The 109,688-nt window shown below is 41.4% G+C and overlaps 1 protein-coding gene across 7 annotated transcripts; it reads right to left on the bottom strand.

Moving 5' to 3' along the window:
- Window positions 1–11,419: 11,419 nt before the first annotated feature.
- Window positions 11,420–89,842, bottom strand: Abcc5 (ATP binding cassette subfamily C member 5). Of its 7 annotated transcripts, none has more exons than XM_026389400.2 (30): window positions 89,754–89,842; window positions 86,049–86,231; window positions 64,175–64,332; window positions 63,827–63,982; window positions 63,037–63,184; window positions 58,042–58,275; window positions 57,742–57,915; window positions 56,999–57,146; window positions 54,427–54,575; window positions 54,007–54,114; window positions 49,675–50,031; window positions 47,026–47,097; window positions 44,563–44,687; window positions 44,371–44,443; window positions 42,719–42,922; window positions 42,139–42,282; window positions 39,395–39,497; window positions 36,162–36,346; window positions 35,194–35,340; window positions 34,804–34,933; window positions 33,324–33,477; window positions 33,105–33,233; window positions 31,019–31,205; window positions 30,049–30,138; window positions 27,921–28,110; window positions 24,721–24,880; window positions 17,774–17,852; window positions 16,666–16,779; window positions 15,839–16,003; window positions 11,420–12,845 (listed from the first exon to the last, which is right to left on the bottom strand). In XM_026389400.2, exons 2-30 carry the CDS (start codon window positions 86,175–86,177, stop codon window positions 12,744–12,746), a joined length of 4,314 nt encoding a protein of 1,437 aa, XP_026245185.2. In that variant the 5' UTR covers window positions 86,178–86,231; window positions 89,754–89,842; the 3' UTR covers window positions 11,420–12,743. The 7 variants fall into 7 exon arrangements, with proteins under 7 accessions (XP_026245185.2, XP_026245188.2, XP_026245190.2 ...); XM_026389403.2 differs by lacking the exon at window positions 89,754–89,842 and adding an exon at window positions 89,215–89,413; XM_026389405.2 differs by lacking the exon at window positions 89,754–89,842 and adding an exon at window positions 89,043–89,111.
- Window positions 89,843–109,688: the final 19,846 nt, after the last annotated feature.

The raw sequence follows: 109,688 nt of genomic DNA, 5'->3' as shown, positions 1-109,688 counted from the left end.
CAGGGGCGGCCACTGGAATGGTGAAGTCTCCTCTGGGGATACCCTCTTCTGGCTGGACATGATTAAAGCTGGGCACCTATGCCTGCTCTCTCCCACTCCAGTACACAGCAGCCTCTCCTGAGGGCTCTCCAGCCTCCTAGTCTCCACCTGTTCCAACTTCTGGTAAACTCAGATTTTTCATCTGCCCTGGGCTATGTTTATCAGTGGTTAAGTTTGATAGCCCTTATGTTTCAGCTTGGAAGCAGATTCCTGGAATCTAAACCCAGATCTAGCCCTTACTAGTTGACCTTAGACAGATTATTTAACCTCTACAATGGAGATAAGACACAATGATTATAACCAACTATCTTATAGAGCTGTGATACTAGTCCAGTAGCAGAAAGATACCACACTCCAATTGGTAAATTGATGATACTTTAATCAAGAGACTATTGGAAAAGGTGTTTGGGTAGCCTGGCACACACACTGTAATTCCAGCACTCAGGAGGCTGAGACAGGAGGATCAAAGACAGCCTCAGCAATTTAGTGAGGCCCTAAGCAGCTTACCAAGACCTTGTCTGAATTAAAAATATAAAAAGGATTGGGGATGTGGTTCAGTGAGCACCCCTATGTTCAATCCCTGGTACCAAAAACAAAACAAAACAAAACAAACAAACAAACAAAAAGATGTTTGGGCAGGGAATCTACAAAGTTAACCACAGCAGGGAGCCCTTTCTACCAGAAGCTCTCAGAGTCAAGGGATATGTTTAAGGGGCACAGAGCTTCAGTTTGGGAAGACAAAAAAACTCTGGTAAAGGACAGTGGTGACAATGTAAATGCACTTAATGCCACAAACTGTACACTTAAAAATGCTTAAAATGGTAAATCATGTGTTAGGTATACAGTGTTTTACTGTAACTTTTGAAGAAGAGGCAGAGATTGGGAGGAAGTTGGAGCCCCTCGCTGCAGTGCCTCCTGCTCTGTGAGCTCTGTCCAGCTCCAGGGACATCTGGCCTGGATGAAGTGAGAGCAGAGCTCCGCTTCCCAGGCTGCTGGGAGGTGAGCTGGGAGGATGCAGCAGGGACTGCACAGTAGTGTTGCTGCTGCAGCTTCCACTAACTGCTGCCTTCTTCCTTTATAAGTTGCCTTCTCTCTGACAAGTCATGTTCCTCCCTCCTCAAAACATTGAGATTACAAGTCTCTGAAACCTTCCCTAGCCAACTCCACCAGTCTCTAACCTCCACCTCCCAACACACCCACATCTCCCACAGTGCCCCTGGTCTTGTCCCAGGTCCAGTCCCTGCCTCTGCTAACTACCCTGTGTGTCCACCCCATCTTTTCTACAGTATGGCAGCTCAAGGGCAGATGCCATGTCTCTCTTTCTTTGGGTTTCTCTGACAGTGTCAATGGTTGCTGTGAGTTGCCATTGAGTGATGTGACTCACTGATGGAAGGATCTGGTGGCTCGTGAGTCCCCGTCCTATTGTGTGCAATGTTCCTCCATGGATGCTCCTCTTATGCATGACCAGAAGCTCATTTGGCCACCTCCTGTCCCTACTGAAATGAGAGCTACTTGAGGCCAGGGACTTTTCTCAACTGGAACGTCGTCCCTATACCCTGGTGCATGGTTTAAGTGTTCATCTGGATTCAGTTAATTTTGGCATTTGAGGCTAGCCATTTTGGGGTAGCTGTGATGGGTGGGGCTGGTTTCAGTGGGGGCTTCAGTGTGGATGATGTCTGAGATTCTGGAGACAGAGGGGATAGAGAGATGGGCCTATCATCTTCCCATGACCATTGACTATATTCCCTTTGGGTTCTATTTTTCATCTGGCTATTTTGGGCAGGCTTATTTCTCAGAGTCTCACCCAAATCATATATGGCATTTGAGGCCTTCTCTTGAAGACAGAGAAATCTGTGACCTTTGTGGGAAATGTGCCTGCTCAACAGTCCCAAGTGTATTGACCTCTGATAAACTTCCTCCCCCTGCTCCCTTGTCCAGTGGTCACAGTGTTCTGGCTGCTGAGGGTGGGACACAGACACTCCTGGCACAATGGGCCATAAGGCAGTCAGATTTCAGGAGTGGCACATGACAGGGACATGGAAGTCTCAGTGACCAGCCCCCTCATTGCTTAACCAAGGCCCTCAGTGTCTGACTGAGGTGTGGCCTCCTCAGTGACAGGGTGGCAGTAGCCACAGGTTTCCCTCCTAGAGGAAATACCCCATGCATCGAATGGCTGACTCTAGAGTAGCCAGCTATGAGTTACATCTGCCCCTTTGGTGGTCTTCTTATGATTCCAGGCATTATTGGGCCATGGGGTTCCCATATTTCCTTTATATTCTGAGCCAAGAATAGACAAAACTCAGGCCCCTCTTTGTGGGGAGTGGTGACTTGGATTAGGCTATCTGATTGCCTTGTGGTTGAGGCATGCTTATGCTAGAATCCCCTGTTCAAAAGTACAGGTTAAGATGGCCCAGTTGCTATGGCAACACCAGCCTGAGGGAACTCTGGGCAAAGGCTCAGAATTATCAATCTTTTTTAATTTTTAATTTTATTTTTTACACAAATGGAGCACAACTTTTTATTTCTCTAGTTGTACATGATGTAGAGCCATACCATTCATGCAGTCAGTTATCAGTCTTAACCTTGAAACTCACACAATCGCTTCCAGGAATAGAGGATTCTGAGCATAGCAAGATAACCATAATGCCTGTCAGTAGTATGACCTTCAAGCCTGAGGGGTTTACAGAAACTTTCCCACAAATAATCTGTAGATGATAAAACCTACATAATAAATGTATGGAGCCAGCTCTGGATCACTGTTCTCAACCAGAGATCAGTTTCCCACCTGATTCCACTTTTCTTTCTAAATGTTTGTGTGTTTTTTGTAATCCCTCATCACGCCTCAATGGTTTCTGAATTAACGACAGCTCAGGTCACGACACCTCTTCTCTGTTTCTCTAAGAATAACCCCATTCAACTAAGATGCCTTGACAGATCCCCTTCCTTGTACAGGGTATTGTCACATGGAATTTCCAAACTACTTCTCTATAATCCCACGAAGGAAGTTTTTGCTTCTGCTTTACAGATGAAGGATGCAAAGTTCAGAAGGGTGAAGCCATTTGTGTGAGAACCCACTCCTGTCTCAATTTTCTCTCCACAGCTCCCTCCCAGCTGACACAGGCCAGCACTCTCAAAAGGAAGGTTACACATGTGAGGAGCCCAGAGCTCATGATGATTCCAGAGATTCTGATCCAGCTGCAGAGGCCTCCTTTCCAGGGCTCAGACTGCTGCCAGGCCTGCTATCTGCCTCCTGTCTGATGCTGCATCCAGAAAACTCCTCAGAGCTGACAAATTCCCCCCTTTCCTTCTTCTCTGTCAGCAGATCCCATCAGGCCTGTGCCACCATGCCTGGCAAATGGGGATACTTTTTTAATATTTATTTTTTAGTTATAGGTGGTGGACACAATACCTTTATTTTATTTATTTATATTGGTGCTGAGGATTGAACCCAGTGCCTCACGCATGATAGGCAAGCGCTCTACCTCTGAGCCACAACCCCAGCCCAAGGGAAGAGCCCCTTCCACACTCTTGCAGAAACAGTGGATAAGGGGTATGTTTCACAGCCTCAGCCAGAGAGGAGGTCACTTCCCTTAACAGATCACCCCTCACCATATGGGCCCTCAGACCCCACCCTGCCACCATGAAGGGGAGACAGAAACACTGTGGAGACCCAGAGATCACTGGAGACGGGAGAAACAAGGAGAGCGGAGGCAGGAGAGACCCCAAACTTATTTCCACACCTCTGAACAAAGAGTAGGCTTTTTATTTCTTATGTTTTTGTTAAATTTACACAATCTCTCCCAGCACCGCACAGGAGGGATGGGGACAAACCTGGGTTGGCCTGACTCCCTCTGAATATTACATGGTGTCTCCAAAAGACAGTAACAGTTTGGAGTTCCAGAAATCCCTCACCAAAGGAGGGGCAGGCTCAGAGACCACATTCAGGCAGCCAGAGGCGGGGTCAGTGCCGAAGGATCTGGGTCTGGCTTGCACTTTTTATTATTAATGTCTAATTTCACTCTCAGAAGTATCCCATTGGGCTGGGGTTGTAGCTCAGAGGCAGAGTGCTTGCATGAGGCACTGGGTTCGATCCTCAGCACCATGCAAAAATAAATAAATAAATAAATATATTGTGTCCACCTATAACTAAAAAATAATATTAAAAAAAAAGTATCCCCGTTTGCCAGGCATGGTGGCAAACATGGTGGGATTACATGTCTGTAATCCCAGCGGCCCAGGAGGCTGAGGCAGGAGGATTGTGAGTTCAAAGCCAGCCTTAGAAAAAAAAAAGATGCTAAGCAACTCAGTGAGACTCTGTCTCTAAATCAAATACAAAATAGGGCTGGGGTTGTGGCTCAGTGGTTAAGTGCCCTGAGTTCAATCCTTGGTATGCCCCCCCCCCAATTTTTTAAGAAAAGTATCCGCATTTGATTATGCCTCCCGAACACTGTGAACACAGACTCTGAGTCTCCAGGTGGTGGGGAAACAAGGATGTAACTCCTAATGGTTTGCCATCTAGAATTCATATATGGCATTTGAAGCCTTTTCTTGAAGACAGAGAAACCTGTGACTCCCGCGGGAAATATGCCTGCTCAACAGTCCCAAGTCTGTTGACTGGAACTTCTGGAATTCTTCTGCGTGTTCCAGTGGAGTTTCAACCTCAGGTTTGAAGAAAAGGACACAGCAGCACAAGGCACACCTGTCTTTGCTGTGATCCAAGGAGTCTGAGCTCATGGAGGCTTAGTATTTGCAGGGCGTGGCAAAGGGTAGCCACAAACCTCCCCGCCCTGAAGCCCTGACATGCACACAGACACACCCGCAGCCCAATGCATTCTGCCTTCAAAGAGGTTCAGGGGCAGTGGAATTATTCATCAAACCAGAATGATGTCTCAGTTATACTCAATAATTTTATTTTACCTGAAGCACAGCCCGTGCTGCTGCTGTTCCCAGAGGCTGTTCTGGGCAGAACCTTCTGCTGATCCCTTCCATGCTGTGGCCATGCCCCATGAGGCAGTCAAGGAGACTGGTCTGCACAGGCTGGTGCTTTCCAGAGGCCACTTTGATAGCCCCTCGGTTCCTATCCTTGTATTGGACGTTTGGATTTTACCACCTGGGGCGGTGGGGTACAGGGCGGTGGTGTTGGGAGTGGTGTAAAAACCCAAGGCAAGAGAAAAGGGTGTGCATAGGACTTGGAATGGAACTAACACAGGTATAAGTCCAGGGGTGAAAGACCTTGAGTGCTCAGTTACATAAAAGAGAGAAAGGCATTTAGGAGGAAGGGATGAGAAAAAGAGGCAGAGATAAATTATCTAAACTCCCTTCTTTGGGCTTTAAGCTCCATGTGTCTGTTTTGGGGGGTTTTAGTGCCTAGCATAGTACCTGGCATGTTAATAGATGCTCAATAAATATTTGGGGGAAAAAGAAAAAAAAATATGGAGGAGACCAGAGAACAGGTATTAGGGAAGACATGAGGAACAGAAATTGAACCCACAAGCCTGGAAGGAGAAATGGGTAGCTGAAACTCCTGGAGGGCTAGAGGGGGGCCATCCTCATGGGCCTGTGGGGATGAGGTTGGGAAAGGACACCTGGGGGTGGAGCTAGCACATTGCTTTTCACCGGTGAATGATCCCAGAACTTCCACCCATCAGATTCTCCATCAAGAACAAACAAAAAAATGAGAGCATTGTCCCCTGCCCCCAGTCCCCAATCCTGGGAACCAACTGTTCCAGGCCAGACCAGTGTCTTTGCCCAAGTTACTTTGTTCTTGCAGCTGTATCTGGAAGACACTGGGCCAGTTCCAGCTGGGTGACAGGGCTCCCTTTCAGGAAGATGACGATGTCGGGACAGTGGGAAACCACCTCTCACTTAGGCAGGGACCTGATCAGGTGGAAGGGAGCTTGCCTTAGTCAAGGAAAATGCTGAGCCAGGGAAGATTGCAGGGAAGGAGTGATCCTCCCCCAGTGTGCACCATTTTTTTTCCCTACGGGGAACTAGAAGGACTAGGCATAGTTCTGGAGCTGTTTGGAAAGGAGGTTAGCAAGATCCAGGCTTTTTGGATCATATTGATTGACTCACATTAGCCACAGAATTAGAGCTGGAAGAAACCTGAGAGACCATCTGGTCTCTGCACTTATTTCTGAGGAAATTGAAGCCAAGGTCATGCGATGTGAGAGGAACAGCTTGAACTCTGGAATTAGGCTGTTCAGGCTTGAATTCCATGTGATTCACTCTCTATAGGAAGCCTGAGGCAACAAACTTTCTTCACTAGCAAAATGTGTTTAATAATATCTACCTTGTAAAATGGTTGAGAAAATTAAATACGGTTGTGTTGAAAGTGCCTGGATGGTGCACAGCACACAGGTACTCCTGAGTTCCAACTAATGGAGGTAATGGAGGAGAAGTCTACCACCTTCAGGCCTGGCTCATGAATGCTTTCCACTCAATATTCCACATTTGCTCTTCCTGGATCCACCAACCCAGCATGATGGAACCAGCTGAGAACTTCAGGTTTAGAGGTTAGGAGAGTGACCAGATGGAGGGAGCCTGGGTTTATGAATGGCCACATGAGTGGAATCCTTACTCCATCCCTCCGCAGATCTGCTGAGAGTTTGGGCCTGTTGTTATAGCTGCTGTCCAATCTTTCTACTCAGAAACAGACAGTTATGGGCTGGGAAAGCACACAATGGTGATATGGAAATTGCATTAAAAATCAAACTGAGGGGGCTGGGGCTGTAGCTCAGTGGTGGAGCACTTGACTAGCATGTGTAAGGCACTGGGTTTGATTCTCAGGACCACGTATAAATAAATAAATAAAAATAAAGTTCTATTACAAAAAAAAATTTATATCAAACTGAAAAGAAAACATGCAAAGGGGCTGGGGATGTGGCTTAAGCGGTAGCACGCTCGCCTGGCATGCGTGCGGCCCGGGTTCGATCCTCAGCACCACGTACAAAGATGTTGTGTCCGCTGATAATTAAAAAATAAATATTAAAATTCTCTCTCTCTTTAAAAAAAAAAAGAAAACATGCAAAAATGAAAAGCTGAAACAACTTTAATAACCATTAAAAGTGGACTGGTCATGTAAATTATGTACTTTCTTAGACTTTTCCTGCCCAGCCTCTAAAATTTTATCCTCTAGCCCTGACATTTCGCATCTCTTTCTCTGCTTTACTTATTCTTCTTGTCCCTATCATCATCCAATGTGCCATGTATCTTTATTGCTAGTTCTCCCAACAGAATGTAAACTCCATGATGTAGGATGATTTTGTTGGATTCGCTACTATACTGTCAGTTCCTAGAAAAATGCCTGTCATATACCAGATACTCAATAAATACTTGTTGAATGAAACAAATACATGGATCTCTACAAGGAAATGTTATAATTAAAATGTTTCTTACAAATATTTAATGACATGAAAAATGTTTATAGTATGTCAAAATCATACAAATTAGATTGGTAAGTTATCCCAATTTTGTTTTTAAAAATTGATCTAGAAATAATGATTTTGTACTCAGAAGAAAAGCCTGGAAAAATATAGATCAAATTGTTAACAAGTTTATCTCCTTTTTAGGATGTTATTAAGATGTATTTTGCATGGGCATGGTGAAGCACACCTGTAATCCCAGCAACTTGGGAGGCTAAGGTAGGAGGATCACAGCCTCAGCAACTTAGCAAGACCCTATCTCAAAAACCAAAAAGTGTTGGGGGAGGTGTAGCTCAGTGGTAAAGTACCCTGAATTCCATCCCCAATATTCTTTAACCCTCAGCCCCACCCTCCCAAAAAAGGAAAAAAAATAGAAAAAAGAAAAAAGGTCTGGGAACCATAGCTAAGAGGTAATTTATCCCCAGATTCAATCAACAGTATTGGAAAAAAACTTAAAAAGATGTATTCCTATTTCCTACATTTATAGACTATTGGATTTATAACAAGCATGCATAATATTTTTGATAATCAAAAAAAAAAGCAAAACATACATGCTTAGAAAAAGCTGTAAAGAATATAGCAATATAACATTGGCTATTCCTTGGTGATGGGAGCTTCAGTAATGCTGTACAACTATCCCAAATTCAGTGGCTTTAAAGAATGTTTATTTTGCTCAGGGATTTGGGAAGGGCTCAGCTGGGTGGTCCATCTGTGATCCAAGTGGCATCAGCTGTTAGGGCTGGACATGACATTCCCTTTCCAAAATGGTTTCTTTACTCACACTGTCTGTTGTCTCCATACTCTGTGGCTTTACTTTCTACATGGTATCAGTCTCCAGAGAGCCGGGTTCTCTGTGTGGCTTATGTGTTTCACAGTATGTGGTCTCAGGAGAGCTGCACTGTTACATGGCGGCTGGCTTCTAACAGGCAGGAAGTGTGAGCTGCTAGGCCACACAAGGGCTTTGTGCAGCGCTGGCACAATATCACCTCTACCATATTCTACTGGTTGAGGTGGTCTCAGGACCCACCCAGCTCTAACAGGTAGAGAAACAGACTCCCAGCTCTTGGTGGAACAGTGGCAAGGTCGGACTGCAGGATAGCATGTGACATGGGAGATACTGTGAGAGTCATCTTTGGAAAATATAACCAACCACAACGTGGCTACAGGTGATGTCACCTCTTGTTTCTTCACTGCACCTTTTTGTATTTTCCAAATTTTGTATAATGAGCATGTATCACTTATAAGCAGAAAAAAAATTCTATTAAAAGAATCATGGCACAGAACAGTGTAGACAGCCATCACACTAGCTGTTGTGTGTCTCTGTGGCTCAACACTTTCAATACTATGCCCTGCTCCTAGGTGGTCAATCAGAATGGGGGTAGGAAAGGGAGTGTCACATCATAAAGGCATTCCCCAGTTGCTGGGCATTCTTATTTACCAGCTTTCCTAATTTATTCCATATAAAGGACTCTATCCTTCAATGAGATTTTTTTTAAAAAAATTTTATCTCTTTGAAGCAATCAATCTTCTTTTTGTCATGACCACAGTGAAACTCTACAGCATGGATTCATAATAATAAATATTCACTAAGAATCCACATCTCAGGCACTCTTTGAGTGAGCTTAATAGTGTGATATCTACTAAGTCTATGTATGTGTAAAACATAATATTTAAGCCAGGAATTATAAGGAATACAAAAATAAGCTGATTTATTGCCTCTGAGAAGCTTATATTCATGGGCAGAAATGTAAGAAAATAATCATAATATGCAAAATAAATAACTCTTAAAATCTACGTGTCAGCAAAGTGTTTTAAGAACCTAGAGAAACTGGTTTGAAGAGATGTCTATGTGTGAGAGATTTAAAAAAAAATCAGCTGTTTGATGAGGCAGGATCAAGGAATTCTAGGCTGAGAAAATAGTGAAGACTTAAAGGTATGATAATAGATGGCCTGAAGGAGGGATGGAGCTAGAATGGACACCCTTGACCATGCAGGTAATTGATACAGGCCATTCTCTAGGCATCTGTGCCTAAAGGTACCTGGAGGGTGAATTATTTGACCAATTTGCATTTTTAGTCAGAGATAGTAGTATCCAATGGTGCAGAAAGGGAAATTAAGGCAGAAAGGCTGGTTAGGAAAGACTCTAACCTCAATATAAAAAGGAAGGGAGGTGGGCCTTAGTTAGGGCAGAAGTAAAAGTGAAAGGGTGGTGGTGGTGGTGATGCACAGGACCTGGAAGTGGCTGAATCTGGAGAGAAGGGGGCTGGGAGTGTTGCTCAGTGGTGGAGCACTTGCCTAGCACATGAAAAGTCCCAGGTCCTTCCCCAACAATACAAAAGAAAAACAAAACAAAACAAAAAACCCTCTTGAGAGAAGGACAGGACAGTTGCCCAAGAGACCAGGAGTTTAGTGGCACTACCAACAAAGTCAAGGAATGCTGTTTTTGGTGCCTGGGGACATCCCGTGGAGGCACTCTGCAGGCAGGAGGATCTGGTCACAAATGAAAGTTTGTCACTGCACTGTCGGAGTGAAAGTCACCATGCAGGGAGAGAAAGGGGAGTGGGCAGAAGTCAGGGAAGTACTTTTTTTTTTGAGGGCAGATGCAGGTTGAGAGGTCGGAGGAGAAGCAAGGGATAAGAGAGAACAGAATGAATAGGAAGAAGAGAGGACAGTGTTATGGGCAACAGCAAGCTTGGGTGGGGAGATCACAAGGGCTGGCTCTGCTGCCCATTACTCTCCTTGGAAGACAAATCCAGGGCATGAGAAGAAGCAGTTATAGTCCAGACCAGTGCTGCCCAGCAGAGCCGTTGCAATAGTGGAAATGTTCTGTATCTGCACTGTGTGACAGTAGTCATAGGCCGTATATGGCTATGCACATGGCACATGACAACTGAAGAACTGATATTTTTAAATTTATTTTTTGAGGAACTGAATTTTTAACTTTAGAATCAAGTCCCTGAATTTTCAAGATAGCAGTTTGCAAAAAAGGCTAGACTTGACTGCCCATCACTGGAAATGCTTTTTTTGTCTGCATACAACAGAAAATAGTCAGAAACTTTCGTCTTTTCATAGGCAACTTATTTGTGGGAAGCCATTCTAACACGTGATTGGGCGGCTCCCGTTAAGGGCCTGAGGCACTTTGGCTAAGTCGAAGTTTTTCCCGACCCTTTCCTGATGAGAGAGCCCATCCGTGTGGGGGTGTGCCTGACCACTGACCCCGGGGACCCAATCACTGACCCTGACCTTGGAGTGCAGCCCCCCCTCAACCTTCATTGGATGGAATTCTCCCCTGAATCTCTTGTTCCCTAATAAAAGGCTAGTCCCCGGCGTGCTCTCTCTCTCTCTCCTGCTAGCCCTGAGTAATCCTTGCTGCCCTGCTGGGCGGCTAGAGGAGCGAACCAGAGAGGTGAGCCGTCTCGGACCTAGCAATAGAAATAAGGTAACTGAGTCTTGTGTTTTTATTTCAATCTCGTCTAACTAACTTTATGCCTAGAACCTCATTAATGAAACCACTGTGCAGGTCGCATGGTAGACTTATTCTTAGTGGGTTAATTTGAATGATTTGGTAGAAAGGGCAATCATATTATTTGAGTTGCTAAGAACATGTTTCACCACGACGACCCACCTCATTACAACCACTCATTTCCCCACTCCCTGCCCTCCTGTCAGCAGCACGGGACCTTCATTTGGTGACCATATACAGGAATCCAGTCTGCAGGGAGCAAGGCCTAGCAGCAATAACTTCAGGCATTATGGGTCCCATGTCCCTTGCAAGTAACCGGCTTTGCTACCAGCCTTTCCCAGATGTAACTCCATCATTGGACATTCAGATCCAAGGCTGCAAAGTCATTCAAAGCCATCTTACTCCCTTCCCAGAGAACTATTTTATGCACCAGGATTTTCTTTTCTTTTTTTCTTTTTTTTTACAAAAACCAAAATAATTTTATTCACTTTTTCAGATTTTTGCTTCCACAAGGTGTTCAGCAAACATGCTAAGGCGACAGAATGTCTAGTTGGTCACGACATGCAACATGGACCATACAACTGATGACAGCAGCGACCACGCTCACCTGAGCTACCCGCCCCCAGAGCACAAAGGGGGTCTGCAGGAACACACCAAACCACACGGCAATCAGCAACCTGAGGTAGGTCTCTTTACAGTACAAAAAAAAAAAAAAAACAAACTTCTATGCCAGTGTGAGACACTGATTAGCAAGAGCTGCTGAAAGTTGCAGACTTTGGAGAGAAGGAGACTGTGCGACAGCTGCAGTGAGGAAGGAAAACACACCCACACGATCCTGAACCCTGTCACTGAACTGTGGAGGTGTGGGAACAGGCAAATGAAAAGTACCACCTAAAAAAAGCAGCAGTTGGCGCCGGGGCTGGGAGCCAACAGGTCTTGGAGCTGGACAGCCCCGTGCAGTGGGCAGCTTTAGGAACCTGAGGCAGTGGGACTCTCTGTGAACGGACTGATTCCAGTTTAGAAACAACAGCAAAAAGAGGAAGGCAGGAAAGAGACCCCTGCCCCCTCTGTGAGGAATGTGTCTGCAACTCTCATTCCTGCTGGAGGCGGGGAAAGGGGTCTGGGGCTGTGCCCCACTGCTCTCCTGACAGAAACAGTGACACCAGGACAGAAAGCAGGAGCCCTGAGAATTCATAGCGCTCTGCCAGGCCTCCAGCAGCCCCGTCCCGTCCCTGGAGTGGCTGCGGGAAGTCAGCAGAGGGGGCCGTGGAGGGCCTGCTATTGCCACATGTCTTCCTTGGGACACCCAGAAAGCCCAGCACCGTGAGACATCCAGCTAGAGAACAACAAAATGCTACCCTTCCTACAGTCTAATAGCAAAACCAGATCTCTAGTGCAGCAAACTGTACAAAAATGATAGAAAGGAATATGCACTGTTATTAGCACAGTGCTTATTTTAATATAAAATAAACAGCTTACATTTTCACTGTAAATATAGGCTATATACAGAATTATATATAGATATAGCTACACGTATAAAGCTTCATTATAGGCCTCTGATACATTTATAGTAACGGTTCCCTGAACCTTTTAGAGTGAAATTAAGAACAAAAACTAAATTTTGTTTACATGAATATGGAATAAATACAATAATCAAAATATGATTCTCCCTAAAAGTGAAACACACAAGCCGATCCTGAAGTGCTGTGCGAAAGATAAAATCGGGAAAGGCAAGGTTTCGGCAGGAGGACACAAGGGGCCCGCCCCAGGCAGGGAATGGCGATGCTCTGAAGAAAGGACTTCGTCAGTGGGAGGAGTTAGCCCTTGACAGCCACCTTGTTCTCTGCAGCAGCAAACATGGCGTAGAACCGGGAGCTGTCATTGGACAGAAGGACTGATGGGGTGTCAAACTCCACCACCTGCAAGAAGAGGAGATGGTGTCAGAATGTGACTGTGGGACAGTCGGGGTGACTCACAGGACCTACTGCTAAGGAAAAGAGGCACACCCCAGAACTTCCCCATAGGATGAAGCCAGGGGGACAACTCAACTAGTCTTGCTGCATCCATTTTCCCAAATACCCAGGGAGTAAAGAAAAGTTCAGGGAGAGAGACCTCTAGACTCTCTGTGTATAAATCCCATTTCTTCCAGCCTTGGGAATGAAGGAATCGATCAACAGGTTCTAACACTGCAGGGAAACGACCATGGCTCAAGTCAAGGACACACAGACATGTGCCATTTTGCTGTGTAAACTAATCTAACCCTACAGACGGTAAAGGAAGAGCTCAGGATGCCTAATTGGCAGGGGAAAAAAAGGAAGGGATTGACTTAGTCAACCATCCATCCTGGAGATGGACTTCCAGGCAGAAGCCACCATGTGTACAAGGCAGAGGGCATCCCCCATGTGGGAGTCTGTGATGTTTGAAAAGTGCTGTCAGGGGAGACTCGATGTATCACAGTGCTTATCTTGGGGGTGTGGGGATAAATAACTTGTGATCTTGTTTTTGCCTTTTTGTGTGTTTTAGGTTTTACTAAAATTAATGTCTTGCAGAAAGAACAACTTATATATCATGAGAAACTTGGAATCTATTACTGATAATAATGGTACCACAGTGACTACTTTTTTTGGTGGGGAGTACTGTGGATTGAACCTAGGGGTGCTTTACCACTGAGCTACATCCCCAGACTCCCCAACCCCCACCTGCTTTTTGAGACAGGGCCTCACCAAGTTGCTTCGAGCTTTGCTGAATTGCCAAGACTGGCCTAAAACCTGCAATCCTCTTGATTCAGCCTCCAGAGTGACTGGGATTATGGGTGTGTGCCTCTGCTCCCAGCCCACAATAACTTCTTTTATTAAAGTTTATTATGTGTCAGCATTTTGCTTAGTGATTTATGTGCCATCTCTCAACATGTAATCAATCCTCACAACAGTTGAGAAAGAGAAAGGTTAACTTCGCTTTTCAGGTGAGGGGACGTAGGCTCAGGGACTTTGACCAGGGTAGAAGGAAGTAGAAGGATTATTTAACAAGAGAAAAAATTAAGGGGAAAGAAGATCAGAGTGCTCATAAAGAGTCAATCGTTCTCCAACTCCAAAACACATTGAGTCATCCCTAGAAACAAACAGGCCTGGACTGGTGTCTTTTTCCTAGCCAGGTGTGGTGGCACACTCTTGTAATCCCAGCAGCTTTGGAGGCTGAGATAGGAGGATCATGAGTTCAAAGCCGGTTTCAGCAAAACTGAGGCTCTAATAAATAACTCAGTGAGACCCTGTCTTTAAATAAAATACAAACTGAGCTGGGGATGTGGCTCAGTGGTTAAGTGCCCCTAAATTCAATCCCTCATTACCCTCCCCCTACAAAAAATTCCTAGAAGGTGTTCTACTTTGTTTTATTTTATTTTTTATTATTATCCTTTTTTTCAAAGAGGTTTATCTGGGAAAGTAGACACATATTCAAGGGAGAATGGGGCAAGCAATCTCAAGAGTGAGACACAGCAACCAGTTGGTGTGTGTGTTCCTTTAAAAAAAAATACACACACACACACATTATTTTTAAAATTTTTCTTCCTTTTACCTTATTTTATTAAGTTCTATTTAATACCTACAAACACAGTAGTAGTGCTGCATAACTAATATATTAAAAAGAATCTAAACATTTAGGATCATGTAAAGGACAGTCACAAAAAAATACTAATATTAAAATAATTTCAGGAAAAGGAAAAAAATCATCTATCCCTATATTTTCTCAACTTAGTTTTTGAGCCCTGGCTGAATCGGTTCTACAGAATGCTTTTCTCAATGTGCCCACCCCTGCAGTAGTGAGGTGTGGTGGTTAAAAGCACTGGCTTGGGTTTCAGGGCCTGAGTTCACTTCCTGGGGCCCTGAGGCCCCTGAGCCCGCATCCCCTCATCTGTGAAGCACAGTTAGCACTCCTGCCTGGTTCTGGCTCTTGTAACAATGGAGTCACATTGTGAGATGACTTGTAAAGCTCTAAGCACAGTGACGACACACAATAAACCTTTAATAAAAGTGGCTGTTGTGGTGCCATTATCATTAATAACAGAAGACAAGCCATTATGAATGGCCTATTTCTACCATATTATTAATTTATTTCTATCCCGGGGCACACAGAGGAGGTATTTGTCCAACATAAATTTACTTGACAACTGCTTGTGGGAAGAACTGTGGAACAGAGTGCTGCTGAGGACCCAAAGAAGGGGAGGTGGGACCCCTCCTTCAGAGAGCTTACAGGGGGCTCTCCAGGGAGACAGAGCATCTCAGAATCACTACAGATGAAGTAGAAGGACTACAAAAAAAGGGACAGATAAAGTTTAAGAAGGCTGAGGCAACTAGGGAGTCTCATGAAAGCTTTTGCATTTGAGCCCTGTCCTTCTTCAGGGACAGGCAGGCTATAAGCAGGTAGTAGAGCTCTCAGAGTGAAGACAGAGAGGGGACAAGGCTTAGAGGATGCAAGATTGTCTATAGCCAATGATGCCTGCAAAGAAGGCTAAGCTAGAACCAGACTGTGGGGACGTCTGGAGCAACAGGGTAAGAAGTTTGGCACCACTATATTATTGCAAAAAGCAAACACAGGTGGCTGGTCAAATATGCCTTAGGTGGTTCTTATATAGATGAATGAATCATTAAGTACATGTGCTCTCTGCCTTACCTCAAAGTGACATTGCTTACAATCAACAAAAGAACTATTAAAACAAAATGAAAGTGCAGTAGGAGTCCACCTGATTCCATCTCTAGATTATTTCCCTCCCAAGGGCAACCAGAATAGTGTTGCTATGGCTGCTTATCTGAATGCCTAGGACCACATGAAGATGGCAATCAGCCCATCACTAGCAGAGGGCAGCTTTCCTCCCAGAAAAAGCCACATGCCAAGCCAAAGTCCCAGAAGGGCTCAGTACCTGTCCCTGGGCCAGCACCATAATCCTATCAGAGCCTAAAACTGTATGCAGGCGATGGGCAATCGTCAGCATGGTGCAGTCTGCGAATGCTTCTCGGATGGTCTCTTGAATCAGTAAGTCTGTCTCCGTATCCATGGCAGCTGTGGCTTCATCTAAAATCAGAATCTGCCAGCAAAGCAGAGAAGAAAAAGGGATCCAGAATGCTTAATTCCTTAATTCCATTCTGGTTAATCTCAGTTTCACTAAAATGTATTTCATTATTTAAATTCTATGCTATACATTGTTTTTTTTCTAAGTAGATACACATGTATAAAAATATGTTTTGGCTTAGAACTGAAATAACCCACATTTGCCTTGATTTCCACAAACAGGACATACACATAATACTGTTAATTAAATACTTGATCCTACTTGCTGTGTGGCTTTTGATGTACACCTTAACTTTTCTGAACCTCTTTTTCCTATTTGGAAAATGAAGAGGGGTTCCATTTGATGACCTGGAAGTTCCTGAAGCCATTCAATCTTCTGTCTATAGTCTACAGGGCTATAACTATTCCCTGGCCAGAAATAACAGTGTCCTTGGATTCTGAAGGCTTAGGGAGGTTCAAAAACACAATAAAAGACACCTCCCCAAACCCATATACTAAATTGTGTCAAGGCTAATTTAGAAGCAACGCTGGCCATGCTCTTGGATAGTGCTCCTGGGCTTGGAGATAGGAGCCTGGGACCCCATGGCCATAAGCAAGGTTGCACTCCCTGCTCCAGCTCTTCTTTGCTGCTCTTTGTTCCCACCACCTGCCCAGTGCCTCACCTCACTGTGTTCTCACCTTACAGTGACGAAGCAGGGCCCGTGCTATGCACAAGAGCTGCCGCTCCCCCACAGAGAAGTTGTCCCCGTTTTCCATCACTTCAGATTCAAGTTTCAGAGGTAGCTGAGCAATCTAGGGGTGGGGAAGCAAAGATTGGAAGAGTAAAAATCCAAATTCAACCTTTTCAACTTCCAGAGGCAAAAAGAAATGATTCTGAAACTTCTCAAAGAATTACCAGGCACTTCTTGGCTCATCTGAAAGAAGGGACATATGATCACGTGTACTAGAATCCACGTTTTCTATGACAGCTTACGTTCTGAATATAGGATTCTGTTAGTTCCACACCATCAAAACATCCCAGAAGTTCCAATATTTATATGTCCCACAAATCTTGTCAGATTGTGGCCCCTCATTTTTGGTTCTGAAATTATGATCATATAAAAGGAAATGGAGTAAACAAAAGTCCACTCCTAAAGGCCGAGGCTGCAGGCCTGTGGCTGCCAAACTTTTATTTTTGTAAGCCGTGGAACATATTCTTCAAATGAAACTGCTGGAGAAAGCCCAGTGAGAAAGACAAAAGCAGGGCTTATCTATTTGAATCGAGGTAGGGGATACTGAGCCTGACTCAACTTGGGCAAACTAGAGCCCGACTCCAGGCCAGTGGTACCCATCTTCAGGATGTGGCTCCTGGCAGGGGCCTGCTGAGTTGCCCTAAGAGATCTGTGATTCACATGCATACTACATGTTTTCTGCAGACTCAGTAAATTATATGACTTTTACACATACATAGTTGCTGCAAAAGTATTACACTGTTATGATTAATGAAAATTAATTTAAAAGCATTAATAAATTCTGAGTTGTCATTAATATCTTTACAGTCAATGGATAGTATGAGGCAATATGACCATGGGTGGTGTGGGAAATGAGGTTAGGAGGAACCAACCCTTAGGATATATCTGAAATGCCTGGGAAGCTCTGCTCCAAAGCACTCTTTCACAACATCTTGGCTTTGGGGGAAAGGTGGCTGCTGGCAGGGGGAGCTAGAGCAGGCTGGGGAGTGAGGGCAGCACCCCTAGGTTTCTCCCCTTACAATTCCAGCACAGCTCATGTTGGGCTCTTCACTTACACATTCTTTCATGTGTGTCCTTTCTAGGGCATCCCAGATCTGGTCTTCAGTGTACTGGTTGAAGGGGTCCAAATTTGATCTAGAGAGAAATGAAGTAAGAAATTTTCAGAGGTCAGAGTTTAAGCAATCAAACTCCAAGTATTGACAGTAGTGAAAGTTTAACATGCACACACAGAACAGAGGATTCTAGCCCTGAAAGTCACAAATGCCTCATTCCACAAGCAGCCACAAAGAAGTCTGAGAACAGACTGGGCCTCCCTTTCTTCTCTATAAAACTTGATTCAACTTTATCTTTTTACTGTGTAAATAATACTAGTCAGGGGCTGGGGTTGTGGCTCAGTGGTAGAGCGCTCGCCTAGCACATGCGAGGCCCTGGGTTCAATCCTCAGCACCACATAAAAATAAATAAATAAATATATTGTGTCCAACTAAAAAATAAAATATTAAAAAAAATAATAATACTAGTCATACAAATTTTTTTTCTGTCTTTTTTCTTTTTCTTTTTTTGGTACTAGGGATTAAATCCAGGGGTACTGAACCACTGAGCCACATCCCCAGCCCTTTTAAATATTTTATTTAGAAATAGGGTCTTGATGAGTTGCTTAGGGCCTTGCTAAATTGCTGAGGCTGGCTTTGAATTTACCATCCTCCTGCTTCAGCTTCCCGAGCCGAGAAAATTTTTTAAAAATACAGATATGCAAAACACAGAACAAAAATGAGCATGTTTTAAACACCTCTAATGATACCCCTCGAAACAAACACTGTTAGTATTTTGGCAGATATCCTTTCAGATTTTTTCCTGTGTCAATGTGTTAAAAAATACATCTCTTGATATGTATAAGCTTAGAAGGATATAGAAAAATATCTTTTCTTTTTGTAGCACTGGGGATCTAACCCAGAGCCTAATGCATGCTAGGCAAGCACTCTGCCACTCAGCCACACCGCAACCCCTGCTGTCTTTCTCAATGCACCCAGCTGAGAGCCCTATCACTGAGCAGGCAGCCCAATGACAGCCGGCCCAATCAGGAAAAGAAAATGAAGGGCAGAGTGGAAAGGAGAGAGGGAAAAGGGTGACTCAGAAGGAAGGGATTTTTTTGGTACAGATTACTAGTTTGGGGATTACTGATGTTTAATGTACTGATTGTTTCTACCTCAAAGAAATCAAAATGATACCAAAGGAACAGGACTGGACATTTCTGAACATCATGTTGACAGTGGAGGCAGAGGCCAGAGGGACACATCTATAAGCCAACTGTCAGAAGCCAGAAGAGGCAAAGAAGGAGACTCCCCTATGAGTGTCAGAGGGAGGCCTGAAATACCTTGATTTCAGATTTCTGGCCTCCAGAACTCTGAGACCATACATTTCTGTTGTTTTAATCCACCTAGTTTGTGGTACAGTTGTTCTTTGGTATCCATAGGGGATCAGCTTCAGGACCCTCAATGACACCAGAATCCATGGATGCTTAAGCACCTTATGTAAAATGGCACAGAATTTCCATAGAACTTGCACGCATCCTCCCATATACTTTAAATCATCTCTAGACTACTTATAATACCTAATACAATGTAAATGTCACATAAATAGCTTCATATTACATTGTTCAAGGAATAATGCCAAGAAAAAAGTGCACAATTCAGTATAGATACAATGGAGGGGGAGGCATTTTCAATCTGAAGTTGGTTGAATTCATGGATGGGGAACCCGTGGATACAAATGGCTGACTGAACTTTGTTATGAAATTCTAGGAAGGAAGCATACCTACTAAATTCATCAAATACTTCTTATCAGACAAATAGCATACATTAGGACAGCTGCCTGCTCACTAAGCAGCCTGCCCACCAGATTTTCAATGGGTGAAAGCTTGGCAGACACATTGACAGGGTTGACCCCAAAACCCTGGGCCCATCACAGCAGCTGAAGGAACCTCGGAGGACTAATCCATGGGTTTCACATAAGGAATACTTACGTGCACCAGTGGGTGGTCTATATGCACATTAAGGCAGACCAGACCATTCTCATCAGGGAGCTAATCAGGAATAGAAAAAATACCTCCTCATTTAGAGAAGCCAGATGGTCCTGGGTCTGACCCTCAGACAGCAAGGAAAGCAAAGTTATGCATACAGTGCATCAGAAGTACTCAGATGGGCAGATGGACAGGAGAAAAAAAAAAAAAGAACCCTAAACATGAGGGTGCTTATTTTTAATAATCTGAACTCCTGGGGTCCTGATGTTGCCAAAAGTGCATTTCCATCTTTGGTTTTCTAAATTTTAAGCATCTTCTAAGCTGCCTACTGGCCACTGTTAAATGAAGCCAAGAACACCTCCCAGGGTGTGAGATCATGTAAAAGATCCAGTGGAAGTCCTGGTACTAAACACCCTGTCCTACCATCTGGGGTGGGAGCTCCTGAGAAGACTTGGTCCTCAGCAGGAGGCGCTGGAACTCACATACCTCTTCAGGGAAGCTCAAAACTGTTATTCAGAAACATGGGCTGATCCTGGCTGTTGGTTGGTAAGGGTAAAATTAGGTGATGAAAGAAGTGAACGCAGAGTAAATGACAAAGACTAAAGAAAGCAGCAGACTGTGTGGAAATTTTTCAAGGTGGGGGAGGTAAACCAGGAGACTTTGAGAATGCTGGTAAAAGGTCACTAAAGGTCAAGACCCCTGGGGAGGTAAGCTTGCCTCTGCTTTTTAGCGGGATGGACTCTCCCTCAAAGTTGTAATTATGAGCAGTGTCACAACACATCCTTCAGGAGGCATCAGTGAGACACTGCAGCCAGCTGGCCTAGGTTCAAATTCTAGCTCTTCCACTTTCAGCTGTCTTTAGGTAAATTACTTAACTTCTCTGGGTTTCATTTCTTCTGTCTATAAAACAGGAATAATAATAGTACCTACCTCATGGAGTTTTGAGTATTTGATGAATTAGCACAACTAATTCATCCTGAGTCCTCACTAAGCTTAGCTGCCACTATTACTCTTGCTGTGTTACTGTAAGAGCAGCAGTGCCCAGTATAGAATGACTTTTCAACAAATGTTAGATACTATCTAGTGGACTGTTTCTTTCTGATATAGAGACTAAAAATTTTTTTTTTTTTTGGAGTGGGGAGAGGGGTTCCCAAATTTGACAAGAAGACTATCAAAAAGAGGAAAAGGAGCTTCCTTAAAGCCAGAGAAGAATTCAGAGATAACTAAAAGCCCTGAGATTCTAAAGCTGTGCTTTAGCCAATCTGGAGCAACTTCTAAGCCATCTCAAGTCCCAGATGCTCCTGTACCAGTTGCTCGCCCAGGATGAGCCAAAATGGAATGAGCCAGTTATGGTTCCAGTTGTTTTTGCTGTGATTGTGAGCTGAAAGCTACAGATATTTCTTAAAAGTAAGAAAATTTAATGAACAGATCAAACGAGTCAGAGGGCACCTGGATAGAAAAATGAGAACATAGCTACCTTGCTAATGAATGGATGGATGCTGAGTAGAACTGTTCAGATGAGGAGGCCACCATCACTCACAGGGGAACAAGACTCAGGACAAACTAGAGTGACAGCTGGGGACAATCAGTCTCACTTCAGAGCAACAGCCACCAGCCCAGCCAGGCAGCAAACAGCCCAAAGGACAGAAAGCACATTAGCTGGGGTGAAAGTGCAGAGGCCAGAGCTGGGCACAGGGACTTCTGGGAAAGGGGGAGGAAAGCAGAGCACTGCCCAGGCCATGGGAGGGAGAGGCTAGAAAAGCACTTAAGGCCCCGACTTGGGGCCTTTTCTCGTGGAGACAAATATCAGGGCAAAAGGCAAGGAAAGGAACAGCAGCAGAAACGCAGGCCTGAGAACCCAAGCCCAGCATGAGGGAGGACTGGGATGCAGATATGGGGGATGGACTGAGATTCTGGTTAAATCTAAGGAGGGGTGTGGCTGCAAATCATCTGGTCTATGATTTTGATTATATACATATGCAGACCAATTCAGGAATTTAGACCTCAGGACTTTCTGAGTTTGCTTGATCTTGTTTTTCATTTTGCTTTCCCTCTAAGAGCTCCTTTCAAGCTTTAATTGCTTGCTGGTATCTCAAGATGCACCTGCCCTCAACATTGGTTAATGGTGGTGGAAATGAGATTTCCAGATTCAAAGCCTCTAGGAGGCAGATGAGGAAATAGCTGACCTAGTCTGCCCTTGCTTGGGAAGCTCATTTCAGGATTCCTACTAAGAAAAGCAAATGAATGTGACAAATTAAAATATTCTTTGGGAATCTATAAGAAACCAGGGAGGCACAAGGGGTAGATAAAAGGAGGAGAATAGATGCTCTTGAATTCGACCTTTTTAGTTATCTACTGACTGAACAAGCCAAAACTAGAGCAGCAGAAATTACGTTTACAAAATTTTCTGAGTTTGCAGAGCTACCTGCCCAAATAGCACTGTGAGTGCAATAATACCATCTCCTCAGTTTGTCTACAAGGCTGCAAACATCTCTCTGGATATGATACCAAATGGTCCCAATTCCACTAAAGTTGCACATAACGCCCCTCACACATTCCACGAACAGAGTTGTACACACCATGGTCAATTCTAAATCATAAACTCTCGAAGCCCCCAATTCACAAATCCAAACAAAGTGCTATTAAAGTTAAGGTTTTTTAGTTGGGTGTGGTGGCACAGGTTTGTGCCAGCGACTTGGGAAGCTAAAGCAGAAGGATCTCAAGTTCAAAGCCAGCCTCAGCAACTTAGGGAGGCCCTAAGCAACTAAGCAAGAACCTATCTCAAAATAAAAAATTTTAAAAAGGGGCTAAGTATGTTTAAGCACCCTTGCATTCAATCTCTAGCACCAAAAAAAAAAAAAAAAAGGAAGAAAGAAAAGAAAAAAGAAAATTAAGGCTTTTTGGTAGCAACATTTTCAAGTTCAGTCTGAAGTTTTCCATGCTTTCTTAATTCTCTTGCAAATGATGATGAAAAAGCAACAATAAAAAAAAAAATACAGTGCTTTTGTCTAGGGCCAAATAATAAAAGGCCATTTTTTCCCTCCAAAGTGTTCCTATGGTATCCAAAAATAGAAAGATTTATGAGAAGAGAAGACTCGGCAACACGTTCTAATGTCTTAAGTTTAAACCTGACCTTTCAATGATTTCTAATTTTCTTCTGACATTGCTTAAATGACCTTGTTACCTCAATATCCAAAGGGAATGACTCATTATCATCAAAGGATCCAGAACACACTGTCCAAGTTCAATGAGAGAAATGCCAAAATAAACACTCCCAGGGTGTTGACTCTACATGAAAATGGGCATAAGTTCAGTTTATTGACTGGTATAAACTGGATGTTTGTATACCCCCCAACTTATCTAACAATGTGACAGTATTTGGAGATGGGATCTTCTGGAGGTAAGTAGGTTTAGATGAGGTCATGAAGATGGGGTCCTTGTGATAAGATTAGTGCCCTTCTAAGAAGAGGAAGGAACACAAAAACTTTCTTGTTCTGCTCTGTCTGCATGTATACACCAAGCAAAGGCCACATGAGGATATAATAAGACAGGAAGAGGGCCCTTACCAGATGCAGTCTTGGAGTTCTTAGAACTGTGAACAATAAATTGTACTAGCCTACAGTATTTTAGTACAGTGGTCTAAGCAAATCAAAGTATCTACCAAGCCTTCTTAAAAAAAAAATTAGTTCAAATGCCATTTCTGAAGAAGGGAATCACTTAGCTTTAAAGACAAGTCTGAACACTGGCTATTGTTACTGAAAATTAAGTTGGTATCTAATTTTTTGAGCTGCTGAAAATTAAAGAGGAATGGCAATATTACTTTCAGAATGATTTTAAAGAAGTCCAATCTAGGGCAACTATATCGTCAAAACTGTTTTTATTTCCAAAAAGAGACAGTTTAAATTGAAATGGACACAAATTACAGACACACACATAGGAGACAGAAACTGAAGGATAAAGGTTAGGATAACAAAAAGGAAAGATGACTTTCTTCTTGATTACTATTAATAAATTTAATAAAATTACTATTTTAAGAAGAGGAACTTTATCTCTGGCATTCTGGTAGATTTCAGAAAGAAACATCATTCCAGAGTAAGTACCAAAGATGGGGGAAGTGGGTTGAGGGTGCAGCTCAGTTGTGGAGTGCCTGTTTAGCCTGTAGGAGGCCCTGGGTTCCATCTTTGGCATATATAAATAAATAAATAAAAGGGAAGGAAAGGGTCCAGAGCAAGGAGACGCTAGAAAATGAAAAAAAATCTGAGGGGTAATAATGCCTGAAAACTATCCTTAGGGTTGTAACTTTGGACTGGGAGGCAGATGCAGGGCAATGGTAATGAGACTGATGGTAGCAGCCACCATTTATTGACTTGTCTATCACTGACCAGGCTCCGGGCTTGTGTTGTTTGTATGAATTTATTCAATTTACAACAACAAAAGTATCCCTATTTTAGGGGTGAGGAAACAGGTTTAGGATTGGTAATTTATCTATTCATGGGGAAGAACTCTGGCCCAAATCTCTCTGATCTCTCTCATCCATTGCAGGACCTCTCTGCCCTACTTAGTTAAAGTGGTTCATGCAGCAGAGTTGCCTCTTGTCTCTGCAACAGAAAGTATACAGTATATGCTGAGCATGGTGGTGCATGCCTGTAATACAGGTAGCATAAGAGTCTGAGGCAGGAGCATCGTAAGTTCAAAGCCAGCCTTAGCAACTTAAGCCTGAAGCAACTTAGTGAGACCCTGTCTCAAAAACAAAACATAAAAAGGGCTGGGGATATGGCTCAGTGGTTAAGTGCTCCTGGGTTCAATCTCTAGTAACAGAAAAATGAATAAACAAATAAATAATTAAATAAAGCACACAGCATGGAGGGGAAAGCACTGGACTGAGGTCACAGGATCTTGTCCCAGGTGCCAGCTCTGGCACAGTGTACATATCCACCCAGCCTCTAAGTGAGGCAGGAAGCATGCAGGTGCCCAGGTCCTCACCTGACAGTGCCACTGAACAGCACTGGTTCTTGAGGAATGATGGAGAGTTTGCTTCGGAGGTCAGCAAGGCCAATATCATTGATTCTCACTCCATCAATCTTGATGCAGCCTCCAGATAACTCCACCAGACGGAAAAGGGCCATCCCTAGAGAGGACTTCCCTGGTGATCGAAGAGAGGCAGAAAAGTAGCTCTATTAGCAACTTCTGGGAAAACAAAACTGGTTTATCCCCAGGGCAAAATCATCTTTTTCTCTTCCTAGTCAATCATTCTTTTGACTGATTGACTGAGATAATGAATAAATAACAGTGGAAACAGAAGAAAGCATTTAATGCTCCCGAGCTACAAAGCAGTCATTTAAATCCACAGCTGCATCCCGAGGCACGAGAAAGATAGGTTCCTGTTCATGAGAGTCAAGTGGAAATAGGCCTGTTCTCCCTCAGGAACAGGCACACAGGGTGGACTGCAGAGCGAGGGGAACACAGTCCTACAGCAAGTGGCTGGGGGCAAACCAGGGGACAAGAGGTCCTGCCTCTCTCCATCCCCTTACTGTGGCTGAGAAAGAAACTAAGACAAGGCTTCTCACTGCCAGAGCAGTGGGGAGAGGAAGAAGTTCTGGGGTAAATGCACCAGGCCAGGAGGCTTTGGCTTGAGCAAAGGTGTGACTGTGGATGACTCTCCTGAAACAGGGAACTGTGGCAGAGAAGCAGGTCTGTGGATGAAATAATGAGGTCAGTATTCTAAAGACTGGCAGAAGTTTTTAATTGATCTGCATTTGAAAAGCTATGCAATATAGGAAGACAGTGTCCACCTCCCATAAACTCACAACTGACACAGTTCCTTTAAGTTTCTTCCTTGGAATTGAGATCATCCCAGAGATACAATATTATCCCTGTTTCATTCACTGACTCTTGTTTAACAAGCACTCACCCAACCTTTACCAGATAAAATTTGAGTGGTTCCAACATATTCACAATGATGAATTAATCTAGTCTTCTCTGAGGCCGGACAGTTAGCTTATGTAAACTTTTTATAATAATGTTGGGTTACATTCTTAGAACTGAAATTACTAAGTCAAATAACCATGTAAAAGTCTCTCCATATGATGACAAAAATGAAAACAAAACAAAAAAACAACCACCCAAAAAAATCCCACAAAGCTTTCTATAATTCAACCCTAGTTTAGATCTAGAGCTAGGGTGTTTCAACCCAGGCTCTACTTTTCCTTGGCCCATTTTCTGACCCTCACAACCTTCTCCTGCCTCCTAAGACCCCTCATGAGAACCTCAATGACTCACTAGGACTCTGTTTCTGCAGTGGTCACCAAGGGTACAAAGCACCTACCTTACCCCCATGTCTACAGCCACATCCCTACAGTTGGGATTTGTCTCCTGAGCAGAATCCTGTCAATGACCTAATAGGAACAACAAGCATCCTAATGCTTCCTAAAGCAGCAATCCTCACAGGCGCTACCAGAAACCAGCTGGGAAACCTGGTCCACACAGCATGACAGTTCCCTTCCTAGAAATGAATGACTCTATTCAGAACCAGGGGACTTGGTTATTGGCCCCTTTCCCGGATATGAGAAGGGGAGGGAGACTTCACTCAGGCTGAGGCTGTGCTTTAAGATGTAAGAAGGAAGGAACAGGGCTCATACAAATGGCCAAGTTGTCTCCCTTAAACCAAAGGTGCTGGATTTGGACTATCTGGACTGGAGGGGAAATAAACCCCTACAGTGGTGTTCCTGACTGTGACCATGGCAGAGCCTCAGCTCTGGGCCTTGGTAGAAGACATGTTAGGATTGGAGTTGAAACAGTAACTCAGACTATTTACTACTATTTTTCTTGTTTATTCTTTGTCATTGCTTACTTTTCAGTGACGTCCTATTGAGTATTTTTTGTTTGTCTTACTTGTGTTAAAGGGAAATCACAGGGAAGGACATGAGTCAGTTTTGAGGAGAGGCATGTACCCCTGGGGCCAATACAGCAGAGGAGACCTTATGGGAGGACAAATAAGAGCTTTGGGATAGACATGTCCTTGGCTGAGGATTCTCTTTTTAGTCTGAAACACCTGGAGGCAGTGTCTTGTTTTGACATGAAATAATTCCCTCCAACAGAAAGTAGGTAATGCCTTTTTCTTTCCTAAGAAGGCTCTTTAAAGTAAATTGGCCAGAAAAGACAAAAGGTCTCTTTTTATTTTTTTATTTTCTCATGGCAAGAAAAAGTGCTGAAATGATTTTGATGCCAAGAAAGCATGGAACCCAGAAACTAATGATAATTGAACCAAAGAAACCTCTTATACAAGGACAGACACATTAGTAAAAGAAGATAAGACTCAGTCTTTGAAAATGTCACTAAGGAAGGAAATGACCCTAGAAATCTACAGGGTAGGTAGTAACACGTTTCTAAGAATAGAGTGAAGTAAAACATTTAAAATGAAGCCTGCTTCTCTATTTCTTCACAATTGACGTCAGATCAAGAAAATAATTTCTGTCTTCAAGGAACACAGGTTCTTTATTTAGAGTTGTTCAAGCTTCTGACAAATATGAGGCTATACAAGTAATATATCACACAGTCCTTAAAATTCTTCACATGCTCTGACTTCATAAAAATAGGGTTGTGCACTGCAGTGCTATTCACAGCTGAAAAATTGACAATAGGCTCAATTCCCTATTGATTGGGGGTTAGTTAAATATACATTATAGTACACGATAAAAGAGAACTGTGCATTACGTTACAGAGTGATCATTAAGGAGCTGGGGAAAATAGTGATAGTTTTAAAAGAAGTTCATAAAATGGTATAAAATGACCTCATTTTCTTGTAAACATATGTGTTAGTAGGAAGAAAAAAAAAAAACAAGATATTCACCAAGATGTCACCAGTATTATCTCTGGGTAGGTGAGTCTTAGGTGCTTTTGCTACATGTTCACAGCGTTCTGCTCTGAGAAGGTAGACTTTGACAATTGGAGAAAGCCCAAAATGTCATAAAACAACAAAATGAAGAAAAAAGAAAAACCAACCTAGAAAGCTGGATTTGGAGGCCTGAGAAATTAATCACTTATCCAACAGGGATCCGGTTTTCAGTGATCAAAGCGATATTCAATAAATTATTAAGTGCTAACTGAAAACTAGGTTCTTTAAATGATTAAATGTTTCTTTAAATGTTTAAATGTTTCTCTGGAGAGGACTTTTTGATCCTTACCTGATCCTGTCCGCCCCACAATGCCAATCTTCTCCTTGGGTTTGACGGTGAAGGACACTTTCTTTAGGACTAGGGGGAGATTTTCTCGGTACCTCATCTCTGCATTTTCAAAGGTTACTTCTCCCTCCTGGGGCCAGTCAGGGGGAGGAGCTTTGTTCTTGATTCTGGCAGGGGCTTCCAAGGAGAGAGTCTAGGGAGACAGAAGTGGCCAGTTCAGACTGACTGCAGATTTTTGGAGAGCAGCTTTGTCACAGAGACATAAAAACAGAACAACAACAACAGCCATACATAGGCAGCCACCACCCTGACCCCCTGCTACAAAAGAACACCTTGGCAGTAAATGCTCACCAACACTAAACTAGGCAGAGAGGACCTGACTACTGTGCTAATGGCCACCATGCAGCAGCCGGGAGATGGCCTTGCTTTTCAAACTGCCTTCTCTTTTAAGGAATTTTCCACAATACTGCCTTTGGGGGCTGAGGGAGAACCTAACTGGGGGGGGGGGGTCACAAAGTCTTTCACCCCTCTTCAACAACAGTTTTATCAGAATTCTTTGAAACGATCCCACTTGAAATAGAATCTTACCATTTGAACATTACTAGCCTAAGTTAATCCCAAAGTAAGGAAACCAACATTTTCTGAATATCTGATCAGATTCTGGTATTTTTACACCTCTTGGTGAATCCAGGAGACAGATTCCAAATCTAATTTTGCCACTAACAGCTGTGTAACTTAGACATGCTACTTTTCCTCTCCAGTTCTTGAGTTCCTATCTGCAAATTGTGGGGACTAGGTTAGATAACCTTGGGAATTCATGCCAGCTTTAAGAGGCTGTTCTATAACTACCTCGGTAATTTGGTCACCAACAGCTACACTTCACAATGACCTGGCAAAACTCTCAGGCAATTACATATGGGGCTCATAGCCTTGGGGAAATCAGGGCCAAAGACTAGTGGTCAGGGGCAGTGGAAATGGAAGCCTAAAACTCCAAGTTGGAAAGACTGTTGGGAGAGGTATTCAGGTTAGGGACTGGCAGTGGGAAAGCAGTCATCAGAAATGGGTCCAGTGTACACCACTACTGACCATCATCCTGTCCTCTCCAGCATGAAACTGTCCCTACCAGCAATATTAACTCAGCCCTCCATATCCACATGTGCCTACATGTGTCCTCTATGGACCACAACACAGGGCAAAGCAGCAAGCTCAAAACATAAAGAACAGCTGTTGCCAGATACATTAGAGAGTTGTCTGGCTCTCTCTATGAGAATATTCATTTGGAAATTTAAGAAATACCTGATAACAAGTGAAATTCACTGTCAAAACAAATCAGTGAGGAAGCACATCATCTCCCATAGGAAGTGCAGTTTACAAACCCTCAGATCTCAACTGCAAGGGTGGTTTTTTGAAACTATGTTTTTAAGTTTAATTATTTGGAATTCAGAATGTATTCTTTCCTGTCAACAATAGGAAATTCATAAAACAGGTGACTCTTGAGAAATGAGTTAAATTTGAGAATCCTAACTACTCATGACTCTGCTTCCGTCCACAGAAAATTGCTTTTAGAGTTCCAACTGGGGCATCAGCAAGATATCACCTCAGGGCAAGATTGAAGGGGGTCTTAGGGGAAGGTGGAAAGACTAGATACTCTCAGTGTTGCCTAAATTTACTTGTTTCTTAAACTGTGAATGTGGTTTAGAATGATCTATAGAGCTTTTAAAACCACAGAAACCTGTGTCCCACTCCAGACTCATGACATCAGAATCTCCAGATGAGGCCCATGTTAGTCTTTGCCAAAAGTTCAACAGAGGATACTGATGGCCATCCCTGGCCAAGAATGACTGGACTAGACCAGAGATTTCAATGATACATGGTTTCAAACAGTACAAAGAAAATGTTACATCAGTCAGTTAAACTGAAATAAGAAGATTCTGAACATTTTGGGAATTAGCCAATGAACCTAAGCTCTCTGCTGGACATAATTTATCAATATATTTAGAAGCTCTTAAGGTAGTTTATTCTCTATTCCAAGCATGCTGGTGAAGCAGAGAAAACAAATCTCCTGCTTGCACACCATCTGTGGAAATAAGGGAGGAGTCAGACCACAGCAAAAGGCCTGCAGCAGTCTGACCTTAATGTAGTGATTGATCCTCTCCACTGAGGTGAATCGTGCTTCTGTCTCCGATGCCAGTCTGACCGTAAACTGGAACAGTCCCGTTAACTGATAATGGAAAACAAAAATCCAACAGAGAATTTGTTATAGATATGTGCCTGACAATGTGAGAGAACTTCTTTTATCCAGAGGACTGTGACTCAGTTGTCAGAACAACCTGAGCACAGGTAGCAGCTGGTTCAGGGACCTGTTATTCTCTCACATTTAAGAGCATGCCTACCATCCCTCATCAACTGTGCTGCTCAGTGAATGCAGGTGGCACTGGGGTCCTGCTGGCACTATGTTCTTGTACCCTGAGGCCTTCTAGACAACTTTATGTTTCTGATAACACACATGCAGCTACAAGATTTCTGTATCTGACTGGTATCTAAGCCTGTTTGTGGTAGTCACAACAAACAGAAATTGTAACCTGTGAGCCACTAGTAAGAAAGCTCCCAAGGAAGTAAGATAAAAGATAAAAGGCTGAGAAAAAAGTGAACACAGAGCTCTTGTGCATCACAGACTGGGGATTCTGAGCACAGTGGATATAGCACACTCTCTTCCCCAACTCTAGATAAGAGTGTCTGGATGGACATCTTTGGGTATCTATGAAGACACATTTTTTTTCTGGAGTTCTTTTGGCTACTTATTTACTTTTTCTCTCCAGTAAGGAAAAATGTCAAATGTATACAAGAGTACAAGGAGTAATAAAATGAACACCTGGGCTCAAGGAGTTAAATCCTTTTATTCATAAATTCTATCCCTCTCTCCCATTCTGACATGTCCCAGCCAAGTCCAGATTATTATTGTCAGGCCAGACCAGGAGATGCTCTGAGGGTCTGGTGGTAAAACAATGGCTTAGGGTGCGGCCCCATCCCCACCCCAATCATGTCTCTTCAGTGCTAACATAGGAAGTTGCAAAGCTGATGCCTCCAACCCAGATACTGACCTGGACAGCATAAGCGATAGCAAGACCCGCATAGGCTGGGGGAATCTGCCCGTGCATGAGAACTATCATCAACCCAGTGGTGGTGACCAGGGCTATGCTGATGAGGTCTAGTCGCACAGCCAGCCACCTCATTGCACATGTGAACAAGAAGAAAGTAGCCTGGTTGTCATCCAGTAGCTCTTGGTACCTGTGAGCAGATAAAGTACCATGCAAGGGCTGGGGTTAGAGCTCAGTGGTAGAGCACTTGCCTTGCATGCATGAGGCACTGGGTTAGATCCTCAGCACCACATAAAAATAAATAAATGAAGATATTGTATCTATATAAACTAAAAAAATATTTTTTAAAAAAGTACCATGCAAGCCTGATCATGGATGGAATCAAAGCTTGAGTGAATCACTGAATGCAGGGTAAATAATTACCTACTTCCTGTTTTTGAGAGAATGACATGGAAACTTCAGGGGGGCAGGTTATTCTAGGCCTTCTGCATAGGAGGACATGGAATTTTCTAATGTTAGTTTCCTCCAAAAAAACAACAACAACAAAAAAAAGTGGGGCTGGACATGTAGCTCAGTCGGTAGAGTGCTTACCTAGCATGTACAAGGCCCTGGGTTCTCCCCAGTACCACCAAAAAATAAAAAATAAAAGTGTCACATTAAACATATTAGGGAGAAATATCTACCTGAATGGCCCAGGAAAAGCATAGGAGAGGAGAGCATAAAGAGGGTTGTGCTAAGCTTTAGAAAGACATCTTAGGTTAAGGTTATTTTCTCAAAGAGAGGTTATAAAGGTAAGCAGGAGAAACAGTCTAAGGCCAGGGACTCTCCGAGTGAACGTGGGAAAGCTGCATGAGTGTGCTGACCCACTACCAGTGGGCAGAAGGCACATGCTTTCCAAGGCCACAGAGCTAAGAAGTAGAAGTGAGCCAAACCATAGCAAGAGGAACTTAGATAACTCTGCCCACAGAGGAGTGCTGCGTCAGTCAGCAGGGCTGGAAAGACCAGACCCATCTGAGGGCTCAGGGTACCATAGACTACTGCATCTCCCCAGCAGGGGGTTTGGCTGGGCACGTCTACTTTGCCTTAAAAAAATCGCTTTTCTCCCTTACAATAAAACACATATTCTCCAGATAAAATTTAGAAAATGCAACAAAAAAGAGAAAAATATAAATTCCAGTTATCACCCAGTTAAAAAACAGAGTTAATATTTTGCTGCATTTCCTCCTCTCAGAACTTTTTCAATTAAATTTACTGTGTGTATGTCTACACACACATATAAATTCAGTATATTCCACTTTTTTAAAAGTTATGAAGTATTTTTCTGAGGCATTTAATGTTTTGAAAATAATTTTTTAACCTTGCTACTGTAATTTTAAAAAACTTGATTTCTCAAATAGGCAATAAGTTTAAAGCTTACAAAATGTTTACCATAAGTCAATTTTTCTCCTACCCATCCTCCAGCTACCCACTTCCTAAGTGTACACAATAGTTTCTTGCGTATCCTTTCAGAGATATTCTAAATGTTGCACGAAAGTTGCAAATATATTCTCAAAAGACAGCACACCATATATACACCTGGATCCTTCTCTTTCAATATTATCTCAGTACCCACAGAGCTGCCTCATTCTTTCCAAGGACCACGGAATAATACACTGTATGGGCACACTATAGCTTAGTTCACCAGCCTTCTACTGAAGGACAATTAAATTTGCTCCAATCTCTTAATACAGATCTCCAGAATAACTACTTATGCACATAAATTTCATAAAAATATTTGATGGCTAAATAAAATACAAATGTAACATCAATGACTCCCTTTTAGTATTAAAAAAAAAAAAAAAAGCAAAACTACCAAATACAGCTTTTTAGGAACAAAAGCCTAGAGACTCCAAATCTGCTTTTGTCTTCTCATTTGCTCAAAGGAGTCTCACCCAAGTAATTCAATTTTAATCAGAGATTGTTCCATTAAAATCACTAATACCTTTAGTAAAAATTTTACAATCCCCAGCTGTGGCCTTGAAGGGTCCTTTAGATTCTTGTTAAATGCTTGGATCCTGGCTCCCCTTTCAAAGCCCCCATCAGCACTAACCTGTGCAGAAACTCTTGTCCTTTATTGTAGGCATGGATGGTGGCAAGGCCCTGTATGCTGGATGTGATGTGGGAGAGGAAAGGTGACTGCGTGATATTGTCCAGACGCTTCAGCTCCCGGATCAGGACCCTGAAAAGAGAACGGATTCGGTGTCACAGGGGTGGACTAGCAACTCTGGCTTCCTCCCTGCTCTGGCAGACATGAACACCTCCTATTTACCTGGAGACAATGTGCAGAACTGAAAAGAGGATGACCAGGGGCCCCACAGCCACAAGAAACCATGGGAAAACTCCTGCAATCATTCCGACACAGAAGAACACCAGGATAACGTTCTGGATGAACATCTCAGCCTGGAATGGCAGACGCACGTCGACTGGGAAAACCACAAGGGAACAAGTGTCAGACTCTTGGGACCCATAAATAAGAGAAATGGAGCTCAACGTTTAAAAAAGAAAAAAATGAGGTTCGACCAAATCTGAAGTTTGTGATGCTGCTTTTCAAAACTCCTTCAAAGAAAAAGCTAGAAACCTGGTTGCTTTAAATTATCTTGAGACTAGAAAAATTAGGTGTGATCTTCTACCCCTCTTTTTTTCCACTGGCCTGCCTAGCCCTTTGAAACATCTCCTGCCTTTACAAAGTACTATATGATTTTTGGAAAAAAAAAAAAAAAAGAACAAGATAATCTGTATTCTTACCAATATCAATGGACTGCTGCTAAAATTTAAGAAATTTTTCGTCATAGGAATTTTTAAACATATACAAAAGTTCAAGTATTTGTACAGAACCTTTAATAGGTATCACTATTTTTTTTAATTCTTCTTGGCAGTTTCCCCACCCTATTCGTCCCCCTCCTTTTTTTTTTCTTTTTAGTTGAAGTATTTTCATGGAAATCCTAGACATATTGATAGCACTGATTTGTTTCCCCTGCTTTTCAATTGTGCATGTGTGCACATACGTATGTGTCTGTGTGTAACACAAGTGGAAACATGTTATGCACCAGTTCAGTTATCAGGGATGGTTTGATTCATTACCTTTGGCCACGGTTTTATACTGGCCTATAGATCTGAGACAAACTTCTGTTGTGGAGACCGCCATGATGCAGTAGTTAAAAACACTAGGTTTGGGGTAAAAAATGATCTGGGCTTATTTCCCAGCTTGGTCACCTGACAGCTCTATGACCCTAGGCAAGCTACTTTAACTTTTCTGGAGATCAGCCTTCTCATGTATTCAATGGCAGAAACAATGCCCACCTCACTGGCTACTATGCAGATTAGGATAAGGTACATAACACTTCAGCACTCTGCTTTTCGCACAGCAAGCTCTTAGTGAAGGTCAGAAGGCACCACTACTCTTCTGGGTTATGGGTAGAATGAAGTTCTACTGCAGGTACAGACCATGCAGCACCTAGAAAACCTTACAGAAAATAGAGGTGTCTAGGAATCAATGGATTACCTCAAAGTAAACATGAACCCTGGAATCTCAGATGTCACTGTCCAAAGTCTGTCTGCTAACTCAATCCTCTGAACCTGCTCTCAGGTCAGATAAAGCAGAATGAGAACTTAGATGAAGGGTTCCTAGTGAAAATACCAGCATCTCAGGTTAGAGATGCACATCTGGGGGATCATCTGGGAAGGCTACAGGCACAGTGAGCTCTGGTTTGTGCTCTAGAGCATAAAAGAAAGAAGCAGTGAGAACATACCTTCATCCATGTCTTTGGAAAACCGGTTGAGAATCCTCCCCGTGGGGGTAGTGTCAAAAAACTTCATAGGGCTCCGAAGAATTCTTCGGAAAAGCTCGTCATGGAGCCGGGAGGAAGCTCGCAGTGTGCCCTGAAGAGTAGACACAAGATGATCAGGACCTAGGGACTCAGGGTGCTATTTTGCAGGATATCCATTCCTAAAGGCATGGAAGTGCAAATGGTCAGGTGGAACAGGTGATGAATGAGCAAAGGCTGAGGACATTGGGATGCAGGTCATTTCAGCTAGGGTCATCCTGCTGTACTCAGAATAAACCCAAGAGATGCCACGCCAGAGCATGGCCACACAGTCACCAGGGAGAGGAGATGCAGAGGCTGCCCACCATGGCATACCTTGACAAAGGCAACTCCGCGAATGGCTTTCAGGATCAGCATGACTGCCATGGAGAGGGCGTAGATGCTGGCATAGTACTGCATGTGGGGATTGTCCTTCATGCTGTCGCTCACAGAGCTCCTGTTCCCTCGAGTTACTGTGGTATTCTGTTTGGAGGCAAGGCTCTATGAGGCAAGGCTCTAAAGCCTACCAGGTGTCCCCCTTCAGGTCATGCTCAGCTCAGGGGAGGGTAGAGGGCATGACCCTGGGACTTGGTCACACAAACACAAGGCAGGCTTTGCTACTCCCTCTGTTTTCTAAAGATAGAGCTGACAGCCTGGCAGTGTTCTGTGGGTTGGTCAACAATTTTTTTCATGTCTTGTGAGATTACATTAGGAACCCATCTTTTTCATCCTAGAAAATCAAAATTGCTGCTTTTTTAAAAATTTTAAATTGATATATAAAATAAAAAGATTGTGTGTATATATATACACACACACCTTTTTTTTTTTTTTTATAATAGTGGGGGACTGAACCCAGGGCCCTGCACATGAGGCAAGTGTTCTACTACTGAGCCATATCCCTAACCTTTTTTAAAAAATATTTTTATTTTTTATTGATGGACCTTTCTTTATTGATAATGTGCTGCTGAGAATCAAACCCAGTGCCTCACAGGCTAGGCAAGCGCTCTACCACTGAGACACAACCCCAGCCCTCCCTAACCTTTTAGAGAGTTTTGTGAGAAAGTTTTGCTAAGTTTCCCAGGCTAACCTGGAACTTAGCATCTCTTGCCTCAGCCTCAGAGTAGCTAGGATTATAGACTGTGCCACCATGCCAGGCTAAAATTGTACATATTAATGCAGTACCATGTTGTGTTTCTGTTGCTTCTTTTAAATGACAACTAGAAGTTTCCCTGAGAATAGCCAGGGACTATGGAAAGATAGTCACATTCTTAGACACAAGATCTTCTGCTGATGAGTAACCTTACCCCACTTCCTTGTTTGATCCAGTAACTCAGCCACCAGGTGCTGAAGGCGGTGCTGCCCACGTTCAGCATGAAAAGGGCCATGATGACCAGGAATGCCAAGGGTCCCCCTGCAGCCTGGATGTAGACACCATACACTGACCAGGGCACTGAACCCTGCCCCTTCTCTTCCAGCTGCACGAGCTGCCCTAGGTAAGTGAGAAAGAAACATGAACTTGGGAAGAGTGTGAATTACACTTTGTCAGAGGCCTCGGATTTGAAGTGGACACCTGCACTGGATGAAATAGACCAAACCAACATAGAGTAATAACAATAACTAAGCTTTGGTGGGCTGTAGGAGGACCTGTGACCAATTAACTTTTTGCTGTAAATAATTAGTTAACCTGTAACCAACTGACTGGTTGAGCTGTAGCCAATACAGTTGTTTACTATGCTGAACTTCTTACTGTCAGTCCACATTGTTGGCGGGAGTTTTCAGAACCTGCTCTGATTCTGGGACCCACCTGACTGGTGAATCATTTTTGTTTTACACAAATAAACTCTACTCAATTTAGTTGTCCAAGTATTTCCTTTTAACAGAGCTACTCCCCCATAACTAAGTCACCTAGAGGGCAATGGGATCAAACACAGCCCAGTTTCACAGGACTCTGCATTAGAATCATTTCCTCTTTACCAGAAGTATTCATTCATCTGTTTAACACTTACTAATCACCTACTATAAAGCAGGCCAATGAAGAGGCTTGAAGCAAGGCCCCCATCATTGAGGGTCTGCCTGAGGATCTTATCATAGTCTGGAGATCAGGCAGATAAAAAAGCACATGATAAAAATGTGCACAATGCACCACTGGGCTGTATGCAGGGCAGCATGGGCACATCCAGGGAGGGTACCTAATCCCGGGAGGGGTGTGGGTGGTTAGCAGGCAAGCACAAGGAAGACTTTCTGTGTCATCTGTATTGCTTCTTGAAAAGTAAAGCAGAATCAACCAGGTGGGGAGAGATTCAGCAAAGAAAATAACATGAGCACAGGCACAGAGAGGGCAAGTCAGCACAGCTGGAATGAAGGTCACCTAAAGAGTGTGAGAGAAGATGAGGCTGGTTAAGTAGGCTCTGGCCAGGGAACAAAGGCATCTGAGCCTTCTCCTGTGGACAGGCCATCTTGAGAGAAGGGGCTGTAGGTATGTGGAGATTTGACTCCTAATTCCTCCTGGGCTAGGTGGACCCAGGATGACCACATTATGAGACCAGCTGCCTCAGTGGTGAGCCTCCTCTTCTATGCCTCCCAGTGTCCCCTAGAGAGGAAAGCATTCTTTTTCTTTCTTTATTCTCTTTTCTTTTTTAAACAAGCATTTTCCATGTGCTGTGCCAAGAAAAAAACCCACTGTTTTGAAAATGAGAAGTTACTCTAAGGCTTCATGCAGGCGAGTAAGCTGACTGGTCTGTTTTTATTTTATTTTATTTACTTGGACATGGAGTCTTGCCATGTTGCCCAGATGTTGAATTCCTGGGCTTCCTGGGCTTAAGTGATCCTCCAACTTAGCCTCCCGAGTGCTGAGACTATAGGTGCGTGGTGCTACCATACCCAACTTTGGTCTCTTGCTTTCAACTGGGTGACTCAGCTGTCTACGTGGAACACAGATTTAAAAGGAGGCAGTGGTAAAACTCTAGGAAGGAAATAGTAAGGGTCCAAATCATGGTGGAGGCCATGAGGATAAAGTGTCAGGAGGTAAATCCAGTAGAATGTGGTGACTGACTGACTTGGAGAGAAAAGGTTCACGGACATCTCCCAGGTGTGGCTAGATGATTGCTGCTGACATGAGAATACAGAGAAAGGCCATATATTTAGTCATCTCAAATAGGCCAGACATGGCTTGGGACTTAGAGAGTTGTGAGTAGCCAGGCTGGTGGCTGGGTAGATGAGAACAAATGCTCCCTAGTGATATTCTGGTTTATGGCAGGAACTAACAGATGTCTCAGCTTTCTGTGCTGTTTGCTTTATGGGTGTGTCAATAAAGGATTTTAAATCATGCCTGAATTGAAGAATTTAGGCTTGTTCCTTTCAAAGAAAGAGTCAGAGAGTGATCAATCAGCATGTCAACTCCGAACATCAAATGTCTGCTGCAGTTTTAAGGACAAGGACAGCGGGTTTGCCATTGCCCCAAGCAGGGAGGTCCCTGGATTCAAAAGGGTCAGGTTAGGAGGTGACTCTCTAAGAAAACAGTTTTAAAATACAACTGCTTTTTAAATTTGGAAGTTGATATGCAGTTTAAAATTCACAAAATGAAAATAGTCATGTGATTTCAAATAACTTTTCTAATTCTCAAGATTTACCTCAGTTGCTAAGAGAAAAGCTTATTAATTAATTTATTTATTTGGTACTGGGGTTTGAACTCAGGGGCACTTAACCACTGAGCCACATCCCCAGCCCTTTTTTGTATTTTATTTAGAGACAGGGTCTCACTGAGTTGCTTAGAGCCTTGCTAAGTTGCTGAGGCTGGCTTTGAACTTGTGATCCTCCTGCCTCAGCCTCCCAAGCTGCTAGGATTACAGGCATGTGCCACCACACCTGCTGTTAAGAGAAAAGTTTAAAAACCAGGACCAAGGATAGGGAAAGTTAAGTAGGAAAAACTGCTAACTATAAGTCTTCTCCATAGCCCTGATGCAATATTGTTAGGACTAGGCAATGAGTGCACCCTGTTTCAAAACAGTGCCTCTGAGAACACGGCATTCTTAGACTGGGACCCCTCTATTTTAGCTAGGACTGACTTTTAAAAGTACAGAGGTGAAAGGCAGGAAGGAAAGGCATACCTCCACCCAGCACTCAAGTAGTCCTCATTCAGGATGACTCAGCTGTAACTGTTACACCTGACCTTACCCTGCATAAGAAGGGGAAGGTATGGGACCAAAGGTCCTTCTCACCACCTTTTCTGTTTAGGTAAACAGAAGGTGCCTCACAGTCTCCCAACTTATCTACAAATTTTGTTATTCAAAAATATAAGACCATGTAACACACAACGCTATCAAACATCATGAACTACCATGTGGAGTTATTCCTGATAATCTTTCTTTTCTCTCTCTCTCTCTCTTTTTTTTTTTTTTTTTTTTTTTTGTGGTGCTGGGGATTGAACCAAGAGCTTTGTGCATGCGAGGAAAACACTCTACCAACTGAGCTATATCCTCAGCCCTCATGATAAACTTTCATGACAAATATAAAAAAAAAATCTCAAAAAGGTCATTACCTTCTTCTGGCTTCACTGCTTTTTCCTTCTTTACTGATCCTGTTTTAGGACCCTTGTCTTGTGATTTCTTCTGTGAACCATTGGTTTCCTTTTTTGAATTAATCTAATAGGTTAAAAAAAATTCTCCAGTCATGTTATGGCCATCCAGATCAATGTCCACCAGATACATATTAACAAATCATTTCTCAGGCTACTAAGAAGAAGAGAGATATATGACTTGTTACAAGGGCACCTGTACTCATCTCATATTTCCTCAACTCCTTAAATCTTTGAGATTGGGGTTCCTACTGACATTTTCTCTCCCCAAAGTCATCCAAGACCTGAACTCCAAAGAGAAGACTTTTTAATCCTATGCTTATCCTCTCTAACGTGTCCAGAGTATTACAGTTGGACTCATTTCTATTCCTTCAATCTGAGTTACCACATTACTAAATCAGATCCCCAAATCAGATAATTTCCTACTGCTACCACAGGGGAAACCCAAATCTCTCAGCCTTGCTTTGCAGGACCTCCATGTTCTGGTCTGAGGCAGTTCTCCATGTTCCTCTCCTATCTCACTGCTTCCCATGCTCCTACTCTCTAGCTACACTGGATTTTAAGGACACCAAATCACAATTTCCCATTTCTGTACCCTGTCCAGGCTGGTTCCTTCACTTGGAATGCCCCTCCTCTCATCCCAATCTCCATCACAGTTGTCCCATTTCAGAAGGATTAAAATGTGAGGTGACTTTGACTCCTCTAAAGTTCATCCTTGCCCTTCTCTCCCTCAGCATGTTATCAACATTGCTACTATCTATGTGACCTGGTGTCATAGCTGCCTGTAAAAGCACGCAAGCACTGGTCTTCTACAGAATGCTATGAGTCCCTCGGAGACAGAGGCCATCTCTTACAGGCTCATACCTCACAGGGCCTACTACTGAGAAGTGCCCATAATAAGACATGGCGGGACTCAGTAAACACTCATCAAACTGAACCTGAGACAACAGAAGTTACTTAACCCATTTTGTCTCCTTGTCCTACATGTGAAACATCTTGAAAAATTTAGATCATGTAATAAATATCATTTACGGTAATTCTGAAATAATTACTATGTTTGCAGAATTTAAACTCGGGACTTCATGGGTTAATGCCTTCTTTGCCAAGTTCCTACCATATTATTATCTAGGAAATTCCCTTAATATAGTTAGTTCCCTGCATTTTACTCTATGTCATATTGTCAGCCTCATGTCCCCAGCAGACTTTTAAACTAAGCTTTAAGTTGACAGTGAAAAAACTTAAAAAATATAAAATTTAGAGCTCTATGTGAAATACAAATTAGGGCCCCAAATTTTATATTTACTGCAGTGCCTGAATATATGCTTTGTCTAAAAAGATACCGACATTTGTTGAATACTTACCAGAAGAAGAACATTACATATTATTTAATCAATGCAACAATTCTAGGAGGAACTACTGAGCTACATCCCCAGCTCTTTTTGTGACAGGTCTCACTAAGTTACTGAGGCTGGCTTTGAATTTGCAATCCTCCTGCCTTGGCCTCCCAAGTTTTGGGGATTACAGGCAAATGCTACTGGCTTTTTAAATTGAAGAAACCAAAGCTCAAAAAAGTTAAACGTGCTGAAAGGATGTTCCCTCCACCACCACGCACTGACTCAGTATTCTTTTACTCCTTGGACATTTTCATGTTTGCTTCTTTCTCTCATATTTTGCCCCCCATATCTATAGTGATGAGGAAATGATCTGAGGAGTCCAGAGTGCTCTAAGAATCACAGAGATCAGACATGTAAATCTGGATCAGGGGTCTCTATGGAAGTTACTGATGAACCCCGGAGGTATGAGTTATGTCAGAAGCCTAAAAACATCAATCAGGAAGAGTCAGCTGTGCTGTACCTGAAGTCAAAAGAGGTGAAACCCAAACACTGAGCTAAGACTCCCAGAAAAGGTCCCAATAACTTTCTGCTTTTGTCCCACTCTGACATCAGAATATCCTGGTAGCCAAGAAAGCAGTTTTTAGTCCAGCCTAAGTCACCTGAGGTCACCAGGTCAGACAGCACACGGCAAGAAGAAAACATTGTCTCCTTCACCACTTCTGAGCATGCCCTTGATTGCATCCAATTTGGAGCCAGAGGGAGGGTGTGCAAAGCTACCACCTCTGAGGGTTGCACAGGAGGAGGGGTACAAACAGCACTTCTGAGTCAAAACCCCCTTGATCAGCAGGCTGCTTCACTTTTCTGAACTTTAATTCCCTCCTCAAGTGGGAGATAATCTTATTTGACCACATAGTGCCCATAAAATGACTAAATAGAAAATGGTATTTATAAAGTGCCTAATCCAATAACTGGCAAACAGTAGGTATTAGTGATAGGTTTGAAGTCAGCAACCAAGACACCATTGGACTGTTTCCCAATGTACACATTTAATTTCCTTTCCCAGGCAACTTATTCACCTGTTAAAAAAAAAGGGGGGACATCCCACTGCTTCAGTCAAGGTTGATGGAGTTTAGGAAGCTAAGCTATGACCACACAACAGCACACATCTTCTTAAGTTCTCAGCAGCAGAAAGCCTAGCTCACCACTCCCCACCCTGCTCTCCTAGAGTAGATCCAGTATGTAAAGGAACTCACAGCAGTCTGGTCTTAGGAACACACAGCAGATCAGACAGACATGGAACTCAGCTAAGCTCTCCCAAGTACCCACTGCAGCCATGACTCCCCTGCACAAAAAGGAGACACATGCAAACCTTACCTCAACTGGGGGTGTCTCTCCAAGCAACAGGTTATTAAAAATGGTAGCGTAATCCCCACTTAAATTCATCAGCTCCTCATGGGTGCCTCTTTCCGTGATGCAGCCCTCTTTCATGAAAATCACTTCATCACAATCAACGAGGTACTGCAGACAAAAGCAGGGATGACTGCTCGTGTTTGTGCAAATACAGATCAATACCCAGACCTCAGCTCAGCAGGTCTCAACTGGAAGTGACCTAGGTCAACCATGGGACATCTGGTGATATCTGGAGACAGTTTTGGACACACTGCTTTCCCCACTCACTTATACCCAAACTCTATTTTCAGTCACATCTCTCAGCTCTTTCACTTGCTGACCCATATGCAAAAGCTAATATGCTCCAAGGATCTCTGACTCACATGGCCAACTGAGATGCTGGTATAATGAGCTTCAATGGTATGATGGGACTGGAGGTAATTTGCTGAGGAAATGAAAATTCTTAATTCCAGGAATCTCCAGGTGCCCCACAAAGTTTCCTCCCACCATTCCATGTCTAATTTCCCAAGCCAAGGTGAGCAGCCTAGAGAAAAGCACACCATACCTGTAACTGGTGGGTAACAAACAGAACCGTCTTGGACTTGAGGTGCTTCCGGATAGCACTGTTGAAGATGTGGTTGCCCACATGGGCGTCTAAGGCACTGAGGGGGTCATCTAGGATGTAAATGCTCCTGTCGCTGTACAATGCCCGGGCAAGGCTGATCCTCTGGCGCTGTCCACCACTTAGGTTGGCTCCTCGTTCACCGATCTACAGGGCCCGGAAGCACAGCAAAGCCCTCAGGTCAAGTCTGAAACAGTGCTTTGTGGCCACAACAGTCAACAGTCACCTGTCCTCTCAAGCTGGCACCTTCTCTTGAATTCTCTGCCTGAATAAACTGCCACTATGATCCTTCCAGGAACTGGGGGAGTTGGCTCAGAATCACCTGGTACCAATCAGTCCTATACTTGGCCTTGCCACTGCCCCTGGGCACCCCTCCAATCCGTTCTCCACATGGCAGAAAGATCTTTCCAAAACACGAAGTTGACCATGCTTCACCACTGCTTAAAAATGAACAGCCCTAATAGAATCTTAACACCCAAATAGGACATATGAAGCAGAACCTTTGCCCTTGGCTGCCTAGCAGCTCTCAGAGCCACTGCACACCCCCCTCCCACACCCTGGGATCAGAGCCATTTAACCTCTTTACTCTCTTTCATCAGATTATTTTGTGCCTAAATCTTTGGGTATGTCATGTCCTTAACTATAAGCTTTTCGAGGATGCAGACGGTTATCTTAATCCTTTATATCCCCAGTGTCAAGCAGGTGCTGCACCTGTCACTGGCATACCATGTATCTTCTAAATGTTACCATATGAACAAACAAGGAAATCCATTGTCATATGGTAATTAGCTTGTTTGGAATCTTGTCCTTAAAAAACCATTCAATTAATTTAAAGGTTTTCAAACCTGACTTGCATCAGAATTACTTGCAGGGCTTGTTAGAATAGACTGCTGGGCCCCATGGCCAATGTCTGATTCAGTAGGTCTGGAGTATGGGCTGACAATTTACATTTCTATCAAATTCCCAGGTGATTCTGATGCTGCTGGTCTGGAGACCATGAGTTGAGAACTCTGAACTAACATTTGCCAAATCTGGCTTGAGCGATTTAAATGAAGAAAGCTGAATAAAAATGCCAGTTCCCCGAGGCCTCCAGGGCAGCTCAGGGATATAAGTTTTAACACTGAAGAGCAAAAACTAGTTCCAGAGATATGCCTCTGGAAACTGCTCCAGTGCAGAGAACCAGAGAAAAATGGATTTGTTCTAAGGTCTCTTTCTAATGGAAGAGGACTCTCTAGACTGAATAAGGCGGTTGGCAAAATAATTCCAGGGAAGAAGTTTGTAATAAACATGCTTGACTTGTGGCTTTAAAAACATCTGAATAGAGTAAAAAACATTAAATCAACAATAGGATTTTGTTTAAAATTGACATACGGAAAACTTAGATACTTAAAACAGGGTTAATATCCCTCTGCTAATGAATAAATGCTTTCTTAACAGAAAGGCTCAATGAAAGCAAAACTCCCCTTGTGGTTCTTCTCCCAAGCATTTAGGATGCATCCTAGGAGGGGGCTCTGGCCCAACCCTCCACCTCTCCTAGAGAGAGCCCCCCCTGCTAAATGTGCTAAACGTGTACATCCCATACAAAAGGCCTGTACCTCAGTCAGGTCACTGTTGGGAAGAATGGCCAGGTCAGGCCTCAGGCAGCAGCTGTTCAGCACTGAGTTGTATCTGAAGGACACAAAGTGACATAGTGTCAGGGACACGGTTGGAGCAGAGCCTGCTGAAGGGCTGCCTCGCATCTCACGTGGCCAAGATGGAAAGCATGACAGAAACCAAACACTCCTTGCCTTTCTTCATCAAATTCCTTCCCAAAGAGGATGTTGTCTCTCAGAGTGGCATTGAGGATCCAGGCCTGCTGAGCCACATAAGCGAAGGTTCCACTGATGGCAATGCTGCCCTCTAGAAGTGTCATCTAGGGAGACAAACACCATCCAAAGGCATCGTAACTCGAAACCATCACCCTAAGCCAACAGACCCCCATACATTCCTCAATGGAATCTAAAGTTTTGGCAACTTTCTCGGATGCTTTTTGGACCCAAGTCTAGACCCTACATTTGTTCTAAAGAGTTCCAGCAGCAAAGAAAATTGAAGTTCTCCTTGCTTAGGTGAGATGGAAACCCAGTATAACCACAACTTGACTGAGTAAACACTTCACTCAGCCTATTGCCATGGGCCTAGTTTGTACTCTTCCTATCTGTAAACTGTTTTAACTATGTTTTAATAAGCCAGGAGGGACTCCAGGGACTCCTTGGACTGCACTTGACATCCCCTGGAGGGGATGCTGTAAGGATTTATAGCCAATGTCTGCCTCAAGGGGAGGGCAAACCAACTCATCTACAGAATTCATCCAGAACATTGCCTAGATCAGCTGCTTCTGTAAAATGAGGACCAAAGGAGGGAAAATTCCAGGTTAGACATAAGCTTGTATTATACAGCACCCATGTAAGGACGACGGACCTTCCCCTCCAATGGGAAGGGACTGCACAATGAGCCATGTGCTCTGAAATGTTTTCAGTCACGATGCCTGATATGAATTGATTTACCAATTTTATCATGGCTCTTTTTGAGACCTACAGTAGACATCTGTCTTGGGTTAGAGATGCTATAGCTTTGAAGTAAAGTGTCATTAACCAGACAGGTAGTACTTGCACATAAAGCTTGTCCTCTCAAACACCTCAAACACACACTCACAGTGTACATACACAGGTGTATGCCACAGACCATAACACCTAACCACCCAGAGACAGGCAAACACTCGGGATGTGCATGTCAAAGTGTTTAGGAACCCACTTCTCCTGGCTGCAGCTACACAGACCCCACACAGCAGTAATGTCAATGAAGAGTTAAACCTGAAAGAAGCAGGGCCGACCAACATCGTCAGCCTCCCTGTCAGAGAGAGGGCCTCCGGGACTTGATCCAGGAGCCAAGCCCACCTGAGTTTCGACCTAACACCGTCAAGACCACCCCAAAAGTGCATCAAACACTGCACTGTTAGACTGTTGAGCAGAACTTAGAAATGGAGCTTTTCCTACTCCCTTCAGTGCCCCCATCTCTGACCCTCATCGTTGGCACTCAAATCTGGCTGATTTTCAGAAATCATCTAGGAAGTTTTTTACAAAGACCCCCAGCTGGGCCCAAGGACTGGAGAGTGTCCTAAAGCAGAATGTAGCCTCCTTGGACTACCTTGGGCAACACTGCCCTGCAGAAGAGCCACAGGTCATCCAACTGTGACAGCTGATACCAAACAGACAAGAAAATAGTCCCTAACCTGGAGGCCACAGAAACACCCTCCCCCACTCCCATTTGTCTCATGTCCTCAATAAGAATGTGTGATTCAGAAATCCTCGTTATCAAAAGCTAGGAATGGTCCTGTGTTCATTCCCACCTCAACCTGTAGATGAATTCAAGTTTAAAAGCATACAGGTACCTTGGACTCTTCTCATTATTTGGTTCAAAAACATTAAAGACAATTTGTCTCAGCAGAGGGTCCTTGTCCTTTTGTCCCCCTCTCTCAGTGCTGACAGCTGTCCATTGGGCATCTTGTGTACTCTTCACTCATGGCCTTGTGATGTGCTTGTGTATCTAGCTGGCTGGCCTAGCCTCCCACTGGACATGAACTCCTTGAGGAGACAACTCCTTTGGTGGTTAGGTTGAACACTGAGTGCCGCCATGATTCTCAATCAAATCCTGGCAGCCCAGTTTTTTTGTTTTGCTTTGTTTTTTTGTAGTACCAAGGACTGAACCCAAGGGTGCTCTACCATTGAGCTACACCCCCAGCCCTTTTTCTTCTATTTTGACACATGGTCTCACTTAAGTTGCCCCATCTGGTCTCGAACTTTGATCCTCCTGCCTCAGCCCCTGAATAGTTGGGAGTTCAAGCATGCGCCACCCCGGCTCTGGAGCCCGGGTTGACCCTTTGCTACAGTGTGGGCATTTGCTCCTCTCTTTCCCGCTTCGCAACATGCTATCTGACATATCTACGGCATTCAATAAATACGTGTTGAATAAAAGAAGGCACAGAGAAAAAATGATGCCAGCTAGGGCACAGATTAGTCATTCATCAGGTGTCAACTGTGCCCTTCCAGAAACAGGCTGTTGGGAGGAAGAGAAGGATAGGACACAGACCAAGGTTCCTTTGTTTCCACCTCTCCTGACTCTTCAGCAAATGAACTCATTTTTCCTGAGATGTTTGCTAAGTAGAGTCCTAAGAAAGAAACAGAACATGTCAAGGGCAATAACAGAAATCTTACCTGTCCTAAAATGGCCGAAATGAGAGACGTTTTTCCACTTCCCACACTGCCACAGATTCCAACCAATTTACCCTGGACAAAGCACACACAGAGAGGAAGATCATTAAGAAACCACCAACCACTCATCCTAAGGCGTGCAACTTCTTTAAGGAAAAATGCATTAACTTTAATTCATCAACACAGTAGCTGTCATCCTGATGAGTCAACACATTGTGTACCTGTTTTCTCACTCATTAGCAGCCTACTTCACAGGGATTGTGTGGGGATACGCTGAGGTAACAGAGATAAAAGCCCTTTGAAAAGACTAAACATTCCACATACATCATGGTATTCCACTTTTAGAAATCCTAGCTTCTTTCCAACTTTATTGGTAACCCATGTTTTTTGTTTGTTTTTCTTATTTTTTAGAAGAGAAGGTGGGACTCTTGTAAATTATGATTTTTTTCTCTAGGGTTTGCATTGTCAATGGAAAGTAGGTGCATCGTTGCATATGTTTTTCTGAAAGATATTTCCAAAAATCTGAGGAATATTTACATCATCAATTTCAAATAAAAGTGGAAACCCAAGCCTGCGATTAACTCAGGATCCATGGGGACTGGTTCAAGGACTCCTGAGGATACCAAAATCTATGGATGTTTAAAAAAGCACAGTATTTGCATATAACCTCCACACATCCTCTAGCATGCTTTAAACCATCTCTAGATAACATAGAATACCTAATATAGGCAAATAGTTGTAATACTGTTTTGTTTAGGGAATAATGGACAAGGAAAAAAGTCCATGTGTTCAATATAGATTGATTTTTTTCCACCAAATAAATACTTTTCATCTGCAGCTGGTTGGAATGCATGAATACAGAGGGCTGACTATCCTCAGATAAGCAAATGAATTCCCAATAGGTAGTGCTGAAAGTTGCGAAGGACAGACAGATGACTACAAGTTTTCAAGGATAGATGGCCCAAGGAAGGAAGGAAGGAAGGAAGACTGGGAGGTATGGAAGGAGCACAGACTCTGGAGGGGCAGGGGGGGACTAGAATCCTAAAACCACCAGCACCTGCTGATCATGTGACCCTTGTTACCTAAAACAACACAGTGTCTGCCTCCCTCACTGGACTCTGAGCACCCAAGGAAAGGAGTTACTCTATAAAACCAAGTGTCTGGGATGTAATAAAAGCATGTTGAGCAAACAACAGTTTGACATGGTCTGTAAGTCTGAAAGATCACTGCCTGGTGGTAATGAGAGATCAAGTCACAGTTCAAGCTCTGCTCAGGCCAGGTAGGTTTACACAGAGAAAAACACAAATTTTCTGGTGACTAAGTATGACAGCAACAAAGAAGCAAGTGCCTGGTGCAGAGAAGACATCTGGCAAGTGTCACTGTCCCTTCCCCTCCCCGTTTTGTAATCCCTCAGACTCAGGAGGCTGAGGGAGGAGGATCACAAGTTTGAGGCCAACCTAAGCAACTTAGTAAGACCCTCAGCAACTTACCAAGATTGTGTCTCAAAATAAATATAAAAAAGGTTGGGATGTAGTTCAGTGGGGTTCAATCCTCAGTACCCCCACCCCACAAAAAAAGTCTACTTCTTAAATGAGGTCTTCCCACCAGTAGAGGAAGGGGACCTGAGGGAAGGGAAGAGGGAAAGAAAGGGGGTGAAAATGGGGGATGAAATTGACCAAATTATGATATGTGCTTGTATAAATATGTCACAATGAATCCCACTATTACATGTAATTATAATATATCAATTAAATTAATTTTAAAAATAAAAAATAAAATAAATGAAACCTTCTCTCCGGCAACCCACTAAAACTGCAATCCCAACTGTCCCTGCCCCAGCACTCTCTACCTCATTTTTCACAGCCCTTATCACAATCTGACACAGGATATATTAGACTTGTTTATTGTTTGTCTGTGCCACTGGAATGTACGCTCTAGGAGAGCAGGGATTTTTGCTGCTATATTCCCAGCCCTATAACATTGCCTGACATATAGGGGGCACTCAAAAAATGGCTGTTGAAGAAATGAATATGCATATGACTGTGTCCTCTGAATGTTACGGCCCTTTAAACATGGTGCTGGTTCCTAATAAGTCTGTATCTTAAAAGCTTTGAACCTGCACCAGCCCCTCTCTGAGACTCCTGCCTGACCTGTACCACCTGTACTGTGACATCATATACCAAAATGATGCTTCACTTCCATTTAAAATAAATGTTTACAATATAACCATTGGTAAAAAGCACCAAGAACACCTACCCTGTGCCAGGTCTTGTGCAATGCACAGCCTACCGGGAACAGGGAGCCCACACAAAGTTATAACACCAGAAATAATTACTGCAGCTCACATAGAGCTATGATAGCCAGAAACTGATTCAGGGCAAAATTTTGGAAAATCCACTTGAATGCTTCATTTCCTTGTTTACAAAATGAGCATCTCATGAGATCAGTTGTTATTAACTCTGTTGTTAAATGCTTAAATATTCCCTTTGAAATTACAGCTGGTCCAATCTGCTTCTTGGTTCAAAATCATTTATAGCCAGAGAGAACCTTGCTAAAAGGAACTGCACCTGCCTTTTCTTCCCAGATCAGAAGGGGAGGCATGCCAGACAGGGTGGGGGTGCAAAGGGGGTGGGAGTGGAGGCGGACACTCACCTCTTCAATTTCCAGGTCGATGCTGTACAACGTCCTCTGCAGGCGGAGGTTCCCCAGGTGGATGTGCTTGCCTTCTTCCTCTTCAGGACTGGGCCGCTCGTCACTATCCAGGAGGAGGTGGCCTTTCTGTTCTGCCAGCACCGCCTGATGCTCAGTGCGCTGCAGCTGCCTCACCTTCTCTTTCTTGCCCTTGGCAGCCCTCTTGTCTTTTTTCATTTTGGGGGTCAGCTTGGGCGAGTTCTGGATACTGGAGTGGGAGGAGTCCCATGCCAAGGTGGCATTTTTCACCTCTATCTTGATGTGAGGACTGGCTGGTTTGTTCTTTATCATGTGAACCTCTTCCATTAGAAACAAACTCTGATAGGAGTTGTGAGAGAGGTGCAAAGATGAGACACTGGATCAAGACCAGGGAGACAAGCCTAGGGCGCACACTCACGTAGCAAAACACATCAGGCTATACAGTAGAAGGAAGCTGAAGGGCAAAAGGCAGCTCATTAGTGTAGCCTCGCCTCAGGCCCGCCAAGGGGGTCTCAAGAGCATGGGGACAACCACAGAAGGTACAGGGACCTTGTCCATTGACCCAACCCTCTACACTAAGCTAAGCTACTCATTCCTTTTCTGCCGGCCTAATACAGGCCAAAAGGACAGTGAACTGCTATGCAGCCCCTTGTTCTAACTCAGGAGCAGGTAGGACACCCTAAAGGTACTCTGATCCCCTATACAGACCCTCACCATCTTGTTTTCCCTCCAGAACACTCCTGCAGATCACAAAGCCTGCCCACCTCCCTCACCTGCAACCTGACACCTGTTGGGAGAGGATGAACTGAATAGAGGGTCTAAGGTTCTGTCTCCCGTATACTCCTCCTGATAAGAAATCCTCATGTCTTCAAAGCCCTGCCTTAGAACTTGGGAGAATTCAACAAAACAAAAGACAGGCCTACATGGAAGCAAAGGGTATTTCCCCTAGAAAGACCTCTTGGAAGGAGAACAAGACCCCTTTCCTCCAGTCTGCTTCCAGAGACACCCTCAGTTAAATTAAAGGGAAGGAAAATGGGATGCTAGAAGTGGGAAGAGTCTCTGAAATTAACCAGAAACACCACCACAGTAAACCACAGCCTGGGACCTTCCCATAAGACTTGAGTCCTCTTCTGACCATCCTCTTAAATCTGTCATTTCTATAGAATGCCACCCCACTTAGATTCCAATAATTAAGAATTTGTGCTATTGCATATAATACATATTCTCTTTCTCATTCTCTTGGGTCCTAAACTTCTAAGCTTGCTTTCTTCCCCCCTTACATCATCACCTCTTACTCATTTTTAATCCCCAGTCTTCGTAGAAGTATCACGATTTTAAATTTCCTAGATAATATTCACTCTTGATCAATCTTGGGTTTAGTCCCTGCTTTCTGAAAACAGCTGTTTGGTTTCATTTGTTCAGAGCCTTCCTGAGAAATTGAGCTAAAAATAACATAAATATTTTGATCACCGTCATTGAGTAAAACCACAGGCTGACAGAATTTCCATCATTCTCTCCCCTGGAGTTATTAAGAGGATGAAGAGAGTTTAGGCCTTAATGAACTACTAAGAAATATGTTGGTGCCTAATCATGTGTACAGTTCTTCCTCTACTTTTCCTTATTATTAGCTCTGCCCTGCCCCAGGAGGATTTCAGTTCAGGTCGCCCTACCCTGACAGGGTGAGGCAGATGGGGGTCTTAGAACTCTTGAATTTATATCTACTTAGATTTGCACTTGCCAGGATGACAACAGAATCTCAGAGGTCACAAACTGTAAACCTCAACTTTACCATGAAACACTGATCATCAAAACGCTACTTTCATTTGCCAAAAGACAAAAACCAGAATGTATCAGTTGAGTAGAAGAGGGGTTACAAATAAAATGAAAGACACTAGATAAAATACAAGACACCCGGTTAAATTTGGATTCCAGATAAATAATAAACAATTTTCAGTATAAGTATATCCCATGCAGTATTTAATTGGGCATCCTGTATTTTTATTTATAAAACGTAACCACGCTACAGTAGTGACAAGCAAATAACTGCCCTTCGACAAGTTATTTCTCCTAGAAATTTTATCCCTTTGTCTATCCTTTATCCACACTACTCAACAGGAAGCAATGAGCTCTTGTGCAGGATACACTTCCAAGGCAGATCAAATAGAGCAAATACCACACTTGTTTACCCATCAGATCCCTAAGTCCATTTAAAAAGAGAAAGGTGATGATGCAAAATAAGAAGGCAGAGGGTGAAGCCTGGGGTTGTGGCTCAGTGGCAGAGTGCTTGCCTCGCATGTGTGAGGCACTGGGTTTGATCCTCAGCATCACATAAATATGAACAAATAAAATAAATTGTGACCATCTACAACTAAAAAAAATATTTAAAAAAAAAAAAGAAGGCAGAGGGTGAAAGCACTTTTGCAGCACCATCACTGAATTTCAATATGCAGAAAATAAACCAAACAGGCAAGTCCCATCCTGGTTATTCTCATATCCATTTCCTAGAAGATGATGGGAGAGATATAATCCCAGGAACAGTCTCATTTCAAAAGACTGCCTCAGGGCTGGGGTGGTAGCTCAGTGATAGAGCGCTTGCCTAGCATGTGTGAGGTACTGGATTCAATCCTCAGCACCACATATAAATAAAAATAAACAAAATAAAGGCATTGTGTCCATCTACAACTAAAAAATTTTTTAAAAATTGAAAAAAAAAGACTGCCTCAGGTGGTCTCCCAGGATTGAAGCAGATTTCCTCTAGTGAATTACACCTAAAAAACAGCTACTTCTCCCCAATCCCTAATGAAGTGAACATAATTCTAATTAATAAGCACATGAAGATAATAAGAAAGAAACAGCTTAGAGTTGGGGAAGGATTAAGCAATAAATACTCATTATCTTGGGCCACACATCTACCTTAAGAAAGGAAAAACCCTGCCAAGAGGCAGAGGATAGAATTGGACCTAAGTCTCACGGGACATAAAAGAGAGCTGTGGGTGAATTTGCTATTATTAACTCTGATGCTTCCTGGACAGAGGAAGGAACTCTGAGATGAAATGCCACCTGCTAATCCAAGTCCTCACTAATAAGTGAAGAGAAGTGAACCCCCGAAAAACAAGGGGAGAACAAGACTATATTATACACTCTGTTTCTTCATCCAAAATCCAACCAAATCCATCCACTAACAAAGATATAGAAACAAATGGGAGGGAAGACTTCTGGTCAAAACATCTGCTTTCTTCCATGACTGGCTACTGTGGGTTCACAAAGCAGGAAGCATCTGACGGCTGTCAGACCACTGCTTCTCATGTGACTCTGGCTCTTGTCCTTCTAGCAGCCAGGCTGGGGAAGGGGAAGGAAATGGGGATGGGGGTGCATTCTGGAGGGCTAGCTTTCTTGATCCAAAAAATTCACCCGATTAACTACGAATAAGTAGATAATATAAATAAATACATCCTGGGAAGGTATGTTTTAGTCTTAACAGGAAAACCAAATTTGTTTCTACTGAGCTCTAAGTGGGTGATATTCATCCCTAAAACACCTTAGCTTCAAGTGTTCATGGACCAAAATCACTTTTATAGTGTTCTCACTGGCCAAGAAAGATGAGCAGGAGCACAAGAGTGTCACCATCAAGGAATTCCAGTCCACATGGTGCTGCTTTTTTTTTTTTTTTTAACTTTTTAAAATGAGTGTTAACCACTTTCAAATATCTATCTCCCTCCACCCTCCCAAATATATCTTCCTCTTATATCATGTATTTCTATTATTCTGATGGCACAAAGAACACGGCCAAAGTATGATCAACTAACCACCTGCAAGGAAAAAAACTGGTACTTACTTAACTGCACTTCCCAACATGATCTAGATTTATGACTAGTTCCATGTCACTGCATCATGAATGGCAATCACAGGGCAGGAGAAAGAAAGTACCAAAAAAGGACTTAGTATATCAACGAATCAAACTGACAGTAGCGACGATAAAGGGGAGGAAAACCTGACAGTCATGGCAATTCTGGTCTTCTAGGTTTAAATCACTTAAAAGCCCAGTGAGTTATGACATAAATCCAGGTCAGGCCTAGGAGGAAGGGTCTTGCTCTGGAGGGAATGCTGAGCCCAGGACCAAGCCATCCAGGAAGGGTAAAAGTCTATCCCTTAATTCAGTGTCTTCCATGCCTTCCATGCCTAACAACTTGCCAAAATGCTCAAAGAAAATCAAAACCAAGTATGGTTAATCTGTGTGGCCCTCTAGAGCACAGGCAGCAGGGAGTTGTGCCAGGGACAGCTCCTGACACAGAGGAGGGGCAAGGAGTCACTTACCTTAAACCTGTCAACAGCAACCGATGCTTCCGAGAGGGACTTTACTGAGAATGGTGTTACTTTCAAAGCAAAAGTCATGGAATTGAAGACAGTCACCACTGTGAAAGCCTTAAAATGGGAAAGGAGGAGAAACTGAGCATGATCACGCGAGGCAACTACAATGACAAGACATCACCGACTTCCTTTCAGGTGGTAGGAAGGCTCAGCTTGGCTGTCAAATGTTACTACGAGTCACATTTTTTTTAAAAGATAAGGTTTTCATGAGACCTTCAGTTAAAATCTCAGTAAATCTGAACCATAGGTTGACTGGTATCTTCAGAATGAAACCCAAGCCTAGGCTGACTAAAAATAACCTGTACACTATCTGCAAGGGCTGGCTCCCCACTCGACAATGCTCCCCATCCCTGGGGGAACCCTGACCTGTGCTGCTGTCAGATCGAAGCCCAGGATCATGTGAACAGAGAATGTCACCACACTGGCAATCACCACCACAATGGGAGCCACACCGACAGTGATGCTCTGAAAGTACCCAGCTTTTTCCAATATCCGACGCTCCTCCTCTCGGATTTCTATGAATAAAAAAGAAGAGACCTTTAAACCAAGTCAAAAGAAACATTGGGATTTTTTTCCTCCAAAACCAAACAAGACTCAGTCCTCACCCACAAACAGGATTTTATTTTTTAAATATTTATTATTTTTTTTTTAGGTGTAGATGGACACAACACAATGCCTTTATTTTTATGTGGTGCTGAGGATCAAACCCGGGTCCCGCCCATGCTAGGCAAGCACTCTACCACTGAGCCACAATCCCAGGCCCACAAACAGGTTTATAAATGACCCTTTAATACCTATGGTGCAAACATTAGTCTAATGACTTATTGACTCTACTATTTGAGCTGAAGTTTGAAATGGATCAAGTCACTGAAAAGAATCTAATGGAGAGCAGTTGCTACAAATGAGTACAGGGATCATCTTCTATCTTTTTCTTGTGAGTCCTTGGGTTTATAAGAAATGAATACATTAATTGTATCTACAACTGGCGGTTTTGTTTGCTTATCTGGCTGTTGCTTATTTTTTGCCTCAGGAATCATAGAAAGACTGTTCAACAGCACTGGAGAATTAAAAAGAACTAGATTTCTTAAAATGTCTGGTGTATGTTGGCAATGAGATAAATTCCACACCAAAAAAGCAGTCAGAAAATGGAAGATGGGTGAAATACAATTTCTATAGGCAGAATGTAATTTTCTTAAGTATTTACAAAACAGATACCTTATTAACAAAGCAATCACGAAACACTAGAACCATGGAGTGGAAAGTAGGGCAATAAATGGCAAGGTATCAACCCAGTGCAGTGGACACACCTATAATCCCAGCAACTCGGAGGCTGAAGCAAGAAAATTGCAAGTTTGAGGCCAGCCTCAGCAACTTAGCAAGTTGGGGATGTGGCTCAGTGGTAAAGCACCCATGGGTTCAATCCACGATACCAAAACATCAAGAAAATGCACACACACACAAACACACACACACACACACACACACACACACACACACACACACACGCCAGGGCTCCCACAATGGCAAGTTATTTTAAACACAAAAGTGATTTTTTGTAGCTATGCACTGACCCTAAAGGTATTACCACTGCCCACAGTATCTTCACACCTACTGTATAAATCAAAAACTTGATTCCCACAAAACAACACCAAAACAAACAAACAAAAAATCCACTCAACTCATTGCTTTAACATTGATCATACATTTTAGCCACAAATATAATAAGCGAGAATCCTCTTCAAACTGACAAAAACAGATTATGATACAAAATAGAGGACTGAAGGATAAGTGGAATCTCAGAAAGATCATAAAATGACAGAATGAGAGCCTGCAGGGACCATCAGCAGTCATCCTGCCATCGACATGCCACTTAGAAGCCATTTGTTCCACTCTGGTGGAAACAAAACTACTACTTTACAAAGCAGCTTAATCCATTGCTGGGTACTTCAGAGAGTCACCTCTAGATGCTGCTTAGCTTAACAGCCCTCATGAAAAAAGTGTAGAGTCCAGAGTTGGAAAACAAGTTTCTGAAGGTTTAATTAATGAAACTACACCAGCTGCCTTGATCTGAACAGGGCATGTTTATTCCATCTAAAATTATAGTAGCTGTTGAACATCACTGTATTCAGTCAGCTCAACATGAGATTATGACCATTAAAAGCTCATGCAGTTTTCATTTATATTAAGGTTAAATGTACCTAAGTATTCTTTTTTTTTAAAATTTGAAAGTGCCTTTAAATATTCTTCTTAAATTTCACCAGTTTTAAGATCCATCATTCCAACTTTTAAGATGGTTCTAAAAGCCCAATGTGTATTAATGATCATGATCCCTCCCAGCTTTGTGGCACTTACATATTTGACGTGTTTATGCCTGCACTGAATTTACAGATCAGGATGGGGCCAGGCCCTGAGGACCTTGTGATTCAATATAAACAATTATTTAAAAAAATTTAAAAAGCCCCTGGTAAGTGGCAGAGCCAGGCACCCTGATACCCAGCCAAACCTCAGGGTCCCACAACTAGCTTTGGTACATTCACAACCAGTGTAGAGGGGACAAAAGTGGAACTCTTAGCCATCATTCAGTATTATCTTCTGTGATATTCTCACAGCCAAGTTGGAAAAGCATGGGCAGAATGAGAGAATATAGGAGCTTTGGAACCAAAATTATTCTAACTAGTTGTGGTATCTTAAGAAAAATCACAATTTCTCCAGGTCTCAATTTCCTGTCTGTGGGATGAGGTTATGGGTTCAAATCTCTGAAACCCCTTTTAAACATCAAGGTTCTAGGACATCATGATATTAGAAGTCCTAGGACATTATGATTGGAGACATTAGAAGTCCTAGCATCTAATGTGCTCAGGAAGCAAAGTGTGAATGATCAGACCCAAAGAATACAAAATCCTTCTACCCCATGCACACAGAAAATCTTTAAACTCACTTTGAACGCTCTGAGAAAATGCTTTGACCCAGGCATACATTTTAATAAATTTAATGTAGGTGAGAACTTCATTCATCTTCTGGACACGGTCATCAGTGGCGGCCACACACTTTCTCCTGAAATACGCAGTGAGCCGTGACATGAACATCTGAGAGGACAAGCAATGCCATGCCAAGTTAGAGCTCATTCAAACTGAAGAATTGCATGATCTGCTTAAGGTCATTTTAAATGAAGCAAGTAATCCTGTTTTCTGGGACAGAACGGATTTCATGTAGTTAGTTATGCTATTTTTTTTAAAAATAGAAGTGATTTATTGAATTATAATCAAATATTATTCAATTCATATCTCTTTGTATGGCAGTGAGGACAAATAACTATTTATTCTCATAGTGCTCATAGGTACTGAGTGCTACCCAAGAAGAAGCAGGATCGCCCTATCAGTGAGCATCAACTGAAGATGGAGTAATTCAACCCTGTGTTACCTGGGGTAGGGTCTACCTGCTGACTTTCATTCAGACTCTTTTTCAATGTCACTGGGAGCCTTTATACAAGTGACACCTTGCTTCCTGTCAAGTCAAAATCCTGTCTGTATGGACTGAGCACTATACAGCTCCAGACTTTTCCAAACCAGATACCTGCTTTGAGGAAAATTCCAAATGCAGGGTGATGCCTACTATAATCCAATGGAAATAATTTGTCTCCTAAGGAGTAGCTGCCAAGATACAGCGAGGAGGCTTACTCACCATTGTTGGATAAAAGAGGATAAAAACAGCTGATCCCAGGAAGCCTGTTGGTCCCAGAATGATGACATTATAAATCATGCCCAAGATGGCAACAACGGGTCCTCCGGCCAACAAGCTGCCAACAGCAGCTGCCTCAAACATCCTCTGCCCGTCGTTGGAGCAAATATTGATGAGCTGCAAGATGCAAAGAGCAGTGAGGGGAGCCTGCAAGGACATGGGTCACTCACTTCAGGAGGAAGATGAAGGACAAAGCAGGGCCCCAGGGAAAAGAAGGAGCTCAAGCTGGGAAAGTGCACTCACCTCGCCCAGGGACTTCTCTTTAATGTTCTTTAACTTAAGGATCTTCTTAAATGCCATGGTTAGGATGGCCCCCCGCAAGCGGACACTAGTTCGGTAATTCAATGCCCAAGTCAGTGCAAGCGACCAGGACCGCACAATTTCTGTCAGAAGGAGGCCCAGGACCAACAGCAAGCTGTATTGAAGATTAGACTCTGTTGCCTGGGTGTACTCCAAGAGGTGTTTCACCATAAAGGCCTACAGGGAGAAACATACACCACTGTCAACATCCCCACGGCACCCACACACAATGCCATAGGGTTATGTTAAGTTAGAAAGAGTAGGCTGATCCATGGCACAGTGATCTGTGTGCAAAGCAAAACCATCTCAGAGGACTGAATATTACCGAAACCTGCCTACGGTCATTTACTCAGGGCATTTTGCAGGAGGCAGGTCTAATTAGAGACTTTTTTCCTTAAGGACTCCGTCAAAACCATTACTCTTTCTAATGTAACATAAACCCTGTCCATGAGCTGAAATTAATTCTAAACACATGGTCCTTCAAAAGTATATATTGACCTTATGCCAGTATCTCCACACATGGATACATTTCTTTAAATGAAATTAAGACCTTTCTTTGTATTGTTTCAAACGTGCTTATTTGATAAAAAGGAACAGTGTACCTACAGTTGTACTGGGGAAGAGTGAGAAGTGCATTTGCAAAACATTCCTGAAAATAAACATCAGCAGTTTAATAGTATAGAAGAAAGCAAACAAAGCAGACTATCAAAAATCCAGAGACCCTCCCATGGTCCCTCCCCCCACGCCCCACTCCCTCCCAAATACAAAAATATGTTACCTCAGGTAGCATATGTCTAACACCACCTGCAGGGAGGGAAGGCGGCCAGCCCCCAAGAACCACCGAGTGCCACCTCCAGCTCTGAGGTCCTGCAACGCCGGGGCACACACTCACACAGGCACATTCAGCGACAGTATTAAATACCAGGAAATGGGAAGTAATGTACTTTTATTGAAAATGAAAAAATATAAAGGTACCATCTTCAAAGAGCATCTCACAAACACTGTACAAGAGCTGGAGCATTGCAGTAACATACAGTGAGAACATACAGAGTTGAGTTACACAGGGCTGGCCATCTAACAGGTCATCTGGCCTCTGACTGTTGTTTCAACTACACACAATAGAAATACAGAACAGAACCAATATCTGCTTCCAGAGTCCGAAGTAGTACATCAGGCTGACAGCATTTAATTGGTTAGGGCTCCTGAAGTTGCAATGATTCTGCAATGGAGGAGATTCTCTAGAAATAAAGACCTTGCTGCTAAGGAAAGAGAACTTAAAAACAAAACAAACAAAAAACTCCTTAAAGAGGTACTCTGCTTGAAATGGCTAATGCAATTGGTGCATTAGGCTGTGAGGAATTACCTCTGCTCAGGATAGAACACAAAATTCTAAGCCTCGAGGAAAAACTGCTGGCATCCTTCGGAGTCTTTTCAAGTTCTTGTAGCTAAAATTGATCGTGGCAAAAAAATAAATCCAAACAAACTACAACAAAAGAAGACCAAACCAATCCCCCACCCTAAAGGAAGAAAAAGAATTAACTTAAAACCCATCCACCCATCTACCCTGGTTACTTTAGTAAAGGTCAGCACACCTATGAGCCAGCACTGAGCAACAGAAAAAATGGAGACCAGGCATGATAGTCCTGAGGTAGCTAACGCTGAATTTCAGAACACAGACTCTCCCTGGGTGAATGTGTGTCTCTCATTTTTCCTGAAAGTAACTCAATACCAGATATTCACTAGGCTGTAGGAGATCCCCACCAATCAGATTTATATCGAGTCCCAGAAAATAACCTGATCAAATAGAAGATTTCAGATTCTAAGAACTATTGAATTCCACCTCTCCCTCCCTCAGATATTTTTAGGTTTATATCCAGTGTTTGGGTCCCCATTGCATACAGCTGGGCTGTTGATTTACTAGCAAGAAGATTGGCTTCTTTTCCAGTATGCATCCAAAATGCAGAACTGAGTCACAGGGCCAAAGCCCCTTCTCCTTCCGTGAAGCAACTCAGTACGATGGCGTGCAGTGACGCACTTTCTCACACTCTGCGGCACTGAAGGAACAGTCTCCAAAGGAAGGCGTGAAAGGACAGCAGATTGTTGTTTGGGGTTCTTTCCTTCCCATACCTTTAGAGTGCCATTTTTCAGCACAGGGTAAGAGCACCAGCACCTCCCAGAGGGGAGGAACAGGGAAGGTAAAAGACAACAAATGTTTACACTATGTAAAACTTGCAGAGGGGGGAAAAGAGGAAACAAGCAGATTAAAGAGGTTCCAACACACAGGGTTTTTAAAAAGCAACGACATTTCAAACTATTTCATATGGAAGAAAAGAAGGTTTTCATGAAAAATCCAAACAAAATTCAGTTTTTAAAAAGTTACACATTTGTCATTTAAATCTAAACAAACTGGGAGAAAACTCGAGATTGTCAGCATAGCTGTCTGGCTGTGGAAAGCATTCCCAGTGAATAAACATTACCTTACCTGAACTCTTGGCGAGAGACTCTGCCCAGCTTGACTCTCTCATTCTGACCGCAGAATACAGCCATCCTGAAAATTCTAAAGAACAGCTTCTGTCACTGGTTCCACTACAGAGAGACTCCCCCCAAGTCCAGATCCTGACAGCACCAAGCGAGCTGCAGCTGGAGAGAGGTTGGAGGGGTGGGAACTTACCTCTCTAAAGGCTTTTCACTGTCCTTTCCCCCAGGCCCTGGGGCAGAGCTAGCAACACCAAGAGAGGGCGCTGTGGAGGCAGCCTTCTCTTGCAGGTCTATGGGCAGATGCTAACTCTTTACACACAGATCCTGGGTCAGGCCAAGTCTTTTAAAATTACCTTGGTTTAAGAAGGCCCGAAAGCATCTCTGTAACTTTAGTGATATGGTTCCTCATCTTGGGCCATAACCATACCCTAGGGATTCTGGCACTCAGTTAACATTACTGTGATCCTTAAGCACCCGGCACAGAGTGCTGGTCCCCTGGTATCAGGAACCTTGGATCATCTTGATGCACGCATATCTAGTATGAGCTGGCCAGCAATTTAAAACACACACACATAAAAAAACACAACTTGATTGTGTTTCATTTGTTCTGTGTATGGCTACCAAAATTCAGTGAGGTCTAAGGGAGAACAAGAAATAATGGTGTTGTTTTGGGGAAGTCTGTTCTTGTGTAGATTTCTGTAAGAACAGATGAAGCCAGTTAGAAAATCATGCCAGATTAGAAAATGTGCAAAAATTTAAAATGCATCTTCCTCAAAAGGACTGAAGCCCACAAGCAGAGGTCTGCTCACTGCTAGTACTGATCTCAAAACCAGCCTGGTTCTTCAATTTCCATTTAGAAAGAAATGGATCAGAACTGGAGCTCCAAAAATGAAGTCTAGATTGTTTAGACTTTTAAATCTTTTTCTCAATGAGATGATGGATGGGTCCATTGCTTTCTCAGGTGTTCCAGGACGGAAGCCCATGAGAGAACACTGGCCTTGAGCTGCTCTTCCCGAGAGGGCAAGAGGAGAAGCGTGCTGAGTTTTCCTGTTAAAGGAAGGTGCTCTGCTTTCCCTGGCATCTAAAAGAATTTTCTAGAGATTAGCATCCCAGTGTGCTACATTATAAATAAGAGATTAAGGAATATACAGATTGCTTGAGGGAGTGACCTTAAAGACACCAAACTGAACATGCACAGGTAACTTTTTTCCCCAAGTAAAAAATTAAAATCCCAGCAATCCATGGAATTTTTTGTTTGTTTGTTTGTTCATTTTTAGAAGAGAGTGGAATCAAGAAAACCCACTGTAGCTTTATCAAGAAAGCCTGGACACTATGCTGCTCAGATGAAAGGATTCTATGAAAGATCAGAGTAGCCACCAGCCCTGTAGTGAAACAATGACAGAAGCTCTTCTTGGGGGAAGCTGGCTCTATGGAAATGTTTGCCATTTTGGTCAATAACATAACAACATAACATTTTCGTTATATGGTCCCTTTTATTTAAAACTTATATAAAAGTGTGTTAGTTGGTCAATTAATATAGAAACATAATACCAGAAAAGTAGTGTCCTCTGCTTCAGAAAACGAGATCAAAACTTTAAAAAAAGACATCAAACATTTTAAAAAACAAAATGAAAATAAAACTGTAAATTAGTGTTACCTAATCACCATGCATTTTAGGCACATACTTACCAAAACCATGAACCTCCAGCTTACCCACACATGGAAAATGCACAGTATAAGCAGTATAACTGCTCCGATGCCTCAAGGCAAATATGTAGAGAATAGATTTAATCAAAATCTCAAGTGTAAGGCAGCACAGCAGGTGTGAGAAACAGGCGCCCAGGAAACCGTGATTGTCAAAGGCTCCCTTACCTACTCTGTGTTTAAACAGACTAGGAAAAAAAACATGGCTGCCACCCCAATACTTGCCATGGTTTCCACTATATACCAACACTTGAAACAGACTCCAGGTTAGACTCTAAAAACCTCGACAGTCCTTCAACTTCTTCAGGGTTCATTTGCCAAAGGACTGTCAGACGTGATAACTCCACCTCCAAGTACTCAGAATGTCACCAACACTGACTCACCAGCCCATGCCACACAACACTGCGCTCACCCACTCACAGCACTGCCAAGACACATCTGCCCAGACCGAGACTGTCACTTCATATCAACATACAACCAAGAAGCCTTGTCCTGTGTAGAACCAGGATCAGTTCAGTGTTACCCCACCCAAAGGAAAGCAAGCCAACTCTTCACAATCATGCCCCTCAATCCTCCTAGCTGATGACACACCTCCATTCCTCCCAAATCCACTGTCCCCTTTCAACAGGTCTGGAGGCATCTCTAAAGCTGCTAACTAGCCCAAAGGTGAGCACAACCCCTGCAACAGAACGAGAGAGTTAGAGCTGGCCGTGGCCGGGCCCCTGGAGATGGTCAAAAAAGATGGTTAGAACTTACTGGTCCACTGAAGGCGCCCAGCTGTGTGATCATCAGGCACACGATGGACAGGATGAGCCTGGTGCGGCAGAAGATCCACACAACCCTTCGCAGGGAGGCAGCGTCTGGCCCAACTTCATTCAGCTCTTCTTGCCACAGTCTCTCTAGTCTTAACAAGGGCACATGTCCTCTGTTACAAACCTCCCCAGGGGAAGAGACACACCCTAGCTTCCCTCCTGCCAATGCTTTGGTCTCCAGCCTGTCACTGCACACACAAGCCTCTTCTTTAAAACTATGCACATAGTCTTCACCTCTGGAGAAAAATACCCTTTCTGGATAAACAAAGAAAATGATGAGAGCAAACCCCTTTCCTTCCACCCCCCACAAATAGGTCTACCCCTGAATAAAATTTGTCTGTGCATAAGAATTTCCTTTCTTGAGGGTCCCAACCCTTTCTTAAGGATCCTGTGGTAAAATGAAAAGCTGCAAACTAGATTTTAATGGTACATTCAGCTACCACAAAAATGTATTCTGTCACAAGGCAGCGACATAATCTCCCTGCAGACTCAGGAAGAGAAGCGGGGCTGAGAGAGAGAAAGAAAGCCCGAGGTTAAAACAGGATTCGATTAAAACAGGAGACAAAGCAGAAGAGCAAAGGGAGAGCCATCCCCAGGTTACCCACCCTCCCCAGGACAGCTCAGCTCCTTAAAGGACACAGAGATGTGGATTTCACAATTCTGCAGCCACCCTCCTAGCTCAGGCCCTAGCACCCAGGAGAAGTAGGAGAAAAGGGTGCACCAGAGATGCCTACCTTCTGTAGTTCACATCTGAAGAATCGAACTTGGACAAAGACCACACATCTTCCATTAAGAGCTCCCCCTTCTTGTGGGCCACACGGGCCAGAGAAGAAAGCCATGAAAAAGTCATGTAGGAGAAGAGCCCAGCATTATCCACTGGGTGCTGGTGTCTATGGCGAGAAACCCAAATCACAAAACTGTCAACATGCACTGAGAAGTCAGTCACTATCTAAAATACACTATTCAGTAAATGAAACCTTTGACTAAAAATAGGGTCTCCCCAGTTGCCCTAATCCTAACCTATTTTTCAAAAATGATTTTGGTGCTTTGCGGATAAGTCATGAACCAGCAGAGCCTCTTACTTGGAAGTGGTCCGGATGGGCTTCAGAGTATTCAAGCCATGATGGTACTTTCCCTTGGGATGTTCCTCATCTAGAATTCTGAGTTGAGAATGCATAGAGACATCCAGGGAAAGGCCCTCCGCTCGGGCTGCTGTTTCCAAGGCATCTTGGCATTCCAACTGTTCCACCCAACAGGGAGAGAGAGACACAAGAGCAGTTCATGAACATGAGATAAAGACAAGAGCAGCAAATCCATCTGACATCAGCTCAAACTGCACATCACTTGTCCCAAGAGAAATTCCAAGGGTGAGGTAGTTAAACACTAATTGTGTGATATGAATCCATGAAGGACATTTTTAAACGAGCTATTAAAATTGTTAAGTGAACAGACCCTTGTGGTGATGGTAGGAAGCACTTTCAGGTTTACAGAACTGAGCAAAGAGTCTAGCGTTCCTATATATACCTCTTATCCCCTCTCCATCTCCTTATCCTATTATGAACACCTTTCCATTAGGCTGTATGCTTGTTAGAACTGATAAGCTAAGATTGACACATTATTATTAACTAATGTCTGTAGGTTCCCTCTTTGTGTTGTACACACTAAAAATTTATATATTTTGTTCACCAAAATCTTTCATTTTCTGTTTTGCAATAGGTATTGAAAGTCAGTCACTTCACTACTAACTTCCAATTCTAGTGTTCATTTCCTATGACAAAAACTCCACAATCATCCCCAATCAAACATATAGAAAGAGCAAGAATATACTCATGCCTCCTGTCTCATCAGCAACAGGGAGAGCAGATCATGGGTTCTCAGCTGGCTGCCCAGCTAAGGAGTCCCAATACTCACATTCCTGCAGCATGCTGCAGGAGGGCTCATGGGTTGAAATACAAAGTTTACTATACAGTTTATAATTGTTGAAAAACTGAACTTAATAAAAGGGTGGACCAAGAATTTACAGGTGAAAACTTATGCTTTACTATGGCACAAGCCTTCCTTTCCTCAATTTCCTTATTTTCTTCTCTCTGAGCAGTGAAGCTCATAAATCTTTCCAGCAATTATAGTGACATAATAACAAACAACAGATCCCTAATCAAGAAAAAGTTAAGTGGTACAGCACCTAACACAACAGGCCTCACACAAAAATGAGACTCTTCTTTATTTGTTTTTGGTACTGGGTTTTGAAACCAGGGACACTGCCACTGAGTTACATTCCCAATCCCATATTTATTTTTTAAATTTTGAGACAAAGTCTTGCTAAGTTGTCCAAGATCTCACTAAGTTGCCTCGGCTGTCCTCAAAATTGTGGTCCTTCCTGAGACACTGGGATCACATGCCTGGCTCCTGGGATCTCTATTTTTATATATCACCTCTTTTCCACACACACACACACACACACACACACACACACACACAGGCAAACATTAGCAGAACTGAAGGGTAGAATTTGTGCATAGGGGTAACCTGTATGCCTGGGCTAATCAAATAGAATAGTTTTAGCTTTAGTTCACAGCATAATTAAGTATCTTTAGATAAGATAACCATTTGGTAGCAGGAAAGTACACAGACCAGGGAAGCACAGTCATTTCCTTTTGTCAAAGGCAAGACAGACTAGGTTTCTAGAGAATAATAATACAACATGGCAAATGAGTCAACTCCAAAAAAAAAAAAAAGCATATAAAATGTTCTTATGTATAAGTGAACACTTAATTTAGTGGTTAGAGACTATGATATGGAAAATTAATTGAAGCCTGTTAAGATTCAAACATAACAACAAAGGTTTTTCTTACCTTTAAGCTGCATATAACACAAGGAAAGGGGGAAAAATTGGACCAAGAAACAAGAAAGATACACTAAAAATACAAGCACACCTAGTATAAGTGAGTAGAAACCAGGACTCTGTACAAAAAGTTACAGGGACCAGGCTGATTTGGATATTCAAGGCTTCAGGAGACAGTTGAAAGAATCCCACCACTTCAAGTACACATGGGGTATCTGCCAAAATGGACTATATACTGCCATATAGCAAACCTCAACAAATTTCAAAAGACTGACAACATATAATGAATCTACTGTGACCACTTTGGAATTCAGTTAGAACTCAAAGCAGATTACAAGAAATTCTCCATATGTTCAGAAATTATGCAATATACTTTTAAATCATATGAGTTAAGGAAAATATCAAATGCAAACTAGAAAATATTTTGAACTAAATGGTAAGAAACTGTAATACATCAACATTTATGGGATGCAACTAAAACAGAGCCCACAGTGGAATTTTGATTGCTTTAAAAATAATGCTTTAAAAGGTAGGGGTCAAAACTATGTCACTCCTTCGTACTTATCCTAAAGAATTAAAGTCATCATCTATATGATGCATGCATACCCACGTTTATAGTGGCACAATTTACAAAAGTCAAATTATGGAACCAGCCTCAGTGTCCATCAACAGATGAATGGATAAAGAAACTGTGGTATATATGCACAATGGAGTTTTATTCAGTCATAAAGAAAAATGAAATTTTCCATTTACAGGAAAATGAATGGAACTAAAGACCATTATGTTAAGCAAAATAAGACAAACTCAGAAGGTCAAAAGTCATATGTTTTCTTTCATATGTGGAAGTTAGGAAAAAGGTAAAGAAAGTGGTAGGGATCTTATGACAATCAAGAGGAGACTAATAGAATAGAGGAAAGGGACCAGCAGGGAGGAGAGAAAGAAGGGGAGAAGTGCTAGGGAGTGAAATTGGCCAAATTATATTGGTATATTGCATAAATGGATAAATATGTAACAACAAACCCCACCATTATAGACAACGATGATGCACTAAAAAAATGTGGAAAAAAATCTGAGAACGACAACAAAATTAAAAAAAAAATAAAGCTAGAGGTCAACAAACATTTTTTGTAAAAGGCCATAAAATGAATATCTTAGATCTTGTGGACCAAGAGAAAAAAATAAACCAAGGATATTATATAGGTATTTCTATTATGAGAAGAAAAATTCCCACAAAATGTTTATTGACAAAATTCAAATAAGAGTACAATTTTTTGTAATACAGAAGAATGGAATTATTTTAGGTGGAAGTAGCATTTGACTTAACTGGGGCTTAAAATAGTTCTCCCTTTCATCAAAACCAATTGCAAATCTTCATTTCTTAATGGTGATTGGTCATGAAGTTTTACAATTTTATTTTTAAAATGTCTTCACAAAGATGGGTTCTGCCAAATACTGAAATCAATCTAAATGTGATTCTAATTGATCATATTTGTCTCTTGGAAGGCATTACAGAATTCTATTAGGTGTTTCTCTTGACATTTGCCTTCATTGTATCATTGTATTGAAGATTAAGCACTTCCATTTGAAAGCTGAGTAGAAACTACTAAATGGCAGAGATAAATAGATAATTTTTATTGTGGCAAAATATATACAACATAAAATTTGCCATTTTAGACATTTTTAATTGTACAGCTCAGGGCCATTAATTACATTCACAGTGTTGTACAACCACTGCCACTGTCTATTTCCAAAATACACAGATCTTTCTTATCATCTATGGTACTGGGGATCAAATCCAGGGCCTGTGTATGGAAAACACATACTCTACCACTGAACTACACTCCAAGCGCAATGGATAGGATACATGGTATTTCTTTGTACTTCGATAGGTCCCCAAAGCACCTTTAGAACCATAATTTGAGCTCAGAAAATACACCCACTTGAAATATGTAATGGAATGGAGTTTTAACTTTGAACAGCATGAGAAGTATGAGGTAGGTTTGTATTATTTGTGACTCAAACATTAGTTGTTATCATAATTACTTCATATCATTTTACATTCCTATTAGCAATGTATGACAGATCCAGTTTCACCACATCCTCACCAGCACTTGGTATTAGCATATTTTTTTTTATTTTAGGCATTCTAGCAAGTATGTGATGGATCTCCCCATAATTTTAATTTGCACTTCTCTAATGGTGAAGGATGTTAACTTATTATTCACTCTAATGGTGAATGGTGTAATACTTACTTTCCACCAACACATCTTTTTTGGTGAAATATCTGTTCAAGTCTTTTAACCATTTTTTAAAAAAAAATATTTATTTTTTTAATTGTAGTTGGACAAAATACCTTTATTTCATTCATTTATTTTTATGTGGTGCTGGGGATCAAACCCAGGGCCCCGCGCATGCTAGGCTAGTGCTCTACCACTGAGCCACAATCCCAGCTCCCTTTTAACCATTTTTAAATAGATTGTTTGATTTGAATTTAGAAAGTTCTTTATATATTCTGGATTTAAATTCTTTGTCAAATATGAGATTTGCAAACCCCCCCCATTTTATGGCAAGTTTTTATCCTCTTAATAATGCCATTCACAGCAAAAGTTTATAATTTTGATGAAGTCTAATTTATTGATTTTTTTCTTTTATACATTGTGCATTTTGTGTCATGTCTGCAAACTCTTCATCCAACCCCAGATCATTAAGATCTTCTATGTTTCCTTCTAAAAGTTTGATAGTTTCACATTGTACATTTAGAACTATGATTCATTTTGAGTTAATTTCTATATAAAGTGTAAGGCTCAGGTTAAAGTTTATTTCTTCATTGTTTATGGATGTCTAATTGTTCCAACACTTCATTTCTCCATTAAATTGCTTCTGTACCTATGTCAAAAAGTTGGCCATACATGTGTGAGTCTACTTCTGGATTCTCTTCCATTCTGGACTATTTGTTTATCCCTCCACTGATAGAACTGACTCAATTACTGGAGCTATAAAGTAAGTCTTAAAGTAGTGTAGTGTGACAACTCTAAATGGAAAGTAAGTATAATACCATTCTTCCTTTTCAAAATTGTTTTAGCTATTCTAGTTATCCTGCTTTTCCAGTTGAACCAAGTTCAAGAATTAAGAGAGTTTAATAAACATCTTTTCACATTGAAAAACATCAGAAAAGGAAAACATGGTATGCCCTCCGTTAGTATGCTTTCGTGAGAATGGCATGTTAGTTGAAGAAGAAACTAGAATCTTCTTTCACTCATTCTTCCAATAAATAAATTACTGAGCATCTCCTATGTACAAGACTGTTCTGGATGGTGGGGAAAAGAATGTGAAAATGCCTCTTTGTATAGCACGCTAATCTCACTTTCTTTATCTAAAATGCCTAGTAACAGTTTTCATCAAAATCTATTAACTGAAAGTGAATGGACTTAACTAAACAATCCTCTGATTGCAAGGGGTTTCTTCCTTTGACCATATATAACAATATCACGGTATACTACCTCCAGAGTGTTAAGTTATGTCCTATACTGGAGGAAGCCAAAATCAAAGGCTTCTTGAAAGAACTCAATGACAATCGAGGCTTCATTTCCCCAGGTTTACTGTAGGTACTGTGGCAACATTAGTAAATACCTGTAATGTGACAGAGACGGAGGGCTCTTATATATATTGATTTTAGAATAGGTACTCAGTGAACCTTGTCCTATCCTGATAAAGTTTAGCCCCCATAAAAGTGACCAAAATGGCACTAATCCTCAAAAATCTCATGTAATAACACAACATGGAGTAGGAATTCCCACAGTAAGGGTGTGGAGAAGACTACATTGTTAAGAAAATAAAAATGTGCCCCTCTGTACAGCATACTTTCCAAGTCATACCCCATTTCTGCTATTCCTTCCTAAACAGCTTTCCAATTGTCAACCTTGTCATGACCTTTCTCACTGCCTATGTCAGGGAAATGAAATCTCTGATGCTATGAGGAGCTGATGCAGGATCCTCTCTGTCCATGTAGCTAGTGACAAGAACCCTCAAATGCTAACATTAAAACAAAACAAAACAAAAACCCAAGTAAATAGAATTCTTACTCCAAGAAAACCATTTTCTCTAATGGCTTTAAAGTATTAACATCTTCGTAGGAAGAATTTTCCCATAGTTGGAGGCCATAATAAAGTGCACAGATTTCAGACACAAATTTTAGAAGACAGATATGGATTTGAATTCTAATTCTTCCACCAGTCTTCACCATGTTATGGGGCCGCTTTAAACTTCAGTTTACTCAATTTTACCACAGTGTATACACCTATCACACAAAATTGAGAGGAATTAACAGGATAAGGAAGAGCATTTAATAAATATTTAATACATATTAACTATATTACCACAATTTATCAATTGATAAATCTTGGGTCCTATCTCAACTATTTCCTCTTTCCTTTAGCTTCCCTGACCATCCACCCTCAAGGTCAGGAAATTTTCTTCTCCCACCCTTTTGAGTCTAGTTTGGGTGTTTGTTTTGATACTAGGGATTGAACCCAAGGGCACTTTACCACTAAGCCACATCCCAGCCCTTTCTTGAGGCAGCCTCCTAAATTGCTGAGGCTGGCTTTAAACTTGCAATCCTCCTGCCTCAGCCTCCCAAGCCACTGGGATTACAGGTGTGTACCACCAGGACCAGCAACCCCTTGAGTTTTTCTGGAACCTACAGCACCACAAGAGGATGGGAGTCCAAAGAGAGTGCCTGGAAGGCAAGCTGTCTTGCTCTTATCTGCATCCCTGGCCCTGGCACAGTAGAGTTTATCACCTGTTAGTCACATGTCAACTAAAATACCTTTAGGTTGCCTCACAAGCAGCATGATTATCATTTAATGCTATATGACATGCCACTGAGGATCTTACCCATTCCACATTGATTTAGAGTCTCTGTTTGCTTATTATTAATAGTATAATAGACAATTATAGTTTATTTTTCTCTTTCTGGATTATATAGTATATATTCCATTAGTGGAATTATAAGATTAAAGAGTATAGCTCCTAGTAGATTCCTAACCAATGTGACCCAACTTATTTTATTATAGAATATTAGAATATGTAGTCTAGTATTATTGCAAAAGAGAAGTGCTACCACCTTCAGAACTTTCAGTTCTATTTTGCTGACCTGAGGCTACCTCTATTCCATCTACCCTGGGATACTGGCCAGAAATAGGAAGCTAGGGCAATTTTATAGCCAAATCTCATGACTAGCATGTGTCTACTATAAAGGCAAACTGTTTACTTGAAAGTGACAAGAAAATGTGTACAAATTAATTTAAAACAAACCAACATAGCAGACACTGTTGTAAATGATTTACTAATATTAACTCACTAATCCTCATAACAACCCTATAGTGTAGGAACTATAATCCCTACTTTAAGGCCAAGAAAACAGAGGCACATATAGGAGCAGGGGTTTGAACCCAGGCTCAAGTTGCCTTGAATCACTCTGCATGTGCCTTTCAAAGGAAAAGCAAGCAAATAAATCATTAGCTGTACAAGGTGATCTTAATATACCTTCACAAACTGCCGCAGTCTGGCTGGGCACAAAATCACGAGCCACTCACAGCCTTGTAGATTCAAACAGCAATTCTTTATTCCCGAACTCACACCGGCACTCTACACACTTCTGGGGAAATTCACGTTCTGCCGCAAAGTTCACGTACTCCATCAGGCTTTGAATCCCAAATACTTTCTGAGGCAGCAGGATACGCCCTATTCCCAGCAGGGTACACCTTGAACCTGGAACCGCCCTAAACCCAAGGAGCAGGATACTCCCTATTCCCAGCAGGATACACCCTAAACCTGGATCCGCCCTAATCCAGTAGGATCCTCCCTAAACCGGGATCCACCCTGGTCCTTGAGCAGGGTCACTTTTCTCAAACATACATGCAATATCACTGCAAATGTCCAAGGCAAGTCCATTTCCACGAGTCCTTCCTCTAAGCAACATGGGGTACACTGGCAAGGAAATTGTCATACCTACTTGGCTAATGGCTCTCAGCAACAAACAGTTCCTCTTTCTTCTCTATGCTAAGTACCAGATAAATAAACTATGACCCTAACCTCGTTATAAGCAAATGGTAGTTTGCCAAGTCAGTTCAATTACACAGACAGAATACTAGAATGTAAAACTATTTTACTTTATTGCACAAAGGCACATTCCTAATTATTTTCAAACCAAAGATGAGCAGATGATAGAAGACAGACACATTACAGACTTATATTTAAAAATAAAATAAAAGCAATTTTATAGGGCTGGGGTTGTGGCTCAGAGGTAGCACACTTGTCTAGCATGCATGAAGTACTCGGTTTGATTCTCAGCACCACATACAAATAAATAATATAAAGGTTTATCAACAACTCAAAAATGTTTTTTAAAATTTTAAAAAAGCAACTTTATACCAACCTGCCAGAAACTACACAGATGTCTCAATACCTATATCTATAAGCCTGCATGTCTAACTTCTCCTCCTCTCTAGGCTCCCTAAAAAAGGCTTACGTAGCTAAGCATGCCAAGAGAAAAAAGTATCTGTTTCAAGACAAAAATAAATACATTCTACCAGAGTCAAAATTCTATAAAGTAAGTTATCAACATTCTAAGGTTGAATGGACTGAAATGGAAATGAACCAAGAGAAAAAACTTAATATATTCAAGTTATAAGTGCTTTCTATGTGAAAGCATAAATAATATAGCAGGATTGAGAATCATGAGTCAGTGAGTACTGCTGGGACAAATAAATACCAGATTGCAGATGAATTAAGAGATCCAGGTTTCACACAGTACATTAATCCATCTGGGATTAACCCTAAAAAGGTACATAAAAATGACAAAATAAAGTTGAGCATGGTGGCAGAGGAAGGCCAGCCTGGGAAACTCAGCAACCCTGTCTCAAAAGAGAGAGAGAGAGAGAGAGAGAGAGAGAGAGAGAGAAGAAAATTGAAAATTAAATAGTATACTAGCTATGGAAGGAGGACAAAAGCCTCCATTCCCCCCCACCCCCAATGTCAAAATCCTATCAAAGGTAGAATGGATGGGTTTAAATGTAAAAAGGAAAACTTTCTGTATAAATTACTACTGAAGGAAGAGAACAAAACAAAAAAATGACCAGGTAACTGATACAGTAATATATGTAAAATGGTGAGCTTTTACTGAATAATAATTCTCTTTTCTCCCCTCATTAGCACAAGGGATTGAACTCAGGGCCTTGAATGTGCTAGGCAAGCATTCTACCACTGAGATACAACCCCAGTCTCTGAATAATATTTCTTGGTCCATTCATTCAGCATATACTTACTGAGAGCTGACTATGTTCAGGTACTGTTCTAGATGCTAGGAATACAGGAGAGAATAAATAGACCAATGTCACCAATAAAAAAAGAAAGAAACAGAAACTGAATTTTAATTTACAACTGTACATCTTTATAAAAGGAGATAAAATCCAACATGGGAAAGAGGAAAAAGAGAGAAACATACACTATCTGAACACCAAACCAATTTTTAATATGGCATCGCAGATACTCAAGAGAAAAAACTGGCAACATGTAACACTTTACATATGCTGCGTCTGCATAATTTTACTGTATGAATGAAAAATTTCCAAAGGGGAAAAAAATCATTTAAACTCTACTGTTTTTAGGGATATAAATGCCTAATACAAGAATAATAGTTCAACTATGGTACATGAACACTAGCTCAAGTGCTGTCCAACAGAAAAAAATGCAAGCCACAAATATAAGCCACAAAATGCAATTTAATATTTTTAATAGCCATATTTAAAAGTAAAAGATATAATTAATTTTACTAATACATTTTAATGCAATAAAATATATATTTAATGATATTTAACATTATATAAAAGGCATTACTTTTTAACATACTCAATATACAATTATTAATGAGGTATTTTATAAATTTTATATTTGTTTTTGAAATATGGTATGTGTTCTGTACTTAAAGCACAACTCAACTCAGACTGGCCACATTTCAAATGCTAAATAACCATGTGTGGCTAGTTCCTACTGTATTGACTGTATTGGGCAGTGTAGTCAGTAGTTCTCAAATGAGGATGTTTTTACTTGCCAGGGGACAACCACACTTGTGGTTGTCACTACTGGAAGAGTGCTAACAGCTCTAAGAGACAGGGACCAGGGCTGGTGCTGAACAACCTATAATGCACAGGACAATCCTACACTAAAGAATTATCTGGCCCCAAAGTGTCAGGAGTAGTGAGGTGGCTCTAGGCAGCTAAATATATTCTTGATACATGCTGATCTAGGGAAAAATACTTTATGTTTTTTTAAAAAAACATTATGATGCTTTAAATCCTTTTCTGAAATGACTTTCTAAAACTTCTCCTTGGATGAGGGCACGTGTTTTCTTTATAGCTGGTAAGGAGCACAACAGTGGGGCTCTTGATGACCAGATGGCCCAACCACAGAGAGAGGCTTCACAGCAGGTGATTCATTCCAGGGGGAAAACACTGCTTGATCCAGGAGTTAAGAACACAGAATGAAATACTAGTGCCATCTGTATCTTCCCTGTCACTATGTGGCTATGAGACACTGAGCATTTTTTCCCTACCAAGGTGATGATGATAGGGAAGCAGTGGAGACACTGCAGAGCTAAAAAGAGACAATGAAGTTCAGACTGTGCCAAGACTCAAAGGTCAGGGAATCACATGTGCACATATATGCCCATCTGAGAGGGAACAAGGAATATTCAATCCATAAGCAAATAGAGTTGCTTACACAAGAGACTTCCTCTCCTCTGAGGACACTAATGTCATCTTTGTATCTGTAATAATTAATGCATTTATCATGCCACATGGCCACCGTTTATGTCCATCTTATTTTAGGATGTCGGAGCAGAATGTTTGCTGACAGGGCAACCATGTGGTTTTCCCTGCACTGAGGCCCCTGGGACATGATACCAGAGGCCAGCAATCATTCCCCAGGCTGGACAATCCTGACAGCAGCACAACAGCCGGGAAGCCTTCCTATGCCTTAAGGCTGAAGACTCATCCAAGTTGTTCTTGAATGCAGACTTCCAGGGGCTACATGGAGGCTTCTGAGGGGATTAGGGGCCTCGGCACTTCTATCCGGCACTTCTATCTGCACACACCTCAAAGAAAAGTTTTCCTGGAGTATGATCAGAATCCACAAGCCTCAGGTTCTGTAGTACAGTCCTCCTCTCCTCTCCATAAATCACAAGATCTTAAAAACACAATGAGAGACCTCCTTTTACACAGCCTTCCAGCCCCAGAAAAGCCTTTCTGCGGATGTCAGGGCCTTAAAAAAAATCAAAGGTAATAAAACTGTTTAAAAAAATGAGAACTTAAAATTTTCTTTTAAATTTAAAAAGAAATTTGGGGTGGGGATGTGGCTCAAGCGGTAGAGTGCTTGCCCGGCATGCGTGCGACCAGGGTTCGATCCTCAGCACCACATACCAACAAAGATGTTGTATCCGCCGAAAACTAAAAAATAAATATTAAAAGATTCTCTCTCTCTCTCTCTCTCTCTCTCTCTCTCTCTCTCTCTCTCTCTCTCCTCTCTCTCTCTCTCTCTCTCTCTCTCTCTCTTTAAAAAAAAAAATTTAAAAGTTGGTATCCTCCCAAGACTAGCTAACTTCAGGCTTACCACCCTGGGATACTTCTTCTCCGAAATCTCACACCTTTCCTTCTCAGTGGGTTGTTAACATGATCCTGATCATCTCAAGCTTTTCCCTTAAGAACTTCCAAAGAGGGGCTGGGATTGTGGCTCAGCAGTAGAGTACTCGCCTAGCACATGCGAGGCCCTGGATTAGATCCTCATCATCACATAAAAATAAATAATTAAAATAAAGATATTGTGTCCAATTATAACTAAAAAATATTTTTTTAAAAGAACTTCCAAAGAGCAGCCACTTCAGACAAGAGGGTCAGCAAAATTCTAGAACTAGCCTTCATGGTAGGAAGATGCAGAATATAATAGCAAGAGCATACTATTCAAAGTCAGGGGACCTGCTAATCTCATCACTACCACTTGGCAGCTGAGCCATGCTGGGAAAAATGAATTAACTTGGGCATCATCTCAGTCATTTATAACTCTCATTCCAAAGACCAGCTATTAACACAATTCACAGGGTAAATATACGAAGCCAATGGATATAACTTAAAACCACCACCATGGTAAAACAGGTATTTTCCTGCAGATCATAATCTTGCATTACTCCATAATCAGTAGGCATTTGAGGGCTTTCCGTTGTTTCATAAGCTTAATTCTAAGCAACTTTATTCAAAGTTCCTATTACATTGAGGTTGGAGATTAACCTTGTTAATACCATGATAATGTTTCAGAGGATTAAAATGAAAATGAATCATGCATGGGGTGGGGAAACACTTGAAGACCATCGGTTGAGGGGATAAAACAAACAGTCTTTATTCCAGGAGATCTAGAGCAGAGGTTCCCAGCACTGGCTACACATTAGGATCACTGAGGAACTTTAAAATCATATCAGTACCTGTGTTCTATGTTCTACCCCAGAGACTCACTTAACAGGTCTGGGATAGGGTGTATCAGTATTTAAAAAAAAAAAAAAATTCTTTAAAGGATTTTAATATGCAGCCTGACCTAAAAACCATTGCTTTAGATAGCAGAACTTGAGAATGCTGGTCTGTTGCACTTGACAAAATCCCTTCAACCAGATTTTCAGGATTTAGCTTAAAGGAAAAAAAAATTTGAATAGAATTTGCAAATAAAACTTCTTTCAAAGGCTAATACAGCGTGTTAAATGTCAAATGCTTAATACAGGCACCAGGGGTTCCATATGTGACCGCAATACTGTAGAGCAGGCTAGAACTATAGAGCACGATGGGAAGAAACACAAAAGTTCCTGACTCTCATGGATAACTGAGCTGTTCTTTCTACCATGTGATACCACATTCAAGAAAACTGAGTAAACATTCAATGCCAACTAAAAATATAAAGAAGTTTACAAAGTTCATGAGATTCTTAAAAAGGCAACCAACTATAGTCATTTATTGAAATCCATTCTGTGCAGTTTGTCTCTAAAAACCTGAATATGTCTATTTCTATGACATAGATCAACAAATGAATCCTTTTTGTCAATATTTGCTTTCAAAAACAAACATTTCCTGAACTCCAAAGTTAGGTACAGTTATCAGTACTTTGGCATTGGCTGGCTGTTTCATGCTCCTTTTAGCATTCCAACACACTGGGCCAAGAGAGCAGGCTGCAGAAATTAATGATGAAGAGAAACGGAGAGCTCTGTTTTTTGCAGAAATAATACCACTGAGAGGAGCACACAGTCTGGCCCAATCTGCCCAGCAAACTTCTCTCTTTTACTTCTTACTCACAAACCAGTGAGATAAAATGGGAGCTGATCAGGATAGCCTTTATGATCCCATCTCTCTTTTAAAGTACACACATTTATAAATCAATCTTCCTTTCTGTCTCTATGAGCAGGCTTTGTTAAATGTAAGTTTTCATCTGCTATCGATTAACAAAATTAAGTTGATTCTTTGAACAGATATTTCAGAAAATAATCTTAAATAATTAAATAATTAAAACACATTTAACAGATAGTTAACTCCTTAAAAGGAGGGTAATTCTGCTCATTTGTGAGTGTCAACGTATCAAATAAACTTCATGTTAGTAAGTTTGAAAGTTGTCTGGTTCAACCATTGCAAAACTTTTGGAGACCCTGTTTCTTGTTCTTGACATTGATATTTTTATTTTTGATTAAGAGAGTGGAGAAAATGCCAAGACACTAAAGAAAGCATTAGCAGAAGTTACCTAAAAATAGAAACAAGGTTTCCTTGAAAGTTTTCATTGGCTATTTATAAGTTAACAAAGTTAACAAAATAAAGACTTGGGCACTTAAAACTGCTTTGAAAACAGGAAGCCAGTTTCAACACTTTTCTTCCCTTTTGACAGAAAGCTCTTTAAACTCTGGCCAGTAGTTGTATTTATTTCCCTGTAGGAGTGTTCCCTGGGAAGGCAGCAGCAGTCTTGCTGCAGTTGGCAGTATGAGCTCAGGATCAAGGCAACAGGCCAGCCTCAGGAGCCCCTTCGAGGGGGAGCTATCATGTTGTCCCCAGCGGCACAGTCACCTGGGCTCTGCACCAATAGCAGCGCTGTTGTCATCTCCTCCAGAGAGCTCTAGGCTGCTACTGGAGACCAACAGCTGGCCATAGGCCAGATACCATATCGCACCCAGCAGCACCCCTAGACTACTGAGCCTTACAAAGCTCTACGGATGCCTATAGGGAGGGAAAGCAAAGGGAGGGGGGAGCAGGGGCGGGGTGGGGGGGGAGTGTTCTTACTCGTCTTAATACTATCCAGAAAATCTGCTAAGTCACTGAGTACCAGTCCAGAGAAAAATAATGCAGAACTGGAAAAAAAAAAAAAAAAACTATCTCCTTCATCTTGCTCTCCTTCCTAAGAGCAAGTACAAACACAGGTAATATTCTTGACTCTGACAATACGAAGGCATTTATAAAAAACCTCATATACCCTTAATCTGTAAAGAAAAGCTTTCAGGGTCAAATTCTCTAAAAGTGTAACGTTACTGGGCAAAACTATTTTATGAAAACAACAGTGTCTGTAAGTAGAAGGGTAAGGGTGATATATTTTTTCTGTTCTAATCTTACACACATTGCACATTTTCCATTGTGAGCCCCCATTTCTTTCCTAATATAGAATTATTTTTGGTAAGATTAGACCCACATCCTTAATCCTTTATCCTAAGATAAAATTTCAATTCACCAAAATATTTCAAATAACTAATCATAAAAACTCCAAGCAAGGTTAAAGAATCAGCCCCACACAGAATTTTAAAATTGCTCAGTGAAGATTCTTGGATTTTCTGAACACTTGTGCTTTGTTACTTTTCCTAGATGCAGAATATTCTAACTTGGAGGAAAATTCCACCAACAGTACTTTTGGGTAAAGAAAAAAAATAATGCGGTAATAATGGCACATGAACTTTCGTTGACTCCTACTCATTCTTCATCCTTCCTCCATCTTTAGATTAGACATGCCAGTAAAAAATACATCATCTTTAGCTTTGGTCTGAGAGCACTAGGAAAAAGGACCATCACAATCAAAGCTTATCAAAACGTCTCTAGCTTTGTCTTGCTTTGGCTTAAATATTATTTTTTCTAAACATTAAAGCAACAAAATCCCAAACTCCTTTACTTATTATTCAAGAACATTATAATCTGAAGCCCACTGACTTATCCCTATTTGTGATCCACATACTTCATGCTTAATCCCAAAGGGGCCTAGTGGTCCCTACCCATAACACTTTCTTCTGCCTGGCTTTTTCTTGATATCTCCAAATGCTACCTATTCATCAAGCCTCCAGTCAAATGCTCCTCTTTTAGTCTTCCCTAAGAGAGAAGCATTTCTCTTTTTTTGTCAATTTCCATAGCACCCAAATTATAGTAATACAAGTTCATGTTTATGAGTTTAAGCATCTACTAAAGGACAAGCACTGTGCCTACATCCTGAAGAGTGCACAAATGTTTGCTGAATTATAAAATGATCAACACTGTACCTTAAAAAGGGGGAAAAAAAAATCAGGGCCATGACACATGCCAATAATCCCAGCTACTCAGGAAGCTGGAACAGAAGGATCACAAGTTCCAGCACAGCCTGGACAACTTAGCAAGACCCTGTCTCAATGAAAAAATGATATTTTTTTAAAAGGCTGGAGATGTAGGTCAGTGGGTACAAAATTTGCCTAGCATGTGCAAGGCCCAGAGTCCAATCCCTGGTACCACTAGGAAGAGCCCCCCGCCCCCGCAAAAACAAAATTATATATGTATATAAGTTTATGGAGTCATATGATCTACATGTGCAGATATGAATGTAATTATAAGGAAGGGAGCTAATACCTGAAAAATGAGACCTCAAGTACCATAACAGTGTTCAGTAGTGGTCTAGATATAAATCTTTAAGTAAGTTGAAAGAATGCTGGTCAAAGCTAGTTCTTAGTTCAAAGAACTAACAACAACAGAAGGCACCACTATTAACAATCAGGGTTAAAGGGTGTCAGCCAAGCAAAAGATTGGTTGTGCCACAGAAATTAACTTTATAGTCCTAAAGAAAGGGTAGGTGTGCAAATGCATCCAAATTTGTCCTAATTATCTCTAAGCAGATGTAGGAAACTACAAATATTTAAAGACATGACTGATCAGAAAATTTTCCCAGAATATTCCAAAAGAAAGATTTGGTCACAATACTTAAGAAATGACCACACTGTGTACACAGAATATTTGTTTACAGCACTGACCTATTTAAAATCAGAACTTTTTCTTTGGTCCTTTGCTTCTGACATCTGTTTGATACAGTTTTGTGCTTCCAATTACCTGGACCTATCAAAGGCGAAATGGTGAAAGAAACCTTGTTTTCCAATTCAGAAAATGAGATGTGTCCTTATCTTTTGTTACTGAAAGGTACTGTTTTTTTTTTTTTTTTTAAATTATTTCTGATTGACAGCAGGCATACCTAGCATCTGGGAGGTCCTGTCCCAGATCACCTCTCTAACAACTATTATAGAAATGATTGTTATGACGATGTGACATGAAATTGCAAACTCTGCCCAATTAGCTGTTTACTTTTTTAAAAAACTCAATATTCTTATGCAGGTGTCCTGCTTCCTAACAACTTGAATGATCTACTTTTATACAATTTCAGGCTAGAAAGTTTTTATCATCTTGCTGGTTCCTTCTGTGAGTAAATTTATTAACATATGAGCCAAGCTCAAGATAAATGTATCTGAGAAATTGTGTTTTTTGATGGTGGTATTTGAGAGGATTCTAGATGATATGTGAACTTCTAAAAACACTTAGTAGCTCATTTAATGTATATACAAAAATAGGATGAATAAACCTATTTTTTTGTTTGATTTTATTGCTTAGGTCAAGGCTAAGAAAAAGAGAGAAAGTAGACTAAAAGAAATACTTTAAGTGAAAACTGTTCAGAGGGTAAATTATATGATAAAAATCAAGAAAATTAAAAAGTTTAGAAAATAGGCAAGAGTAATGAAAATAAAATTCATATGGACTCCTGAAACCTTATAGATGCACAAGCCTTGCTGTTGCTCAACATCAGGTTTCGTCACAGGGGGAAGCCAGTTATCACAATGGCTGACTCTGTTTGCACTTCTTCCACCTGTGGAGGGAATCTGCTGCTGCCTTTGCATATCCCAATGTCAATTCAACCTCAACAAACTGGACAGGCTCCTGTCCCCAGGAATTTCACAGGTCCACACCCTAGCTGCACAGGTTCTACCTTTCCTTGCTCTACGAGCCACTCTGGGCAAGCTTGCCCACATCCATGGCTTCATCCACATGGGCACACTAATGAGTCCAAAATTCTTCTTTACTTCTGGTCCGTGCTCTACCTACTGATAATTTTACCAGGATGCACTTCAAATTCAACATGTTCAAAATCACTCATTTGGATCTTAGACCAAGAAGCAAACAAAACCACTCATTCTTTTCTACCAAATCTTCTCCTTCTCTTGCCCTATGTCCACTAACAGTTTTAAATCCTTACCACCAATCCCAGACACTCCAGGCCTCCTTCCCCTTCCAGAAATATCCCTCACCTCTTCCACCTCCTGCAGCCTCACTTTTACACCCTGGACGTTCTGACAGGAATTGACACAACAGCCTCCTGATGGCTCCTGTATTTTGTCTCTCTCTCCAATATAAGGTTTTTCTGCACTGTTTCAAGACTAATTTAAAATAAAATCTAGTCTTAAAAATCTGTTCTCTTTTCAGAATCTAAAGTCATTAGAGAAATGCAAATAAAAACCACAATGAGATATCAGAAATACCAATCGGAATGTCTACAACAAAAATAATGGTAACTCCAAATACTGGCAAGAATGCAGAAAAACTGGATCATTGCTGGTGTGAATGTGAAATGATACAGCCACTCTGGGAAAGAGTATTGCAGTTTGTTATAAAAATAAATATGCACTTACCCATATGTAATTTAGAGTCCTAGACATTCATCCAAGAAATGTAAGCTTATGTTCACACAAAATCCAGCTCACAAATATTTAAAATACCTTTATTTATAATTGTTACAAACCAGAAATAACTCAAATGTCCTTCAGTGATAATTGGTTAAACAAATTGGTTTTTCTATAACACAGAATACTATCCAGCATTAAAAACAAAAGAACTACTAAGGCCCACTACAAGAGGTAGTCTTGTAGTGGAATTAGGCTGAGTGAAAAAAGCAATCTCAAAAGGTTACACTAAGCCGGCCACAGTGGTGCTTGCCTGAGATCCCAGCGGCTCAGGAGGCTGAGGCAGGAGGATCTAGAGTTCCAAGCGAGGCACCAAGCAACTCAGTGAGACCCTGTCTCTAAATAGAATACAAAAAAGGGCTGGGGATGTGATGTGGCTCAGTGGTTGAGTGCCCCTGAGTTCAATCCTCAGTACCCATCAAAACAAAAGTTACACTATATGATTCCATTTATATAGCATTCTTTTTAAAAAAAACATTTATTTTTTAGAAGTAGTTGGACATAATACCTTTATTTTATTTATTTTATTTTTTTATGTGGTGCTGAGGATCAAACCCAGGGCCTTGCACGTGCTAGACAAGCGCTCTACTGCTGAGCCACAATCCCAGCCCCAATATATAGCATTCTTAAAATGACAAAATCATAGAGATGAAGAAAAGAGTAGTGGTTTCCCAAAGAAAAAAGTAGTGGTTTCAAGAAAACAGTACTCAAATTTAAAAGTTTAGGAAAACAGTCAAGAGTAATGAAAATAAAATTCATATGGACTCCTGAAATCTTAGAGATGCCTGGCTGTTGCTCAACAAATATGATATTTGCCAGGGTCCAGAGAGGAGTATGACTTTAATAAGGGCCTAGCCCCTATGCTTTTTGTATTCTCCTGATCATATTTATTGTGTGCACAGATGATATTGCAATAAGTATAACATTCTTTTAAAATGAAGTCTATAATAATTTATAATTCCCTTTTTCAATTAATTTAAATCACACTGTGAGACACCTATTAAAACTAATACTTCCTGAATAGATGCTCTTTGACTTTCTGATAAATATCCTGATAAACACATTGTGAGTTGAAAATATTTTAAATAAGAAATGCATTGAATACACTTAACCTACTGCATGCACATCCTAGCTTAGCAACACAGTTACATTATAGTCTTAGTTTTTCCCTTGTTACTATGAGACTGGTAGTAAACTATAGCTTGCTGCCACTGCCCAGCATAAGAGATCATCAGATCATACTGTTAGTCTGAGAAAGAACAAAATTCAAAATCTGCAGTACAGTTTCTACTGAATGTGTACTGCTTTCACATTGTTGTAAGCTGAAAATTATTAAGGCAAACCATTGTAAGTTGGTGATCATTTTACTAGCATTTGTGCTTCTAATATTAATAGGGTTTTTAAAATATCGGGGTTTGTGTTATTAGGGAAATGTGAGAGTATTGCTAAATTCTAATTGGGTGAACTATCTTTCAGTCCAGTTGATCCTAATGTTAGTCAGTGATACATATTTACAAGGGTTCAAGTGGCACTAAACCCTCTTTCAGTGAAATAACTTTTATTATGTTTCTATATTTTATTTAAAACAATTTATATTTATTTCAAATAAATATTTGATCATGTCCATTTCAATGAGAAAAAAAAATCTTTAAACTACTTTAGGAGACTTTTTAGAACCAGAGAATATTTTTAGCTTACTGGTCTATAAGTGTTAGTTTTTACTGCATTACAATTTTATTTACATCTTTAGAAATTCTCTTGAACATTAAAACTTTAACTTTTTAAAGCTTTTAGAAAAAAAAAAAGAGTAGTGGTTTCCGGTGGGTAGGGTGAGGTAGTTATAAAAGGCAGCATGAGAGATGCTTGTGATGGAACTTTGGTATTTTGACTGGTAAAAACTGCATAGAATGCGTGTGCATACATAACCAACTACTACATGTAAAACTATACTTAATGGAGTCAAATGATTGGATCAAGGCCAATCACTATCCTGTTGAGATACTATATTAAAATTATGCAAGATGTTACTTTGGTGGGGGGAAACAGGATAAAGAATATAAAAGATCACTCTGTATTTTTTTTTACAACTGCATGTGAATTTACACTTATCTCAAAATAAGAGTTAAAAAACACCTCATTAATTTCCAATAGTTCTTCAATGTCCACAGTAAAAGATTCCTTAGCACAGCATGCTCAGTTTTTCTTGACCTATACCCCCTTTACACATCCTACATTCTAGACAACTAGATCTAAGAGCTCACATTTACTGATCACTGGATATGCCAGGCATAATCCTAAGTATTTTGTGTATATTATTTCACTTAATTCTCAATGATCCCATGAGTTAAATTTACTGTTTTCTTCTTCTTCTTCTTCTTCTTTTTTTTTTTTTTTTTTAGTTTTAGGTGAACACAATACCTTTATTTTATTTATATGTGGTGCTGAGGTTCAAACCCAGTGCCTCACATGTGCTAGGCAAGTGTTTCTTCACTGAGCCACAACCACAGCCCTAAATATCACTGTTGACACCATTTTATATATAAACGACTAAGGCACGATGATGCAGTTTATCCAAGGTTTCAACATGCCATGTACTTTTTCTATGCCTCTGGGTCTTTATTACCTAAAAAACCTTCCCACCTAATCACCCTCCAAAGCCCTACTCCAAGGTTATCTTTGTGATTTCATGTGCCACACTGATGTTGTCAGAATATATTCAATAAATGTTTAGTTAACATAAGGTCTAGACAAAGGACCCAAAGAAGTTACAAAATAGGCACCAAAGAAGTATTTGACACTGATTACATTGCAATTGTTTTTCCAAAGATAAGCCTAATGGGATTGTATTCTATAATAGTTAAGTAACTGAGATAGAGACCTATGAGTGAGACAATGTTGATTAAGAAAGCAAAGGCTGGGGCTGGGGATGTGGCTCAAGCGGTAACTCGCTCGCCTGGCATGCGTGCGGCCCGGGTTCGATCCTCAGCACCACATACCAACAAAGATGTTGTGTCCGCCGAGAACTAAAAAAAGAAATATTAAAAATTCTCTCTCTCTCTCTCCTCTCTCACTCTCTCTTTAAAAAAAAAAAAAAAAAAAGAAAGAAAGAAAGAAAAAGAAAGCAAAGGCTTTCATGCACCAAAGAGGAACAGTAATGTCAGGCTAATGAAACACCCACCAACAACTGCAAAGTCCAAATCTTTCTTAGGTTTTCACATAACAAATACATGAACTTAAACATCAACTGCCTAAACCTAGTCACCCCTACTCTGACCTATTAGTTTCTTTAGCAATTCAAGAAAAGGTATAATGCTTTTTCTCAGACAATATATATATACACATACATATGTCCTCCAGTTTAAAATATATTTTCATTATTTCTATTGGAGGAAAGAGATAAATATTAAAGACTTCTTTACATTCATGAATTCACCTGAAAGACTTACAGATTATCCTTCAAATATCTAGAATTATTCCAATCACCCTCAGCAAATCTCTCCAAATGATTCATGTTTTAAACACAAAACACAGGTAAAAGAAAAAAATCCCCAAATTACAATGAATAAAGATTAATGGTTCAAATTCATTCTGTCCCCTGCCCCCTTATAAGTTAGCTTCTCTTAAGCTAAAGTTCTTCAGAAGACATCAAAAATGGAATAAATGAAAGAGAACACTAAGGAAGAAATAGATAAGAGCCTGCAGGACACTCTCCTTCCACTTATTAAGTGTTTACTATGAACCAGCGACTCCTTCACAAGTAATTATAAGTTCTTGTTTTTTTGGCTTTTGCTTTTGGGTGTTGTTTTTGTTGTTAGTTTAGAGACTGAGCCCAGGACATCCTACAGGCTAAGTGCTTGCTCTACACCAAGCTACACTCCCTGCCCCAAGTAACCATAAACATAAATTCTTAACAATGACCTAAAGCCAATAAAGAAAAATAGATGTTTAAATTATGCACTATACAAAAAAAAAAAATAGGTGTGGTCTAATACAACAAGCAGAAGGAAAAGGGACACCTAGGAAAAGAAACACTGACCGGTCGAGTTCTCTTGAACTTGGAGTCCTCACGGTCTCTGTGTGGCCCAGAAGTGCTGCTTCTCTCCCTGACATTTCTATAGCCGGGACTGGGGATGATGTACTCTTTTCCTATGTCAATATCCTTCATCTTTGCTGAGTGGAGGTGCCAGGGTTCACAGACTCTTGGTTTCACTCAGAATTTCTGAAATTAAAAATTCAACAAGAACAGATATTTCCTACATTGTGTTTAAACATATTCTAAAATACTTTTGGAAAAAAGGGCAAAAGTATTAAACCTATAAAAAGCCGGGCACAGTGGCACACACCTGTAATCCCAACTACTCGGAGGCTGAGGCAAGAGAATTGCAACTCAGTGAGACCCTGTCTCTAAATAAAATACAAAAATAGGGCTGGGGATGTGTCTCAGTGAGAGAGTGCCCCTGAGTTCAATCCCCAGTACCCCCCCCCCCGAAAAAAAAGAAAAGAAAAAAGCCATAAAAAGTATCAAGCTATAAAAGTGATTTTTCAAAATTTCAGAACTATCATTTCATTTTTTTAAACAAAAAAAAAATCAGCATAACAGAATCAAGAAAAATTAACTTCTCCCACCCCCAAGGGAAAAATTTTTAAAAACATAATAAACACACTACTAAAGAAATATCCACCCATTTCAACTACATTCAAATGCAATAGATGGAACATTTAGATAATTTTTTTCTTTTTCAGACTTTCTAGGAAAAATCTATTTGTTCTAAACATTATAAACGCAATAATTTTAAAATATATCATTTCTTCTACCAAATTTTATTAAATAAAAACTTATAAAACACTTATCCTACAATGATAAATCCTATCTCCTTAGTTTTATAATTAGCTAATAGATTAGCTCATATTGTTTTTAAGCTCCATGCAATTACACAGCTAAAATACAAAATAATAGGATAAAATTTTAAACATAAATTTCCCCTTGGGGTATTAAAAATGTCATATATATCTCCAACAACATTAAATTGTATACTTTAAAAGGATGAATTTTATAATAAGTTAAATCTCAGTAAAGTTGTTATTTAAAAACAATAAATTCCCCATTCTTACCTAATTTCCACCTGAACCTCTGTTCTAAACCACCGCTTGCTTAGTTAACTCTAATCAATACTCCTCTATCAACTCTGGTCACTTTTTAAAAAATAAACACATAAGAGCCTCTCTAAAACATTCTCCCACTCTGAAGGTTTGCAAGTTCCCAGATAGAAGCTGAGAAAACACCTTGCACAGCAGTCTCACTAGAAATTACAATGTAGCAAAAATCCAGGGCTCTCCCTGTGACTTAGAAGTACAACTCCTCCAAGCAGCACAAAATTCTGACAATTATAATTCATTTTAAGTGTATCAGAAAAAAAGAGAAAAACACTCACTAATCCTCTACCTAAAGAGGACTAAATCTACTCCATAGAGACAGGTTACCAGCACAAAGAAAACTTGATTTCTTCTTTTCAAAATCCGGATTCAAGTACCCTAAATTGATATTGCTATGTTATTTATCTTAAAAAAAAAATCACCTTGTCCAATGACAAAGTGCACCATAAAGAACACCAGCTTACTAAGCAAGAGCACAGCAATCACGTCATTGAGACCTCATTAAGGCTAAACTATAAACAGACCTGGCATCTGCCAGTGTCCCCACTGTCCAGCTGTAGCTGCAGATCAGAGGAACCCTTCTTGTTACCATGATCACAGAAGTCCAACCTTCCCCTCCAAAGGTTCCCTAACCAAGCAGATTATCTGAAGAGGATTAGTGCTACTTTTTAAATAGTCAGGAAGGGAGACAAGGTAGGGAGCTTGAAAAAGGCTAGGCCAAGATAACCAACTCATTCACAATACCAAATCCCACATTAAGAGCAGCTCAAAAACCAAAGAATCCAGGATAGCTAAATGCTTTCAACTACTTTATTTCAAAGGAAGAGCAGAATCAGCAGAACTCTTGAGTAGATAGTGGCAGGGATGAAATGATTTCTGTTATGACAGAAATAATTGTTGTTTTGTTGTATCTATTGTGACCAGCGTAAGATAGGGACCTTAGTGAGCTACCCTGAGGGACCTATCCTAAACTATCCTGTTCTAAGGAATCAAGTTATTCTAAATATGAAAGGTATGAGGAACTGTTTCCATTATCTTTAACATCTCCATCTCTCAAATTTCCTGGAAAAAAAGGGCTAGTCATGAGAGTAGATAGGCTCTGAGTAGGCACAAAGTTACTGCCTCCTGGCCTTGAACATAGGGAGGACACCATCTTCTGTATTTCAGGGATATCGACAGGGGACTCCACGTGGAGGCCAGCTAAGCAAAAGGAAGTCAAATAGATTTAGGAGGGAAACAAGACCCTACTCTGAAGCAGCTAAGGATAGATCAGACTTTTTAAAATATATACTATTTATATATTTTTTCCTCCTGTTCCCCCTTGAAGTTGTTGGAAAGTCTTTCAAAAGCTAACTTGTCTCAGCTATAAAGGGTAGAAGAAAAGAAGGGGATTTTTAAGGGAGCGGCAGAGCTGGGTAAGGGCAGAACAATAATAATGAATGTGGGGGAACCCCAATGAAGTGTTTAGACTCAAAATTGACTGGGTTGAGGCCAGTTGGTCAGCTAGCTACCTTTTATATCAAGAAGTCTCCTGCCAGTGATAAAAGGGTAGACACTCTCCCTGCACAGCGACACCGACACAACTGCACGAGGGAGGGGAGCTGCGCAGGTTTACAAGAACAGTAACCAGGCTGACTGGTGTTTCCAAGTGCCTTATCACAACATTCCTGAGTAGTTTCCAGTACCTCAGAGGCCAGGCCCTGAAGCTGGCACAAGGAAACCCTGAAGCTAAAAAGATACATATTTACCACGCCCCCTGCAATCCACTTGTGCCTCCAAGCTTCCAGCCTTTCATTTACGCTAAAGACCACTGTATAAGCTACCCATCTCCTCCTTCAAAACCTTCAGAAACTTTCCCAATCGTTCCTGCGCCTACCTGTCTCCAGCTTCCCACGTTTGTGCCGAACCAAATGACCCTGTGTGGTAAATTCAAAGCAACGCACAGCTCGGTGTGGTAGAGGTGAAAAGGGCACCCGATGACAGTCAAGAGATGTGGGCTCCATTCCCGGCTCTGCCACGGGCTTGCTGTTCGTGCTTATGTCACGTACCTCCATTTACCGGTTTGCAAAAACGAAGGGAATCACCGACTTCGGAGGTGGCTGATAGCGCTATCTCCGGTTCGCAGCTTGAGACCGGTGCCCAGGCCTCCCGCCCACAACCTTTGAGGTAGAGTCTTTTCTCAGGCCAGCTTCGCTGGAGGAGCCCCTGCCTTAGGGCGTTCCCACCGCCAGCAAGGGCCTGGCGAGGCTAGGCGAGGCGATGCGATTGCTACCCACACCCACCGCCCGGGAACGCAGCACCCCCTGGTGGCCGCATCCGGGGATGGAGCCGGCACCCGACCACTCACTCCAACCCTACCTGCCTGCTTTCAGACGCAAAGACCCCATCGAAAGCCCCCTGAGGGCGCAACACAAGAAGAGGACAGCGGGAGAACAGAAGGAGGCCAGGCCTCGCTTCTCAAGTCTCCAGCTTCCCGCGAACTGCTGGAACCCGGATCACAGCCCGCAGCACCACAAGGAAAGGCAAGGGGGTGATCCTCCTGACAATCAAAAGACACGGTAGGGGTAAGGTTGAAGCCGTCACCTACCTGCACCCCAGCTCCCAGACAGGAGCGTTGGCCACTCAACCACGCTCCGGAGCATCTGCACCGGAGCAAAACAAGCCTTTATAGCAGCATCGGCTGCCACATCGCGCAAGCGCGCCGCACAAACCGTTCGGAAGACTGAAGGGAATTGTAGTCCCCCTTCCAGGAGCCCCTGGCTCCTCATGCAGCAAAGGACTGCATTTCCCAGAAGCACCGCACACACCCGGGATGGGGTGGGAGCTACTCCTCTTTCCACCGAGCTCCCGGTACTGCCCCATCCTTCCCTTATCTTTGGGAGCCTGCCTGGAATCTTCTTTGAGGTCGTGTGTCCCCATGGGTATCCTGTAGGGTAGCCTATGGCCCTTCATTCGCAGGCAGCCTGATGTTCGTAGGCAGAGCTGTCAAACCATGCGTGGCCCTTCATGTGCCAGAAAATACTGTGAAGGTCATCGTAGCTTGCTTCTGCTTGAAGAAGAGCCTTCCCGGGCCCCCTAGCCACAGACCTCATTATCTCTTGTGGCACTTACCACCGGTTTACATTTGCTGGCTCCTGATTCGACCCTACTACATTCTGCATAGTCCACCTTTCTCACTTTTTTCCCAACTGTCCATCACATAATGTGCTGCCTAGATCACAGTTTTAAAAATGGCAAGAGCCTTAGAAGTGGTATGCAAACTCACCTTAAATAAATAAATAAATAAATAAATAAATAAATAAATAAATAAATAAAAAGAAATGGGACTCTCAGACCGACCATTTCCTTTTTATTTTATTTTATTTTATTTTATCTGTTCCTTCAGCATCATCATAATATAAAGACTGCTCTATTGAGTGTCTCCTTACTCTTTCTGGGGCTTTACATAACAACTTTCTTGCTTTTACTTTCCTTAAACCTATTTGTAGGTATTATGAGATTTTAAAAGTAGGTAAAGTGACTTTTCCCTTTTCAAACAACTAATTAGCTAGTGTGACGACACTAACATAAAGCTGAAGTTACTGACACCAGTGTAGGTTTTTTATTTGTTTGTTTTGTTTTGTTTTTGATGGGGATGGATAGCCGGGATTGAACTCAGGGGCACTCAATCACTGAGCCACACCCCCAGATCTATTTTGTATTCTATTTAGAGACAGAGTCTCACTATGTTGCTTAGCACCTTGCCATTGCTGAGACTGGCTTTCAACTCACAATCCTCCTGCCTCAGCCTCTCCAGCCGCTGGGATTACAGTGTATTCTTGAACACAGATAAATTAATAGACCAATGCAGTAGAATAGAGAACCTAGAAACAGACACATATGTGTAAATTTGATCAGTGACAGAGACAACCTTCAACATCTGTGGGGAAATAAAGACATTAGACAAATAACACTGGAAGAGTTAATTGTCCATATAAAAGAAAAACTTACTACTTCATACTGCACAGAAAAATCTGGGGTAGATCAAAGATTCAGGTATGAGAAAACTTAAAAACTTTTAGAAAAAAGTAGGAAACATCTTTATGAATTTAGGAATAAGGGAAAACTCTTGAGATTAAAAAATAAAGGGAAGGTTGATAATTTTTTACTATATTAAAATTAAAACATGTATAAGATGCCATAAAATGAAAGTTAAACCACAAAATTAAAACTGATACTTAAAATACAAAATATTCAAGTAATTTCTACAACTCAATAAGAAAAGGAAAGTGCTATGAAAAACAGCTCACAGAAAAAGAAACCTGAGCAACTTCTCAAATATGAAGACACCCAATATCACTAATCATCAGGAAAATGAAAATTAAGGTAGCAATGAGATCCCACCTCCTAAAGAATCCATCCATGCCTCAAATACTGTAGCACCCAACAGCTGCAAATCTGATACCTTTGTATAAATTTTTTTAAAACTACCAAGATGTCCCTGAAATGCTTCAAATATAATTATTATAGTTTCTTTGAAAAACAATGGATATGTACTATATAGCATTGGTGCCTGGCTTCAAAAAACTGTAGCCCTGTCTTGGTCTGTCTAAGAAACTATACTTCTTTACATGATATTGACAAAAATATATGCCCTTCTTGAAACGTGTCTGGGTTGTGACATATTTTGGGGGGTAATGTTCCCTAAACTTCAAGAAAAGAGGAAACTACCCCCTCACAAAATAACTGGTGTTCAAAATTTTTTAAAAATGACTGGTGTTCAAACACTAGTTGCTTACTAAAAAGGAGGGCAGGAAATGACAGCAATGATCTTGTTTTAGCAAAAAAAAAAAAAGTATCCACTATAATAAACTAATGTTATTTGTAGTCTTGATATACAATTTGCAAATTTAATTTTATAGTGATATATGAGCTATAAGCATAAGCACTTTGTACACGGTTTTATGAATGTACATATTTAAGTAATATTATAATGAAAGTGACTTAAGTCAGCCTCAGGTATTTAAGAGAATTGTTTCTCAAAAGAGGTCTGAGCCTTAGTCTAGTTTGGGGAAACACTGGACAATAGATCAACCAAACTTTAGCTTGGTACAAGTCCTTCTGTGATCTGGTCCCACAAAACACCACAGCCAAATCAAATAATCTAGCCTAGATAGAGCCTTCTTAGGCCAGAAGCCTTCTTAGGCAGACTTAGTATAGAGCAAACTTCCCAGACATTCCTCAAAACTTCTTAAGTGTTTTTCTATAAAAATGGGCTTTTGATCAGAAGAGATAAACAACTGTGGTCTACATTAGTAATAATAACCATTGTTTACCCTGAATATCAGCTTGAGAAAAATTAAAAAAATGTATACAGGCTGCATTTACTTTTCAACCAAAATAGTTTAATTATTGACACCCATTAGGTGCGTCAATAATTGAACTTTTTTGATTGAAATAGTTTTAAGATAAGTGTATGTGTGTAAATCATAAATTATATGCTTTATTGATTAGAAGAGACCACCAATAGAGAAAATCAGCATACCTTTTAGCTACTAATGTTACTCTGTGGGCATATTTGAAAAGTACCAATACCAAAGCATTCTTTTAGACCCTCATCCCCCAAATTATAACTAGATGGATACATGTAGCCTGCAGTTGGAAAGTCGTTAATATAAAGGAAAAGAAAAGAAAAAAAACTTTTAAAAAATTCCTTCTTGAGACAGTCTGAGTTTATATTGTTTGGAGATTTAGAGACAGTTTGAATTTTATATCTATTTTATGTTCTACTTGCTTGTAGCTTCTTAAAGTTCTAATCAAACTTCAAGTTTAAAGAACTTATCTAGTCGATGTTTTTAATTTCTTGATTTATTCACACCATACTACTTGCATTCTATATTCTCTATTCTACCTGAAATGATTTTGTCAAGTCTTTTTTTTTTCTTCTAAATTTATTGTTTACCTAAAACAGTGTTTACTTTGAAACAAGCTATGGAATGCTATCCCTGATGTTCTGAGAAAACAGAATTTCTAAAATCCTATTTAGTTTATATTATTCAGCATTTCTCAGCCTTATTTGAACATGAAATGAAAAATAATTTTTCGGAAACAGCATTTGATTTCTTGTAGCAGTGGAGTACCTCTGCAATCTCCCCCACACCCCTAATCATTCCCTTCATTCAGTAAACCTAGGTCTAAATTGCTTCTGACACATTAAAAAGTGTTAATATTTGATACTACTGAAGCCATATGTAAAACCTCAGAGTCTGAAGTTGATTATAGAAAAGGGTAGCCTCATTTTTTTTTAAAGACGGCAGCAGGGTCAAAAAGTTGCTTATGCCACCTGAAAGCAATGGCAAATGGTACATGCCTTTTCGGTGATGCATTATATGCCAGAGTGATTTTAAAGTATGAGGAGGTGGTTCGAAATGCTCCAGTGACCTCATATTTTTGTTTCCTTCTCTCCAAATTTATTTTCCAGTTACTTTTGGAGACTCTATTTAGACCTAGTTAGAGTAAAGTGTGGATTATCCTACAGGACATTCTCTTGTCACCAGGTATACTTGTTAAAGAAAGCAACTAATGCCCCCTGATGTGTGTATTATTAAAAACTAGAGTTGAAGGTGTGGCCTATGGCCATAAGGTTAGCATCATCACCAAGATCACAGTGAAGAGCAGAGGGGAGGGAGAGGGAAAGAGGCTGGCTCCATCCAGGGAAAAGGATACCTCTTCTGCCTCATCCTTCAGCTGCTACTGCAAGATAAGATAGGATAAGAGCAAGAGCCAAGCAAACACAGAACTACTGGGAAAGAGTACATAGCTAGGATACTTTTTGTTATTCCTACTCATAACTGGATGTTCATTTTGATAAACATGGGAAACCATGACGCTAACAGCTTTGTATCTTCCTAGGATCCTAAGAGTTGGCACTTCTGTGGTGGCTTCACTCCACATGCTTTTCCACATGTGGCTCTTCTCCCCTCCACATGTCTTTCCTCTTCCAGGCATATAATCTATCCTCATGGTTTCTGAGTATCAATTGATATTAAGGGGAAAAATCATCTTTCTTAGCGCTCTTGAGGCCAAATGAAATGGGTCAGCGGAAATGCTAAGGAGATGGAGGTGGATGAGACAATCTTTCATGAAAAATAAAAACTTTTTCAGTATAATTTTCCCAGTCTTGGGTATTTTTCTTTTATATTATAGAAAATGAGCAATGAGGAATAGCACAACATCAGAGATAGATAAAAATGGACTCAACTAGAAATGTTAGCACATAATGTACCACAAAAGTATTAGAAAGGGGATATGAGATGAATATCAATGAACTCTCTTTATGATCATCTCAGTGATGGAGACTACTGAGTTTCAGAAGAAAACAGTCACAGCACATAATGGAGACACAGTATATACTCACTAAATTTAAAAAAAAATGAGTTCCTTAAGATCCTATAGATACCTACTACCTACCTACCTGGTTACTTTCCTTAGCATTAATTTATGACCATATCTATGCCTTATTAATTCAGTGAGGAGAACTGTGATTGCAAAATTTGTTACGGACATCACCCAAATGTTTCAAGGACAGAGGTAAGCAACAGAAGGACATTCCGTGAAGGTGGAAAAAAAACTGTTGTGAAATTAAGGACATAGCAGACACTGTAAAGTTGTGGACAGGGCTGAGTTTGCATATACATTTAAGCAAGTTTTGCATGAACACAGAAATTAAAATTGGGGACAAATCCCTGATTCAGCTCACATTGTCAACTTTCACCACCTTTCACTCTCCCTGGCCCAGGAACGTGGAGCTCACACTTCTCCCAGTGTCCCTTGTTTTCTCTCTGCAGAAACACTGCTCAGGTCCCAACCTTGGCATTCCTCTCCCAGGGTCTCTGCTCTGTAGAGGGAGAGATGAAACTTTTACCAACAATTTCTCAGGCTTTGGCTAGCATGGGGTGGGCTCTTCTGGCTTCCAAGAAGTATTTGTTTGACCAAAGGCTTTTAATTTGGCATCCACATGAAAGGGATGTCATACTAGAAGAGATAAGTCCTGATCCGACATTACAATGGTCTAGTAGTGAGCAGTGGGTACTCTGGATTTTGTAAAATTAGAGACTCACAAAAAAGGATTTGAACAGACATTTCACCAAATGTATATGAATAGCCAATAAGCATATGTAAAGATTCTGGGTTTCACTAATCATTATAGAAATACAGATCAAAACTACAATGAGATAGAATCTCATACCCATTAAGATGAGATGGCTACTATTTAAAGGAAAAGAAACACTGAAAATAAATGTTGATGGGGATGTGGAGGATTGGAACCCTTGTGCACTATTGGTAAGGATGTAAAATGATGCAGCTGCCATAGGAAAAAACTTGGTGGTTCTTCAAAAAGTTGAAAATAAAATTACCATATAACTCAATAATCCCACTTCTGGGTATATAGTCAAAAGAAAAGAACACAGGGTTTCAAATAGATATTTATATACTTGTGTTCAAAGCAGAATTATTCACAAGAGTTAAAACATGGAAGCAACCCAAGTGTCCATTGACAGATAAGTGGATAGACATATATGTACAGGTGGCATATACGACAATGGAAAAATTTTCAGCTCTAAAAGGGAAGGAAATTCTTGACAAAATTATTCAGCTCTAAAAAGGAAGGAAATTCTGACACACTGCAACATGGACATTAATGTTCAATAGGACATTAAGCTGAGTGAAATAAGACAGTTACAAAAAAGACAGAGACTATATGAATCCATGCACATGAGGTACTTAGAATAGTCAAAATCATGGAGACAGAAAGCATAATACTGGTCTCCAGGGACTGGGGGGGAGGAATAGGGAGTTCTTATTTAATGGGTATAGAGTTTCTGTTAAGCAAGACAGAAAGAGTTCTGGCAATGGATGGTGGTGATGCTTGTACAATAAGAATATACTTAATGCTACTGGACCATGCACTTAAAAATGGTTACAACAGTGAATTTTATGTTATGTGTATTTTATTACAATGCAAATTTGGAAAAATTATTTTTTAAAAAGTTTTTTTTTTTAATTTGAGGCTCATTGTATGAGTAAGGAGACATGACAGGGAATGTTGCCCTAATATCACTGCAGGCAAAGTCTGTTCCCTTTTGGAATATTCCACCAGAAACATATTCCCAAGGACCCTTCTAATGGGTTTTTTTTCACTGGATGAACCCTGGATTGGTTTAAAGTACAGTTTTCAGTGGTTTCTGATTAAAACTAATAATTGCTACATTATACAGCCTTGAAAACGAATAAGGAGCAGATGGTGGCAATAAACCTGCCTTCTTGGAGTTAATGATCCTGGATAAAAATTGTTTTTTCAATTTTTTTTATATTTATATTTTAGTCATAGGTGAACACAATATCTTTATTTTATATTTATGTGGTGCTGAGGATCGAACCCAGTGCCCCATGCATGCTGAGCCCCAGGCCCAGCCCCTGTTTTTTTCAATTTTTAAATTTTAAAATAGGACTTCTTCCCTATTTATTTTACTATGGTACCTCTCCTTTTCTATTCCAGGTCCAGCTTTGCAGATTAATTCAATAGCACTGAGAATACCATAGATAAGTTCGAACAGACCAATAATGAACACAGAAAGTTGCTGATTATTTTGCTGGTTTAAGAGAAAAGAGATGAAGCACAGGAAGAAGGTGACATTAAACCAAGCTCATGGGAGCCAGTACTTAAGTGGGTCCGTCTCAGGGGATTCAGAGCCAAAGAAATCAAGTAAGACTTGCTAGTGATATCATGGCAAGCGGTCACCAGCGAAGGAAGTGAGAGAGTGAGAAATCATGGTAAAAGGAAATGTAAGTGCAGGAGGAAGAGCCGGGCTAAAATCAGTTCCCATACCCGTGTTTATCTCATGCTGGGGTTTCCTCTAGATCTGGTACAACCCATTCAATGGGTGAAACCCAGATGAATATGGTATCATCAAGAAGCTCATCATAGCTTCTAAGAAACCATGGCTTCCAGATACCTTCATTGAGGAGCTGTAAGTGTCAGATCTGGGGGGGAAAAAAAAAACAAGAAGGAAACCACAGAAGGGCACCGGTAACCAGTTGTGGCTATTAGAAGTCTCAACTTAGAAAAGAGCAGAATCTGAACTGAATAGCTTATAAACCTCAGACTTTGGTGATAGAAGGGAGAAGTCAGATGAGTGGACATGGAGTCCAGGAATTGGGGTGACCTGAGAGAGAAAGGTCAAGTCTGCTGGGAACTTCACAGCATCCACCTCCCTGTCTGTCTCACATGCAGCCTGGACATGGATCAGAAATCTATAGGTCTTGTGGTTTATGTTCACAGTAAAGATTGCATCAAATATAGAAGGTCAGTGCTGGAGGCTGGCATCTGTTACTTGGACATCTCTTTCCCCTCTGATGAACAGAACTGCAACTCACCTTTGGCTCTGACGTCTACACAAGTAAGGGAGGCTCATTAAAGTAGACTATAAAGAGGCAGAAATGGGGCTTTGAGTGAGGAGAGGGTACAGTGAAAGAATCTCTGAAAGGGGTCTGGAAGCTGAGCGTTGAGGAATCCAACAATGTAGGCAAGGAGCTTGGGAGCATTTGTGCTGGGTCTTCTTTGCAATAGAGGACATAGAACTGGCATGGTGAAGAAGTGCAGGGTGCTTTCCAACACATCACAGAATCTCATTTGGAATAAGGGGGAGTGGGTGCTTCTGGTGATCCATCAAAGATCAATGCAGATAACAGTGGGCACCAACCAGTATGCATTTTCTGCATAAGCTTAGGGGCCCTGGTTTTGGTCTTATATAATTTATAGCTTATGTCCTCTATTATAATGTAAACTCTGTGGGGGAAGGGGGTTTGTCACATTTTTTACTGGTATATCACTAGTGCTAGAATAATACCTGATTTTCAGATAATATTCATTAAGTAATTTTTCCCTTGAGGAAAAAACAAAGTCTCTGTGTCAGTGATTTAAAGTAGGGTGAACCTCCCTTCCCTTAAGGACTATCAGAACATTTTTGGAGGGCAGGAATCTTCATGTTTATTGTTTTACAGAATATGGTGGGAAGAGTTATAAGCACAGTCTTAGGAATATTATGATTCTATATCCTGAAAAACTCTCAGTATCTCCACTGTCTAGTTTTCCTCCCACTGGTCTTGAGAGTCTACCAGTGGGAACAAGCAGAAATAAAAGATGAAATGCATGTGATTCCAAAGCATGTGTTCCCACAGTCTTGCTGAGAACACATTGGTAGTGGAGAAAGTTGACACCTTGGGTCAAGAAGGAGCCAGATGCATTTGATGGTAAGCAGCATGGCAAAATCAAACCCTGTGATGCCTTTGGATGGAGAGAGGGGACACCAAAAGAGACATGAGGTGACGTTTCCTCACTAGATAGTTGGGCCTGGGATAAATCCCAGCGGTTGCTCTTATCTGACTTGGCAGCTTCCCAGTCACCCCTCACTTGAGCCAAGCCCAGGCTCTATGTGATAATGCCCAGGGGCTTTCTGGTGGCCACTGATGCCCTCAGCTTCTGCCTGAAGGCAGAAAAACAGAACTGTGCCCCATTCAAGATGACCTTTCTGGCCAGGCAGCTCAGGAGACTGAGGCAGGAAGGTCGAGAGTTCAAAGCCAGCCTCAGCAAAAGCAAGGCACTAAGCAACTCAGTGAGACCCTGTCTCTAAATAAAATACAAAATGGGGCTGAGGGTGTGATTTGGGCTACAGCTTATTTCTTCTTATGATGAATGACTTATTGCCCTCAGATGTTACTTCACCCCGTGTCTGTCCCTGATGGTAGCCAGCCTACTGGAGCCCATCCTCATCACTTGTACCTGACCAGCCCCTACCCATGCCTGGGTGGCTCCACTCCCTGCTGAGGCACTGCATCAGCCCAAGGAGGTGCTGCCCCTGTGGGACCCAGAAGGGGAAGAAGGGTCAGGACTTCAGGCCCACCCACCTGCCTGGTGAGGAAGCCAGACTGCCCACTTTCTTTTCCCATTCCTTCACTTCTCTACTCCTTTTTCCTCCTCTGACTTCCTTCCTGCCCAGGTGAACTTTGTACTCCATGGCTGACTTTCTGTCCTCCCCACAGGGCTGAAGGAGCCAGGAGACTTGGTGGGGAAGGTATCAAATACCAGAGGGGCAGAGTCAAATGGGAGCTCTGAATCAGCAAGAGCCCAGTGGGAACTGAAAGGCTAGAAGCAGCACCTGGTGGAACTGTGGGTGAAGTTCAGCCACCTGGTGGACACCCTGCTCTTCCACCTTTTTCTGATCTTCTACTTCTACCTGCTCTTCATGGCCTCCCTCATCACTACAGTCAATGTCCTCTGGAACACCTAGGCTGATGCCCACCGTGAACCCCAAGCAGGAGCTTCTCTTGTGTTCAAAAGCCAGCCAACTCTCAAGCCTATCCAGATTTCAGCCTCACTGGCCTGGCAACCATGTGATTTTCAACCCTATTCTTCTGTGCATTTTCAGAACCCACCTGGATATTTTCCTATGCCCTTCAATAGCTCCTGCATGCTATCAGCTCCACTCAGCCCTCCCACGAGTCCTATAATCTTACATCCTCAGGATTCGGGTTCCCAGAATACTTCCTGAAGCAATCACCCCCCCCAAAAAAAAAAACCTTGAAGAAGGTGTCAGTTCTTCCTTTTTTTATATTACAGTCAAAAAACTTAGAGTTGAGAATCCTCTTGCATAAACTTCCAATTATCAAAACAAGAATTTTATTGTGTGTTTTTAAAAATTGTATCCAAGTAGGGGCATGGAGAAGAAGGGACTAAAATCTATTAGAAGGAATTATAATAAAATAGAGATTAACCTCTTAAATCCATCTACTCTGGATTTCAGCTTCAGAAATTAATAATGTGCCAGAACAGGGCCTCTCTTGCTTAAAGAGTGAGGTCTTTTGTCACAGCCTGGCATATGACTCATTCATCATTAAGCACTTTGAGTGTTAACATAATCCTGTATTACCATTCAGTGTCTGTGCTGCAATTTGAGTTGATCTACCTTTTCTATTCATGCTAAGAAAAGAACATTAAGCCTAGGGAAGCACATTTGAAAGTGGTATTTACTTGGGAGAAACATAAATGCCCCCATACATAACTGGAAAATTCCTTTTACTAGCATTGGCCCTACAATTTTGAAAATCTTTGTTGGCCCATCTCTCCCATCAGCTGCCTCAGGTATACAGAAGCTCAATGTATCATTCTATAGGAGAGCTGTGGTATGATTTGTTGGACTCCCAAAGTTCAGAAAAAAAGAGATTTGAGAGTGACTTAATTATAACTCAAATACAATCTTTTATTTTTAGCAATTATTTCTTTCCCTTTCTTTCATTTGTTCTTTTACTTTGTTTTGTTTTGGTATTGGAGGTTGAACCCAAGGGTGCTTTGACACTGAGCTATATCCCAGCCCCCTGCCTTTTCCTCCCCGAGACAGGGCCTCACTACATTGCTCAGTCTGGTCTCGAACCTGTGGGCTCAAGCCATCCTTGCATTTCAGTCTCCTGGGTAGGTGGGGCTATGGGTGTATGCTGCCATGCCCAACAACTTCTACTACTTTCTTTTTGAAGTCTATATTTTCTAGGTCAGAATAGTCCAGGAGTAAAAAAAGAGTCACAACATTACTCATTAAACATTATTTCTCAGCCATGTGCAGTGCCATAGGCCTGTAATTCTAGTGACTCAGGAGGCTGAGGCAGTTCCAGTCCATCCTGGGCAATGTAACAAGACCCTATCTCAAAAATTTAAAAAAAAAAAGCACCAGGCACAGTGGCACATGCCTGTAATCCCAGTAGCACAAGGGACTGAAGCAGGAGAATCAGAAGTTCAAAGCCAGCCTCAGTAACCTAGTGAGACCCTAAGCAACTTAGTGAGACCCTGTCTCAATATAAAAAATAAAAAGAACTGGAGATGTGGCTCAGTGGTTAAGCACCTCTGGGTTCAATCCCTGGTACCAAAAAGTAAAAATAAAAAATAAAAAAGTTTAAAAATCTGGGGATGTATTTCAATGGTAAAGCACTCCTGAGTTCAATCTCCAGCACTGGAAAAAAATTGATTTTATATATATATATATATATATATATATATATATATATATATATATATATATCCTTTCCACTGCTTTTCCTTGTAGTCTTCTGCCCCTTCTGTCACTGTAGACACTTGAAGAGTAGTAAGATTGCCAAGGAGCTGGCAATAGTAAGATTACCTGAGGAGCTGCTGATGGGGCTGCCAGAGGCTACCAAAGGTCCTACCCACATGTTCCCTTCTAAACCTCTGCTCTCAGAGCCAAAGCCACTGGAAGCTGAATCCTGTGGTTGCAGATGCTCCCAGCTGGATGCTGAGTCAACAGGACCAGCTGTGACTTGCTCTTTCCTTGAAGTCCTTCTGTTGGGACTCAGAAGTCTGCAGGAATTGGAAGTATTGAGTCAGAAATACCCTATAATGCTCTGAATTGCTCCTTTCTCATGACCTTCAAACTAAATCAATGTCCTTCATTTTCCTTTTAGAATCCCCCTCCCCAAGATCTTTGGCTGCTCAGTTTTCAGAATCCTGCCAGACACTCCCCATCACCAGTCCTCCAGGCATAAACAAAACACATTCAAAACCTGCTACATATATAACCTAGGCTCAGAGCCCTGGTGCAACTAAATAAATGACTGCATCTGTTATTACTCCAGCAGTTCCTCGATTTACTACATACTACAAGGTGGGTTGTCAGAAAGGACTCAGTAATAACAATAACCAGTGTTTATTAAGTTCTGATATGTAACAGGTTCTCTTCTAAATGCACTACACAAGTCATGAGTGAGCATTATGCCATCAACGCAGACAAGACACATTTGTGTGTTTCCACAAGGTCAGGATTTATTAACAATAACTCCACATGCTACATCACTTTCATCAGCATTAATTCATCAAATATTTATGGTTCACTTGATAGCCTTAGGAAAGGCAATCACAGTTTCTTTTATTCATTTCAATCTTAATATCTATAACACTCAAGTCGCATGTTATACTTCATATATATATATACATATGTATGTGTATATATGTATGTATCTTACTAAATAAGGTAAGAAAGGGTTAACAGTGATAAAGGGTTTCAAGAAACCTTATTAAGAGCAAAGGCAGAGAGAAGATGCAAATACAAAAGCAAAAGAGTCACTGCAGGTGGTCTGATAAGATTATGAACCAACCTAAGAACTTACTCAGGGTGCAGAGCTGTTCAGGTCACAGAAGTTATTCAAAGCAAAAATGCAGCCAGCAGGAATTTGGGAGGAGCAGGGACAAGGAACTGAGTGGAAGCCCAGGACAGAGTCAGGGTTTGTGGCCTGATAAGATAACTGGTCAGTACTGTGCCAGGTCTTAGGTGGCCCTCCTTTTATGTGCTTCAGGTGAGAGGGTTAACTCATTCCATGGCCCGGTGTGTCTGATAAGCTCAGGGACTGGTTCCTCTGAAACAGGTTTGATATGTCCATGAATCCATGAGCTGCTAATTGAATTTGATAAGTTTGTGATCATCTTTTATTATCATGATTCATTTTTCAGTTTGTACCTTGTGATGGTGCTGAGCAACTGGGAGTTTCAATAAATTCTGTATGTCCCATCTGGTGGTTATCTAGTTGCCCAGTAGAGCTACCAGGTCATTTTTCCATAGCACTTGTTCTCAGATTGGAGTGGCTCTTGGCAAACAGACACTTTATAAAATGGAGTCACTCAGTGCAGAGCACTACCTGAAAGCTGCTATTCCATACAACATAAAATAACTCAGAGCAGGGCATAGCTTGCTCTCACAGTGAATTAGCACATTTCATCCTTATGTAACACAATGAAGTAAGAAATATAGATTCAAATACCCATATTGTCAAATGTGTTCTGGAATTTGAAATATTTCAGATCTTAAAAAGGTAATAATTGTGCATGGACTGTGTGATCTGGAGGTGGTTTGTCCCTACCAAAACTCACACTGAGGCTTGGCCCTAGTGTAACCACGTTGAGAGATAATGGGGCCTGTAAGATGCAGCATGGGTCACAAGGGATCCCTCTCATGGAATGATTAATGTAGTTCCCATGAGAACAGATTGTTATAAAGCATTGGCCCTCCTTTACTCCCTCCTTTCTTTTGCATTTACTTGCTTTTCTCCTGCTTTTGAAGTAGCATGAGACCCTTATTAGAAGCCAAATGGATACTGGTCCCATGTTCTTGGATTTCTGAAATGGAGTTAATAAACCTCTTTCTTTATAAATTATTCAATCTTCAGTCTCATGTGTTCTGTCATAGCAACAGAAAATGGACTAACATACACTTTCACCATTCTTTTCTAGAGAGCGTATATTCCAAAATCTAATCTGGGCAGGGCATTTTTCCTCTATACTCTATCAAGGTTTTTTTTTTTTTTTTTTTTTTGCTGTTGACATGTATTCTGCTGCCAGACATGTATGAATCTTCTACTCCTATGCCTTGTCCTGAGATGGCCATCTCCCCTAGAAACTAAGCCTTGGCTCTTTGCTGAGTGGCTCATCTATCCAGCTTTTGAGGGGTTCTGAAATTATTTAAGATCAGTTTACACCATTTGCCTTGCACCTATTTTCATTTACATATTTCTTTGCTTCTTTTCTTACCCTTTCTTCCAAAATGTTGCTTTAAGTTTTATTTGACTAGAAAAATCTGCAGTTCACCTTCTTCGACACATGGGTTAAGATTCTATATTTCCTTTTGGTAAGAAAAGACATAATGTCATTTAGTGATTTGATTTTTTCCGAAAGCAAAATCTGAACATGCGCTCTTAACACATAACTCCAAATCTCACAGAGCCTTTGAAACTAGAGCTCTCCCACAAAATTAATAGGTATGGTATGGTTGCTGCCTTTGTGTTCCACCCATGAGAACCAGGATCAGCACACTTTGTGCTAACAACTCTCCTTTTGTTATTAGGCAAACCCCTGAAAGGTTCTGCAAGGCAATTTATGGCAATTTGTGGCAATTTGTGTCCTCTGCCATCTTGCAGGTGATGGCCTGTGATGACCTGTCTGCCCAACACCTTGGCCATCCATGCATAGTGCTGTCCTGTGGGTTTTGCACTTGTTTTTGTTCACTTTCGTGTTCCCTAAACCATTATAAGCAGTATTTCTTCCTGTTTTCCACATTTCCCTTTGGTTCCACACTAGCCTGACATTAGAATATTTTACCTCATGACCACCTTTGCCTCCCACTCTCCCTTCCCTCAGGTCCATAGGATGTGAAGTCACAGACTGTTTCAAGCATGTTCTCTTTCTCACCTCCAATTTTGGATTCTCCCTTGAACATCCTCTCTTATTTGATCATTCGTTGGCTCTACGAATTCTCCTACCACAGTAAGGGGAAAAGGTACAGTAGAGAGACACTGGAAACTGACAGCCCTGGGTTTTAATCTGACTCCATCACTTGATAGGGTAACCTTGGAACTAATGAAGAAATTTAAACTTATAAAGTTAAGCCACTTGTATCTGCCTAAAGTAGAGCTAATAACACAGGTTAAGTTTATTGCTTTTGAAAAATTATTTATGGGCTGGAGGATATAGCTCAGTGATAGAGTACTTGCCCAGCATGTATAAGGTCTTGGTTCAATACCTAGTGTGGGGAGAGAAAGAGAGAGAGAAGAGGGAGAGGGAGAGAGAGAGAAAAAAAAATAGACCCTTTAAAAAAATCATTTTGGGGTTTATAGAAACCAAAAAGCTAAATATGCAATACTAGAGAGCACTCATTTTTCATGCAGGCTGAGACCTAAAGTACAAAATAGACTTGTAGGTGGGAGGCAAGAGACATAAAGAATTGCAGATTTTCTAGCTCAGCCCCCTCAGTTTTTAGATGAGAAAAATTAAGTAGGGAGAAATGAAGTGACAAGTACAGGTTGTCACAATTCAACAGAGCCTGGGGTCAGAGTCTAGTCTGTGAAGGCGTCAGCCACGGGCGAAGACTTGTCCATGGTACTTGTTTCTCAGATGCTTCTCAGGAGTCCCAGGGTTATTGCTCTCTTGTTCCTGAGCGACACAGAAGCCTGCTCCCAGCTAAGTGGCCCATCCTGTACGGGGGGTTCTTCAGCTACCCTCTGTACTCTTGGTTCTCTCGCCTGGCCAGTGGCTTCTGTGTATGACTGCCCTCCATCTGGGCTGCAGAATGGAGACCCTCACTTACCAACTCCTTCTGCATCAAATTCTATGCTCCCAAATTACAGCATTATCCCAAACCTAATCTCCCAGAGTCCCAGATGAATTGGGCCAGCAGGCAGACCACACAGTGTGATATCTTGGAATAAACTGAGGAAACAGGTGTTGGTGAATGTTTGCACAACTGCAGCAAACAGTACTGTCTCCACTGTTCACCTTTGGCTCTAAGCACTGTCTAAGCCCAGGGATTTCTCTGATGGAAACCTAGGGGCCTAATTTCCCAGTCCACGAGACTCTCTAGCTATGGATTAATGAAAAAAATGAGAAAAAAATAACATAATCAGATTAATCTGGCTTTGAATCTGGATTCTGCCAACGTCTACTGAACAAAATGTTTTTAAACCTTTCTGCTCCTTTGTTTTCTTAACAATAAAATGATCTCTCAAAGCAGTCATGAGGATATGAATACTTTAAGTGCCTAACGAGTATAGGGCAGATGACACAAACTATGACACAAACACCATGGGACGAGTAGTTAATTTCTCTGATATGGGGCTGGGGATGCAGCTGAGTGGTAGAGCACTTGTCTAGTATGTGTGGGATCCTGGATTCCCAAGGTTGGACTGCAAAAAATAAAAAATAAAAATAAAGGTAAATTTAAAAATTCTCTGATATGGTATCAGGACTCCCATGAGTTTCCTAATCACCTTTTTATATCTGCCTAAAGCATTGGTGTCCCCTCTCCCCATGGTGAACTAAAGGTACAAGTATTCAAAAAATATTTCTACTGCCTACTATTATATGCCATTTATTAGAGGTCTGAAGATGATAAGTTTCCTGCCCTCCAAAAGGTTACAGAGCTGGAGGGAGATGTACATATAAAGATGTTTTAAATTTAAGGGTCATGGTAGAGTACAGGAGTATGTTTGCATCTGTGTGCGTTTATGGGTGAGCATGTACACACATGTGACTGTGAAAGAAAGCCTTCATAGAATGGGTGCTTAAGTCAAGCTGAATCTTTCTTTACAAATTTATTAATAAGTCAGGAGAACAATGGTGGTTATATTTTAAGATTGAGGAAATTATAAAGAAGAAAAATCATGACTGGCCCTGTGGCTCATGCCAGCAACTCAGGAGGTTGAGACAGGAGAATTACAAGTTCAAGATCAACCTGGACAACTTAATAAGACCCTGTCTCAAAATAAAAGATAGGACTGGGGATGTAGTGGGTTCCAACGCCAGTAACCACCCCCCCCCCCACAGTCCAAATCACATACTACATGATTGGGTTGCTGAATAGTTTGTGATGTTTCTTCATGTGTGGTCCAAAGCCCAACTATATTAGAATCATCTATGGATCTAGTTTAAAATGTAAATTCCAAAGGACTACTGCCTGCAATTCTGACTTGGGGCTAAGATTCTGATTTAGGGCCAGAAGAGTGGGGCTAGGGCACTTGTGGGAATTCTGATACACATGAAAGATAAGGACAACTCTAATTAGAATGTACAATCCAAGGCAAAAAAAAAATGATAAGAGATAGGTGGGAATGATCAGAAAGTGACTTTTATACCAGGCTAAGGAGCTAGATTTCATCCTGTTAGGTTTATGGTTCTCCAAATGTGGTCCCAAGACAGGCAGCAGGAGCATGACCTGGAAGCTTGATGGAAATGCAAATTCTTGAGTCCAGCAATCATAATATATCTGCTATAGACAATGGGAGCCAGTGAAAATTTTCAAGTATAAGAAAAACATTGTCAGATTTGTATTTCAAATAAACCACACAGGCTGCAGGCACTGTGGATGATAATCTAGAAAATGCCAAACTAGAAGTGAGACCACAAAAGAGGTGACTAGATTTGGACAGTGCACCATAGTTGCCAGTGAAATTTTTCACCTTGGTTTTCTACCCTCCAAGGAGGATTGACAGTGCTCCAAATAAGGGGCACCTAGAGGATGGGCAACCTAAGACTGAAAGAAATATTTTTGAGGTGACTTGGGGATAGCTATGGCAGAGCTGCTACAAGGTATAGGGACTGCCAAGGAAAACAAAGGTTTCTAGAAACAACTCACACTTGATGGTATCCTCCAATATATCCAGACCTGCTCCTTAAGGTTTTGGAACCCAGTCCAGTCATGCCCTTAACATAGACTCAAACCATCTCTGTCTTCCCTTAGCCCCTCCCTGCAGGTCCAAGTGCTCCCATGCCCAGACTCTACCTTTCCTGGAATACCCCGACTCTGACTCTTTACACTGAAGGTAACCCTCATCCAGAACCAATTATGTGTGCTGGGCCAACACACCACCTGCCTGGTGTCTCCACAGGTTTTACAAAACTGATAGAAGATGACAGTTGCCCTCATGTCAGAGGATAGCAAGTTCTGAAGCCTATTCAAAAAGACCCTGCTGTCAAACCTGGAGGCTGGGGCCCTGCCTCTGAGTTGAACACTGTATCTTACCTGGGCTCCTAAACCCAGTGTCTGTGCTCTTGGCCCTGCCGAATATGCTTCATGTTGGTATCCTGAAGCCTTAAGGATTCTATTGTTCATCCTGCCCATTAATGATCCACCAGAGAGAGAGCCAGGCAACGGGACCACAGATGCCAATCCTAAGAATTCTGAAAAGGAGTCTCAAGTGGCTACTCACTATATAAACTGAACAATCCATGGAGAGAGGCCAGAAATTATCCTGCCAGTCAGAACAGGCAGTGAGAAGAAAGGATGTGGTAACCACTCTATTAACATTTGGGATTTTAAGAAGTGTTAAATTCCTAGGATCCCAAGTTGCCGGACTCATCATTTGTTTTCAACTGTGGCCAATTTTACCCCCTAGGGGAACTTTGGCAATATCTAGAGAAATTATTAAGGGATATGATTAGGGTGGGGGGATGTGACTGGCATCTGGTAGGTCAGAGACACTGCTAAACATTTACAATGCATAGAACAGCCCTTTGAATAAAGAATTGTCCAGCTCAACATGTCAGCAGTACTGTGTTGAGAAACTCTGCTCTAGGTAACCGCAAGCTCCCAGTATCCTAATTGGTTCAGAATTGCCCAAGGAGGCAGTTACAGCCCAGATTCACAGCTTCTGTTTCTAGATGTCCTAGCTGAGGAACCAAGAATCTGAAAGATATATAAACCCCGGGTGGAAGCCAGAAAAAAGAAAGAGAATGTGGAGGAAGTCCCTGACCCTCCTGCAACCACACTCTGAACCCACCAAGAGCTTTGGAGTTACCACAAAAACCCATAGTTTGCCTTAGGAGAGATATGGACCAAGAATGAAATGCGGAGTCCTAGAAACTCCCCAAGATATTCCAGAGAATGCAGGGGTCAATTTCTCCTGATAGCCTTAGAAAATGATTCCCCAATTACTAAAGCTCTGTGTAAAAAGGGCTGACCCACGTCTCCCATTTCTGCGAACCCACTGGTAAAAGGAAGGAGGAGGCAGATTCACCCAGTAGAGCCTGTTGAGATCATGGTATAAAAGAACTCTGTCCTGGGATGAACTCCAAAGTCCTGGGATGAACTCCAAAGTCCTGGGATGAACTCCAAATAAGAGCTAGTCTAAGCAAGCATGCCTCCTAAGCAAGTATTCCAAAGTGCTTGCTTATTTGTTGGACAGTACGTGTTCTGTGGGTACCCTGCCCACCCTAAGGATTCCAAAGTAGAAGCTACCTGATGTTCGTGCAAAAAAAAATCCTATGTGATTTTTAATTTTTAAAATTTTATTGTGATAAAAATACTTACTATGAGATCTATCCTCTGGACAATACAGTATTGTCAACAATAGCTACAGTGAACTCTAGAACTACAATGAGCATGGGAGTACATATATCTCTTTGAGATCCTGATTTCATATATATATATATATATATATATATATATATATATATATATATCCAGAAATGAAGTGATTACTGTGATTGCTAGATCACAGTAATTTGAATGAAGTGATTGCTAGATCAAGTAATTTGATTTTTAATTTTCTGAGCAACTGCCATACTATTTTCCTGAGTGGTTGCACCATTTTATATTTCCACTAACAGTGTACAAGTATTCTAATTTCTTCACATTCTCTATGATCTTTCTTTGTTTTTGTGTTGATGATAGCCACCTGAACAAATGTGAGGTAATATCTCATTGTAGTATTAATTTGCACTTCCCTGATGATTAGTGATGCTGAGAAACATTTTCTATATCTATATATGTCTTTTCTTGGAGAAATGCCTGTTCAATTCCTTTGCCCATTCTAAAATTGGGCTATTTGAGGGCTTTTTGCTATTGATTTATAGGAGTTCCTTATATATACTGGATATTAATTCCTTATCAGGTATACAATCTGCAAATATTTTCTCCCATTCTGCAGGTTGCCTTGC

Source organism: Urocitellus parryii, chromosome 2 (assembly GCF_045843805.1).
Source record: "Urocitellus parryii isolate mUroPar1 chromosome 2, mUroPar1.hap1, whole genome shotgun sequence".
Taxonomy (NCBI): Eukaryota; Metazoa; Chordata; class Mammalia; order Rodentia; family Sciuridae; genus Urocitellus; species Urocitellus parryii.
Note: the sequence above shows the minus strand (reverse complement) of the source record. Positions and strands in the feature narration are given on the sequence as shown.

Bases quoted from the DNA above. Each gene is read 5' to 3' on its own strand.
- Abcc5 (XM_026389400.2), bottom strand. From the start codon at position 86,177: ATGAAGGATATTGACATAGGAAAAGAGTACATCATCCCCAGTCCCGGC. The intron at 63,185-63,826 runs GTAGGCATCTCT...GCCCTTGTTAAG, and splicing joins TCAGATGTGAACTACAGAAG to ACTAGAGAGACTGTGGCAAG. The intron at 12,846-15,838 runs GTACTGAGCCCT...CTCTTCTTGCAG, and splicing joins TGGTGCTGGCCCAGGGACAG to GTGGTGGAGTTTGACACCCC.